Source organism: Camarhynchus parvulus, chromosome 4, assembly GCF_901933205.1.
Source record: "Camarhynchus parvulus chromosome 4, STF_HiC, whole genome shotgun sequence".
Classification (NCBI taxonomy): domain Eukaryota; kingdom Metazoa; phylum Chordata; class Aves; order Passeriformes; family Thraupidae; genus Camarhynchus; species Camarhynchus parvulus.
In genome coordinates, this window is record NC_044574.1 from 48,380,772 (window position 1) to 48,522,278 (window position 141,507).

The 141,507-nt window shown below is 42.8% G+C and overlaps 6 protein-coding genes across 17 annotated transcripts; 2 read left to right on the top strand and 4 right to left on the bottom strand.

The window, feature by feature from the left end:
- Positions 1 to 1,948: 1,948 nt before the first annotated feature.
- Positions 1,949 to 18,655, top strand: FAM241A (family with sequence similarity 241 member A). Its single transcript, XM_030948312.1, has 2 exons — positions 1,949 to 2,140; positions 14,927 to 18,655. The coding sequence occupies exons 1-2, from the start codon at positions 2,033 to 2,035 to the stop codon at positions 15,170 to 15,172; spliced, it is 354 nt and encodes a 117-aa protein (XP_030804172.1). The 5' UTR covers positions 1,949 to 2,032; the 3' UTR covers positions 15,173 to 18,655.
- A 19,078-nt stretch (positions 18,656 to 37,733) lies between these two features.
- Positions 37,734 to 94,487, bottom strand: SLC20A2 (solute carrier family 20 member 2). 4 transcript variants are annotated; one of them, XM_030947133.1, is made up of 12 exons: positions 94,430 to 94,485; positions 76,011 to 76,154; positions 69,688 to 70,238; positions 64,900 to 65,040; positions 63,597 to 63,682; positions 61,510 to 61,606; positions 59,448 to 59,564; positions 58,610 to 58,813; positions 56,590 to 57,178; positions 45,813 to 45,998; positions 44,427 to 44,511; positions 37,734 to 39,431 (listed from the first exon to the last, which is right to left on the bottom strand). In XM_030947133.1, exons 3-12 carry the CDS (start codon positions 69,974 to 69,976, stop codon positions 39,267 to 39,269), a joined length of 1,959 nt encoding a protein of 652 aa, XP_030802993.1. In that variant the 5' UTR covers positions 69,977 to 70,238; positions 76,011 to 76,154; positions 94,430 to 94,485; the 3' UTR covers positions 37,734 to 39,266. The 4 variants fall into 4 exon arrangements, with proteins under 4 accessions (XP_030802993.1, XP_030802990.1, XP_030802992.1 ...); XM_030947130.1 differs by lacking the exon at positions 44,427 to 44,511 and adding an exon at positions 45,011 to 45,095 and having other exon boundaries at positions 38,984 to 39,431; XM_030947132.1 differs by lacking the exons at positions 44,427 to 44,511; positions 76,011 to 76,154 and adding an exon at positions 45,011 to 45,095 and having other exon boundaries at positions 38,984 to 39,431; positions 94,430 to 94,487.
- A 673-nt stretch (positions 94,488 to 95,160) lies between these two features.
- SMIM19 (small integral membrane protein 19) lies at positions 95,161 to 97,662 on the bottom strand. Its single transcript, XM_030947615.1, has 3 exons — positions 97,468 to 97,662; positions 97,222 to 97,346; positions 95,161 to 96,061 (listed from the first exon to the last, which is right to left on the bottom strand). Exons 1-3 carry the CDS (start codon positions 97,638 to 97,640, stop codon positions 95,991 to 95,993), a joined length of 369 nt encoding a protein of 122 aa, XP_030803475.1. The 5' UTR covers positions 97,641 to 97,662; the 3' UTR covers positions 95,161 to 95,990.
- A 3,496-nt stretch (positions 97,663 to 101,158) lies between these two features.
- On the bottom strand, positions 101,159 to 107,794 carry POMK (protein O-mannose kinase). The gene is made up of 2 exons (XM_030947090.1): positions 107,196 to 107,794; positions 101,159 to 106,684 (listed from the first exon to the last, which is right to left on the bottom strand). The coding sequence occupies exons 1-2, from the start codon at positions 107,481 to 107,483 to the stop codon at positions 105,911 to 105,913; spliced, it is 1,062 nt and encodes a 353-aa protein (XP_030802950.1). The 5' UTR covers positions 107,484 to 107,794; the 3' UTR covers positions 101,159 to 105,910.
- Positions 107,795 to 107,960: 166 nt separating this feature from the next.
- HGSNAT (heparan-alpha-glucosaminide N-acetyltransferase) lies at positions 107,961 to 119,896 on the top strand. Of its 6 annotated transcripts, none has more exons than XM_030947084.1 (16): positions 107,961 to 108,083; positions 108,356 to 108,495; positions 109,022 to 109,143; positions 110,738 to 110,796; positions 111,720 to 111,826; positions 112,285 to 112,361; positions 112,981 to 113,011; positions 113,885 to 114,045; positions 114,392 to 114,501; positions 115,215 to 115,336; positions 115,739 to 115,865; positions 115,985 to 116,071; positions 117,186 to 117,263; positions 117,371 to 117,441; positions 117,580 to 117,692; positions 118,698 to 119,896. In XM_030947084.1, the coding sequence occupies exons 1-16, from the start codon at positions 108,000 to 108,002 to the stop codon at positions 118,877 to 118,879; spliced, it is 1,671 nt and encodes a 556-aa protein (XP_030802944.1). In that variant the 5' UTR covers positions 107,961 to 107,999; the 3' UTR covers positions 118,880 to 119,896. The 6 variants fall into 6 exon arrangements, with proteins under 6 accessions (XP_030802944.1, XP_030802945.1, XP_030802947.1 ...); XM_030947083.1 differs by lacking the exon at positions 107,961 to 108,083 and adding an exon at positions 110,050 to 110,119 and having other exon boundaries at positions 108,095 to 108,495; positions 110,727 to 110,796; XM_030947085.1 differs by lacking the exon at positions 109,022 to 109,143 and having other exon boundaries at positions 110,727 to 110,796.
- Positions 119,897 to 119,991: 95 nt separating this feature from the next.
- On the bottom strand, positions 119,992 to 141,099 carry INTS10 (integrator complex subunit 10). Of its 4 annotated transcripts, none has more exons than XM_030947080.1 (18): positions 140,935 to 141,099; positions 139,898 to 139,965; positions 139,108 to 139,211; positions 137,956 to 138,095; positions 137,381 to 137,462; positions 136,944 to 137,084; positions 136,348 to 136,519; positions 135,724 to 135,893; positions 132,072 to 132,205; positions 131,192 to 131,345; positions 130,402 to 130,484; positions 129,533 to 129,685; positions 128,284 to 128,392; positions 127,878 to 127,957; positions 127,261 to 127,423; positions 126,148 to 126,241; positions 122,214 to 122,291; positions 119,992 to 120,348 (listed from the first exon to the last, which is right to left on the bottom strand). In XM_030947080.1, the coding sequence occupies exons 1-18, from the start codon at positions 141,061 to 141,063 to the stop codon at positions 120,192 to 120,194; spliced, it is 2,211 nt and encodes a 736-aa protein (XP_030802940.1). In that variant the 5' UTR covers positions 141,064 to 141,099; the 3' UTR covers positions 119,992 to 120,191. The 4 variants fall into 4 exon arrangements, with proteins under 4 accessions (XP_030802940.1, XP_030802939.1, XP_030802942.1 ...); XM_030947079.1 differs by having other exon boundaries at positions 131,192 to 131,348; XM_030947082.1 differs by lacking the exon at positions 122,214 to 122,291 and having other exon boundaries at positions 120,003 to 120,348.
- Between the last annotated feature and the right edge of the window lie 408 nt (positions 141,100 to 141,507).

The window sequence follows — 141,507 nt, forward strand, 5'->3', positions numbered from 1 at the left end:
ACTTTTTAGTACTCCTGGCAGGATGGTCACTGTTCCCCAGGAGGCAGTGGGGTCAGAGGCTGGGCTATGAAGAACAGTGGTAGCCTCAGCATAAACTTTTTCTAAAACATTTCTAATGTGTGTTTTTGTGATACACAACCCAGCAAAGGTTTATGGATGTAAATGTACTGAAAAGCTCACTGAAATAGACACCTAATCTATGTTTAAATTAAGACTTTTTTTCCAAAGGGCTTTTACAGAATGTCGGTACTATGTGTGACACTTCATTTCTTCACAAATCGCCCACAGAGCAGAGAACCTCGGGGATGTTTTACTACACTGCTGCTGAGCAGTCATATTGTGCACAGAGATGTATCACCACAGTGCCTGGTGGTGTAGTCCATAGGATTTTTTCTTGTGTCCAGTAATTTTGCATGCCAGCAGGACTGCAATAGTTTATGGTCACTGTCTAAACAGTGTGATATTTCTTCAAGCCTCTCCCTGTTCCTAAGAAAAAATACTAACAAACAAATGGATGAGAACTCTGGTCAAGCAGTTAGTCAGGCCTTCAGGGCAAACTGGTTTTGGCCACCCTGCACCTTGGGGAGCAGATCAGTTGTTCCATCAGGATGAGGAGCCACAGCCGAGCAGGGAGGGCAGAGCAGTGACCCCTTCCCCCAGTGCTCAGTCCCAGCTGTCCCCATGCTGGCCCCCAGCCCCTGCAGCCAGACTGAGGGGCCTGGCAAGTGCAGTGGTTTGTGTATTGCCTCCCACTTATGGAGAACCTTTCTTGTAGCCTGAAGGTGTGACTATGCCACAGCACACTGAGTGGTTTTTGTGATGGTTTTACACCTGCTACAAAAACAGCTACTGCTGTTTATTGCCCAACAGTAATGACAGGAAAAGCAAACAGCAGGTAGAATTTGCTCCAAATGACAGTGGGATCCACACCCAGCCACCGGAAAGCCATATAATATTAATCCAGATGTCTGATTTCCACTGAATCCTGCTGTTAACACAACCAGTTAGCACCTCCACTAATTGCTTATGGAATGAAAACTGAGCCAAGCAGACCTGCCACCAATAGTGCGTGAACTGGATGAGGAGAAAAGATGCATAAGGATGACAACAGTGGTCCCACCACAGCTTGGGAATGCCACACATTGAAATCCACGTTCACTTTCCGCAGGGCTGGCAGGAGTGAGGGCTCCCCACAGAGGGAGGGAGGGAGGGAGGGTGGTGCTCAGGCGGGAGCCAGGCACACCCTGTGCAGAGACGCCTCCTTAGCACAGAATCGGAGAATCCCTTGGAAAAGAACTTTAAGACCACTGAGTCTGTTAACTCAGCACTGCCAAGTTCACCACTGAACCATGTTCCCAGGTACCACATCTACACATCTTTTAATAACTCCAGGGATGGTGATTTGACCCGGGCATCCTGTTCCAACGCTTGACCACCCTTTCAGTGAAGAATTTTTTCCTAAAACCCAATCTAAACCTTTGGCATTGTCCATACAATAAGTCTTATTTTCGGGGTCTGCTGTTGCGTTTCCTTCTTCCTGGTGTGTATTATTTCCTTTTAAAGAACAGAAGACAGGACCCAAGCAGCTTCGGAAGAGCGAGGCCAGAGTTTTCTCTTTCCCGAGGGAGGAACAGCGAATGCCACATCTCACACTGCCAAGAGCAGCCATTCCTCCCCAGGGACACATCGACGAGGAGTGGTGCTAAAATTAACGCTTTATTAACACCTGGCACTTCCTGCTTTGAACAAAAGCTTTAGAAATGGGCTGACCGGGGTGGTTTATTTTTCGCTCCAACGAGCACCGAGCGCCCGCCCAGCCCGAGGCGGGAGGCGGCAGCTGCAGGTTCCCCGCCCCGGGCCCCCCATCCCCGCCGCGGGGCCGCTGCCAGGGGCCGCCCCCCGCTCCCGCGGCGCCGCCCTCCCTCCGTTCCTCCCTCCGTGCCGCCGCTCCCCCGGACCCCGTGACGGCCCCGTCCCGCCCCGGCAGGCGGGAGCGCGGGCAGCGCTGGGTCCCGCTCGGCGCGGAGCAGCCATGGGCTCGGCGGCGCAGCTCCCGCCGCCAGCGCCGCTCGGGGAATGCGAGCGGGAAGCGGGGGTAGCGGAGGCGGCCGCCCGGCACCGGCGGCGCCCGGAGGAGCAGGTGGGTGCCCGCCCCTGAGGGGTCTGGGAGGGCGGGCCGCGGCTCCGGGGCTGCCCCGCCGCCGGGCGGCAACAGAAAAGCGGCGACGCTTCTGGTTCCTCTCCCGTGGCGTTCCCGGTACAGCCCACCCGTGCGAGCCGCTCCCGGGTAACGCTCCATTGCGGCGGGGCTTATGCAACCTGCGTGGGGCTGCCCACGCCTGGTGCTGGGGTGTCCCGCCTGTGGGCCCGCCTGAGCCTCGTTCTTCCCTCCGGGACGCTTCGTCCGCCTGGAGGAAAATGGGAGCAGATGTACAAGGGTAATCCCGGTACGGCATCCACATGGATCTCCTGGAAATAACCAGGGTGCTCCTGCCATCCCCGGAATTCCCCCCACTAGTTCAGCTCTTGTGTGCGTTCACTTGAGTATTTTAAGCTTTTAGTCTCTGTATTACTTAATAGACGTAATATACTGTAATTGGAGGAAAACACCAACTCTTTTTTTTTTTTGTCTGCTTCAGGATTTATATTTTTTATGGCATGGAAGTGGGCTTTTTGCTTAGGAGCCGTTTTCCTATTGTTAGCTGTAAACTGCCTTTCCAGGCACTCTTTTGTTTTGCCGACAGCATCGTCCCGGTGTTTAGACAAAGACAGTGCTCTTAATGCACCTGTATTGATGTTTCATTTAAAGGAAGAAAGAACACAGCCTTTTTCATGCACAATAGTAGAATGCAATGATCAGCTCTGAAATATACTAGCACTCATGATTGCACAGGGGCGAACAGAGCTGCAGGAGCGCATCCATAAGTAATTTCCGAATAGTTTTGATTGCATTAATCATTTTTGTTGAAAATTCTTATCAGATGCTCTTCAGTTAACCATAAATGAGCCATGTCACAGCTGAGGTAGTTCAGTATTGGAAAGTGTCTGGTAGTACTTGCCTAACATGACATCTAGAAGCGGGCCACTTTCAAAGATTCTGGTACTTGAGAATTCACTAAGCCACATTTACGGCACGTTTACGTAAGTCAGAGCATCTTCTTGCCCCTTTCTCTAGAAAAATGGGGCAGAGCAGAGCAGAATGCAGGGTAAGGACAGATGCACCAAGGGAGGCTCAGAGTTCTCTCTGTGTCCCTAAGCCCTCCTGCAGAATGTCACAGGAGGCAAGCAAGGAATATTTGCTCGTTCTGGTTACTCTCCTTCCTTGAAAGAGAGGTTAAAAAGTTGCATCAGATCATCTCATACATTACTGTGCTCAAACTAGTTGTAATTCCTCGCCAAGGAGCTTTTCCCTGCAGTTTACAGCTGCTTCTTAGCGACGGGTGTGTTGTGGTTTCAAGGAATGGTGCAGGCTGAAGAACTGCCTTCAGTGGTGCCTAAACACATTTTCAAATGAAACTGGCAAATGTACTGCTTGGGTAGCCACAGCCACACTTGGCTGACAAATTCTCTTTCCACTTTTCTCAAGCACAGGTAGTGATCCTGGACCTTTCTGACAAGTTGCGGTATAACAATAGGATAGCAGAGATTTTAAATGTGCTACAAGGAAAAAGGAGAGGATCCTTCCCGGTTGTTGGATATGTTTCACTGTCACAGCACAGAGTAGTTTTTTTGCATACTGAGGTGCAGTCACCTGGGGAAATAATAAAGTATATTTGGAAATAAGAATTATCACTTGCCTATATTTAATATACAGGGAGAATTAAAATATTGGATAAAGTATCAGTAAAAATAATAATTAATGGATAATTGGATAAATATTTTATTTTTATGTGTAGAGAAGACATAAGGACACAAGGAGTTGGTGGTACCTACACTTGCTGCAAACTTTGACAGAAAGTCCCAGATTCTCTTGTTCAACAGAAGAACAAACTTGTAGCTTGATTGGGAGGGGCTCCTGTGTCACCAAGCCTTGTAACACTCTGTACCTTTTTTGCTTTCTTGAGTGTGTTCAGTTTTCTCTCAAAATAATCCTTTTCCCCCGCCCATTTTTGCTCTCATGGAGGAATTGTTGCTGACCTCTGCTGTTCCAGCGGGCAGGGATCCTGTTTCTAGGCTAGGTCCTTATTGGAGTCTCTGGTGGAGGCCCAGCGCTGTGGCTGTGTTTGCTGAGGGTATTTGCACTGCCAGCACAGACTCTGGTCCTCAGCCTGTGTTTTCCTGTTCCGTGCTCTCTCCTGAACTATGAACGCGTGCGTGCTTTAGTCATATGTGCTATGTAAAAGGAAGGAGTCAAAGTCTGCTTTGCTGTTGGTATCAATTCTTATTTCTCTCATCATGTGTGAAGTAAAGCCTGCATGAGAGAACATCCTTTGGCCTTTTTTGAGAGGGACTTTTAGGTGAGGATCTGGGGCTTCAAACCTGGGTGTGATTTGGTTTTTCCCATTTCCTGCAAAATAAACATTTTGTGTAAGATCGTCATACCTTGTAACAGAAAACTAAAAGAATACCTTCCTGACAAGCAGGACCTAAGTAATAATGAGTACACCCTTTAATTTTTTATTTTTTTTAAGAAAGAGCACCCTGTAGGAAATAAATCTATTTAATGCCAAACCCTCTGGCTTTAATTTTTTATTGAAGTTGTTATTGTGTCAGCACAGGCATGCTTAATAAAATTACTGACAGGTACGTTTTTGTATGGACAGTTACATATCTGTACATTCTGAATGGATGGATAAGTAACTAAATGTTATACATAGCCTTTGAAATTCATTATTGCAATAGACTGTAGAATTACCTACTTCTGTGATTAGATTTGAAAGCTGAACTGGATGGTAATTTGATTTGTGTGCTTTGTAGGTTTGCATGTAAAGCTAATTACACCTATTTTAGTCTTCAAAGCACTGCAGGACCTTGGTAGTTTCTTCCACTTCTCCTGTATTGCAGTGCTGGAGTTCAGAAGTAGTAAGTGAAAGCACCCAAAGATTCAGCTGCTCCTGAAGCCATGGGAATAAGTTGCTGCTTTGACCCTCAAGATCACATTTTTTCCCTAACTGTTGATAGCAATTAGTCAGACACATAAATTGTCCTGTATTTTCAACATCACTAGAGATAAGGACCTCAAACCTTCTTCTCTAACCCACTTCCTAAAATAGGTTAGCCACTGTCGCATTACTGCATTCTAATCTCATCAACACCTGTAAATTAAACTATTAAATAAGAATAGAAAAGCATGAGTGTGTATTAATAAAAGTTGATGCAGAAGTCCTGTGTTTGCATCGCCTGCATCGTGCACGTGCCCTACTGCAGGAAATGAGGTGGTATCAGCAGGATGCATAGCCCCCTGTCTGTCTAGAGGGACTTTGAAGCCACACTCTGTGTCACAGTGGAGCTCCTGTGGCTGCCTTCTGTACTGAGAGCTGTGGGCAGTTCTGTGTCTGGGCAAGAATAGGGTTTAGTTCCTTGTAATCAAAGTTGAAGGCAATAAAAAAATTCCCAGTTACTCCAGTGAGGCCAGGATCTCCATGCCTGTTTAAGATACACAGAATCCACAGTGCTGTTCAAGTGTAAAGCCAAGGCTTCTAGAAGAAGTTTAAGTACAGAGTTAATACGTGATACGTTTATTTCCAAGTAGATTTATTAGCGTAGACTATCACCTTTCATTAACCTGAGTTTGTAAGCCTTTGGGTTGTTTTATTATTATTTTGAACAGTGTTTTATGGCTGTAAGTGGAGTATTTTATCTTCTAATAGATGGCTTCGGATTTAGAGGTGCTGTTACAAAAGGGCTTTGAGAATTGAGAATTTTGTTGAGGAGGTATGGGTGTCTCAACTAAGTTCAAGCCCTGAACTTTTTGAATATCTTTACAATATCACTAGTATTTCTCCAGAATGGGGAGGATGAGCAGAAACAGAACTAGAAAATAATATCAACAGACCTGTGGTATGCCTTGTGTAAAATCTTCATCTTCCACTGTTGGGTGGTTGTGGGCTGTGTTGCTCAGAATGGCATAATTTCGGTCATAAGTCAGTAATGATCAAGAATTATCAGAAGTACACTTGTATATGTGAAACTTGCAATGCCTAAGGCTGGAAAGCTATCTCTAATTTATTCTACACTGAGATAATCTGAAAATTGTAGGTTTCTCCTGCTCACAGTTGTTGGAATTTTCTTCCGAAAGTAATTGTACTCGACAAGGAGGACTTAATCCCAAATTTGTTCTGGCTCTGCAGATAAATTAACTCTGTTGCAGAGGTTTGTAACTATAAAATAATAGATGATAATAGCTTTCTTAAAAGCATTATTAAGTTTTCTGGGGCTTAACAGCATTTGAAGAAAAAAACCCCAACCCTTCAACAATATGTAGCATCTACAGTAGCTGGCATAATATGCTCTGAATGATGGGAAGATCCCATTTTCTTAAAGAAAAAAGTACTCTGGAGATAGAAGTGAATAGAAATAGCCTCTCCTTAAAAGGCAAAATTAACAGCTGTTGCTTTTCAGCAAGCCAGTGCATTTGATACCACCCCGAATGTACAGGGGTTGCAAACCTTTGTGCTGAGTCAAGCTGACCAGTTTTAGTAGGAACCCTGATAAATGAAATCCAATGGAAATTAAATGTTGCAGGTGTAATGAAAAGATGGATTAGACACTGCATTTGATCTAGGCTCTATGTAAAATTGCAGCACAGAGGAGATCAAGTTTCAGGGACAGTAGCCGGAGCAGGGAGTGTAAACAGCATCCTGAAATGGGGGAATGAGGCAGCAGATCTTGACATGGGAGCAGGCAGGTTTCCTCTCCCATGGACCCTCCTGTGCCAGGTTCCTGTCTTTCACACTTTCTCATCTGGTCCTCTGTTAGTGGGGAATTTTTTAGTGAAATTATGGGACATTTTTTGTGTTTATCAAGGGAAGCCTCTATTCTTTTAGAAGCTGTCTCTGTTCCACCAATACACAAGTTAAAGTATCTGGAAAAGCCTTTTCATCTCTTTAACACAAAACATCTCCTGGTATTTCAGAGTTTGTTCCAGCAACTGTTTATTCTAAACTTGAGTTGCTGTAAAAGCTAACTGAAGGGAATCCAGTGCTGTTGCTGTTCTTATGTTGTTGCTTGTTTCTATAGAAACATCTTGTCTCAATTTTATAAATTATTTCTAGATTCTTGCTGTAAAATGAATGTTAACCCAAGCTTTGGTTTGCAATCTTCTGTTTAAACTTCCTCTAAGTATGTAACTTTTATTGATAGCTGCTATAAAGTACTTTTGGTATTAAGAATTTTTCTAGTTTTCTTGCATTTGCTTCTTTTTCCCAGAGGAAGAAGTTAAACTTAGTTTTTTCTGTCTTGTTTTTCATCTGGAATTGAGGGGGTTTTTTTCCTCACTTCCAAATCTATTGATCTTTTCATAGTTAAATATCAAATTAAAATTAGCCTAGAGAAATGAAGCTGGTTGGTTGGTTTGGGTTTTTTTTTCTCCAGACAGTTGAAATTAATTGTGTTATCTTTGTAGTCTGTTGGCTCAATATCAAGGTCTTTTTACTGCTTACATTTACGAGGTTAAATACTGATTGTTAATTTTACGCTAGCAAAAGATGCAAAGGGAGACTGGTGTTTTCCTGTAGTAAAGAAAAGGAAAATCAGAAACATTGCCAAAAAATCATTTGCCCTTCTTGGGCAAATTTCACTTTCTTTTAATTAAGTGTAAGATATCTTTTAAGTACAAGAAAGCAGGGTGAGATCCTGATCAGGTGCCAAGTGTTACCAGTAATAAAACTGTTTTGCATATGTGGAGGAGTAGGAAATAGAAAGGCAGCACCCACCCAGCCAGTGCATCAGCAGGGCTCCTGCTGGTGCCCTGCAATGGGGTGAGGCTGTGCTTTGCACAGAGAGGAGGCCACCAGCTGGGAACCTGCTGTTGGCTGCAAATCTCCAGAGCCTGTCCGTGGCAATACACTGGGTGGTCATGGCTGAGTACCAGCGAGATTGGATCATTCCTTCCTTCAGGACTTCCATGGCTGGCTACCCAACTATTAAATTAGCTGCATGTTGGCTGGTGTGTCCCTTTCTGCACCCAGATAAGTTGGTCTCTTATTCTGGAGGGGAGAGGACTTGTGGTTTCTTCCATCCTGGTCTTTGTCATCTGCTCACTTTCTTCTCTTTTTTTTTTTCCTTTTCATTATGAGTGGTCCTGAAGTATTTTCAGTTTCAGTTTTCATCTTCTGTAAAAGATAGCTCTGAAGCACTCTCTTCTGAACATTAACATCCCAACTTAGTGAAAAATACTCATGTGTTTTTGAAAGTAAGCTTGTTCTTAAAGTCATATCTCACTGCCTTTTTTGACATTTAGGTGTCTGTGGGCTTCAGATAGCAGACACACCACCTGTTCTCTGGAGTAAAAATAACCATGAGTGGAGTAAAATAGATAGTGAGCAGTTAAATACTGCAGGGAAAGCTTCTTACTTGAAAAAAAGAGAATTGTTCAGAAAAAAGAGAAATGTTCAGATGGGTGTGTAAATGTGATATCCCTGCATTTCTTTATTAGAGGGTTGGGGTTTTTTTAATATTCAGAAGTCATCTCTACATTCTTTATTACAAGGGGTTTTTTGATGTCGCATTTAGATGTAATTAAACACATGCTTGCTATGGTACTCAAAAGTGATTTCTATTCTCTATAATGTGGAAATAATTCTCTTAAATTATTTTCTTTTATAACTGTACATATGATGAATTGCGTATTCTTTTTCTTTCTTTTATAACTGTACCTATGATGAATTGCGATCGGAGGCATGCAGTTTAGAGACACTGCTGCTTTTCTGTGTTGGAGATGAACATTGTGTATACCTTTTGTGTCCTCTCTCATTGCCTTCTTTGCCCAGCAGCACTTTTTTGACTGTAAGATCATAAGCTTTTACATGGAGAGTAGTTATTTTCCCAATTCATTGGCCTTTTTTCCTCCATTGTTGGAGTTCAATGTTTGTCTAATGCCCTTTCAGGCAGTAGATGCAAGAAAAGAGGCAGTTATAGGCTTGTACTCAGCCTGGTGCTGTTGTTAAGTCTGTGGTGGGAATTTTTCAGGTTGTTTGAGCAAGAGAAGACTGTTGAGGTTTCTTCTCTTCATTAGTCATGCCCAAATACAAGAACGCTACTTGATTTGCTTGTACCTTCAGAGTGGTTGAATGGATTTTTTTCTTTTTAACATCCTGAATCTTCATGAGGAGCAGGTTCCTTGTATTCATCTATTCCCTCCTTCCACAAAACAAAGGCTCTTGTACTTAATCCAGTTATTTCGCTCAAGTCAGTTACTTGGTGGGTCTTTTCCACACACACACAAAAATCCCAAACTAAGCATTTCATCTCAAGATTCTTAGGCTAAGTGTGGAAAACTGTGGATCAAGCTGCTGCTTCAGTAGATGAAATGCCTGGAAAACCTAACTATACCTGTTCTCCACACAGCCACATCAGCGGTGACGTTACTTTAGAGCTGTTCAGTCCTCCCAGCAGGAAAATAAATGTTAAATCTGCACTCCCATGCTCTTTTTAATTAGACACATGAAAATAACTTCCCATGTGTGTAGAGTAGTTTTGTGCCCCTCTTGGATCCATTCATGTTCTGCATCCTCCACGGGCTTGGCAGACTTTCTTGGTGTGATCTGCAAACAGTCAGGGGCTGGAACTGTGTGCTCTCAGCAATTTGAGGGGAAAAGACCATAAACTGGCTACATATAGGAGATGCAGACAGGGATCAGTCACAGGCCATTGAGAAAAGTTCAGTGCTAACTTTATCCTTCTCTCCCAGGGAATAGCATATGACTCACTGCAAAGATGGCTTCTTCCTGGGGGCAGGATGTTCTGATGGGATCTCATGTTTCACTGCCTGATCAAAGCACCCTTTGATGGGAAGGGGGTAAGCAAGAAAAAGATTGTCCCATCAGGCTGGTGTGGAGCAGCCTCTGCTCGTGACATACCATGTGCTTTCCTGAGTTTAGGAAGCAGTGAGTTTCAGTGAATGTGTGGAAATTTGCCATAAGCAGGGGTAGTTAGTGGTCAGAACACAGGGAATTTTGTGTTGGATTGATGACAAACATAACTGGAAAAGCCACAACCGGATGTTAGTTGGGTTCAGTAGGATGAGTAGGACTTTACCTTCTTTGTTGTTTTAAAGCTAGTCAAGGAAAAGATTCAATTAAATGGAGGATTTTCTTCTAGAAGCACCTCAGGGATGAGGGAGCATCAACTGTTCTGGAAGCAGGCAGAACTTGGCACTTAGTAGCTCCTCTGTGACCTCCCTGTAGGGTTTCATTCTGAAAAAAGTGATTTTATGGCATTCTGCATCGCATCTGTGAGGGCCTGTCATGGTTGTCCTTGAAGCATCAAAGCCCCTAAGCTATTTGACCTTAACAGAGGGGAAAATTTAGTTCCATAAAATAAAATAAAAGCTTTTCAGAGTTTGGATCTTCAAGTTCTGACTTTCTGCCAGTAAACAGTGGGAGACAGCAGACCATGGCTTTGCTGATGAAAATGTGCCATTTTGAATAGGGAGGGAAATTTTAAAATACCAAACATCTGAGAAGACTAGAGGAAATGGGGTGGTTGATGGGAACCTGAAGGTACCAATGGGTTTGTGAAGGACATTGTGCTTGCTGAGCAGTGGAGTGGATCAGCTGCTTCCCTTTCTGTTCTGTATGATAACTCTGTTTTTATCTTTAAATAATTTAAAATAAAAAATTAAAAACCATATGCAAAATTGAGTATGGAGTGCTGCAAGCACTGGAGCACATGGACCTGCTGGAATGAGTCCAGAAGAGAGCCATGAAGGGGCTCAGAGATGATGAAGATGCACTTCTGTTGAGACAGGCAGAGAGAGTTGGGGCTGTTCAGCCTGGAGAAGGCTCCAGGGAGCCATTATAGCACCTTGCAGTGCCTAAAAGGAGAGAATTGGAGAAGGAGTTTTTACAGGGCATGTAGGGATAGGACAAGGGGGAATAGTTTCAAACTGAAAGAGGACAGATTCAGAATTCAGACTAAGTCATCCCAGTAAATCTAAAATAAAATTATATTGAGGTAAAATTAATTTAAATTACAGTACGAAGTAATTCATTACATTAATTTGATAAGAAACATTAGGTTAGGAAACAAATGCAATCACCATTTATAATACATTCTTGTTTAGACCTGTTCACTTAGGAAAGCCTTGTTCTCCTTTCTCCTTCAGGAATAATGCCATATTTGTATATTTGGTGAGTGTCTTTCAGCCAGTTGGAGGAAGGGGGAAAGAGGATTCTTGTCTGGAAGGCAGTGCTGCTGTTCCTCTCTTTTCAGGAGATATCATCCATCTAGATCTCTGGCTGCGCTGCTGTTCCCCAGTCCCTCTGAATTTCTTCATCACTCATGTGTTTCAAAGAGTGAGGAAAGGCAAACAAATGAGTGAAGTTGAAGTGGCCCTCTCTTACATTCCCTCCTGAGCTGTAGCAGATGAAGTCTGGGTCTGCCCCCCCTGCATGGCACGTAATTACAAGGAGAAGAGCAGCTGGGCAAAGCCTGGAAAGCATGGGGCTTTCTCTGGGGCTAGTGCAGATGGAGAAATTCCCTCTGCTCCCTCCTGATACACAATTGATTCTTAAAAGTTACGAAACCTAGGCTGGGTTGTTGAATTTTAAAATAGCAACTTTCCAACGGAAACTTCTGCTTTTACATGAGGAAGCTCTGGTTTTGCAGAGGCAAGGGGGTGAGCTGCTCAGAATGGGTACATTTCTCTCTCCACATTTTGTCTGTTATGGTAGTGTCTGTCTAGCTTCAGGCTGATTCAGCAAGATTAGTATGAAAATAGCCCTATGAAAATAGTTCAGTAAAAATTAAGGAGTCAGCTGGGAACTGTGTGTTCACTGAAGGCGGCCAATTTCTAAAATTGTTTAGAAAAGTATTTTTTTGTCAGGAAAAAAAAAGAATTTGGTTCTGAGGTTATGATTTGAGAGCTGTGGCACATATATGGGGCTGCATGCCATTTTATTGTTGCCCTGAAAGTTAGTGAGAGAAATTCTAGCTGCAGTATTAAAGCTTATTTATTGTTCCTTAGCAATTTGGAGTATTGTAACATTACTGGCATTTGCCCTAATCCTGTTTTAGCTACACCTCTGAAAAAAACTATTTGTCCAGCATGTGAAATATTACACAATAGTAAAGAAAAATATTCCATCAGTGTTTCGTGACTGATCATCTGTTCTCAGCTTCACTTGCTTATCGCTGAGTTGCCTGAAGCAAGATAGGCTTAGCCTGAATTAACTGAAGCAGACTTTGAAGTCTTGAGAATTTCCTTGATAATTTTGAAAGGTTTTGTAAACTATTGAAAAATATTTGGAAAAATAACTTGACACTTGTTCTGTAGTTAAACATACACTTGTCAGTCTCTGTGCCTGGCAGCTCCTTGTGTCTAATCACTTTAGAATCCATGAATCTACCCTTGTTTGAGAAAGTGAGGGAAGTGGAAAAAATACATAGTGAAAAAATTAAAAATACCTGGACAGCCTAAGTGAGGTGGAATTTACTGTGTTTACTTTGTTTAAGAGACAGTGTGCAACTTCTTGCTGTTAGCTTATGGAAGCATGTGGGGCTGCAAGTGCAATCGTGTGTCCTACAGCTCCTCATAGCAGGACAGGCATTGTTGGTGTGGACACGTGTGGTTAATCCTGCTTAGCCCAGTGGGAGCTGCAGAGGACCTGCAAACCTGTGCCTGCTGGCAGCCTCCTGGCCAGTGCTGTGCTTGCTCTGTGGGAAGGCTTCCAGGACCTTGCTGAGTCCCACTAACAAGCCAGGGGTGAAGAAGTGATGTGCATGTTTTCCCCCTCCTGGCTGCCCTGGCCATGGCTAGAAAATGTAGTGATTTCTCAGCTGTTCTCTCTGAAGTGGTCTCTGCACTGCTTGATGTGAGCTGTGCTCTGATCCTCTCCACCATCATCTGTCACATGCTCTCTCTGGTCTCTGCATGTGGGAAGCAAATAAATTTATTTTCCCTTCCCAGCACATCCCTTCTCTTTCCCCCTAGTTGTTGTGGTCAGTATACACTTAGGCTAAGAGTTTGGTTGTCTCCCTGTGCTCTTTGGAAATGGAGGGATAAGAGTTCCATTGTGTTCCTAGCCCTGCCAAAATTTACAGGGGCTCACAAGAGGATCTGCTTTTCTAGAAGAGATTGATCTTGAAACATTGGGATTATTGATGAGTCAGTGTTTCTTTGAAGTAAATTGAATTCAATAAAGCACAGTTAAAGCCAATATGCTGAAGGAAATCCATTTAAGGGGAGAAAACAACCTGGACCTACAAAGTGGGCTGAAAAGTGGCAGGCAAGTGTCTGTCTGTACATAACCTCTAGTACTGCAGTTCTCCGCGCTCAGGGTGTTCTGTAGAACCACAGAGAGAGTGAACAGAGTATTAGTTATGAACATGTTACTATTTAGGCTTCCTGCACCTGTCCCTTTATGGGATTCAGTACTGAAGCTTAAACCAGACTCTTTATGAGTAAGTAAATTAAAAAAGAAAAAAAAATCCTGGTACTTTCAGCTGAGAGACTGCTGGGGATTTTTTTCTTCCAGCAGCAGCTGTAGGGCTTTACCCAGAGCATTCAGCCAGCAGGTCCTTCATGTGGCCTAAAGTCTGACCGAGAAAAACAATACTGGCTTCCATTGGTCTTTGCTGTATGTTTTTCTGTAAGAATGGTAATTCACTTTATTATTTGTTCTCTAATGGAAAGCCTGGCACTGGTGTGAAAAGGAATATCTCTTTCTCTACCAAGACCAAGCCGTGGAACAAGGGATGCAGAATAGCATTCATCCTTGAAGATGGAACATGTTTGCTTTGAATCTGGGAGTAGACTAATTGCACATAGAGCTTGTGGGCAATTTAAATTGTAGGACATATTGATCAGTCGACTGAATTATTTATGAGTACCTGCTGTATGTGTTTTCGCTGCTGCCTAATGGAAGCATTAGAAGACTCATGTTCATCATCTTGAAAACATGTTTGCCCTGTCATACCCAAACACAAGCCAATAAGGTTTTGTGCAAAGAATCTCTGGACACTGGGGAAGAGAGATGGGATCTCAAACTCTAATCTAGTTACAATTTACAGGGTGAAACATTCCTGTTTTCTGCAGTGATATTTACCTGTGGCATCTTCATTTGAAGACGAATCTCTGCCTTCCTGTGCATTTACTCTGCCATTTTTTATTTCACAAAAAGTCCAGAACTTGTTTCTCCTTCACTTTGCTTTTTTATACCACCACTTTGCATCTGTGCAGTCCTTGGGTCTGTCTTCCTTAGTCTGACTTGTATGGCTTCTTACACCAGCATTGGGACAGATGTTTGTTGCTTTCCTGGTCAAATCCAGTGCCCTTCTTTCAGCAGGGATTAGCAGCCCTTCAGTTCCTGGCCTTCAGTGCAAAATACTTCATAGTTCATGTTTGATATCATTCTTGTAGTTCTGGAGATGTTCTGGAAATAGTTCAGCCAAATCTCCTCCCTGGAATTAGAGACATCTCATTCCATTGTGGTTGCCCTGACAACCACAGGCAGGTTGCACAGACCGGTAAGATGTATGACCTGCAGGAGAGCTTTACACTTCCTAGAGTGGCATCTGGAGGGAAGGAAGCTGTCATGTGTTTGTAGCACCACTTCAGATGTCCCAGGTTTGGACAAATTACATCCTTAGCATTGTACCAAGGTCACAAGTTATGTAGCATTTTCAGTCTCTTGATTTAAGGAGTAGATTTATTGCATGTGTATCTTAGTTTTATGCATTCAAATAGAAAGAGAGGAGAGACTTGTTCAGAATCACAGTAATAAAATTGTACAACATATTTCCTCTTTTTGTCTTCTGCCTGCAGGTCCACCAAGAGCAAAGGAACCACACCACAGAACCTGTGATAGATGACTACAAAAAGATGGGGACTCTGTTCGGAGAACTAAACAAAAGCCTTATCAGAATAGGCTTCACAAGGATGTACTTTGGAGAACGGATAGTGGAACCCGTGATAATTATATTCTTCTGGGTTATGCTCTGGTTTCTTGGCCTACAAGCTCTTGGACTGGTGGCTGTTCTGTGCCTTGTCATTATTTATGTACAACAGTGAAATTTTATAGGTACTATTTGGATGACGTATTTCAATGCTGTCACTATGTCAGTGGATTTATGTGTTTATGCAAATGGGTGGTGTATCAAAAGCTGCAGTGCTTCAAATTGCTGAACTTCTGGTGAGGGGGACTAAAATTACATTTTAAACCAAATCAGCACTGCCCTACTACATCTTTTAGGGGGAAGAAAGGAGATGTTTGTAATGTAATGGTGTGAAATGTACTGTTTCCTGCACTCTTGGGGCCTTAGCCAAAGGACTGGCGTTTTGTTTTCCCTTCCACTCTCCCCATGATCTTGCTTTGTATAGTGAAAATTTCATGTCTGGTTTTAAGAGGACACTTGTGTGTCCTCTTGAGCTCTGTTTCACTGCTGAGAGGGCTCATGTGCTGTTTGTTCCCCGAATCTGCATAATTTGTTAGTGTTTTGCTGAAAAGCTAAACCTGTGCAAGGGAGATTTGGTTACAAACCTGCATTTGTAAGATGAGTACAACTTCCAGACACAAAAGCAACTTTGGGTAATGTAGTTTATAGTAAGCTCTCCCCCAGGAAACAAGCTGTAGCAGCAAAATGCCCTTATACTAATGCTAGTGACATCAGACAAGACTTCAGCTGTTGTTCAGGAGAAATTGCGGTCCTACATTGGCCTTGGGGTCTAGTGTAGCACTGCCTTGTTTTTTGGAAATGTACTCAGCTCCTGCTGCTATTTTTCTTTCTTTATTTTTTGTACTTGCTCTTTCCCCCAGCCCTCCTTCTTAAGATAAATATTTGGATAATTCATGGAGTTTGTAGGTAGTTCCAGCTGCAGTGTTGGACACTTGCCATTCCAGACAGCATGAATGTTGTATGCTTCCTCTGGGTGGTGTGACAAGTGGCTGAACAACCAGATTCCAGACCAGATCTCTCAATGCTTCCCACGTTTGCTGCAGTGTGGGCCCACACAAGCTAAAGTTTTGTGCACCTAAGCCAACTCGACCTGTTTCCTCATGCAAGGCAAGAATGGAGTTGAAACCAGGTGGTCATTTTACTTAGTAGTCTTAACTGGTTCCTTTCCATACTAGGCAGCAAAAATGCCTACCTATAGGTATATGTCATGGGCCACACAGCCTAGAGAATAGGTTATATAGATTCAGGAGTGGGTGCAAAATTCACTCAGCTCCCCAGTAGCCACCCCAGGGTTGTGCTGGGTATTTCCAAGTTCTCTTCTTTTCCTGAAGAGAAACAGAAAAATGGGACAGAATCTTTACTACTTATACTTTACTACTACTGCTAAATAGGCTACCAGTTTAATATTTGTTGTACATTACTCTTAGCAAGAAACTTAATTGCAAAATTGATTTCATCTGTAGTAGAGTGAAATTACATATTTGCTTAAAGAGATGTAATAGATGTGAAATTTACAGAAAATTACTCAACCTTTTGCAGTGACTTTTTTCCTAAATGTTTTTACAACAATAAATTAGTTGAAGATGTTGTCTTATTCAAAGACTTTTAAAGTTAAGGGAGGGTTCTCTATAGTCCCATTCCTGCTGCTGGATTCTCAAGTCCAGCTTTTTGCATGGATCGTTTTGTCTGTTAGGCTGTTTCCAGGACTCCTGGCCCCAGTTCTTATAGACTTTCCTGTTAGGAACATAATTGTTATTTAGGGCAGTGGACATGAAAGCCCAGCTCCTCTGGAGTCTTTTGTACTGAAATGCCATCTCTAGATGTGTCTCTGTGCTTTTCTAATGAGCAAGTAGTATCCTTCTGAGGAGGCAGGTCACCTCTCTGGATCTTCAGATGACCCTGCATGTGGATTCAGGAGGCTCTGCTGAAGCAGCAGGACTGCAGGACTAAGGCCCAGCTGTGTAGTTAGATGGCACCCTGTGTTGATTGGCACTTGGTTAAATAGTTCTGCTGGTGGCAGAGAAACCTTGGACAGCAAGTACAGGCTGAACTCAGAGGCAGGAGCTTCTGTACTCAGAAGTGCCTAGGGGGAAGCTTTGGGTTTGTTTCAAGTCCTCTATAAAGAGAACATCTGTTTACATCTTTGCAGATTTGTATAGATAGAATGATGGAGTTATGTGTATTCTCCTCCTGTATAAGGGCTGTGTTACAAAAGCATCCTGTTGTTAAAAGTAAAAAAAAACAACCTTTTTTTCTGCCCACAATCCAGTTACTGTACAGAGGATCTCATCTAATTCCCTTCATGCCTTAGGAAAAAGTGTATCTGTGCTACCCTTGTTGCAGTAGTTCTGTTGTGTAAGGGTGCTGTGCTGTGAGATGGCCTGTGGTATTTCCTTGAAGTGGTGATTGTGCTCTGTACATAAGGAAGGGGGAACAGTGAACCACAGGTGTGACCAACAGTCTCAGTGAGGACATTGTTTATATGCATGTGACCTTTCAGTGTGAGCAAAGCTGTGACTGTTGCACTCATGAATTCATTTCAGTCGTTTGTTCGATGTTCATGTTTGTGTACGTGTACTCTGGGCAAAGGTAGGGTAGCTTTGGGGCTGATACTGTGTTTAGTGGATGTCTTAGGTGGTTTCTCTTAAGGGTAGCTATGTCTTGTCCTTTATAGAAGTTTTGCATTTTTAACAACCTGAAAAAACAGTGCTAGTGGTGTAAGGTTGGCTTGAAAATGGGAAAAGAAGAATGCATTGCATGGATAATCCCCTTCTCCTGTTTGGTTTCATACATTCCCTTGTATATAACAATTTGTACTGAAATGTTCTGTCCTAAATTTTGTGCTGTTACTGTACTATCCCCCTCTCATTTGCAGGGAAGGCAGGAGGAGCTAAGGGAAAAGGGGAACTGGAATAGAATCAGACATAAAGAGTGGAAAGGGGAATGCGGTGAAACAGTGCATATATGTGTCCAAAGAAATCTGATCATAAATGTGTGCCAAAAGTGAGGGGGAAATGGGTGAACAGTCCTTGCTTGTGTTCTTTATTCCATCCAGACATAGTAGGAAGGCAGAGGAAGCACCAAATGTTCAAAGGATGTCCCTAGCTAAAAAAGCAGGAGGTTAAATTTTAAAAAGAAAAAAAAAAGGCAATTTCCCAGTTGTCTATATAGTAAAAATTGATAATGTTATTTATGCTGTTACATATTATTATTATTATTGATGGAACTGAAAGCACCTTTATGCATCTGTGTGTCGGACTGTAGGAAAGAATTATGTCCCTTAAATCTGTGTTAAACAACAACAAATAATATATTTCCTGTTGGCCAGTGTTTTACACATTACAAGCGTTTCACATAACCTCCATTTTTTAAGGGATGGACTCTTCAGTGCTGTTTCATGCCTGCCAAATGCATAACTGGTTGAAAGAGTGTGTACAGAGAAGCTCTGCAGGAGAATCTTGGAGAACCCTGTTTGTGCTGAACACCATCGCATCAAAACTGTCCGTAAAAAAAGGAAAAATCTTATTTCTTAAAATCTCTGTATTGAATGAGTCCAATGGGGGAAGCACTTTGTTACTCTTTCTAATAAAAAGTATTTCCATCAATGAGATCTATGAATTATTTGTGGTGCTTTGTTCAGAGTTACTTGAGTCCTTTCAAAATGTCATGGTAGGCCCAGATAAAATAGGGCAGTGTTCGGGTATCCACTGAAATCAGTTAACTTGCAGCTGGTGGAGAAAAATCTGCACTACAAGAGCTGAATAGACTGCATCAGGTCTCTATGGTTGTATGCAGCAAGTTATGCTAAACTAGAAGAAAATAAATAGTAGAGCTAGATGTTTACAAATAATGGCAACGTTATGGTGTAAAGTAGCTTTTATTTCACAAGATATCTATTTTGCATCCAGAGCAGCCTCTGAAGGGAACCAGAGGTAGTCAGGGGTGTGGAAAATCCTTTGAAGTGACAATTGCTGTACCACAGGAAGGTTTGGGTGTTTTCAGTTGTTTTTTTTTTTTAGATACACATAGAACATTATGTGGTTCAAAACAAATCTACTTCAAGCTGTTGTTTTGGTTTGCTTCTGCAGGTCAGAAAGGTGTTCATTTTGCCACATCCAGCAGACAATTCAATCTACCTGTGTTGCTCAGGATGCCCAGTGAGTTAAGGAGTTTATTTTTTTTTCAAAGTAGCAAATTTGAATTTTGGTCCTTTGAATTCTTATTGAATGTGCACAAAAGAAACAGGTTCATTCCTGAATAAATTCAAGCCTTCAGGTTTTCAGTTAAAGTATCTTTGTCAGGCCTTTTATAGGGTGCATGCAAATTCAGAACAACCTGGCTTTGACTCTGATTCTTTCCATCCAGGGCTTTACTCTAGGGTTTAGGAACTTCTTAGCCTCTCTCCTCTGCCAGAACTGACAGCTTTATCTGCTTTGTCCATTCCTCCTTTAACTCTGGCATTTCCTTCTCTAGGGGTGTTCACTTTGAACAGTCTTTCTCTGTGCCATGGGTTCAGGCTTTTTCATCACTCAGTCTTATTTAAAGCCAGCTACACAGAAAATCTATTTTCAGATTGGTGATTTGTTTGTTTTACTGTGTGCCTGCTTAGCACCAGAGGGGAAAAAAATAGAGGATTTTCAAAAAATGTGTGTATGCTGGTCAATCACTTCTTTTTTGCAGTGCTTATCTGCTGGTTTAGATGATGGTTACCAAACTGTGGTTTGCAATCACCAAAGAGAGCATTGCAGGTGTGGAGGGTAAGGAGCTGTTGGGAGGCTGGCGCCAGGATTTAGAGAATAGGCAGGTCAAGCAGCACGTGGCTTAGGGTTGTTTCAAGCTTATACAGGCAGGTGGACTTGTAGCTTCCCTTGACTCCTGCCAGTGCCTTGGTTGCTTCCAGGAAAATCTCTGAAGGCATATAAAATCATCAGTGTTCCTTCTGCTGGAGGAATCTCACTCCAGAAAACAAAGCTTTCACCAGCTCTGTTTTTCACAGAGGAACCAAAGGGAATGGGAAAGGGGAATCGGACTAATAATAGTGAGTTTTAACTTCCATGCAAGCTTCTGGTGTTTTCAAATTCTGGTCTTGTCCTATCCAGATAATATTTGTATCTTGTATGCACTTGTCACAAGTCTTTATCTCCCCCCAGCCTATATATGTATTTTCTAATTAGTACAAAAGTGAAGCTGCTGTGATAATATATGGTTTTCCCAATTTACTGAGAACTACACATCCTCATTTTCCCCTGAAGTGGCAGGAGGGGTGTGGCTGGGTTAAAGCCCTCCTGGTGACAGGAGCTGCTCTTGCTGCCGCCTCAGGGTCACTGTCTCCTTCCCAGGGTACAGCAGGCTGCCAGTACTGTTGAAATACCTGGAGTCCAAGTGGTATGGAAGGGGAAGGACTGTTATACCGCAGTCCAAGGGATTTGCTCAGGCAGTGTTTGAGACAGAGCTGTTACTGAGTGCTGTGTCAAGATTTTATGTTCTTCTAATGAAATTTAATTAAGCCCCGTTCTTTCTTGGCTTGTCCTGGTGCCATCACCTTGTGTTTGGAATGAATGTTGCTTGTGGCAAATTGTTCTGCTTCTGGAACCCATCTGTGTGTGTCTAGGCATTGTACCATTTACTCTTAATTGCATTTTAAAACATTACAAGGGGAAAGGGCTCATCTTCCAGTCCTCATTTGGATGAGGGTTTAATTAATATCTATGAGAAGGGAGCCAAATTAGTCTCTGGCACACTGCTAAGGGCTTCCTTTCAGAGGAAAAAGATGCTGACTGATGTATAGGGGATGAATGTACAAGGTAGATGGATTTGCATACTGTCCAGAATGAGGGGTAGAAAGTGACCATTCTTCTGTCCTAGTTCACAAGTTAATTGGCTGGGGTTTATTGTAGCAATCTTCCTCAAGCTAGCTGGAACAAACTACCTAGGTGCAAGAAGTCTGTAGCAAGGAAGTGAGTTTTTAATTAAGGAAAATTCTTTGTCAGCCAAAATCCTGGTCTGTAGCAGGAAGTCTCCTCTTGACTTGAATGAAACTTGAGTCAGTGCTTTGGCTTATTCAATCTTCATGTTGAATATTTTACCTGTTTATTGCTTTAAACCATTTTTTCATTCATGTCCATTCTAAAAGCTGGCAATATCAGTCCAAAATTATTGAAAATCACTCCTCTATCAATAGGTGTGACTGGTGGGGCTGAAGGTAACCTGTGAATATGGAATGGCAGGTCACAGGGTGAGACTGATGTGTCTTTAATGCTAGCTGGCTGGTGTTACAAAGCCTTCAAGCAGGTTTTTGGCATTTCCTTTGCTGTCACTTTCTGTATTTATGCATCTTGTTAGGTGCTGAATGAGAGCTTGCATTAGCCAAGTACCTGATTTCCTCTGGCGTTTCTCTGAGCTTGTTCTGTGCTGCTGAACAGACTCCACAGAGCTGGGCACCCACATTGCTGTCCTCTGCTTCCTGCTAAGAGTGGAAATACTGCCTGGCATCCCACAGTCATGTCCTCATCTAATAGGATTAGGAAAATCGTGATGATGCAGTTTTACTGAGGCAACAAACATTTCTATGCCTCTGAATCTTCTGATGCAGAAAGGGGAAAAAAATTAACAGCTTTGAGTCGACTTTTGGTGCTTTGTAGATAAGAGAACCAACGGCATGCAATTGTTTGAGTAATTTTTTTTTTCATTTTGCTTCCCTGTTTTTTTCATTCAGTTTGTGATTAGAGAGATAAGACAGTATTTGACTGAGCTCTGTTAGCAATAGAGTTTAACTTGGCTCTTAGTTAACAGGGTATTCAACACATACATGCAAATTGCAATTGTATTTTTTACTTTTCCTTCAGAATATCTATTTTTTTCTTGTTCTAATGAATGAGCTTAGCTTTTTTTTTTTTTCTTTTTTCTTTTTTTTTCCAAGAAAGAAAACCGAACACACTTTGGGGAGCCTCTATTGCTTGTTTTGGATATACCTCAGTGGTAGTGGGACTGTTGGACAATTTAGTGTTTTGAGCCTTGTTGTTAAGATGTGCCTATCTTGTCAGCTGAGCTTTACCAGCTGCAGGGGAGGGGGGTTAAAGTACAGTTAAGACTGGAGATTAATCTAATTTGCTTGTGCTCTGGTGGCTTTGCTCCAGTTTCCCAGGAGACTAAGCCATGTGTTATAATGACAATGTTTCCCAAAGAACTTTGGAAACGGAGCTAAAGATCCTATAAAATGGAATTGAGGTCTTCATGAGTAACTGTTCTGCCATTAATACTCTGTTCTTCCTTTGTTACTAAAAAAAGTAAATTCAGTGCATTCTAATGTCCTCCACTTAAGTTCTGAGAGTGGCAGCACAGATCCTTTTTGATGTTACCCCTCTCCCACCTTTTCTGAACCTTCTTTCTTGATTGCCACCTTTCTTTTTGCCCCTCAAATTCCTGTGTAATACAGACACTAGAGGAAAAAAAAAAGAGAAAAGTTTAGCAATTCCCACTTACAAGGCACTTGCTTCCTGTTTAGAAGTAGTGCAGGCTGACTTTTCCTTCCTAAGTGTTTCAGAGTTCTCTGGGGAAGCTCAGAATCTATTTAATTCAGAGTCATCTCTGCTCCTGTATCAAATGTGTTGTTTCTTTTTACTTGTTTTGATGAGTAGCATTTAAAAGCAGGTTTGTGACTGAGCTTACTGGGACCTGCTGCTGAAAACTCCCTTTGAGTCTTCACAGTGATTTTGCAGCGAGGGGGTTCTGGATGAATTATTAAAGAAGAATAAGAGGACAAGAGCAGTTAGAGCAGGGCAAAGAGTTGTACTGGGGTGTGGCAGATGTGCCTTCCATTCCCACTTGAATTCAGCCCTGGGGACTTTTTCAGAAAGCTGAAAGCTGCAAAATCACTGTGAGGATTCAAAGGGAGTTTTCAACCTTCAGTAACCTTCCCTGTAACACAAAGTCATGAAGATGTGTGCCAGAAATAAGATGTTTAACTGTCATGGGATCTGATAAGATGCAAAGGTTTTTTTGGAGTTTTCCATGAAACAGTGGAAGTAGTCGAATCATTTATTCCCGTAACTTTCAGCACTGTTAATGATTTATTTCCTGCATTCCTGGTGTTTGGGTTTTTTCCATGTTTGTTGTCAATGAATACTAGAGTTAATTTTTATCTTCTGAGCTCTAACATTCTCCATCTTGCCATTTTTGATCTGTGTTTTTATTCAACCCATTGTCACTCATAATGAGCTGAAAGCTTGTTAGATGCTGCTGTTGACAGGAGATTTCTAGCCCTGCCCAAAAAAATATCCTTGTGTTGCCCTGTGCCAGCCTGGGGCCCAAGGTGTGTTTCCAGCAAGGCTCATTCCATGGTGGGTTTGAAGCACACCTGCATCCTGGCTTTTTGGCGCCCTAGGAAGAAATCCATCAGGGCTGTTTGATGGCAGCACTGTTGTGAGGGATAACGTGGTTTGCGACAGGAGTCACCTGCATCCCCAGTGACCTTGCACAGGGCAGGCACGTGCTGCCCCTCCTTGCATGGGCAAGGATAACTCTGGCTCTCTCTGGGAGTGTAAAGCATTTGCCTAGATTTCTGACTGATGGTTTAGGTGGGATCCTCTGCCAAGTGCATGTTTGCGTGGACTAAAATAGAACAGGCTCTGAGCTTTAAAAACAAACTAAGGGTGGGTTTCTGATTTTCTCCTTTGGGGCTTTTTGTAAGGAGTACATAGAATAGTTTATTTCTCAAATTAAGAGGTGACATTTGAACTATTCTTTTGTAAAATGAAAACACAGGGAGTCTTTAAATATGAGTCTTCCCATTTCACTTCCTAGGACACCCTGGGGTTTCCATATGTCCTAGCAGTTGCCTGAAGAGCTGTGCCATAGCCTATTTCCTTGTGGTGGCTGTGTTTCAGCAGATACCATGCCAGCTGAATGTGTGTGGGTGTTCTCTGTGTGTTGCTGAATCAACATTTTTTACTTGCTGAATTCAAAAGCACTTTATCGTGAGGAAAAGAAATGGAGTTTACTGCATGAAAAATGTATACAGGCACAGGGGTCCATGCCGTCATTACTGTAATAAAGCACTGAAGCATTCCACGGAAAAATTTCACAGTTAATAGAGCCTTACATTGGGATGATTATCTTTGTTATCTCTTCCTGCTTCAATGACTTTACTAAAAGCAGAAATTTGTAAAACCACTGTAGCATTGCAGATCACAGGTATGTAATATCTGTTACCTTCCCAGCTGGACAACGAGCTGTCACAGTAAAAAAATTATTAAATATTTGATTTGTTTCTTTCAGGAGTGTCCTCTTCATATTCTGCTACCAATAATACACACATAAATGAAACTACTGTATTATTTAGAAGGCTGATGCTACAAAACTCAGCTTAAAATGTCTTCACATACTGCACACAGTACCTTAATTTCCATAGAATCTCATGTCTTGAAACATAGTTCTTTCATCTTAAGGATCTGTGCAGGGGCCTCCTTCCTTGAGCTGTGCCTGGCACTCTCCTGGCTCCCTTTCTGTTCTCCAGCCCCACAGTAAGGAGGGGGCTCTGCACTTCTCTCTTCATCAGTCACATAACATGCTGCTCTGGAAAATTGTCTCTCAGACACAAAACTAAAGCTCGCATGAAGATGGGAAGGAGCTATGAAATTCCCTTCAGGGTCACAAAGGGGTGCTCAGCACTCAAAGGCATCAACATCAGGAAGCCAGCAGGTCCTTAGGTGCCAGTTTACAACAGAATCAGCTGTAGGCAACTGCCTAGGACTGACTCCTGAGTTTCAGACAGCCTGAAGAGCTGTTGGTTGTTTAATTAAATTGAGCTTTTATTTGGTTTGTGTTCAGTCACTCAAGAGATCTCCAGCTCTTCCCAGCAATGTACAGCTTGGACATGTGTGAGCCAAACTGCAAATGTGTCCTGGTGCTGAGAAACTCTTTTGTAGCAGTCCTTTATAGTACCCTCTCTGCATCAGTTCAATCACTATTGTCTCCAAAAATTGCCTACTGCAAAGCTTTTTTTGAATACTTTTGGACTCTCAACATGGTAAAGCATGTTTCTGCTTTAGCATGTTATTTCTGTTCTTGAGTGGGACTTCCTGCTTCTTTGTGGGTAAGGGCAAAGCAAGAACCAAGCTCTGCAGTAGCATTAACTTGTGCAGAGAGGGAAAAAAGAATTTAAATTATTTATGTGCCTCGTGGCTTACTTTTGAGTTGATCTTCAGCAAACTCAGCTTTTCTTAAGCCTTTGATACTTTCATAGGCGAGCCTTCTCCTTTAAAAAATTAAATAAAAATAGTTTTAAGCCTTTTCCTGTATTTGGCTTTTCCAGGAAGTTTAGTACAGTTGCAGCTTTTGCTTGGGTTTCCTATTTTGCCTTTTGAACAGTGAAATTGTTAAATGGAGCACCTGAAGCCCAGACTCCTTAAAGTTAGCAGGAAACTGCTGCACTATCCTAAAATTGCTTACTTGAGGCTGCCTATTTCCATACCAGAAAACTTACCCCTCTGCACAAAACTATACAAAAAACCCCCATTAATTTATTTCTTAGAGCCATAGAATTTATTTCTTAGAGCCATATACTTTTGATAACTGATTTCAGAGCCAGGGCTGATGCAGCAGACGTAGCCAATCTCTAAATCAGTAAGGTATTTAAACAACAGAGGAAGAAAAGTGTAATCAAACTTCAACTGAGACAAGGGAAATGAAGAAAAGCTGTCAGACTGGAATAAGTTTTACAGGAGAACTCTTCACAGTGGGGTCTTGTACAGCTACCTTGTTCATATTTTTAATAGTGATGGCAGCACAAGAATTAGGCATGTAAGAAACTTACAAAAGCAATGGGAAGGATTATGCAAAATGCCTCAACATTAAGGGCTGGAGTTATATTAAAAGGGAGAAGTAAATTTACAATAGTATGATGTGCAAGATCATATAGCTCTGAATTCATGAAAAGGCACCCTAAGAGCTCATCTCTTGAAAGGGACAGAGGATAACTGGAGCTTCAGTTGCACACTGGATGAACAGGAGCCAAGAATAAGATGTGGCTGTCAGAAAAAAATAATCCTAGGATGTTCTGGATATATTTTTACTAGACATGTAACAAGCCGTAGCATTGCATTGATTTTTTTTTAATCTTATTTTTAATATAATGTGGTACAGAAATTTTCAAACATTTTCATTAAAATCTTAATGGAAGGTGGCTTGTTTGTAAATGTAAAATGAAGTCATGGGGCAAAGCATAAGTGAAAGGGTAATGCTGGCTGCAGGGGAGTTAGGTAAAAACTGTTAGTAACTTCAGTCCACATATTAGGCAAAACCTTCATTTGAGTAAGACTCTGCAAGATTTACATCAGTGACAACAAGAACTGGAAAGAGTTTTTAGGATAAAGCCTGGTTGTTTCTAAATGAGTTGCTATGGGATGGTTTTCTGCAAGAGTAGAAGACCAGATTCTGCCTCTGAAGCAAAATTTCTTCCAGTTCTCTGGTTTAGCTACAAATAAAAGCTATTTCACTTGCCCTCTTCCAGAAACATCAGTGCAAGGGACCCCTTTTAAGTCCTCTGCAGAGATTGCCTTTTTGCTCATTTCCTGTTTTGATTGTGAGCACATTGCCGTGTAGGTCGCAGAGATGATCTAAACTTGTCTTTGCTCCAACTGTGCCTGGTTTAACTGAAAGATTCATGTCTGAGATAACACAGATTATATTTGCTTCATACTGTTCTGTTTCCAAGTATCTGATGTCTCCAGGTTGGAGGCAGAAGTGATATTATTTCCTACTGAACCACCCAGCTGATAATGGTCTGTGTTAGACCATTGAAGTGGAAGAAAGGAGCTACCTTCAGCTGTGTTCTTCAGTTATTGCCAAATTCTGCTTGCTTGCATTTGCTAACTGTTTTTGCTCAATAAACCACACATTGGTTTGCTCAATAAACCATACATTTTAGCAATGTGCCCCCAGCACCCTGGGCTGGACATTTAATTGCTTGTGACCACAAAAACTGATAATCTGGCGGCCAGTGATGTGAGCAGCACTTCCCTTCCCAGGGTAACAGAAATTGCTCAAGAGCTACAGCTCCTTCCTGCCTTTCCATGTGCGGCTCAGCAGCAACGGGTGCCTGGGCAGGCACAGCCTCCCACAGGAGCCAGGGCACAGGGAAGCCTTTCCAGCTGGGGCTCAGGACTCCAGGCTAACCAAGCCAGCAGGAAAACCACAACTGCCATCACCTCTGGGATTGCTGTGTGCCTGCTGCAGCTGGACAAGATGACTCAAACGCAGCCAGGAAAGCCCTGATCCGCAGAACACGTGCCACAGGTGACATTGATATTGCTCAATGTACTTCTTCATCCAGTGAGCCAAAAAATGCAGAAAACATAGAGCTGAAATCAGCTTTAAAAAAAGGGATAGCCCAAAGATTACAACTCCGGTTAAATTTTTCATATAGCTTGGATTAATTTCTCCTTTCCTCTGTTGAAGGTGACTGTCTCCTGTTCTGTAAAGGTGAAAGGAAGAAGGGCAAAAATAAAAGGGAACATCATTTAAGGGAATATCAGAGCTATGCTAATGTGGAATGACATTGCAAGACCAGCAAGTTTATGCTGCTTCAACCTGCATATAATAATTTTCCATTACTACAATGTGCTCTTCAAAGTGCAAAGTTCCCTGGAAAACATACCACAGTGGTGCAGACCTGAACTCCAAGCCTGTTGGTGGGTGTGGTTAAAACATATTATGTCTCTTTAAAAGCATGTACATACCTTCCTTGTGCCTGAAGAAAACACAGAGGAAAAATGGCATTTAAGAAATCTCCATCCCAGCAACTTATCTGATATGTTATCAGATGCCAACACAGGATCAGGGATCTCCCATGGGGCAGAGTTTACTAGCACAAAGGCAGCATATGGTATTATTTGTTTTCAGTTAGTACCTGCAAACTTCTGTGCATCTGATGCTGCAAAATCCTGTTGTAAGAAATGAAAAAAGGGTTGAAAACAGTGATTTTCTTGGGGAGGTACAGAGTGGTTGTATTTGGGGGCCGAGATGAACCAAGCATGGCCCTGCAGAGATCCAGTCTCACACTTTCCCATTCTGGTTTCCCACTTCTGTTGGAGGCCCACACTTCAGGCAGTCATTTCAGAATGTGGGAAAACGTCAGTGACCAGTCTGAACTCAGCTCAGTAACAAATTATTGGTCTCAGTTCCAGTAAGAAAAACATGGTTTTTGACTGGTGTGTATTTTCCCCAACAATCCCACAAGAAAATTCCCACTCAGCTGCTGAACCTACTGGGCATGCACAGCCTGAACTCTGCCTGCCTGGGCATCTGCCAGTAGGAAAGTGCTCCCAAGCATCCAACAGCTCTTGATCCCATGATCACTGCATCCCATGATGTTGGCACTTTCAGGTTGCCCAGTGGGAGCACCTAGAATTGATATTTAAGTGTTTTAGTGCACTAGTGGGTAAGTCATTATCTTTCACGTGGGAGCCTCATTCAAAGACACAGTTCTTGCTCAAAAACAAGCTTGAATTCCAAGATGCACTGTTAGGTAAAGCTGCACACCCTCGAATATCAGCCTGTGGGATGCGACTGAGATAAATGAAGAAATGGTGCTGGCAGGTACAACATGAAGTAAAACAAAGTCTGCCACAGCCGACTGAAGAGACAGGTGATGTTCACTGCTGCTGGTCTGTCCCACCTCAGTGTGTTGCTAAAAAGTCATCGCTGCTGTGGCTGCAGCACTGTGTGCTGAGCTCTGTTACCATCTCAGGGGAGTCCAGATGCTGCGATGGAAATAGCACAGAGCTTTCCAGGAGCTTGAGGGCTTAACCTAAGTGGACCGTTTGTTTATATAAAGGTGAAACTAATTGACATCATTTTCGTTAATCACATCTGTCATCACTGCTGCCCCCCAGCGAATGCTACAAAAGACAACTGAGTATGGCTGGCAGGATTTCTTTTCGTCTTCGAAGTGAATCAGGCAGGACAAAAAAATCAAACCCATCCTCAAATTTGCATTTCTGTGGCTCTTTTGAAAGGAGACGTGTTGCCAAGCCATTTCTAAGAGAATACTTATTTCTTAGAGTTTAATATTTACTAACTGGAAAAGGTGTAAAGACGAGTAATTCCTGTTCCATTGAAAAATCTTTACCTCATTTAAAATTGTTCATAAAAGTCCTAGGCATAAAGAACAAGATATTTGTCTCAGCCCAGATTCCATAAGGACAGGTTTTTTTAATGACATACACTTTGTGGCAGGGCTCTGTTGCCCAGTGACCTGTCTGTGTGGAACCCTGGGGCTGCAGGGAAGGATGACACACACACAAGAATTCACCACCACCACCACTGCCTCATGAAAACCAGCAGGGAATCAGAGCAGTGTATGGCAGTGGTATTTGCTGGGTCCCCAGGACTAAAGAGGTATTTATGAATCTGACTCCATGTTCTTGAAAGGTTAATTTATTATTTTTATGATATGATATTATATGTACTTATATTATATTAAAGAATGCTATGCTAAAACTATACTAAAGAATAGAGAAAGGATACTTACTGAAGGCTTAACAAGATACTAATGAAAAACCTGTGACTGACTCCTCAGAGTCCCAACACAGCTGGACAGTGATTGGTCATTAAGTAAAAACAATTCACATGAAACCAATCAAACAACCACCTGTTGGATAAACAATTTCCAACCATATTCCAAAGCAGCAAAGCCAGGAGAAGCAATCAGATAATTCTTGTTTTCATTCTTCTCTGAGGCTTCTCAACTTCCCAGGAGAAGAATCCGGGGCAAAGAGGATTTTTCAGAAAATATGATGGTGACAGTGTGGGAGTCCCTGAAGCACCACATTCCAGGAAATTGTCCAGCTGATCTCCTCACCTAACTGCTCTATTTAACAGTTTAATAACCTTCTGGGATATTTTTGGCCAGTTATCCCTCCTACCACCAGGCTCCCTCCTCCCAACATGGTTTCTTCTCCCCAGTGCAGCACCACAAGGTCCAGGGTAGGGGGACGAGGATGATGATGACAAAGGGATTGGGGAAGGCAGCAGCTGCCAGGATTCAGGCCTGCCCTGAGCCCCCCACTCCTCCAGCCATTGGAGCAGTGCTGGCACTGGGCTGTGTGGAGGCTTGGGAACTTTCTTTTGCCCCCAGACCTCCCCAGGATCAGCCAGGGAACCTCAGGGCTGAGCCCAAACACACAGGGTCAGGACTCTGCTGCCAGCCTGGGAACAGCAGCATGGTCCTGGTTCCAGACCCAAAGCAGAATCACAGAATATTCTCTGTTGGAAGGGACCTGCAAGGATTGTGGAGTCCAGCTCTTCAGTGAGTGGCCCACACAGGGATCAAACCCAAAAACTTGGCACTACCAGCACCAGGCTCTCACCAGCTGTGTCCCAGCACTGGGCTCTGTCTCTGCTTCTGAGCACAGCAGCACAGGACTTGGTCTCCTGTGTTCCAAGCCCCAGATTTGACCAAATGAACCTCCTTTCAAGCCCCAAAGCTGCACCAGTTAATCCCCAATTCTCAAACCACAGGATTTAGCCTCAGTTTTTTGGCCTCCAAGTTGGCCAAATGAGTCTAGTTCCAAGTCCCCAGAAAAACACATGACTTGGTGTCTGTTTCCAAGCTCAACAGTGCAGAACTTGGTCTCCAATTTGCTAATCCCAAAACTGCCCAAATTTGCTAGTTTCCAAGCCCCAACAATGCAGGACTTCAGGATAGTTTTTCAAAGAAGTAAAACAGTACTTGATATCAGTTTTCAAAACCTTAAACTGCTCCAGATGAGTCTGGTTTCAAATTTGTGAAACACAGGGCTTCTTTTGTTTCTCAAGCCCCCTCAAAAATCACAACTTACTGTTTCTAAGCCCTAAACCTAGCCAGTTTGGAAAAGCCTTACTAGTTGCCTGAGGGCAGATGGAAGGAAAATGTAAATTCAATTAAAATCTCATCTAAGCCAACTTCATCATTTCTAAGGCAGTGAAGAGAGGCAGGCAGTGTCCATCCTGCTGCTGCTCTGCCACTGGGACTTCTGCTTCCAACACTGGCTCCAGCCCTTATTTGACACAACTCCACTAGCAGCAAACTCCAGACCAACTAGCACAGCCTGGCTGTGTCCTTTTATATCCCTGACCCAAATCTGACATTTCTGAGCCAAATTCACCTGCTCTGGCATGGCTGGAAGCAATGCAAGGGGGAGGATGGAGGATCTCCTGGTGTCCCCATAGATGTGTACAGGTTTCCACCAACCATGCACTACCAGCATGTTCCAGCTGCAGCTTCCCTTCTGGGTTGAACTGAGCTGAATTTAAATCAGTATCATCTGCAGGAACAGGTCCTGATGCTCCTCAGAAGGCTCATTAGGGAGCTGTTGGTTCTGTCAGGTGGGACACACACCTCTCTCCATGGTAATTCGTGTCTTTGGCAGAGTCTAAAAAGGCTAAACTGTTATACAAGCCTAAGAGCCTCAAAGCCTGCTGAATCCATGGACATTTGTCCCTGCAGCTACAGCCCCAGTAAGCTCAGCCATAGAGCTCTTTCCCATTAGTGTTATGGTGGCACATCAATAGCTGTCACTCGTTTTTGGTGGATGAAAATGAGGCATTTTAGTGGACACCTGGTCTCCCCTGTTTAACAGGCTTGAGCTGGAGGCCCAGTGCTTTGCAAAGTTCTTTCTTTCTGTACCACCTGATGGCACACTTGCATTAGCACACTGCAGGCTGAAGGCAGCACAAATAAACCAGCACATCCTGCCCAAAGTTGTTCCACTTAGTTTCTTCTGCATCATGAACATACCTGTTTAATTGATTAAAGCATCCAACACTGGAGTATTGAGTAAAAATAAGTAGGGTGTACAAAATAATTATACAAAAAAAAGCCCTGTATTTTGCAATTTTTATCCCATATCGTACCTGGATAATTAGGGGTTTTATTTCAGTTGATTTGGTAAGAAATTTGTCATTGCTTTACTGAGACTTGCTTCCCAAGGATGAGAAACTTTCCTTGCCCCCCACTTTCTCTATCAGAAGGTTTTAAGCAGATTTGTCAATTGCATTTGTTACTAATCTGTAAATAGAAATAAATTTCTGTCCTCCAAGTAATATAATTAAGACCCAACTACATATCAAAGAAACAAACTCCAATGGGCCATATAAGAGTGCAAATTGTTATCATGGAATATTTTGGGTTGGAAGGGCCCTTAAAGGTCATCTAAGTTATCACATTTGCCAGCTACCGATGGAGGGTTATCAATACATCAGCAAATGCTGCGGATGGTTACAGACCAGGTAGAACAACTTGCTGGTCTGATGGATTTTATGACTTTGTGAAAAATGTACTATAATATTTATTAGCTCTTTATATGCAGAACCTTAATGGAGGATGTAAACAAGCTGTATCTGAACTTCAACGTCTTGGAGAGAGCTTTTGAAGCATTTCCTGTCCTGACTTCCTCCATTACCAACTGAATGGCATTGCCTGTGATAATTACAGCTTCAGGAAAAATAGCTGCTAAAGAATGATAGCAGAAAAGCCCTACAGCAATTTTCTCAATTAAATTAAGTGGAAATTTGGTCCTTGAGTGCTGCTTCTGAAACTGGCTGAGCAGAGTAAGAGCAAGCACCCTGGTGGCTTGGAGGATAACGAGGGCAGGAGCAAGACTGCTCAGTTTGCTCTGTGACTATCTCGCTATGCCCCATCATCTGAAAAGTCAGAGGCCACCTCTGCCCTAGAGCTAATGTTGGCATGAGAATAAAACCAACAGATTGCCAGCTGAATGTACTCTAACAGGCCCCTCAAACCTGGTGAATTTTGAGGAAGGCCATTAGCAGCTCTGTAGCAATGCTCCTCTTCTGGTTTTGGATCAGCAGCTTGTGTTTCTGCCATTATTTGTCTCAGCCACAACCTCTTGATTTCTGAAGGCTATTTTGGTATTGTTAGTATGCCCTTCCCACCTCATGTATTTCTATCCTTTCTGTTTATCCTGATACTAGTGCTCTTTATCAACACCATCTGCAAATTGCTCATATTTGTTACTGGTTCTTCCAAATTAGAAAATTTTTCTCTGTACATTCTGGTGCAAAGGGGATCTGGAGTAATTTTCAATAACAAAGGAAATATCTTTATTTGATGCACACTATCTGAAATGAAAGGATGAAGCAAACAAGTAAGAAGTCTTTGCCATAATACATATGACAAATAATGTGAATCGAGGAGATTTTCTTCAGAAAATATCTAAAGGATTTACTCCAGCCTCCATAAAGGAAGGGAAACTGCCTTAATGAACATTATCTGAGATAGGAATAGGAAGGACAGTGTTTTGTGGAAGAGAACAGCCTGCAAGTTGATAAAGCCTTCTAACCTCTTTCTGCAGTGCTTAAAAACGTTAACCCAAATATATGAAAATGTTTTTAGCTGACCTTTACATAATGTAGCTCTTGAACTGTTGTCTCAAAGATTTGGGTCACTGATTTCTGCATCCAAATTGTTCTAAGTGCTCAGGAAAAAAACATCTAAAGCTTTGGAAAGCAGCAAAAGCAACACATGACTGTGACCTAAAAATCCAGGTGCATTCACCTTTGTCTGCCATCCAAAGTTTTTCCACAGAACTGAATTTGTGACATTGTCCCCATAAAGTGACCAAGCTCTTCATGGTCCTTGGGTCCAGCCTCAAGTTCTCTTTCTCCCTTTCATAATTTCTTGTGCCAGTTCCACATTGGTTTTGGTGTATTTTGAGCAGCACTTGACCCCAGCACTGACAGGCACTTCATCAGTGCAACAAAGCATCTCTGCTCCCACGGGAAACAGAAGCAGTCATCTGTCAGACAGCAGCCAAGAGTTACTGCAGGTTGTCATGCAAAGTCAGAGACTGAGAAGAGAGGAATTGTCAGCTTCACCTTGATAAGCCCATGAGTGTGAAGGACATGTCACATGCAATTTCCATTACAGAGATCACCAGGATTCCACGAGAAGCAAGAATGAGTGGAAGAATCAGGCATACAGAAAATTATTCAGACCAGAAACTTTGGGCTGTTCCAGGTGTGCCTGTTTTCCATAGGAATTAAAAGGATTCTAAACACTGTCTTGCAAGATCAAGAGAAGATCATCCATTACAAAGTATATCAAGATAGCAAGGTAACATTTTCAGATTAACCTTCCTATATTTTTTCCCCTCCAGCAAAAAAGATGATAAATCCTCTCACAGTCAGAAAGTAGTTTTAGTAGCATCCAAAAATGCTTTATTGCTTTCCACTCAAAGCCATCTCCCTGTTTCACATAAGAGCAGTGTACTACACCCTCCTCGCCTTTCCCTGACACTGGCAACTTGATCTGCAGGTACAAGCATCTTCTCCCTTTGTGCCAGGGGAAGGATATGGACTGGTGGGGTATCCCTAGTTGGGGAATGAAGTCAGCTTCCAGAGGCAGTGAACCCCAGCTGAACTTACAATGACAGAGCAGGAACAAGCTCTTCAGCAGCAATTCTGTAAGCTGCACGAGCTGCTCCCAGCAAAGGCACTGGCATGCACTGTGCCAAAATGTGGGAAGATCCATCCAGGGGCTGGCTGCAACTGGGCAATGAAGAGGACTGGCCATCAGTGGGACACCTGCCACTACTTTTTCTCTTCCTGAAGCACGGCAATGAATAATGATCTACAGTAAGTATTTGCACTGCAGTAGCACATGTCACATCCTTGAACTTAGGGTTTATCAGATGAGAAGTCATCTTCCTGAAGTTGGATGTTTATTGTCAGCTGGGAGAGATGCAAGGAGCCACGAAACTCAGACATTGTTTGTGTTTGGTTTCCAGGCTCTGACTTTGTTTTGAAGCTGGTTACAGTTAAGGAAGGAAACAAGCTTTTGTTATTTGCATTCACCTTCTCACAGAAAAAACCTCTGCACTTGAAAGCTGGCAGCAGCACAGCATATTTGTTCAAGTTAAAAATATTATTTCACTTTGGAAAAATAATACCCCTTTGAAAACTGCAATTAGTTGAATAAGTGGTATAATATGCTTATAAAATCTTTCAGACCAATGCTACCCCTGGACCAAGTGTTTGCTCATCAGTGCTAAAATAGCACCACTGCAGAAGTTCAGTGATGCTAAAAAAAAAGTCTAGTTTTAAGAACTCAAGTGACATACTGGTTACTTTTGCAAGACAAGTAGAAGAAAAATCGTCTTGTATCAATCAGGATGAAAATGTAATTTAATTCAGTGCAACAGTAATACTTTTTTCTCCTAGAACCTAAGATATTGGAAATTAAACTGAGCGTGCAAGACTTAGTTATTTATGATAACTAAATTACAAATAACTAAATATTTGTATTTACAATTTTCACCTGGAAAGAGCACAGTCCACATTTTTGTTATGTGTAATTCATTTCTGCTTTGCTTTACTGCTTAGAAAAAGGAGGCTCACAAAGCTTCACATTGGCAATAAAAATCTTACTCCAGTTCAGACTTCTTTTTGGTAACCAGCAGGTGGAGTCAATGCTCCATCAAACCAATCATTAGTGTCACTAAAGCAAGCTCCACAAAAGCAGGAACACAAAACCAAGGGTCCTTAAACTTTAAAAAAAGAAACCCAAAACCAGAATAAATCACTTTCCCCATTATATACCTTCTCTAGAGAAGTAAAAGCATGAGACACTAATTCAAACACTCTTCCATCCTACAAAAATGTGGATCTGTCCATCAGCACCATCTTGCAGCGCAGGAGCACCTAGCTCCCAGGCCTGGGGTAGGATATCTCTCAAAGCAAGCCAGGTCTCTCTACCACAAACAACGGGCCCTGTGCCTTTGCTTTGTCCTGCCCCATGCACCTCCCCAGTGCATCTCCTGGCCTCTCTCACCTCACATGTCCCCACGAGGAGCACTTAGTGACCAGCTCCAGAACAAACCTCAGTGCCCGCGGCACGGGCAGAGCTCCTGCTCCAAGGGGTGTTCAGGCAGTCAGAGCAGTCATGAGCACACAGGGCACTCACCTGGGAGGTGGGAGACCAGCAGCAGGGAGCTGGCAAAACAGGGCTGCTCTGCTGGAGAGGACAGACCAGGATGCACAGGTCACCATGCCACAGCAACTTCACCATCACAGGGCACTCTGCCAAGCAGCACAAGCAGAGCTGGTGGCAATGACATGTCCCAGCACCATCCCAGCAACCATCAGACATGCAAAGGCAAAGCAACTCCCAGGGCAAACCATGAAATCTGGTAGTGGGGTGAAAGCTGGGGGCAGGAGGAGAGGTTGGTGAGGGTAATTACTCTATTAGCACCTTCACTCTGCCAGCTGGCTCTGCTCAGGCTGCTTTGAGTCAAAGATTTACCACTGGTCTATGAGGCTCAGTAGACACCTTGGTTTCTGAAATTCAGGCTGCATTTTCTTGGCTAAAACACTTTCTGCTTGTAATAAATATTTCCATCAGCCTTCTGTCTCTCTTCTGACCTGTTTCTTGAGTTCACTTTTCCTGCAGCCCCAGCAGCCTGTGCACGCTTCTCCCCAGCACGCAGCAAGGTCTGCCTGGTGACAGCCACGCTGTCCTGCGTCCTGCCCGGGAGGGCTGCAGCCCTGGTGGCTGTGAACCACGGTGGGAAGAGCTCTGTCAGGGGACAGGACAGCCCTGCAGGGTGCCAAGATCCCGTGTCTCTGTCGAGGTCTATCAGCATCTGCTTGTTAAATAGGCCTTGGCAGAACAAGCTCAGCTCTCCAGCCCCACTGAGCTCCGATGCTGCTGAAAAAATGCAAACCCCCCCCGCCCCCATATCTCTTGAGCTGAAAATAGACCTATTTTGATTGCTGCCAGAGCAAAGGGAGTTTTAACTGTGCCCATATTTGTTTCACCAGTTGTGCGGATTCTGCTTCTCTGGGGTGTCAAAGGACACCTCTGTGGTGTGAGGAAAGTCGCTTTGGATTCTCCATCTCCCTCCACAGTGAGGGTTATTGTAGCTGGGGCAGGAATATTTTGGAGATGCTTCCTTGCCAGCCATTTCCCTCTGAGCAGTTTTATTTATATATGTGTGTGTTGACAGACACCCAGCTGTGTGTGCTGGGGGATTATCACATACCCTCAGAGCTGGCACAGCCCTCTGCATGCTGCCTGTGTCTGGCAGGGCTGCAGCCGTGCCCCCACTGCTGGAGTGAGAGAACTCTGGTTTGTCTCTGTAGATAAAACAAGGTGGGAAGCTGCTGGGCCACTGGGCAGGCATTTCTTTATGCAAGTGCTAAGATAAGGAGAGCTCTTCCACCCTTTTCCACAGGTCCCAAATTTTCTCTGTGCATTTACTGACTGCTCTGGTCATTCAGCTGCTGCCCACCCATCCCACCCATTTGCCAGCACTATTTATAGCACAGCTCTAGGGTTTCAGAGGGGTTGGAAACCGAGCAGCACGGTGCCATGGCAATAGGGATGCTTCCAGAGCCCCAGGAAGAGAGCCAGGGTGAGGGAGGCACTTGGAGGCAGCGAGTGCCCAGGGAATGTGTCTGAAGCAGCCCACGAGCTCCCAAAGCTCGACCGAGAGACGCCTGTGAGCCGAGCCCGGGCAGAGCGAGGCTGGGCTCTGGGGCTGCCAGGACAGCAGGAGAAAAGGGAGGTTTTGTCAGCGCCACACAGAGCAGGGTTTGATCCCACTGACCACAGCACACAAAGGACAAAGGGCGGCAGATGCCAAGGAGTAGGCTTTAACTGCCCGGGGAGCCTTCCCGTTACAGCTGAGTAACACTCCAAAAACGCAAGAGGCACTTATAGGGGCTGTTTATCTTTTTATTATAAATTTGGTATGAATGACCAATGGAAAAATCACAATGGAGTACCAAGAACATTTTATCAAAATTTTAGCAGCATTTAAACAGTAATAGATTCCCAACCTCCTCTGGGCACCCCCTGCCCTTTGCCTCCCACGCATAAATCAGTAACCTTCACTCAAATGTGCTTTCCAAAGGTGCGCAGGGGATGTAGCTGGCCATTTTCCCCTGAGCTGCCATGAAAAAAACCTCATCCCAAACGCTGGTTACCATTCAACCTCCATCCACACAGGCCAGGCTCCCGTCCCGTCCCTGCTGCAGGAGCACAGCAGGAGGCTGGCTGGCTGTGGCAGGCACGGCACTTGCCAGGGAGGAGGCAGCACCTGCTCACGTCCTCCCCTGCACGGATCAGCACTCCCGTGGGCGCCCATTGCCTCCAGGCACAAATCCAGGGCTGAGCCCTGTCCCGCCCGCTGCTGCCCTTCGCTCTGCACGCCGGGGTGCCCCAGGGCCCCGCTCCTGTACCTGAGTGTGCTTGTGTCTGCATGGAGAGGAGGAGGGAGGCTGGCACTCTGCCCTCCCGCAGGAACCCAGAGCAGGGCAACCGGGAGCTGAGACTTGAAGGGGGAAGGTAGACGGTGAGCAGTGAGATATTCGAGTATCAACCCACAAAATGAAGTCAGTCTACTATCAGCTAATGTGGAGAGCCATGGGCTGCCTACTAAGTAAGAGAACTAATTTTTTGTGTGCGCTCTTTTTTTTTTAAAGTTACATTAAGACATGAACAGTACTATCCCGGCCTCACTGGGCTGAGCTTGGTGAAACAACGTTGAATCAGAGGTGGGGAAACACAACACACGTGGAGACAACAACATAATATCGGCAAGCTATTCCCCTGCTTCTTTGGTACTTCCTAAACTTTCTTATCCAAAATATATAAGGGAAATGCACCATTTAAAAGTTACTGTTCATAAGTATTTACACAGCCATAACCATCACGCTATGATACACAAAAATCAATATGATATGAACAAAGTTATTTTATGAAAAGCACTTCTGCACATTTTATTTTGTTCCAGTATCTTAATAGCTTTAAAAAAGTCATGTATTACGCAGTCCTGTACCTCGCTTCTTCTTATATCAAATGGACAAGAAACATTTCCTAATCCATACTCTTCTTCAAAAGATTAAAAAATAGCCACCAAAATGATACACTATGTACAAATTTTACTAAATATTAAGTTCTAGGCAATTATTTTCACCCCACTGATGATATAACTTAGGTATTGTTACCTACTATATGCATATATATTTCTTTAATATGTAAGAAATGGCACCACATCACCATGTCACCAATATGACACATTGTTATGTACAGTAGATAAGAAGTTAGGTATGGAAGATGGATCCTCTCCGACTGCTTCTTTCACGGGAACGCTTCTCCCATGGGTAGTAGCTCGGCCATTTCCCCTTTTCCCAGCAGAGGAAGCTCCTCAGATGTAAGGCAGGATCCCGTACATCAGCAGCGCCATCACGCCGGCGCTGAACAGGCCGGCCACGGGCACAGTCACAAACCAGGCCAGGAAGATGTTGCGGAACAGGCGCCAGTCCACGGCTTTCTTGGAGCGGATCCAGCCCACGGCCACCACGGAGCCAACCTTGGGAGCGTGGGGAAGAGAGAGGGAGACAGGGGGTGAGGGGGAGGTCTGAGCACCTGTGACATGCCCACGGCCACACCAATGCCAGTCAGCTGATACCAAGCAATGCCCTGAGACAAAGGAGCCACTGAGGATGACAATGGCGCTGTCCTGGTGTGGGGGCAGGAGGGTGACACTTCCAGGGTGCTTAAACCTTTGTTTTTCAATGTTGTCCTATTTTTCATGAGTCTTGGGGTCAGCCAAAGGGAATAAACTATGTTGGTGAGTTTTTCTCTGCCCTGCTAACTCCTACATGAGCCATCAGTGCAACTGAGGCAGCCCTACACCTGACTCAGTCCACAGAGGAGAGAGCAAGTGTCCAGTGACTCTGGTTTGATTGCAATTTAAATCAGGAAAACAGCAGCAAAGCTATTTTTAAGGCTCTGCTGGAGAGCATCTCATGGGGCAGGCCAGGACAGCTAGTATGGTTCCTGTCCCACCTGCCTGTCCTCTTGCTGGTTTGGGATGCCCTGCCTGTTCTCCCAGCAGCTGCTGAGCCTCTCTGTGCAGCTCACAGCCCAGCCTCAAAACACCACATCCATATTCCAATACCGCAGGCCACAAACAGGATGGCAGTGGCAAGGTAAAAGCAGCTGAGCCCAGCCTGTGGCAGTGATGGTGGCTTGGCAGGGGGCAGAAAGGCAGGGCAGGCTTAGACCCAGTACATCAAACCCATCAATCTGAGCCCTGTGAGGGAAACAAACTCTTCTGGACCAGCTAGCCAAACAAAGCATCCAGAACTAAAATCCTGTCTTGCAGAAAAAGGCACCAGACTATATTATGGGGCACACTAACTCTTCAGACACTAAGAGGATGGTGGTGAATGGATAAAACACCAAGATATCCTTCAAAGACACTACTACCAGGGCAGCTGGGTAGGTCAGTGGTTTTGTAGACAAAACACACTGTGCTATGGGCAAAGCTGCAACCTTCTCTTCCTTCAAAGATATTTTCAGTTCATAAACTCAGGTATAAACCCAGCATATCAGTTTTTAAGAAAAAAAACTGGACTGAGAAAAACATTTTCAATGAAAAATGATACAAATATTTCATAAAGACTACATTTTCTTTCCGCCCTGGAAGTGCTTTCCATGCTGTTAGCAAAAACAGTGTAAGTCTATTCAAAGTGCACACTAAAGCAGCAAGAAATGTGTAAGAAATATTCTGTTTTGAAGGTAAGGAAACTCCAAGGCACAGCTGGGCATGTGCTCCCTGAAGTGCCATCCCTACCTCCCTGCTTATTTTCTTAATGGGAGTATCAGTCCCTGCCTATAGATCAAAAGATGGGTTGCTCCCCTTGTACAGAGCCAGGAAAATGATACATGCCAGGAGTACAGGGAATCAGGGAAAGATAGCAGGGGATATCTAACTGCATGTTTTGCTAACACCTGTTTAGCTTCTAACTACTGCTTAACATTTCTTTTTGGAGAAGAGTTACTTGTGGAAGACCCTGTAACTCTAAAGGGCCTGTGACAGAACAGGGGAAAACTAAACTTGATATTCTATGACTAAGAAGGTCTCTGTTGAAAGTTTGACCCAATAAGGAAATTTGTTGGATAATATTTCATCTGAATACTCCTGGGGTGAACAATATGCTGTTCTGCAATTAGGAGGGGTAAGTGTGTTGAGGAGGTGGAGGTGTATCTAGGTGAAAATGAACCCCACACTTGTGACTACATCAAAGCATTAACCCAAGGAAACAGCATTTGGGTTTTGAGCAGCTCAGCTGTTAGGCTCAGCCTTACATTTGGTGTGTGTTACTTATTGAGCAAGGCTGCAGTCTACGTACGCTAATCTCGAAGTCCTTCCTGAAATTGAAATGGTATCAGCAATGATGGCATTGGCAATCTGTTTTAAACATGATTAAAGTTTAGTTTATTAATAGTGATTTTTGACAGACTACAGGTTAGGAGAGAAGCTAATCCTTGGGTGTAGGCACACTACACCTTGTGTAGAATTTCAGATGGTATCTACTTTGAGATTGGTTTGAAACCAGTGCAGTTTGCCTTCAGTATGCTCTGTTTAAAGCATTACAGAAATGCTTTTGGCTCTCTTGTTCCTGTGCAATGCTGTATAATAAGAACACACAGAACATGATAATTCAATCATAGCAACAGAGAATATTTTTCAAAACCAGAAAATCATAATGGCAAAATGGAGCTGACAGAATGACCTCAGCAAAGTCACTTTTGCAGAAGAAAAGCATTTAACTGCTGCACTCTAACTTTATTTTACATGAACACACTCTATTACAGCTAAGAAATGCCTATTTCTAAATCTCCAATCTGAGAACAAAAACCAGGCACTCTAAGACTCACTATGATCATTTGCCCACCTGGGCAGCAGAAAGGGAAGGTATGCACCCACACCACTCTGGCTTTCCAGTGCTAAATCCCAGGGGAAGTTGAACTGGTGCAGCCAGAGCAATGTGGCTGCTGCATTCAGACCCACAAATTCCTTTGAGGCTCAAAAGATAAGGTCTTTCCTCCAAGCACTCTTGACTTGGAGGCTTTCAAGGGTCTTTCCTCTCCCCTTGGACCTGTAGCAAAGATGAAGGTGCAGTTCAGGCTCTCAGCAGGCACTGAGAGTGAAAAAGCTGCTTGGCCATAGATGTGGGACAGGCACATGGGGCAGTGACCACCTCATGTAGACCACAGGCTCTGGTTTAGGACCAAAGGCAGGTCCTGATCTGAGAGGGCTTTACAACCCTTTCCCAGAAGCGAAATGCTTTTATTCCTGCTACCAACCTCCAGTTTGCCACCACATCTGCTATGAGATCTGAAAAGTGCTGCTCAGAGCTTCATACTTGGTCTCCATTTTTCATTACAGTCTACTGTTTCACCTCAAAAAGGTTTCCCTCCACCTCACCCCTTTCATGCTGCTCCTTCTTTGTCATCAGTTTATCCAGCTGCTGCACATTCAGGTGACTGACACCCCTTCAGAAGGGCTTCCACTCAAGCAAATGCTATTTTGCAGCAGAGCAAATATTGAGGAAAAGAATAATTCCCAGTCCCTGATGCTAGAGGCTCAAGATCAGGCTCACTTCAAACCTGTTTTCTTTTGGATTTCTAAGGCAAAACAATTTTTCTGCTGATTTTTATGAGGGCGTTTTTGACTCAGTGGCTGACAGCACCTTCGGCAAGGCATTTTCAGAGCAAATGATATTTAACAATTCTTTCATTCCTTCCCTGGCCCTTGAAGAAAGCAAGGAATACAAGAATACATCAGTTACAAGTGTTCGCTTTATCTTGCACTGCTCACTTAAGATCTTTCAACTCAGGATCTCATTCTGCTGAAACACAGAGTCAGTTAGAATAACATGACATCCCTGGAACAGTCTAATCCTATTGCAAAGTGGATCTTCCCATTAAGAATGATCCATCTAATGAGATACAGCAAGCTACAGGGAGCAGACACAGACTAACCACATTAGCTGCTTTTATGGAAGTATTTTTAAAAAAGAACTATTTTGCTCTGCAGTTAGAAAAGACCAAGCTTTTAGCTGCATTGAGTGAATGAATACCCCTCTCATTAGCTTCTGGCTTCCAAGACATTTTCTTTTTAAATTTAGTCTATTTGTTTGGACCAAAGTATGTTTTCTCTTTTACAACAGTTGGCTAGAAGTGTTTCAGGCACGCAACTGGGACAATCAAAGCTGTATTATTCTCCCTGGCAAATTCTTCATCATGCATTTGATATACCAGTCAGCCTAAAGGGAGGTGGTTTCAGGCTAGCATTTTTAGAAGTGGATAACATTGTTATTATTTTTCCCCTCCCTGCTTGATTCAGAGGAACCGGAGTTCTGTCAATGCCAGGAAATCTGAACAGCCTTTCAGAGCAGCTCAGTCTTGGCTGCTTCTCAAAGAGCACCAGGGTAAAAGAACTAAATGATTTTGCAATAGAGGAAGGATTTCTGAAGAAATGGTTTGCACTAGAAAAAGGCCAATTGAACCAACTTTGGGCATTTTGCAGGATGTGTGGATTTCATTGACTCTTTTACTGGAAAGCAGGTCAATGTCACAGGCAAGGCTGCCAGGCTTCTTGTCAGCCTGCCAGCCATGCCATGGAGCAGTTATCCCCAGAAACCTGCCTGTCCCAGCCCCAGCCAGGGGCTCCCCAGGGTGCAGCAGGGAATCCTACAAGGACTGTCTTTTTTTAGGACTTGGTCTTGGTGGTGTGCAATGATGCAGAGGGACTGCCATTCTGGGGTCTCTGATGTTGGAGGGGCTTCCCCACATCCTTCCAGAGGGTGAAAGAAACAAACAGCTCTGCATGTCCAGGAGCTTGAGAGTCCATGGAGGAACAAAGGAAAAAAGACAGGATATTTGACCTGAGAATTTCCCAGGGAACAAAATTCCAAATTCCCATTATGATCTTCCAGTAGTGTAAACGTCCACATGCTCCCTCATGTCTACAAGCTATACAAATGTCTTCAAGAACAATTAAATTGTGCTCATTACCCAGCCTGTATCTATACTACAAAGTGCTCTTTTTAAAGAAACAAAAAAACAAAAAAGCAAAGTACCTTGTTCAAAGGACTAATTACAAGGGCCAGATTCTGTATTACAATGCACAAAAGTGAGGACAAGTTGGTTTAAAAGAAGAGAGACATTAAAATATTAGCTTAATGATGTAGCAGTGTTTTTCATACAGGTGGTTTTAAAATACACGTAACTGGGTTCACACAGACTACAAATCTACGTTATTTTAATATGTCTATATTAGTTCAATACAACCGTGTAGAGGTGAAAGATAGTCCAGACTTTTGTGCAATAAGTTAAAATGCTGACTTTGCTTGGCTGTACTGCCTTTAAAAGCGGGCCCCGTTATTTTGCGGTCACGTCTGCAGGGCATGGCACAGTGAAGGCAATCTGCAACAGTCGGTATCTCCCAGATTTTGTTATGGTTTGTCCTAGTGATGTGATTTACTGATAGTATCACTGCAAACTCCAATACCTTGCAATGGGTGGAGCTTATTGGAATACCCACATTTGAGGCTACAAGTACCGTTAGCGCACACATTACTTCAATGCAAAATCCACTGTGAAGAAATAAAAAAAAAAAAAAAAGACAGATGGAAAACCTGTAGTAAAAGAGTTATATGCAGGAAATCCCATGCCATGCACTTATCAAGAAAGTCAAGTATAAATGATGAATGGTGCGCAGCCTCTGAACAAGGGAGAAATGTTACCCGGCCAGGTTCAAATGGCACCGTCAGAGGAAACCAGGCTCTTCCTTGCAATTGTTTGCTTTAAAATTGAGGTCAGGCTTTTGCAAGCACTATTTTTCTTCACCAGCAGCTATGGGGTTTATGCTGTGGCCAATTCCAGTGACTTTAATGTGACAACTCCAACACATTTTCTGGAAGCCTGATTACTTTCCCATGTTGCTGGCGTGACCGAGATGAGGCACCCCTACCTAACCATCCTCTGTCAGCGGCTGCTTTCCCCTTACCGTGCCATTATCCCTGGCTTGAGCAGCACAATTTTAAGATGAATAGTCCAGACTGCCCTGACTGCAGTCGCTGGGCAAAGGCATACCTTGCAGTGTGTAGTACTGACAGGAAGTCCAACATTGGAAGCTACCACAACTGTGAACGCCGAAGCCAACTCAATAGTGAATCCACTGCGGGAAGCATAAGAAAACACTTCACAATCACTCTTTGCATCAGCTCGGACTGATACCATGCAGCGTGCCAAAGTCTTACCCGTTTCTTCTTTCGACTCTTTTATCTCCAACTGATTTTTGGTCATGTGAGTAAGTTAAGAGGACAAGAAAGGGCTGAACAATGGGAAGGGCACAGGCTAGTCATCTGCAGTACCCCGTCTGTGTGGCTCACTGCGTCAGAGACCTCCGCTACTCTACGCTGCCGTGGATCATGCCTAATTAGTAATTCGGTTAAGCACCAGCAGAGGTCAAATAGGCATTAAAGACAAAAATTACTGTAATGAATACATATGGGTTTAATGGTCTCAAGCACACTGGGAAAGCCACTGTAATCTTGCCATTTCCAAATGCAACTTCTACCATGCTAATTAGGTCATCAGCAGAAGACTCTGCTGCCTGTTCATGCAGACCTCTATGCCTTAAACACATTCAGTATTACAGGGTTTTATCCTTTTTCCTTTCTCTCTTTCTTTTTCTCATGCTTTCTTTTTCTCCTTCTTCGTTTATTTCTTTTTTTTTCTTTAGAAAGATGGAGAAGTCAAAGCCAGGTTATCATTAAAATCAAAGCACAGCAAATCCAGCAAACTGCATTACAAACAAAATACTGGAACAGCAACTTCTCAGACTGGCTCACACACAAAGTTCACACAACCACAATGATGCCTGTGGACCTACCTTGACGGTGTGATTGGAGTGAGGTCTTTACCCATAGTCTGGATAACTCTTCTTCCCCAGACCCAGAGGCCCACACAGATGCCAACACCTCCATAGAACAGCAGCCAGATGGGAGTGGATGCTTCCTGCATTACGGCACCTTGCTCATAGATAAGCCAGAGTGCAACAAGGGGACCGATGGCATTGCTGGAGAAACAGAAACGTGTCACCTGAGTCACAAAAATGCACAGAGTTGCCTTGAAAGAAGTCTGTTCTTTTCTGCATAATTTTTCTTCATCATGGGCACAGCACTACTCTGACTTGACCCTACAGGCAACACCCTTTCTCACTTGGAAAGGGTGCAGCAGGAGATTCTTATTGTGTTGCTCTTTCAGTTGTCACTTCTTCACCGATAACCAGAGCAAGGCCTGAAAGAAATTCCTCTTTTACAAATAGTTTCCTGAAATGTCAGAGTTGGAAGTACCTTATATTTGTTCTGTGACAAAAATCAGTATTTTCAGTACCACACTGAAACCTCAAATTTACCAATTTTACCAACCTCAAATTTTTCCAAAATCTCAATTTACCAAGTTTACCAATACCTCAAAATTTACCAATTGAGGAGCTGTGCATCTTTAAAATTCAAGTATCAAATTAGCTCTTTTTATCAAAGAGGGGAAAATAACAAGCAAAATTACCACCACAGACAAGAATATAGAAATATTATCTAGCTTGACAGCCTGTAACGTTTGGGACATGATCTGAGCGCAGCTGGGAAGGTGACTTAGTTATCCTCAAAGGTGTTGTAGAGTGAGTTGGACTGGATCAGAGAGGAGCCTTTGGTGACACAGAGCTGAAGTAAGCCCTTTTTGCTGCTACTATCTGGAAAAACATTGGAAGTCAGCAACACTGAAGTCCCCACTCTCAACACAGGTCATCTGATACTCATGTCTGGAGTCAGACTTCTGGCTCTGTTTATTCTAAAAAAGCATCAAGTTTCTAGACAGAAACTTCTAGCTAGAAGAAAAACTTGAAAGCCAGTATCCAATTACTTTGGAGGCTTAAATACTAAAAAGCAGATAAGAATTTCAACATCCCTTTTGTTTTCAGCTCTTTCACTAAACCAAGTAGCTGCCTGCCTTGCTGAGCAGCATTTATTCACCAAGTAACTAGTGAAGCAGTGCTATATTTATGTCTAAATAATAGTGAGAAGAGCAGAACAAACCTGACCAATGTCATTCCTAAAACATGAAAACTATCAGGGAAGCTCCCCTCTTTGCAAACCAATAGGAAAGCAGGTCACAGCGAGCACCGCAGGCAGGACTGACAGCCATGCTCGCCCTGGAGCCAGGACCTGCTAAATTTAGTTCCTGGTTCCATTCCAAAGCACACAGATGGAGTAAGGGCCAGTTTTAATGTCAAATGTTGTGCAAACCAGGCCACTGTATATGCCAGTTAATAATTTCCTTCAATCCTGTCTTTACCAGATATGAGGTGCCAGGGGCCAAGTGGTGATTGCCGAGACAAGGGTCACCAGCAGCCCAAAGCTGGCACATCTCAGCAGCACAGAACCCTCCTGCCTTCATCTGGCCCTTGAGAAATTGAGCTCTGAACCCTGAGAAGTGATCCTGAAGCAAAGTAATAAGGAAAAGCTTTTCCCTTGTAAACACACACAGCAACGTTCAAGCTGCAAGGGAAATGAAAGTAGTTAAAAATGCTCTTTGCTATAAAAAAGAATTACTAATTTTTACAGATTTTGAGAAAGATCCTGAAAATAAATTAGTGAGCTAACATGAATAATAAATTCCAGTGGGTTTGAAGACACTGGGTAGTACAATGAAGAACTAAAGACTATACATAAAGAGTGATTTTGACTAGCTAGAACACTTTAAAATTCTGTTCTGATACTGTGCCCAAGTAAGCATTCAATTCATTCAGTTTTGGAAGGACAGTATGTGAAAAGGCCTTAGGGCCTAAATGCAAGAATTATTTTACTTCCATGGAAGAAGAGATTATTGACTGAAGGATTTCTAATATTTTGAAATCAACCTGAAACTGCTTTTGCAGTATTTTCAGGTGTGGCTTAAATTACTTGCACACTTAAATGCCTTTTTGGGCACAGAAAAAGAAAGGTAACTCAATGTACGAAGGTACATGAATAAACTGAAGGATGCTGAAGGATGGATAAAGGCAAATAATACATTGATCAGATGAATAAAGGCAAAACTGATCATCCCTTTTTATAGTGCTGTATGACATAGAAAAAAACCTCCCTGTTGAAAATAACAGCCACATTTGAAGTGAGATCAGGCACTGATTCCTGACTGTTCTGAAGAGATTATGCATACGTATTTGTCAGTCCCTATGTAAATGAAAAGGCAGAAAAGGCTTCCAAAACTGCAGCAGCAAACTATGCTCTTCCATATCAAACCCCAGTTTTAATTATTTGCAAATGCTACACCTCTGTGAATCAACAAAGCTTAATTCTTGAGGAAAAGGTTCTTATTTGTAGCAAGGGAAGGCAAGGCAAAACTCTGCTGACTTATGCTCAGCCTCAGACAATCTGAGTGGCTGATTCTGTCCAACAGAGCAGAAGAGATGACACTGCTGCCCACAGAGGCAGCATTTCTGATACCTTCCCTGTAAGAAAAGAAAGCCAAACAGCACTAGATGTGCTGATGATAGGATTGGAAAGGCAAAAAGGTAAAAACTAACCTCATTTTCCTTTGTGGATGTCTGCATCACTGGTTATCTATACCAGAGGGACTTTTTTCCTCTCCCAGTAAATCATGTTCACTGTGACTTAAATGTTCAGCTCTCAGGGAGAGTGGCACGGCCCAGCCTGAATATCTCCAAGTGGCTACAAGCAGCAACAACAGTGGCTTGAATCTAGCACCATACCAGCTCTCCAAGGGGCTGCTTCAGCTTCTAGACTTGTCCAGGAGGTGCAGTCCAAGGGGCTTGTGGTATCAATGCTCCCTATGCCAAGGGAAAACAGCTCTAGAAGAAGCTGCTGGGCCTGTCCCACCATGAAACTGCCAACAGCTCACAGCAAATGTGTCTGACTCAGGCACTGCAGAGACTGTGATCTTGGTTCTGCACTGAGGTAAAAGACAAAAAGCCACTCCCAACAGCACAGTAAGAGAGGGTAAGGGAGAAACAACACACTAAAAAAACCCAGCAACAAAAAAGGCATTGTTAGATAAGACAGTTTGCTTAACAGATGTCTCCTACAGCTGAGTGACTAACCAGATGAACCACAAGGATGCTGGCTAGACTGGGATGGGGCTTTCACAGTATTTCCCACTGGTTCTAGCTCATTTGTCTTTGATTCAAGACATGACTAGCAGAAAAGCAGACCTCAAATCTTCCATGCACTTGGCTAAGACTCATTTCACAAGTTTATTTTCAATAAGTTATTTTCTCTTACTCTCCCACACAGGTTTCTACTTACCTTAACTAACTCTCCTTTGTGCTGTAGCTCCACATCTTATCCATGGTAGTTTAGAGAAGAAAAAAGCCTGAGATGATCACACAGGGGTTCTGAACCCCCATCCACATCTATCTATATGAAAAACTGACCTCAGGATCCTATGAAACTGAAGTGCTTTAAAGAATTTCCTGTATTATCTACCTGCTGGGTTTATAACAGAAAATAAGCTGCTCCTGTCATGGTACTACTTTAATTTTGCACACCTAATACACACTTTCCCACTGAGCACAAGGGGGTGGCCAATAGAGTTAATTTTAGGATGAGTTTATAAAATGTTATGGCATAAGAAGCCCAACTCCTGAGTCTGCCTGCTGCAAAGTGTATTCTCCACATCCAGGACTTTCCCCCACCTCTGCTGGGCTCCCCCAGCCCCATCACTCGCAGGGCACAGGGCTTTGCAGCTGGGGTGCTGCACAGGGGCTGTTTGCCTTCCCTGGAGGTGCAGTGCAGGATTTAATGCCACCCACAGCAGGCTTTGCACTGGCAGAGGTGTTCCATGGTGGCTCACTGAAGGGCTGCCCCATGGGTCTGAGGTGCTGCCTGACCCTCGGGATGATTTTGCTGCGCTCCCGGCTAACGTGAATTGGCACAATTCTCTTCTTCTGCTCGCTCGTGCCAGTTTAGAATCTGTCACACAGCATTTATAAAACTGGTGTGAAAAATAGCATTTGACAGCGAATCTGAACTATAAATAGAGCTGGCTTCTCCTCTCCCCTGTGAGACAGATAGTATTACCAACAAAAATAACCACCCCACATTCAGCTATCATGAGACAGGCTTGGAAATGACAGTTTCCCATGCACACACACACAAAAGCAGAAATTTTTAGGTATCTTTGGGTCACAAGTCCAAGACCTTCTCTGGAGGAATAAGGACTAACACTTTTTTTTAAAGTAAAAAACAAGGAGCTTTTTCCCAGTAGTTCAGCCATCAGCTGAATGCTCTGTGGCCAAACCCCATCAAGCTTGTAGTAACATGTTATGAAGCAGCAACATTGCTATTTCCTGGCTGCTGTTTGAGGGGAGTAGTGAGTTGCTCAAAAAGAAAATCTAACTGTATTTGAAAACTACACTCTGAATATGCTTTGTGAATAATGTATAGACCTTCATGATCATGCTTAGATTCTCTGCCATCTGAAAAAGGAGATTGCTTTTTAGCCCCTTTTTCTAGTGGAGTGAAAGAACCTTGAATTGTACATTATCACAAATTAAAGCTGAATGATGAGCAAAACAGCCATCTGAAAAATCTGTATTAGGTGTCCAAAATTACAAGTACAATTACAAATGTCCAGCCATTTGACTATTTCCCAAAGCAGGATTTCACAAACAAACCTTCCACTGGGAAAATCAGTGGGATGATATTTCTAAATAGGCTGCAGTTATGCCTTGAGACATCACCCAGCTGAGCAAGAGTGAAAGACAGATACGCCTGTAAGTAGCAACAGGAAAAAAAACATGCTCTAATCTCCAAGGTTATCAGATTATCAGGAGAGTTTTATCCTACTTCAAATAACTGGACAGCCTTGACATCTACCATAGCACAATAAAAGTGTGTCAGAGCTGTGCCCTGTGAAGTGCAAGCTTTGGGTGTGTTAATGAGTCAGGCTGGACATGCTTTTATTCCTGCAGCTCATCTCTGTGTCCTGCAAATGCTGGCCCTGAACCCCCAACCCTGGATCCTGGAGGGTTGGGTCCATGCCCACCAGCATCAGCTTCCCCCTGGCAAGCCCAGCCATGAGCCCTGCTCACCGAGGGATGGGGAGGGATTCCCACACCCACTGGAGACCCCATTTCTTGCTGCTCTTCTCTGACTTGCCTGCATGGCACAACAAAAATGTCCTGTACATGCACAGTTAAGGACAGAAATGAAGATTCACATCTACTTGGGGCACAGGCTGAACTTACAGAATGGACTACTATTAAAAAGGGAAGAAATCAGAAATCAGGCTTGCCTCACTAAATATAACAGACAGATTAGCTTCCTAAGTATTCTAAGTGATCTTGACTGCAGCTCTCACGGAGGAAATAAGAAATACCTGTTCTGTAATCCAGCCTTACTATAGCTCCTTTAGACTCCTTATTTAGCCAAGAGGCTGAATCCCACTAAGCTCTCCATGTGCAGTGAGATACTGGCAATGTTCTGGCCCTTCCCTCCTTTAATCCCGTTGCCTTTGCTTTAGGAAGAGGGGGAAAAGGTGAATCCTACTGCTGTTCGCGCACTCTGACCTAAAACTCCAGTGAAATCTGTATGAAGGTGAGAGGAGAAAGCTGTTCTCCACATATTTTGGGCAAGTACACATTTCCTAGTTTCTCAAACTGTTTTGCTTAAAAATGAATTCCCTATCTAGCAGCAGTCAGCTTCCCTAAAATCACTGAAAGAATGTGTAGAAATATCTTAAAAATACCAAATATCTTTAGTATAGTTCTGAAATGGTTTTAAATCCTGCTATCAGTAAAGTAGCCTATACTGTTTGGATAATGAGAGGCATTCTTTCTCAAACTTGTGCCATAAATCTATATGGCATTACCTGCAGACTCTAACTCCAACGACCCCTTTTTCCTAAGCAAAGGGAGTCCTGAAGTCCTCCACAGGAAATTTAATTAGAGCAGACACACTCCAACAATTTATGCAGCAGGAGCTCAGGAAAACTGAGATCCTGTGAAATGACTGCAGGCAGGTTTCTCCTCCCCAGAGCACCCACCAGCCAAACCCCAGCACTGCCTGTCCCTTGGCATGCACAGACACACACAGGGGGTGGCAGGGCCCCTGGTCACCCTGCCCAGCTGCAGCATCACACCTCCTGCCACTGTCAGGGCCCTAAATCAACCTTCCTCCATGGCCTGAGTCCCTGGGCCCAGGCAGCTGCCTGCTCACACCAGCCAAGGCACACAGGTCATTCTGACACCCCCAGGGCTTCTCCTGTGACAGCAGGAGTGATGGCCTGAAGGAGGGCAGGAAGGGACAGCAGAGGCTGCCCATTTATAGGAGAAGGAATCTGTGTGAGAAATGACTGAACCATGCACGGACAGGTGTGGAGGACTACAAGGCTCAGGCTTTCCTCACAGCATAAATAGCATATTTTAATCAGCAAAACTCACAGCATCTCTCTGTGGGTCATCCTGCTTTGACTGCAAGAATTCAAGGAATAACAAGCTCCAGAGATTGCTTGAGCAATCAACAAAAGCATCTTCCCACTCACTAGGACAGGACTGTGGGGCAAACGCACTCTTTGCTCATAGCTTTCTCATTCCCAGCCCAGTAGCAGAGCATACACAGCCACTGCTGTGCTGAGCACCAGAGAAAACATGACTCCCTGTTCCTTTTAACACACAGCTGCCCCAGCCAGCATCCCTGCTGAACAGGGAGCCCTGATGGCTACAAACAGCAGCTCCTACAGCAAAGATGGCTGATTTCATTATGATGCTAAAAAGCATCATCTCAGAAGAAACTGGGGTCTAAACTACCCCATAAGATAGTTAAGAATTAGTTCTCCAGTGAAGGAAAAATACTGATTTAACTCTTCCAGGTCTGTGGGTAAATCCTGGACAAAGAAACAAGAGAGATCTCCTTATGCTCTTCTGCCCACCAAAGTGCTGTCCAAACTATATGGGGCACTTCTGATCCATGCAGGTTTTCTGAGCTGCATCACAGTTCAGTCTGTACTGTATACCTCATGCTTAAATAGGCTCCAAAACAGGTTAATCATTTACCTTGCAACCACCTGCAGTTTTTAAGTTTCATATTAACTTTTTGAAGTTAGCAATCCTTTTTAGCTGTGTCCAAAAGAGCCTGCCCATCTGCCTTTGTTTTTGAGAATTAGTTAATTCAGACATGTTAAAATACAGCACAAACCCCACAGCTTCAGCAACTGTTCTGCTATTTTGTTGTTACACAGGTAGGCTGCTGTGGCTGCAGCACTGAAGCTCCAGATGACAATTCCTGCTGAATCAGCCTATATCTACAGAAAAATAAGCTCAGTCCAACTCAACCATAGGTGCATATAATCCCTGCTGGCCAACAAAGCCCAGCCTCCCGGCCTCTCTGGAAAGCTGGCTCTGAACAAGCATTTAGAAGCTGGCAGTTCTCCTTGTGTCACGCTCCTGGCCCAGGTCTTTTTTCCACCCTGCCCTTTTTATTCTCCCATTGCCCTTGCCCCGACCTGACGCACTCCCTTTGTGCTCACTGCTGAGCCAGTGGGTCTTGCTCACTTGGCGTCGCTAATTAACTTCAACAACAACATTTTTTTTTCAGCGGTTCTGTCCCAACACATTTATTTGGGATTTTAAATTCTTTAGATTTCATTCGGTCCATGTGCATGGTGGTGTCACAAGGCTCTCGGCCCGGCTCAGCTGGTCCCAGCCCTGGAAGGGCTCCAGCACCCTTGACACAGTGCACATAAGCCTGGAGGCAGGGCAGGAGAGGATGGTCCGAACAAAACAGTCACCCAAATAAGGAGCTACCCTCACTGCCTTCTCCTTTTAACACACAGCTGCCCCAGCCAGCATCCCTGCTGATGTCAGCCTGAGCACAAGCTCTGATGGCTACAAACATCAGCTCCTACAGCAAACATAGCTGATTTTGTTATGAATATAAAAATCATCATCTTAGAAGAAACTGGGATCTAACTACCACATGAGTTAGTTAAGAATTAGTTCTGCAGTGAAGGGAAAAATACTGATTTAACTCTTCCAGGTCTCTGGCTAACTCCTGGAACAATGAAACAAAAGAGATCTCCATATGATCTTCTGTCCACCAAAGTGCTGTCCAAACTATATGGGGCACTTCTTATCCATGAAGGTTTTCTGAGCCGCATCACAGTTCTGTATGGCCTGTATGCCCCATGCTTGAATATTCTCTAAAGCAGGCCAATTGTTTACCTTGCAATCACCTGCAGTTTTTAAGTCTCATATTGGTTTTTTATTTTTAGGTCTTTGCTCCTGCAAACAGCCTGAAGGAAAATAAATAGAAAACATGACATAAGAGTAAGTTCCAGGATATGCAAAGAAAATGTTGCAATCAAGTCCAAAAAAAAGGTGTGGACAATGGAGGTGCTATCCTAAATACATGAGTGAGGAGCTTAAAACCGAATGTAGGGGAAAGCAGGATTTTAACAACAGGATTCAAGGCTGAGGAAAAACATTAGAGAAACAGCTTGACAGCAGCACCTAAAATGAGCCAAAGGAAGTGTATGAAGGAGGGAGATGAAAAGACAGCAGTCATCAGTGGAAGATGGACTGCCAGGGCTTACTTTCTTACATAAATGTGAACAGAAAGCTGTGCTACTCACTAGGTTCTACAGCATCGTTTTTTAAACAATGCACTGCCTTTCAAGCTCTGCAGATCTTCATGCAACATGTGGCAGAGCCAAGACATCTTTTGCTCCACTAGACAAAGACTGACAAAACATCTCTGGTATGATCCACAGGATAGACATCGGTATTCCCAGGGAATTTTATCTAATAAATCTTCTAGGTATATGAAGGGGTCTTTAATTTTATTATTTAGCTGGAATTCAGTATAATTGCAAGGATGGGTTCCTATCCAATCCTAGACACATGAGCACCTCCCTGCTTTTCTACCAGCTTTGACAAAATGAAGCCAACTTGTTCTTTAGTTTTGCAATTATATGAATTCAGCTTAAGAAGAGGTTTTTGAATAAACAGCATTTAATAAAAACACGTTTCCTGGCAAATTTGATAGGATCACCAACAGAACTAGGGATATGAAAAACACTAAAAGCATTTTCAGGAAAGGATATTGCTACAGTAACAAGCTAGTCCAAATGCCGAATTCTAATAAGGCTGTAAGATGCAACAACACACACAGCACAGAGTCTGAACTTTGTATTTCATCCACAGCAGCTCCTGTCAGCACCAAATCTGATTTCTGAACTAACTGCATGCTTACAGATCACTTCTAACAAAATCGACTACCCTTTCCTGCTACATAACATGCAAGGGATGCATGCATAAACATGTGCACAAACATGTGCATAAACATAAGCATCACCTGCAGGGAATAAAGGAGCTGTGACACCTGCTGAGGTAGGCTCTGAACTTTCTGTATAATACCCTGGTATTTCCCAGGATACATTACAAGAAATATCAGCAGTCTTTGTCCTTATCCCTGTGCTCCCTTCAGCACTCACTGCTGGCCACTTGCAGAGCTTGGATAATGACTCCCGTGGGTCTTTGCCCTTGGCCAGTATGCTCAGAGCAAAGGTCTTTAACAAGAGAGACCATCTGCGAGGAAAGAAAGCTACACCACTGCCCTCTGATCCAGAGGATGAGAGGCCTCTGGACTCCTTCCCAGAGCCAGATCCCTGCGGATACCAAGGAAGTACAAAAGGCTCTTCAGAAAGCCCTGGTCTGAATTCCCAGGATGCGGGATGGACAGGGAGCAAAGAAACATGTTTGTAATTGTTTTCATGATGAGTTACAAGTTAAATTAGGAGATTGACAAGAGCAAGAAGCAGTAAGTGTTGTCCTTGAAGGGTGGGACAGGGTGTGCCCAGAAGGCTAAGGAGGATGATGAGAATTACGAATGCTGTAAAGTCCTGCTGAAAACATTAAAACCATCACCATCAGGGCATGGCTGACACAGCAAGGGTCCAACAGAGAGGGGACTCAGTACAGCCCCAGCCACAACCCAAATATGGATAGCTGCTCCAACAAGCCACTTGAGAGAATTTCTCAGGGGACCTTATCATGATACTGGAAAAAGCATCTATTAAATACCAAATGGATTGCTCCAGGTCTAGGGAAGAGGCAGCCCAGCCAAATCCTAAAGGAAAAATACACAGTGTTCCCAGCAGCACAGCAAACACACCCAAACTGCTCCTCAGCCACATGCCACCGAGGTGGTGAGGTGCTGTGTGACAAGAGATGAAATTCGTCTAACGGTAAAAATAGTCTAAAACCTCTTGTCTGTTGAAAGTTTCTGATTTTGCAGTTAAAATAGGCTTCAAATTCTGCAGGGCTGGGATTGTCCTGTTTGCCTTTACAGTGGCTGGCATGTTGGGTGGAGTCTCAATGCCTCCAAGAGTGCCAAAATTAAAGGTAAATTAAACTAATTACTTCACAGTTATTTAGCAGCAAATAAAAAAGATTTTACCCTTGAGAAGAAAAGAAACCATAGACTAAGCAGTGCAATTCCTGGCAAGCACCGAGGACACTGATGATACACAGCCCTGATGATCATCTACCTGCAGAAATGAATGTGCTTTCCAACCAGCAAAGCCGGTAAACCTTGCTCCACGTACTTGAACTGTAAAAATTGCTGGCTTGTGAGAGCTCCTCCTCTTACCTGACATCATTGCCTCCATGGGCAAAGGATCCAAAGCAGGCTGTTAAGATCTGGAGGAAGTGGAAAAGTAGATGGACCTGAGAGGTGTCTTTCTCTTCCTTGTCCTCTTCCACGGGATCAACGGGGGGCCGGTTGGGATCCGTGAGTTCAGAGGCCAGCTTCATTTCCACCCCGCCTTCCTCCGCCTCAATCTCCGCCTCCGCCACTGCATTGCAGTAGCTGGAGTAGCTGTCGTAGCGGACTCGCTTCTTGGAGTAGGAAACCGTGTCTCCCACCAGCTTCTCGCTGTCCTCTGGAGTAGATGTATCCGCTGCCTTAAAGGAGGAATGCACGGGCATGCCACAGATAGCAGCAGTGTAACAGGTGTAGCTGTTGTTGCGCCGTAAGAGTTTGTAGTTGTTTTCTGCAGTGGGCCTCTCATCGTTGGCCCTGTCCAGGTGTATTTTGTGGAGCAAGTCTTTGTATAAACCTGAGTCCTTGTGCACAGTGTGATACACGTGGCCATCGCTCCTCACGTGGCCATCGAAGCTGAAGGTGCCATTGGAAACAGGTGATTTCACCGAGGTGTGCGTCACTGAAAATGCCCTTCCTAAAAAGGCAGAGATTCAGAGGTTTTGTTTACACCAAATGCAATACAAAAGCCCCCTTCCTCCAACACAACACAATAATGTGGCCAGCATCTGAGAATACAGGACAAAGAAGATCCATTTGCACTACATGCAGTGAATAAACCAAGATTCAATTCATTGCAAAATAAAGTCTCTCATCTTCTATGCAAAAAGAGCTTTGTTCCAGCGCTGAGTCTCCCCAGACATGCTGCATGACCTCCATCAAATCAGTTGGGATCAGCTATTCGAATGTGATACTTCATGGTTAAATCCTCAGGTTCTTTGAAAATATAAATTTCCATTGAATTCCTTTCTTGTAAAGCAAGCTCTGCTTTTTCTGAGCTTTTGTCTACATTGAATAGGAATAATTAGGATTTCTGAAATGTGGTTTACTGCATTTTCATACTGGGACTTATCTGTTTAAGAGACATTTAATTCATACTCATTTGTTTAGGAGACATTTACACAGCTTTTAAAAATAATTTTAAAAAACAAATTTAAAAATTCACATTCTTCAGAAGTATTTCCTTAGTTATTGCAACATTTTCTATATACTAGTTCTATGAACATGATGATGTATATTCCCACTGTATACATTTAATGTTAGCATACACTGCAGGACACACATCAAAATGTATCACAGGTAATACTTCTGAAGAAACTGTTTCATTTCCTGACTTTCTGGATTTTCGCTGTGCAACATTCAGAACTGGGTTTAGCTATTTTTAAACTGGAAGCACACACTCTATGGGCTCCACGTCATGACTTATTTGATTTTGTAAGAATCAGTTGAATATATCAGGCATTTATTAACAAAATTACAGGGCTTTGTAGATGTTAGCAAAGCGATATCAAAGTCAGCAGACCGCTAAGTGGAGGGGGGTGTTCCCACCACGTGGCAGAGCAGAAAGAGCTTTATGCACAAGTCTACTTCTCGCAAACATATGTTCAGAAAACAATGTGTGACATTTTTCCAGTGGACACACTCCAAATGGTCATACATTTATCAACTAAAGTCCAAATCTTTTCATCTCCTTTTGTAGTATGCTAATCATCTTTATGCTGAATTTAACCTTCATACATCAGCAATCTGGGTGCTCTGTATTTTTCCACTGCTTGATAGGATGGAAACACCATTAAGAATACAAAGCAAAGCAACGCAAAAAGGCAAGTCATTTGTTTTCAGTTGTTTTTAAAACTGAAATACAGCCAAACAAAATGCAATTGATTTTACGTCCTCTCCAGAAAATGTCACTTGTAAATGAGCATCTTTCCAAACAAGCACTGAAAAGGGATTAGAGATGGAAATTCCAAACTCCAATTTACTATTTACAGCAGAGACCTACTTGAAGTTAAGAAACCTCATTGAAACAGGAAGAGAACAAACCGTCCAAGTTGTCTTAGCTCCTTACCATAGGGTACACGTGGATGGTTTCCATTTGCAATATTATCTGATGCCCCAGCAGCTTCTGTAACTGAGCCAGTAAGGGGAATCGTGCTCTCATCAGAGGCTTTGGCACCAGGAAGCTCTTTAAAGACTGGTGTTTCTTCTTCCTGAATTTTATCAAGACTTTCATCTGATATCCTTGACAGTGCAGCATCTTTCTTTAACCGGCCTAAGGAAAGAATAGTACTGTAATTTTAAACCCAACCTACACCTCTCGTTACTTAAGTTTCCACTGTTTGCATCAACAGCATGGTTTAACTTGGCTACAACAACCAAGCTTTGTTTCATACACACACTATTTATTTCTAACACTCTACTATATTCACGTGTGAAAATTCTAGAACATCTTTGCTTCTTCCGATAAAATTCACCGAAGTAGGTAACTGAAGAAAAGCACTGAGCTGTGCATCTGTTAATGAAACCTGACACTTTTCTCTGCATTTGTTGAGAGTAGCAAAGCAACTAAAGCTGTGATCAGCCCAACTTACTGTAAAGCTAAAACAGTCACTTAAAGATGATCATTCTGACAGGCTTTTTCTCTAATATTTTCTTAATAAAATATAAACCAAATTGTATTCCAGGTTTTATTTTGCTGTTTCTGCTAGACTTCAGAACTTAGCACTGCAATGGCTTGCCTAACAAGGTTTTGAATTTCTACCACTGCAGCTTTTTCAGAGCAAATTACACAAATACATGAGGAATAGTTTAGGCACATCCTGTCTGTGGGTGGGAACTGAACTAGGTGACCCTCAAAGGCACTTCCACCTCTGAAATCACTCACATTTCATCAAATAACTACTTACTTTCTATTTTTCTCTTCATCCAGGGACACACAAAAATCCAGACTAAGACAGCAAACACTAAGGACACACCAATTGATATTAGAGCAATGGCCCACATTGGCAGTATCAGTCCCAGTACTGTAAAGACAAAGCAATAAAACCAAAGCAAGCCATTAATAAACATGACTTAATTATCCCAGGCAGTGGAAGAGCAGTGTCTGTTGCAGAAAAGCCAGTGTCCGTAGCGTATTCAAAGCCAACAGGAAGGAGCTGATGACTTCTAACACATTACCAGTTATTGCAGTATTTAAAGGCATAGTTGACATGAAAACATTGGCAGGTTTATCTTCCAGTTTCCTGTTGCCCCACTGTGATGTTATTTCCCAAAGAGCCCCACATCAGGGCTGCTAAAACAAGTTTGCAGTGCTTTTATAAATGAATGCACATTAAACCACGTTGCCCATTAGGGTTAAGTGTTTACCTGACCTTTGCTCTGGTCCATAAAGCCTGATGCTTAGTTTGCTCTAAGCCCTTATTTGCTTGCAATATGAGCTTAATGCAGCTGAGGCTTTGCCCTGCAATGCACGGCGACATCAACAACTCGTGTTTCTGTCATTATTCCCCCAACAGAGATCCTTGCACTTGTTCAATGAAACAATCTGACTCTCAGTGAAGAAAGAGCTTGGACTCTGATCTTTCAAACCCATATATACATTGCCTATCTTGAAACCTACATGATTAATTCATCCTTGTGAATCAGTGTTGCCAGAACAGAGGCCTTGGAGAGTAAATATGTTTTTCCTCAGTATTGAAAATGGAGTCCCACCTTTTTATTCACACACTTTAGAGACTGCTAAGCTGAAACAGAGGGAACATTAATATTCTTATTTCATTTATTTTGCTTAATGAGTCAGTGCAGAGTGCCTGACCTACTTCTGCAGTACAACTAATGAGGAAATGTGAGTTATACAGCTGATTTACTGTTAAACATCTTGGATACATAGCCAATTAGACTTAAGAGAAATAGTAATGTTACCTTCAAATTGGGAATGTCTCAAGTTTTTATTAATTTCCAGTTATGGAGTAGGGTCTATCAACTGTGTTTATCTAGTGCATCTAATGTGTTCGATTTTAGAGAAATATTTCCATTTTAAAAAAGGTCACTTTCTAAGCCTGCTTTCTTAATTCAGGGCCATGTTCAGGAGTCTATCTTCAATTGCCTCTTCATTCATAGTTCTTGGACAATAATCTAACCTAAAGACAACATTTAATGATCAGAGTCTTCAAACAAGTAGTTGAGATCACTGAACATCTTTGTTCTGAACCCTTTTGCTAGAAGTGTGTGTTTAAATATACACCACTACAGTAAACTATAAAAATATAAATGCAAATACATAAAATGTGAAAATATAAATATACAAACATAAATATAACAATATAAAATTCAGATATAAATATATATGTATAAACACAAACATGTAAGAACACATAAAATATATAAATATATAAAAATATAAAGTCCTTCAACTTCATTTCCTTCTACTGAGTTGCAATCAAACCACAACACCAAAAAAAAGATGCATTCAATGAAGAAACTGGTTTGGGGATTCTAATCATTAAAGGAAAATAAAGAAGTAAATTTAAATAACAGTCTTGGAGCCAGATGTGCCAGAACAGTGACTCTGCTGATGTCAGTGAAGGAGTGAAGGTATTACACTGAGAGCAAACAGCACCTGCTCTCCTACCCTGCTCTGAACCTCCACTCCCTGGTGCACAAACCTAGAACACCTTTGAGAGCTCAGTATGTGCTCGGATTTACAAAGCCAAAGCTGCCTCTCAGTAACTTCCCTTCTTCTAAAGAGGGATTCTTTTTGTAGCTGTGCTCTTCCCCACTAACCAGAGCGATCAGGAGGTGTCACAAAAACACATGCACAAACAGAAGCATGTGGGGAGGTGAATGATTTACTCCTGCCCTTGTCAACTCCTAACACAGTTGATAACCCTGTGGTGTCTGGGTGACACTGGCAGAGCATCCCTACACACAGTGGGAAGCCTCCCTCCCATGCCTCCCCAGCTCACTCACCTGGTGCCCCAGTGTACATGATGGAAAACACATTAATAGCTATGGTAGCAGCATAAAACACCGGGAGCGCGCGGAGACCATTGGGCACGGGGTCTTCCTGCAGAGAAACCACAGAAAAAAGAAAACATTAGCAGCATTTCACACCAGATTAATCATGTCAGCATGAACCTCCACGTGGAAAACATGTGCTCCCAAATCAGTGACTGGCAGATGGAGCTTTTGGATGCCGAGGAAAGGAGAGTGACCTGCCTGGTTACACCCAAGTCCACAATGCTGGTCCTGGCAAGTACCAGCACTCTGGGGAAGCTTGACACTGTCAGTGGGAACCAGGGACTCATGTTATTCTTTCCAGTCAGCTGCTGAGTGACCTGGGAGCAGATTTCTTTCTGCAGGTGTGTTCTTATTTATTTTGTGTCCAAGATGAGGAGTCCCTTTCACTTAGCATGACTGAAGGGTGCCAAGCAGGAGAGAGCTTTGATGTTTTGGACTTGTGCTACAAGCAGCAGTGCAAGGCATCCATCTCAAAACCATATTCCCAAGCTCTCTTCTTCAACCGAGACAGCCTGGCACTTCCTACCAGCTAACAGAAGTCTCTGAAATCCCAGGTGTCTGGCTGCATTAGGCAGGTGACACACACAAAGTGAGCAGGCAATGTTTAGCACAGCACTGTGTCTGCTGCCCTCAGCACTCACAAGGAAAGACTCAGCTGAGAGAGCAGCGGAAACACAGCATGTGAGCCATGGACAGAGCCTTTGTGAGGGACTGCTCTGGCCTTTCCAGGGGCTCCATCTGTTTGCAAAGAGCCTGGCAAAGCTGAGGGCTGGCTAATGTGGTTTCATTTCTTGCTGCCATGAGCTGCACAAGGGAGCTGAGAAAAGGCTGCGGTCACCCTGTGCTATGCCCGATCCCCAAGCAGGATGCAGATGGGCTGTATTCGCAGTGCCAGCTGCTATTCAGGACATCCCCAGCAAGGGCATGGAGCCCTGTAACAGGCCACAGACTCACAAGCTAGAAAGCTGCTCTTTTTTTATGCATGCACACAAGTCACTACCTGCTTATGTCAGAAGCTCTACAGATCTTTCTGTTTTGTGAATGGCACAGACGGCAGTTGGGAGACAATTTCCTTAACTTGAATTTTTCTGCCTCTTGAATGCTTAAATATACAGCTTTAATACCAGAGTTCACATGATTTGATGGCTAGTTTCTTAAGTTGCTAGGCTTTAAATACAATAGTGGAACCTTTCCTTATCTTTCATGCAACTTGAGTTATTTTTTATTCAAAGCTGAATCTTATCAAATCTATCATCTGTTTTTATCACTGACATTTATTTAGAGCAGAAATAAAGAACGATGAAGCTGAGGTTACAGGTGGTGCTATTTATAGCAAAAGAATTAATCCCTCATCTATTTAAGTTCCCTGTATAACTGCTAATATAGTGTCCCTTATTTTAGGTCACTGTCATGCTCTTCACTTCCCCATTTTAGCAAGTTGAATGGTGTGAGAGAAATGGAAAAGGCAGTTCAGGTTTCCAGACCATGCTGGGTGGCAGGCAAGTAATCTTTTGCACTGGAGATACATGGACCAATGTTACCTCAGGTCACTAAAACCCATTGATTCAGGTTTCTTGAGAGTCTACAAAATGGGCAGATGCTCATATTCTAATGTATGATGTGCTGGAAAACCAAGGCTTAAAATTTCACGACTTTAAAATCCAGTTAGAGTATCTCCAAGGGAGAACTGTTCTGTTTAAATTACAGAGAGAACAGCAATTGTGAGGCTAAGTCAATGCCAGCAAGCTTGTGCTAATACAGAAGCAGCCTCAATGTACCATCCTCTGACCTAACAGAATATACAATATTAATTATCACATAGCACCTTCTAAGCCTCAAATATTTGTCAAATTACTTACTGTGAGCTTTCAGAACTGCTAACAGCAAGTATAACTCAAATGGCTATTAAAAAAATGACTGGTCTCCTGTCCAAAAAGAAGTCATAAACTTTCAACTATGGAAATGGCAGCACTCAATGAGAGGCTAAAACACAACCTTCATACTAAGCACCCATTATAATAGTGAGATTTCTTTACCTTGTTTAAAATGAAGAATCTGATCAGCACAAATAGGATTCCAGACATCAAGCCAGATAACAGTGGGGAAATAAACCAAGAGGCAACTGTGTTGAAGAAAGAATGAAACTTGAAATAAACAGTATTCTTGCATAATAGTTAAGTACATTGTTAATGAGCAATAAATTTAAAACAATTCTTGTACAACTGGAATGAATGTTCTGTATATTTACTTACAACTGGTGCTACTCAATGTCCACCGACACTCATGAAAGTCAAAGTAATGCTAAGCACTATTAGAAACAACAGCCAAAGCATTTCCTGCTAATTTTCCAAGTTTAGCAATCAAACTCCTCAGGAAATTTGCTTGTAGTTTGAATCAGAGTAGACCAAGAAAGCACTGTAATTTCCTAATCACCATGACCATGAATGTTGCAAGCAAGTGGAAAGCAACTGCATCTAGCAGGATGACATGCTGCTCCCACGGTAAGAGCCTTGAGCTCCAAAATGCCACAGGAGCATCAGCTGTAATGCATGATGCATGTACATTTTTTGCAGGCCAGCACCACAAGTGTCCAGGATGATTTAACTGAAGTAGGTGGCAAAGCTCCCACTGATTTCAATAAAACCAGATTAGGGCAGCACTCTGGAAATCTCATCCACAGTGATTTATTGTTTGCAGCATGGTTAACAGATTGATTCTGCTGTCACTGAAAACTCTTTTAGTATTGACAGAATTTTTAAAAACCACATGCCTTGCTGAAGTTCTAATATATTACTGTGCCTTCAGCACGCCTTCCTTCTAATAGAGACTTTAGGCTGCACCTCAAGTTCCAAAGGCTTCCAAAACAATAAGAAAACACTCCATCACATCCCTGCTTGGCTGTACCACTGTTCTTGGCAATGGGAGGCTGTGAGTTAAACGTGCTGCGTGCCCTGAAGGTGGTGGTGGGTGGAGAAACATGACTGTGGGCATTCACATGATAGCATTCATACTGTTGAGAGCAAGAACAGGGTAGTATGAGCTGCCTCAAAGACAATTAGAAGAGGAGGAATGTCACCTTGAAGCATGTTTCTTGAGGGACAATGTGTCCCCAGCTTACCACTGGGGAAGTACACCTTTTGCCTTATCCCCTTCTCCACTGGAGACACACTGCAGCCCTTAATGAACATGGCACCAGTGCATTTTCTGAATGACACGACCGGGGTGGAAAATAAATTAATAAGGGAGTGCTATCAGCACAAGGAGATTTCTGGGTATGTTTTTTGCAGGCAGCACACACTATATCACACACTCTCACACATAAAAGGAGACAGCACTTACCAATCTTGACAAGCTGCATCCACTGCACACCCTGAGTGCCAATTGCCACCAGAGAAAATCCAATTGTAGCACCTACAATGCAATGGGTCCCTGATATTGGGAGCTTCAAGAACGATGCAATTAGCTGCCAAACAGCAGAACCTAGAAACAAATGAACCATATGGTATAAACAACAACAACAACAACAATGTAACGCAGAAAATTCTTTGTCACGTGCCTACATTCTTTTACAAGTGCTGCCTACACTCCTCATGCATAAGAGAGATGTTCTAAAGAGGGTTTTGTTCCTGTTCTGTCTCTAAAAGCAGATACTAAGACAGTTTAATAGCAGCTTTGAATGCTACATCTTACATATGACTGTTTATGACTAAGAGCTCCCCACAATCCATGACAGTTCTGCTTTCAGTATTTACAGCCTGTCTGATCAAGTACACAAACTGCTCCCAGGGTACACCAAGCTTAGAAAACCTCACTCTTGAGAGCTGACCCTGGAAGCCTCCAGGTGATCAGTGTGAGGAAGCATTCACTGTTTCACTAGTGAACTACCCATGCTCCTAAACTTGGATACTACCAGAGAAAGGTTCAAATTGTGGGACAGAGAGATTGTATGCTTCATCTCAGTGATACACAGCCATCCAGTCCTCTACAGGAAAAATGGACTGAGGAAAGAATACCTTCTCTTACTGCCTTCATCTGCAGCTCATTGTTGCAGAGAAATTCAAGAAGGATTCAAGGAGAAATTCAAGGCTGCTGAAAAGGCTTATATTAGTCATGGAGAAGCCAAAGAAACCCTGGCATAAGGAAATCAGTTCCCCTAACTAAGGGACAGCGGGTAATGGTCTGTAAAGTAAATACAACATCTAGCATTCCAGCAAGAATTCCAGGAAGGATGCTGGCCAAGAGTGCAGGGGAAAAAAAAAGTATCCCAAGCACCTCTTTCAGGAGTTAGATCAGACACAGCTGGCCACCAAGATCTTGAGCATGCAGCTTCATGCTCTGACTCCTTTTCACTTTGCAAAGACACAAGATCCCTGCTCCTCTTGCAGTGGCACTAACCTCAGGACAGCAAAATACTTTTAAGAGTGACACCAGCTTTCTGTAGATCTCCCCTAATATTAGAGAATTCTTACAAAGATCTCATTGTAATACTTCATGGCCTTAAGACAAAATCTTCATGTATTGAGTCACCAGTGGCAGCAATCAGACTGCCATAAGAGATCCTGAATTTTCTGGCTCATGCCGCCTCCCCTTAAGAGATCTGCAGCAGATACAGGTGACAAAGCAAGGTCACTGAACATATGCTGGCAGACTACCCAAAGTTTCAACCTCCATCCTCAATTCCAACATGAGAAGATGGTTTGAAGGTCTTGAAACAGAGCCATCTGCAAACAGTGATTTGCTGGTATCATATGTGGCTGCATTTGGAAGTCAACCAGTTTGTAAAACTGATCTCTCCTGGCATACTATCCCAAAACAACTGTTACTTCTCTTGCTAGTGGAAATTCTAGATCAATCAAGGAACACCTGCTCTTCAATTTTTTGGCTTCTTTTCCCCTGGACTGAAATAAAAATAAAAACACTTTGAAACCTTTGACATGAACTTAGAGACCAGCAAATGGAAGTGAGGAGAAGGAGAAATCAGATGGTTACATCTGAAAGAAGCCAAATAAAAAGATAAGCTACCCATAGATAAGTAATTACAAAATACTCAGCATAAAAAACAGGGGAAATGCAACCAAGCCACAGCTGCACTGCAAATGTCTGCTGAGGACTGGGTTTACTGTCGGGGGAAATAGAGGGAGTATGGAACTATTTCTTCTTTATTTAACTTCATAGAATCACAGAATGGTTTATGTTGGAAGGGACCTTAAAAAATCATCTAATTCCAAACCCCGTGCCATGGGCAGGGACACCTTCCACTAGAGCAGATTGCTCAACTGAAAACAAGCAGTAGAGAAAGAAGCAGGTGGTGAAGGACCAATGGACGGCCTGAGAGGGACAATGCATAATCTAAAGAAGTTTAAGGAAGTGTTAAGGAACAGAAGAAAATACAAAGGAAGTCAGAACAGGTCTTTACTCTGGGACTTGCAGTGCTTTAACTACCTACATCAAAGCTTTAGATGTTCTCAACTTTTACCTTCACAAAACTAACTTAGGAAGCAGGAGGCTCACTAGGCTGGGTCAGAGAGTCCCAAATTCAGACCCTTCATGCCCGTGGACACCGTGGCCCACACCCTTTCCTCTGTGTTAACATCCCCTGAAGACAGGGGGCTGCCTCAGCCTGCCCCAGCCAGGAGCTGCCTGCACCAGCGTTTGGCCAGGGTGCGTTTCATGCTGCCCTGCCATTGAGGGCACCTCATTCTCCTGAGGCTCCAGTGCTCAGTGCCAGCTGTGAGCCCACAGCAAACACCAGGTCATCTGCAGGACTAGATTAGTACTTGGGTCTGCTAATCCTGGCTGGGACGTCCTCTCTGTTGGTGGCATCTCCTCAGTCACATCAGCTGCTGACTTCAGCTCGCACCAGAACCTTGAGAACAACACACGGGCAAGTCCTGACAATAACCTGACACTTAATGATGCTGGGCAAGTACTACAATCTACCCCCAAGAGCAACAGTCCTTAACTTCTCATCTGCCTAATAAACAACATTTTAATGGGCTCCAAATTACTACAAAATGCTACATATTAAAATTTTAATCCCATTACTTCCCGCTTCCTTTTCTCTTAGGAGAAAAGGTTGACCTGAAAATTACATCTGCTGTTTGCTGTGAGCATCAAAGGATCTTCCACCAACATCTGGAAAGAGGATACAGTGACTTTTGGTCTCTCCCAGACTGTTGACTCATTTAAGCCTCATTGAAATTCAGAAGCTAAATCCATTTGCAAAAACATGATCATGAGGCATGAGAAAACAGGGTGGGGGAAAATGCAGAGCAAAAACAGAAAAAGTAAACATCCAAAAAGGCTAAGAGACAACATAGAAAAAATATCATACACCCAGAGAAAAGCTGGAGATGGATTTGAGGAAAAAAAATACTGAAATCTGCATTTTGTAACTTGTGATTAATTCTGAGACTTAACATGTGGAATTTCTTCCTAATGCCCCTACTGGAGGAAGGGAATGCAACTGGTCATGAAGTTCACACAGGCTTATGTAAATAGGCATGCAAATAAGTTGTTTTCTTTGAGCTTCTGGCCAGTTGCCTCTGCAGGGGGTATCTGAGACTTAAAACTTTGCCCTGCCAGGATCAGGATACCAGAAATAGATGCAGGAAAGCAAACGGAGCCTTCCTTCAAAGGGAATCAAGAACACGCAGGTCACTCACACTTCAGGCGCTGTGCAGTGCTCCCGGCTCACCCATGGGAGAGCCTGAGCCATCTCAGCAAGCACAAGGATAACAGATGCAAGTGGGATGGTGCTAAATAGTCACCCTACACGTTGAGGGAAAGAGCAAACACCTCCAGCTGACCCTGCAAGGTATCAGGAAAGAGGAACTGATTGGGGGGCAGGAGCACCTGAGGTGGGTTGAAGTGGGACCATCTGTGGAAGTGGCTGCTGCCCCAGTGATCTCTCGGTGACCAACCCCTCTTCCCCACGGGCAAGGAAAGGTGGCCAATCTTCAGGAGGCTCAGAAACAGCCACAGAACCAACAGCCACTCTCAGGCACACAAAACCACCTCTGACAACTCCAGAAACTGTCACTCAATGTCCATTTGGAGACACAAAAATAAAACAATTTTTTTTTTAAAGATACTCAATTTTCCCTTTTCCCAAAGGAAACAGGAAATAACCACATGTAGTAAATCTCTGCACAGACTCACCTAACTCCTGCGCAGGTCTCGCATAAAAAGTGTGAGGAGGTTAGAAGGGACAGGCGGAAATAACATTTAGGTCAGGTTTAAGTAGGTTTAAGGAAGAAAATCTCCAAGTGGAACATCCCTCTCAAGCAGAGGATGCTGTGGTGCCTGTGTAAATCACCAAGCTGCCAGACAGGTGGGAGGGCTGGCCCCTTGCCGGGGCTGCCTCTCCCACAGATAAAGGGTTTCCTCCTGCTGCCCTTTAAGAGCAGGTTTGCTCCTGGAGGGAGCTCTCTAAAGCTCACAAAGCCTCTTGCACATAAACAAAGAGTAAATACCGTGGCTTAATGTTACTTACCTCAGAATATGCTGTTTGTTCTGAACAGAGATTTAGTTAACTACAAACACAAGCAAGGGGGCAGACTCCAAGGGCTGACCTGCTGTCGTTTGGGTCAGAAAAACTAAAAAGACCTTAAATGTGTGATTATCTTTACTGCTCCCTTAGTTTTGCCGTGGGTAAGGGTGAAATGTAGGACTAATTGCAATCACTCAGCCAGGCAATCAGTTTACAGAAGTGTTTGGATTTTCTGAAACTTTTTTAAAAGGATTCTTTCTCATACACACTCACTGCAAACTGCTGGTTCTGTAGGAGCTTCTGTACAGACACAAACTCTAGACTTTTATATTTTCTATTTACCATCACAAAAACCTCCAAAATAATTTTTCAGTGTCTTATACACATACAGGATCCACTGTGTTAAACATTCCTTTTCATCTGTTAGTTAAGTGGCTGAACCACTGAAAAATGTAAATTGTTAGAAGCATTTTAAAAAAACCATAGGAGACTTAAAAAGGAATACAGGCCCCTGCATTCACACAAAAACAGATGTGCAGGTCCAGAAGATGGGAAGACTGAATTAACAATGCTCAGACTTAACAGGGTGACAAATACAGAACAAACATTACTTGGAATAGGAAAGTGTTACTTACCAACCATTGCACTCACTTCTCCTGCCATCAGCAGCGGGACAGTGTTGTTGTACAGGTTAACATCAATGATACCTTTCCGAATTGTTTCTCCTACTTTTGCTCCCAGTAACACTGAGCCAGTGGTTTCAAAAACTGAAGCCAAAATGCAAGCCTGGCGTAAAGTAACAACACCAGAGCCCACGGCCGTTCCGAAAGAATTTGCAACATCATTGGCACCAACCGAAAAAGCTAAAATAAAAGCAATGATAAAACCCACAATGACCATCCACAGGTACTCATCCATTGCCATCTTTCCCCAAACTGTAGATTAGCTTCCCCTTTGCAAATAGTTAATAGTCAAGGCTGGAGGGCACCGCCACGGATTTGGAAAGCAGATTTCTTGTAAACAATGAGTTCTCTCTGGAAAGTGCTGGGTAGTGTTAGAATGTGAAGAAACTGCTAACTGCTGATTTTCGAACTACTATAAATACTGTTCATTTGGCTGCCTTCGGTCAGCAGTGAAACACATTCCATATTTTGCTTCCAAACTGGTAGGACTGCGATGTTCTGTCCTGCAACAGAAAAAAAAAAAAAAAAAAAGAAAATTAAAAAAAAAAAGGGAATACTCAGCAGAGCTCATAACAATGCGTGTTTTCAGAAGTAAACAGATGATTTAAACCCACTAATGGGGTCCTACCTCAGCATGTGACTGCTCTAATCATAAAGCAATTCAGAAAAGATTCAAATTAGGTCACCTCCAAAGCAGTATGTTTCTTGCAATATCACTGACCAAGAAAATCTTTGGAGCAATTTAAAAGGATTTACAAAGGCTGAGAGTTTTGTTTGTGTTGAATTTACCAAGCAGAGCAATAAGCCCTTTTTCTAGCAGGAGGATTCCTCTTGGCTTTTTGCACCCAGAGAATATAAGACAAAGGGTACACAGACCATACCACACAGCCTGACTCCCAGCTGATATATAACACCTGACCACTGACCTCAGCAGAGCTCTCAACATTTTATCAGCTGCAGCCATGGATATGCTCCTTTGAAAAATTATTTTATATGCATGTCTGTCTAGGAAATACCACTGAAAATACTCTGAAGAACATTAATATTCATCTGTTGTTGCTATCACATCCCATGCTGTAAGAACACAATTTCCTTACAGGTTTTCAGTCACTGAAACAGCACAGTAATTTCAATATTTCCATGTATCCCTACTGGTTTAGAGAAGTCTATGAAAAAGGTGCAAGGAAATCACTGAACTCTGTTTTTTTCCTATAGATAGTTACCAATTATTAACAGTTATTATATTCAAACTATTGTCACAGATATCTTTGAGTATTTATTTTGACAGTTTAAGTTTTATGACTGCCTTTTGAATTACATCTTTCTTAGTCTGATAAAAGAGTAAGCTTCTTCAAAGCAAAAAAAGGATATGGAGAAAGGGAGTTTAAAAAATAAAACCTTCATCATCCAAAAGATTGTTGAATAGTGTGATAAGGCCCACAGTGACAGGAAGATGGCCAAAAGCTAGAAGCAAATTTTCCCAAACTACCTGCCTCCTCCAAGGGCCAATTCCCTTCTGTTACTGGCCCCCACAAAGACATCCTGTGGCAAGAGGTTAAATGAACACTTAGCAGCAAATCTGCATCAGCCAACTCCACCTCTTTGAAGAAGCACTTCTAGAGAGCAGGGGATGTCAGATTAAAGCCCCGAGCCCACCTCCTGCTCACTCTCTATTTCCCCACAGTCACTCCAATATAATATTCCCACACGGACAGTTTCAAGACCATGCTTAATTTCTTTCAATGATGCAAATGCAATTTGGGTCCTGCAGTAGCAGGGAGGAAGGGTCTTTGACACCCCTGAAATAATAGCAAAGTTAAAAAGTTAAAAGAGATTTTGCATACTCCTGAGGTGCTGGATCCTTGAGAACAACCAAGAGGAAAATAAAACATCTATCCATAAGTGTTTCCCAGAAAACTCTAAAATTGATGTCAAGGATTGATACTTTCTCTACAGAAACATATTCAGCAAAAAAAGATATCTCCCTTTTTTTCTGCAGGCTCCAAACTGGCTGAACAACTGTTGCTCCAGTCTTTTCCAGACATGGAGCAGACATCAATCCTTGAATGCCTTACACTCTAAAATAACATTTCAGAAGGTCTTAATGGCTAAAAACATTTGTATAAGGATTTTTATACTATGAGATAACATGACAAAACAAAGCACCAAAGCATGTTTTCTGTTTGAAGACTTGTTGCTTTTTTATAATTCATGAGCATTCAGCCCATTGAGTGGAAAAGGACTTGACAGAAACAGAAAAGGCTAATGATATTTGGAAGAAACAATTACAGTTAGCACTTGTTTGCCTGTGAATGAAGACAAAACCCCACTAAAAGCATTTGTTAAAAAATTTCTATTATGCATGTCAGATTTTGGCTAGGAGATGAAGTACTGGACTAGGGTCCTTCCTTGATCCTGGAGATTAATGATTAAATTCTTCATCCTGCATGCATTTCCACAATACCTTTGCCAAGTTAGCCTCAGTGCCCCAGTTTCTTCTCCTGAAAATGGGCAAAGCTGACTGAGGTCCACACATGCATCCACAGACTGTGATTATACAAGACTCATTTCTTTGGACCAGCTAGATAAAAGCACACCCTTATTCCCAATAAAGATCTGTCTTTCCTCCACTTATCAACCAACCTACCAATTTATTGTGCTGACCCAGTTCCTGGGACTGAGAGAAAGAGCAGGGCGATTGTGACATTGCCCCACCACAACAGAATTCATGGGACAATGTTGGCCAAATCTGGCTCCTCCAGCCACGGCGAGTTCTTGCAGTTTCCAAAATAAACTACTAAGTCACAAGGTTGCCTTTATTAGCTTCCCTGGGAGGAGGGTGGGGTGAACTCCTCCAGATGGTCCCAAAGAAATGAAGACTTAAGAGTGCGTATGTGCGCTTCTAAATCGCCTCATGGAGGCCAGAGAGTCTCCAGGAGACTGTCAGCGGGGCTTCTGGCAAAGGGCTTGGAGAGGCAGCTACACAAACTCCCTCCCTGTGAAATAGGATACATGGCCTCAGGAGAAAAGGATGTCTTAAGTAAGAAGTCACCCCTCCTGTCATTTTATGCAAGGTGATGGTTCAAAATAGAGCTTCCTCCAAAACTTGAGAGGCTCAACTTGATGTCCACTGTGTTGGCACAAGCAACAGCACTGAGCAGCAGCCAAGCTGTGTCTTTAACAAGATGGAAATCAAAAGGAAACAGGAAATAAACACATCTTTAAAAATTAACATGTAGGCTGCCTGTGAATGGCTAGGTGTTACTACTTTCAACCTTAAAAAACAGTAAGAGATTTTAAACGCTTATTAAAAAAAAATAAATAAATGAAAAAAAAGGCACATCTCTGCTGAGAAAGTTTTTAGAAATGCAAAATATCCTGCAAAGCAGGCCAGTGACTAAATACAGACTAAATCTTAGTCTGCTTCTTTCTAGAGCCCAAAATACATTTGGCATGCTCAGACATGCTGAACTATGCCCCTCATCACCTAATATAACCCAAGAGCTTGTGATGTTGTTAGTGGGATGAAAAAGAAACTGGAAAAAACACCATGCAGGAGGCAATGGCAGGTGACCTGCTCCACGTGTGACACCTGGAAGTCACCAGCCTGTGTCTCTCCTGTTCTTATATTTCATCAACGTGCCTCTATGCAACCCAAATGCAATTCAACCTGACCTGCTGGGTGCTGGGAGACCCTCCCAGCTACCTCTGGGACTGCCACCTCCTCTGCAGTCAGGCGTGCTCTGCTACCACAGCACACTCTGGGTGGAAGAGTACATTTTCCTATTTAGGCTTTGGACAACTCTTCCTGAACCAGCCCACCTTGTTCTGCCATGCTGCAAACTCACACTTGGGCACTAGCAGGGCAGAGGAATTGTGTCAGGACCAGGAGCTGCAGGACCTGAAGCTGGAGTGTGCATCTCTGATGGCTGGAGAGAAATGCACAGAGATGGCATTTCAAGCTGGAAGAAGCTAATTTTGCATTAAGGCAAGTTTTTTAGCTAACAGTTTCCTTATGGTCCATAGTCAGTGCACCATACTTACAAGGTTTGAGTTGAAGCCTTTTAAATGGACTTAGAAACTTGCACCTCAGCAAGAAAAATTTGATTTTTGGAAATGCTAAGCACATCCCTCTGCCTCACTGGCAGATGATCCAGACACTCCCCTCGGACTGTTTTTTATTATTCACTAAACAGCTTGTTACAACTCAAGACAGAGTGCTATTTCTTCCCTAAGGGAGAGATGAGAACAAAACCTAGGTAAAAAAGCACCTCAATTCATGCACAATGACAAGTGATTCCTCAGGAAAAAGTTAGGATCTCGTGTTAAGCATGAGATCATTTTAGGACATGTTTATATACAGACATTTACTAAGACAGGTCTCCTGGAAGCTATTCATGGTACACTACTGAGCCTAGACAAGTTTTAGTGAAAAAAATAATACTAAATTTGAAAATCAGAGATGTCAGGGTTTGGGGATTTTTGTTTTTGCTAAACAAATTGCTGTTAAGAGAACAGAGAAGTATCAAACAGCAGGAATTAATGGATAAATAAAAGCTCAGGACTAAGTTCAAATTCTAAGGAAGTAATCAGAGTGCATTTCCATCTAGCACTCCAACTGTGTGACATAAAGGAACAAACAGAGGTCCCATAAATGTCCTTTAATATTCTCTTCACTGAAAATTAGGGAAGAACCTACAGCACTTGTGAGGCATTGAAAGGTATGCAGCTCATACCACATATAAATCATGCTGCATGCAGCTCTCCTACTCTCAGAAGTTGCCCCATGCTGCAGCTGAAAATTTTCTTCTGCTCTCGATGGGACAGAGATCCTGTGACATCCCAGTTTTAACTGATTTGTTGTTGCCCAAGTATGAACAAAAATCAAAGGACAGCAGCTAGTGTAGCATTTCCCAAAATAATTTATATGACTACTCGACTTTGCATCATGGCAAGGCAGACAAGGGAGGACAATTTCTTTTCCTCTGCCGTGTTGAAAACAGTAGATGTTTAGTGACTGACAGCGGCACTGGATTTGTACTGACAGGCAGGTTCACTTCTAGTTACCAGTGGGGGGAAAGTCTGTCTAAAATGCTTACCAGACAGCAGCTCCTGGGAGGTTAGTCCATATCCTCTCTTTTATATCCTCTGCTTTTTATATAAAACCAATCTGTCAGGTTCCCACCTATGTGTATAAACTCAGGCCAAATCTGGCATTCCAGTCTCCAGGTACTGAACGCAGCACTGCATAGAAACCAAGCCTGGTTTATAACCAGAGCTACTAACATGCTTCTTATCAATAGTCCTTATCATTTCCAGTTCATGCTCAGGCCACAAGGCTCACAAATTATTTACTTTAAATTACTAATGCTACATTCATGATATGAAAGGTGGTATTGAATCAAGTGGTTCAAGACTGAGAACATCCCTATATGGCTCTAAATTACATGCACAGGACTTGTCACAAGGCCAAACATTATGCAAGTTTAATGCTCCAGTACACAAAAAGCACTCCGAACTTACTATAAAAAAAAAATCAATTACCACATCAGCAGAAGCAGGTTTTTCTATCAATCAGTTCCTATTTTAACACAGTCACAATGTGTTTAAGCATACTTCATGCTACTACTTGATATGGAAACAAGACTGAAGTTGATAGCTTTCCAGGGATTCCTGTCCAGTTTAACATTGCAGAGAAGGACTGTCACTGTCAGCTCCCAAAACTTCCAGAGGATGCTTCCTTTTCCTAGTCCCTATCAACCTTCTGTTCCCACCACTGAAAGGTCAAAAATGGATATAAAATATCTAGCATGAGATTTTGTTGCTGAAAACATTCACTAAAAACACAGACAGCAGTCACTTTAAGCAATTCTACAAACAAGTAAAAAAGGTGAAGTATGAACAAACTCTCATGCATTTGCTGACAAACATATTTTTCTCTAACTAAAGGACAATTTGATCCTTCAGTGACTGAACAAAGTCTTTCTAGCAGGCAAGTAGTTTTTATGACTCAATACTAGAGATTTGCAAGATCAATTCAGAGAAAACAAGTGTTCAAAGAAAACGTTTTACAAAAGAAAACCATGCAGAGAAGTCTTTCAAACTCACCCAGTATTTAAAAGTCTTTTCAAGAGAAAAATGAGCTAAGTTCTTCTAGCAACCTTCTCTCCTGATCAGAAATACAGGTTGAAGTCTAAAATAGACATCCTATCATTCAGCACAGTCACATCTGAACATGCAAACTTTCAGAGGGTAGAAAGAGGGCTGTAACTTACACCAGGCAGTCCGGGGATAAAATTCACTCCGGCACAGGAGAGCACACAAGACAACACTGAGAAGCATCAATGCGAGTCCAGATCCTTATTCAGTAGGCGAAAATCTGCCTCCTCTTAAGCAAAGAATTCTGCTGGGGGTGGGCACTGATAAAACACAACACTGCGTCACGACTGCACCAGAGAGACAAACCAATCCAATGAAGCTCGTATTAAAAGCAACAAAACGTTCCCTTCCCCCCTCCCCACCCCCAGGCATAGGCATAGACAAGAAAGGAAATCTCATTTTTGACTGTCAGTTTGGTGTTTTGGTGGGATCAGGTAATCTCTGAGGAGTCACAGATATTTTATTTGCAAGCACACTTAAATGCACTTTTCATTCACATGCCTGTGACAGTAGGGTATGTACATCCAATTTGGGAATGATGTTGCACGCTTGCTACTTTATCCATGTCAGTAGAGGTCCCACAGGCTACACAGACTGCAGAAAGTTAAAGATGTGCACAAGTTTTGACTGGATCGATGCCTAAGCAAACAACTTCACTTTCAACAGTTCAGCCTAAATTATCCAATCCAGATTCCTTCAACCGCTTTCCTTTAAGTGGGAAACATTTTTGCACATAAATCAGGGCAAAACTAATGTTTGCCTAAAAGTACCCAGCTTAGCTTTATATAAAATAATTGCTTTAAGACTATATAGTGCAATTAAGTTATCATAATCAGCAAAAAGGAATTAAAATCAAAACTGCATTGTCACAGTTAAAAATTTGACTGTCAAAAATTTATTTGCACACATTTATGGTTTATAAATTTATCTGCTTGGTTTTACTCCATTCAGAGTCAGTAAAACATGTGTAATGATATTACAACTTAATATAATTAAATCTGTACATTTTCCGCATCCTGAACATTTAAGAAAAACCAAATCAATTCAGATTTGTAAACACACACTTGGAAACATAATACTTCCTGATCTATTTTTTCAAGTTTGAATAAAGGATATTTTCTAACAAGAAGTCAAAAGTTTTCTGAATTGGTTAAATTCAGCTGCATGGGTTATTTGGTAATACTGAAAAGTATTTTATATTTCTTAAGAAAACTCACATGGATTAGCAAGCCTACATTACCTTCTAAAAATAATTAGGAAAAAACTCCAACTAGAAATCTGCAATGAAGCAATGACATTAAAATCCCCCCCCCAAAAAAAAAGAATTATACCTGTTGGGCCATGATTATTTTTAAGAAATGGTGATTCTTTATTTAAGGTCGAAAACCCACTACAACTAAGTCTGTGATACAGCTGCTACCTTTATGAAGAGCTACATCTCTTTAGTCTGGTTGTGATGTCTTTCCTTTTGCTCCTGTAATAGCTGGCAAACAGGCTTCCAGTTTTTAGAAAACTGAGGGGCTAAGACTTTCACAGTGGTTTTCCCTTATGGACAAAAGCAACATATTTTAACAACAACAGCATGTTAATATTTTCCTGCAGATTATATATCTTAATACCTTTTTTTTACTTTTTTTTCCTAACAAGTAGCATCCATCAATTCAAGTGAGAGTGACCATAATGGTAAACATTAAGTCAGCTAGTATTTATAGATCTGGATTCCAAAGTTTTAAGAAAGCGAATAAATAAGCGCAGAAACTTCTTGTAGCACTTGTTTAACTTTATAAAGTAAAAAGAAAAAAAAAGGCAAAATATTATTCCATGTTCTCTTTATAGCTGATGTCTGCCTCTCCCAGTAAGCGTTAAATCCATCCTAATTCTCCTTTAGAGAAGCTAAGGACCATTCCCCCAGCCTAGAGCAGGTAAAAACCCTGCCGAGGGCACATGCCATCTGAGAGGCATCCATTTCAATTCCAAGCCCCAGAAGCTGCCAGCCTGACCTGCGGGAAGCATCTCAGACCCAGGAGAGCTGCAAACTGGAACCATTTGAGTGCTGCTTCCCACGAGCCAGCCTGGCCACAATGGTGGCTTCTTGTTGACCTAAGCTTCAGAGCTCGGTCTACACGCAAAGCAAAGGATATAATAAACAGCGCAGAGAAAAGGAAATATCTTCAAAGTTTTTGTTCTGCTACATCAGCATTGCGGACTTCAGGCATGGGAAAATTCAAGCCAAGATAGGCTGACCATTAGAAAGAATTGTAATTTGGGACACCACTAAAGAAGCAAGCAAAGGAAAATTTATAAGACCACAGAATAAATTACGAGGATTGGTTTTTGGAAATGGCAGCACCAGTTTGGTTCCCATCAAATTAAATATTTGTAGAAATGATAAATTACAATCTCAATCAGATATCATAATTTGGTTTTAATTTTAATTTATTTTGGTAAATCCATAATTGATAGATCCCTGTTTGATTCAACAAACTCATGCTAGACAGATTTATATTCAGGTTTAAAAAATGTAATAGGACAAGCCAATTTAAATATTTAATTTTAAACCCCCTTTGTTCTGCATTTCTGCATTAGCTATTTTCTGAAAGATGCCCAGGTTCTCATTTCCCAATGACCACTAAAACAAAGTTAATCTTGCAACTAAGGGTAACTTTTATATCAAAGGTAACTGGCTTTTTTGCCATTCAGCTTGGAAGGCTACATATGTAAATGATTATTCATATTTTAAAACACATACATTTTGAGTAGAAAATAATGGGGGATGAGTATAATTTTCTAACATAAAAACCCCTAAGAATTGGAACCTGAATGCCTGTAAAATGCTTTTACTCATGAATAGAAATACAACAAAAACATCCAAAAGCTGCAAGGTTAGTGACCAGCTACATGAGTTTCTGGGCTCTCACATACCTGCTGGTACTCTAAAACTGGGAGCCATAAGCACCTGGAACTGGAGACCCTGACCCTGCCTGGGAACCCTTATTCCCCCTCAATCTATAAACAAGAAAATAAAATTAATGAGGAGGAATGAAAAGGGGTGGCAGACTGCAGCCCATCATACCTCAAAGAAATCTCCAGCCCTCTTCTTTCTGGTACTTAAGGCCCCCATGACCATCTCCACCATGGGAGCCTTGAAGGACACCACAGGCCAATCGTTGCCTGGAAATCAGCCCTGAGGCCCTTCAGACTAACAGAGATTTAACCAAACCTGTTCTATCGAACATAGCACCTCTTCCTGGAGCTCTGGTGGTTCTATTATGCTCAATGAATACCAACAAAACTCTGAGCATCTGCTCTGCAGAGAGCTGCAAACACAGTTTAAGTTAAAAAGAGCCAATAAAAGCACATCTGCTTTTGCATATTGGATAGCAAGTTCTGAAACATTGTTATCTATCAGGATAATCTCCAAAAGAGATGCATCCATGTTTCACTGCAAGAAAACCATCTCAGGACTCTCTGGAAAGTTTAATGCAGTAGACATAAAAATTAAGAAGTCATTTAGCATTCAGGGATGGAGCAACTCCTCTGCTCTAAGGAATCAAACCCCTTGGATGGGCTTTCTTGATGGCTCTGAACTCTGTCACCCTGTCATCCAAACTTTTTTTTTTTCCAGCAAGCTTGTGGGCTCTCAAAGAGGACATCCCACCCCAGTCAAGGGACTTCCACTCCCAGTGGTCGAGGCGAATTAGCTGTGCTTGCACAGGCATGCATGGAGAGCTGCCATGTTACAGCATGTGACTCTGCTTGAGATCACACTTGTCTACTGAGTGAGCCAGCCCTGGGAAATGAAAGGGAGGAACCCACAAGTGGAATTGCTGGAGGCCAAGGCTGGCGCAGAGGATGACACAGGCTCCGGGTGCTGTGTGGCCTGGGAGAGCCATGCTGACTCCAACCCCTACCACAGCACAAGCCCATGTCCAGCCAGGAGGAGTTCAAAGGCAGCAAAGCAATTCTGAAGGAGCAAGGCTTTGGCCAGTGCTGATTCAAGCTGGGAATGGTCCATTCCCAGTTAATGCTGGGAACTGGACTTGGATCGCCTGTGATTCCAGCCGACTGACCAGAGACTGGGGCACACCCACATCCACACTAAGACCAAGGAAAAGGGTGAGCTGCTGTTCAGAGGCACCCTGAGCTTAACCTTCCCCTCCCCAGTCCCATATCCAAAAGAACCAATCAGCATGGGCATAGTACTATAAAAGCCCTGGCTACTGCTGACAACTCAAGGAGCATTATCCTGAAATACTAACAGAGCTGTACCGACTTTACACAGAACATAAAAACTGCCCACAAAACACTCCTGTGGCAATCCAAAAATATGCATTTTGCAAATTCAGGGGCATATGTAAAGATGCCCTTGGTGAAAAGCCAGAGTGTGGTTGCCAAAAGTCAACAATGCAAATTTTTCAGATAAAGGAAACCTGACACGTCCAGCCCCAGATTGCCTGCCATTTCCATTTCAGTTTGAGTTTCAGAGAACAACCACTGTGGAGCCTTCTGTTTGAGCCAGAAGAGATGGCTGGAGCTCCCCTGAGTCCAGCAACCCCCTCTCTTCAAACAGAGCTGGAGTGAGTGAGTAGTTATCAACATGCCAAACCACATCGGCTGGCTCTCACTGCCAACCTCCAAAATCGGTGTGGCCCACAGGACAGAAGACCAAGCACTCCTGATCTAGTGGAATGTCAAAAGGAGAAAAGGACCAGGGCTATAACCAAACAGAGGAGGGACAACACTCACAGAGGTGTCAACCAGGGTTACAGGGGTAAATGGAAATAGATTAAGCCAGTACACTCTGGCAATGGAAATTTTGCTGCTTCTATGAGCATTGCAGTAATAGAGATATAAAGGGAGAAACAGCAATGAAAGCTGTGACCTTGGCTTCATTTCACAGGAATCTGAGCCAAATATTCGTGCTTATGCTGCCTGGCGACCATGTAAAGCATGGCATCTGCCAATTAATAGGTCTGTTGCCCCCTCAAAGCCCAACAGCTGCTGATCTCTGTTCTTGAGTCCATGTAGGATCCACATCTGTCTCCTGCAGCCTTTGCTGCTAGAGGCATGAGAGCATGATGGGGAAGCAAATACCTTGAGTTCCACCTACCAGGCAGCATTAATGTCCTGGTAGCTTCACCGTAGGTTGAACATAGAAGTGCCCAACAGACTTGTGACATGGGCTACAGATTAAATCACTGTCAATGCAACGTGCCAAAGAGTGTCCCACAGCTGGGTTCTTGGCTTAGCAAACACCTCCAAGAGGGCTTACTAAGGGCGTGTGGTCATATGAAGCAGGTTGAGAAAAGTTAGGATTTATCTCTCATGGGAGGCCGGGGAGCAAACCCAGTGGTCCAGTGCCAATGTCCAGGTGTAGCACAAAGAGTCTTCCTAAAGGTTTGGGCAAGATAACAGGACACAGGGACTGATGAGCGTATTCATCTTCCAAAAGAGCTTGAACAACTAAAATTTCTCTGCTTGACACACAGGATGCAGGGAAGAGGAAGTTATTAGGCAGCAGAATGTAGCTGAGTACTTGGCACCAGCAAACAGGGCCAGTGGCCTCTGTGCCTCATCCTCAGGATAAGGCACTCCTAGCTAAGCCACAATGATGACAGTGACGCAGCTCAGAAGCCCCATGGCTGCCCAGAGGAGAAGAGATACAATGGATGCTGCTAAGGGTCAGGAACAGCAAAGGCGACTCCATGAGGAACCCTCCCCTCTTCCCTGCCTTCTGGTGTGAGAACCAGAGCTGGCCATGCCAGGATCCTGCTGTGGCCACCATGGCTCAGGCTGGGACTTCTCTAGACTATGCATCCCCCACGCAGAAAATGACCAAACCAACAATGGGAGTGGCACTGACACAGACCTCTCTGCTCCACACAAACACTGTGAGAAGAGCCACACCACTCCAAGGAAGGGTGCAAATTCCAGAATTAGCTGAAAAAATCAAGCAGAAAAAGAGAAAATAACCCCCCAAAATAAATAAAATTAAGTCTATGGCAGCCACGCACGACAATCACACCGTGTCAAGAGTCCTCTGAAATATGGAAGAACATGCAGAGCACATTTCTTGCAAGACCTGGAAAGGAACAAGGTCTATCTCTGTCATACTGATAAGGAAAATTTACCCACTGTTATCTGTAAAACAAACGAGCAAGTTGATAATCATATAAACAAAGAACACTGAATACACAGGCAAAAAGAATATAAAGTAATTTTTCCTTTAAGGAAGTAATCAAGGAATCTATAATGAATTTCAAAATGGTTTCTTGTCACCAAGACCTTTAGAAGTCACATAAATAATTTCCTCTTCCATCTCTTCTACACATAAATTAAAAAGGGGAAAATTAATTGTGCCATCTCTTCAACTATCAATCAGTTTCTCCACTTTGAATTAAGTAGATATTTAATTAAATCAAATTAATAAAATTATGTGAGGAAAAGAGTTGCTCTGAAACAGTGGAATACATTACTCCCAAAATGGGCTTAATATTTCAATCAACGCTGTCTCCAAGCCTTTACCCAGATATCTTTCACAATTTGATTTTTTCTTTAAAACTTCAGCAGACATGAAGATATCTTAATCACTTAATTTAATACTAATAGCTAAATAGATTACAATAAATTTGGGTTATATTACAAGTTTGTTTCTTTCAAATCCAAAGTACTATGGGTTTACAAGAAAAATAATACTTTTCAGTTTAAAAAATTCCTCAATTATGCAAAAAGTATTTTCCATTCTCTAAAGTAATCCAGAACCTGGACTATATTATTCACTAATGTACTTTCCATCTGGGATACACTGGTGCACTAATCATATGTGAAATTCAGGGATGCAGAAGACCACTCTCTATCTACTTGCAAACACTATCATCAATTACTGAAAAATCTATTTAAAATTGGAAAAAATTACAAACTCATCCACTGGCTACTCTAATCCTGGGATTTTGTTTTGACTGAGGTTCTCTAAGGTTTATTCAGAAAACAGATTAATTGCACAAAATTGAATGCACAGTTCTCCATCAATAAAGTCTTCCACAAGAACATGCAGGAACCCACACTGAGTGTGCCTCATGGCAAACACCATGAAAGGAGTAATGCTGGCAGAAACACTAGGTGAACACAGGGGTACAGGTAACACGAAGAAAATAAATGTGCAGATTTACTTGTTCCAGTCAACAACAGTAGCTAAAGTTTATTGATTTCAGTTTCAGCAGCTAAAAATCCATGAAAACATTCTTATATGATACAGACAACACTATCCCATATTCAAATTTCTATCAAAGTAATAAAATAGGCTAGGATTTTCTCACAGTCATTGCAATTTACTTATCAATTAGTACAATAAAACCTATTTTAAAATGTAAATATTATAAAGTGCAAATAGTTTTTGTACCCCATTGTGATGTAGCAGCTCGATTATATGGAAGTATCTAAGTAAAGACTGAAAAAATCTAACTGGAAAAATATAACTACAAAAATAGCTGGACACATTCTCAGCCACTGTCTCTCAACTGTTCCCCTTATATCCACTGTAAAACTATTTCCAACACACTAATCACATCTATTCGGAAGAAACTAAAATTATATGATTTCAAACTATTTTCATTAAAAAGAAATAGTCCTTTAACAACTGCTTTTACTCTTCTATCTAATTATATACTCTTAAAGGCCAAATATTCAGTCAGTATACAAAAATAACCATAGCCTTTTATTAAGGATAAGACACCAGATAGGAGTTCATAAGAAAAATAAAGATGTTCTTTGCCTGCCACTACCACCAATACTTTTCAATACAGGAAAACACATTTACTTTTAAAATTTTAAATACATATACATCAAAGTCTTAAAAACTTTGTATCAGAGACTTACTAAAATCAAATCTGTTCACAGCATCATTAAGTTGTTGGACTGCATGGCCAGTATTTCCTTCGAGATACTTCACGGCACAGCCAAGATGCTCAAAACCTACCCCTCCAAAAAGCTCTCTCCTAACTAAGAAATCTGCGCTTATAACCCTTACAACCCTGGCAAGAAATCTTACCTAGAACATTTTTCTGACCAACAGTCAGATAGAATAGATAAAATTGATTGATATATGATTCTGGCATCTGTCTAAGTACACCATAAGAACAATACATTATAAGGTTACTCAAATTAGAGGGCTAGCACTAATTTTTTTTCTTTTACCTAGGCACCTGTCGTCATACTTTCTATGCAAAGGCTGTTTATTAAACTTAAGCAAAACCCCTAACTTCCTATTTTGTAATGGTCTGAGCTTTTCCATATTCAATGTATGTTTCAACAAGAAAAACCCCAAATTGATTTCAAGTACAAAGTGGCAGCTATCTCATCCACAAATGAAAACTACAGCGATGTTCTGCTCTTCCTAAAACAAGCTTGAAGCCACGATTATATTAAAGACACAGATGTGAGGGGATTTTTCAATTTCCAAACAGACATGCAAACAAAGTATTACAGTTCAGGGGTGCAGGTAAATGAATAAGCAAGAAAACTACGTGACGTTTGTGCAGCGTCCTCTCAAATCCTGCAATCCCTTCTAGAAAGTCTGGGTCTACATCTCCCTCTTCTTTACTCATGTTCTTCTCGCATGGCTTGGTCTCAGAAACTTTCCATGCCTGTAACGGAAACTTGAGCCAACTTCTTAAATGTATGATTTCTTCATCTCCACTCATCATCCACTTCTGTTTCTGAGAAGCTCCTCATCATGACACCTGTATCTCAAGAAGCAAAACAGGAAACATCACAGGGATGAAGCAATGAAAGATGAATAATAATATGCCTCTGTGTCTTTAATAAAATCCCAACTTTCATTCAAGTTCCTTTTAGGAAATCAGAGTTCCTTTCACAAGTGCAAAGCTTACAAACCTAGTTTGGCAAAACATCGCGTGCCAAAAACGGGGTAACCAATCTCCCAATCTGCACCTCTGATCCTGACACCATGAGCAGGAGAAATCCTGCACCAGCTAGCCTTACACACTGTGGAAAATATGACCTGGTGCCAAGCTTGCAGAACTAGTCTGCGGCAGCCAGCGCAACTAAAAGAAACTGCTGACCCATCTGCTGACTTACCCGCTACTGAAAACAATGCCAGTTATCTTTACCCAGGACTCACTTGTCCAAGTAGAGCTCTAGCCCACAAGTTAGATTAAAAACAAAGATGTGAGTAAGCCTCTCCTCTACTTTTCCCATTGCTCCCTAATCTGCACAACTTCCATAGCACACAGTTTGTGGTTTTATACACTTAACTACAAGGTGACAACGGCCCAAGGTATTTTCAACCTGTCATAAAACTTGGCATTGGGGTAGAGGGCACTTGCCTGTTTCTGCCATCCAAAACTTGGGGTCAAGCAGGCCCAAAGCCAAGAGCAGCACGGTTTAGAGTCTAACAACAAAACAGCAAAGGGATGACTCATCTGCAAAATGGAGACTCAAGCCTCTTGTGTCCAAAGCTGCAGCTTAAACCATCTGCCTGCCTCACAGTTTTGCCTGAATGCTGAATACGGGGGTACAGGAGAATTATTTCTGCAGCCTCCCCAGCCATGAAGCCTTCAGAGCAGATAAGCAGGCACCAAAACCATTCTGCCAGCCAGCTCTCAGTGAAACAGAAGCATGAAAGCCATTTTATCTCTCCCTTTTAGGGTTAAGGCCACATTTAAATAAACATTAGCATCAAAACCTCTTTATACTAGAAGCAGAGCAGACCCTACATCTTATCAGCTATCACCTAAACTTCTCAGAATTCCACATCCCATCTAAAATCCTTCTTTATTCTGCAAAAACAGTTGACAGCAGCATGCTTCATATGCATGAAACAGAAAGACGGTGTAGTCCTTCCCCAACTCCTCCCTGTGAAACAGGGCTCATTTTGGCTTTCTTACAGCAGAAATGAGGGACAGCTGTAGGGACAGAATCCCACCAGAGCACAAAGTTTTGGCTTTGCTTCTTGCACATCACAGTTGAGAAGATAACTGAGCCTTAGTCAAAGCAAGAAACCCTCTGAGAGCACTCTGGGTATTGCAGAAAAAACATCTTTTAAGTAACTGGATAGAAAAGTATTTGCTGTGCTGGGATTACATGCCAAAGAAAAATACATATTCCCCCAATTCTGAACTCTTGATTAAGTCCTTATCCTCAAAAGGGCTCAGAAGGCAAAGAGTCTTGAGAGCTTGTGCCTCAGTGATCATGCCTGATACTGAGACATGCTACTGCCTACTCAGGAAAGGCAACTATCACAGATTTCAAGAGCTTAAAAGCTTTCAAAACACTAAAGCTGAGGCAGTCACAAATGTCCAGCTGTCAGGATATCCAGAATTATTTTATAATATATATACCATTCAATTATCTTTCACCACAGTGATTCTTAATCTTTTATCATGATGATCACTGTATACAAGAAGCAGAAATCATCATTTTACTGTTCTATAGTCACCATAACTCCATATTCTTTCTGAGCAGCAGAAATTAACTGAGGACAAGTAATTCAATCTATTATTGACATCTTCACTTGTTAATCAGATGTCTACACACCATACAGACTACAAGACATCCAGGCTGCTCACTGTTGCATGCAGAAAGAGAACTGCAGGAAAAGGTTAATAGTTGTCCAAAAGATCTGATGCTGGCTGCCACCTGAAACAACCAAGGAATTTTCAGTTTTCTTTTGAACAGACAATTTACTGGCAGGCTGGTGCTTCTAACTTTGATCTTCCTTCCTTCCAACACCAGCAGAAGCTCAGTAACAGAAGTTCTGAAGCTTTGTAGCTCAGTAACAAAACACAGAAACCTCCCAGAATGTTAACTCAATTACAGTATTTTGGCAAGGAAACCTTCCCCTTGTACCTTGGGGAAAATCGGAAAAGATGAAACAGTGTATGTTTTAAAAGTACACATGCCTCAATTATTTGGTGTAACTCTTCATTCACCTGATTGCTTTGAGAGAAAAAATATTCTTCAGTAACTGGCTTGAAAGACTGAGAGTGTTCCTTGTTTCCCAAAGAAACAATGGTTATACAATCACACTGATTGTTCCATGCACAGAAATGTAAACTATAAGGCCAATTTCAACCAAATCTCATGCAAAAGCTAGGAGATTTCAGAGCTGCTCAATTCCTACAGCAGACTTGCAAAAGTAAGAAACCAAGGCAGCCCCCTGAGCAAAAGGTCTGGTTCTCAAACATCAGGGAGACAGCATGTTTTGATTAAATATACCCAAGAACTAACTACAAGGCAGTGAGAAGCTGCTCAGGCACAGTGCTGTGGGGAAAATCAGGGATGCTAACAGCACTGCTGTGCAATGGAAAGAGAGAAAGAAGGAAAAACATGTAAGGTACTGCAGTGCCACCAAAACCAAGAGAGCTGCAGGAAAGATTTATCTTCACTAGTTCAGCCGCTCACAGAGCTACCTTTGAGTCTATGGAGCAATACAGCAATGCCTTATGAGCCCATCACATCTTCCATCTCTATGTGGGCTGCTGCTGACATGTCAACAGGCAATTCTCAGGATTCACTAAAGGCACTTGTACAACAGCTGTCCTGTTTCACCAATGGGAATCTGGAAAAGCAGACATACACTGCAGCACAGGTGGCCTCAAACCCCCCCAAAAAAATATGCTTTTCAAACCCTTCAGCAATATCCTACCCAGGCAGGGTAAGCTGAGCACTGGCACGACAGGTCAGACTGCTGGTCCATTTGTTTGAGAATCCTGCCTCCTGTGATCAGGACCAGATGCTACAGAAGGTAGAACAGTTCAGGTAGTGAGCAATGATGTAATTCCCCCAAAAGAGAAATTCCTTCCTGACCTCATCAATAAGCATGAAGGTTTATGTGCTTAATTTATTTTTAATCCTATTTACAGCAACTCTGGACATTGTCATTATATATATAAATGCCCAAGTCTGCTTGGAATCCGACTAAACTTTTGCTCTCGGTAATACTGTGTGGTGTATTTATGCCTAATGTCATTTAAATATCCCTTTGTTCTTGCACTGTGGGAACTAGCATAACCACTAACCATCTCTGTTCCCCTTCCAAGAGCTCCAGCCTGCCTTGCACCACAAATTTCCATGCCACACTATGCCCTGTGAGAGGACACAATCTGAGAATCTTCAAGGAAACTACTGAGCAACTTCTATTAGATATCTAGCAACATTTAAGCTACACTTCTGGGATCTGCAGGAAAGTTGGCAGTTGCACCAATATTTCAGCAGGCTCCCCTTCTTCTAGATCTTGCAAGCTCACTTTCATGTCGTTTTCCACTCCAGGGATGCCACCCTTATAAGCAAGATGTTTTGCTCTATGTTGTGCACTTTGAAACCCCCTTTCAAGATTCTGATAAATTTACTTAGAACAGAGGGCTGTACAGGAACCTCTCCTGAGCAAAGAACTGCCCTCTCATCTCCATACCTGAATAAAGAACAATAGGGCCAAACCATGCAACACCAATCCTATTTTGCTGTTGGCTGATGTTCTTGTGGGCTGCAGGTTCCCCTGTGCAGTAACTTTAGCCTATGTTGCTACTTTTGTTCCTTATGGATGAGCTCATGGCACATTCATCATGATTATTGTGCCAGGTAGTTACTAAAGCTCCAGTGCTCTCTGCTGTTTCTGCTTACACAATGTATGCATCAACGTATAAAGCCACACCCTCATTCAACAAAAGCTTGGTCGGGAAAAATATATATGCAAGCAGCAGACAAGAAAGGGAGACTCTTAAAGCACACTTGAAGTTCTGGATCCTCTTGTCTCCCCAAAACCTGCTTTCAGTCATTACTTGGGCTGCATTTTCTTCTCCAAGCCTTTGAAGTTAAAACTTTGGACTCCAGGCCACAGGTTCTCAGTCCGAAAGTCTTCAGGAAAGAAAGAGAGAAAGGCTGGTATCTCATGGGAAGATGGCCTCCCAAGGAGATGACAGAGTTTTTACAGCATCTGTGAGAAATACCACACAGTCATCACTGTTTGACCACAAATGTTGTGATTACGGGCTTGGAACTGGTGAGTTATGGTAAGAGAATACTTCTTTGCCTCAACCAAAATGAAAATTATACCATTTCAACTCTCTTAGGAACAACCTTCAGGCAAGCAAGGGGGTGAGAGAAAAAGCCTGTTCCAGCTTATAGTTCAGAAACAAATGAAGTTCTTTAATGATCAAAATAGCACTAACAGAACTGGCAAAAAGGCCCCACTTTGTCAACAGTTACCTCATTAAATAATCCAAACACATGCAACTTTTTTCTCCATTTGAGTATCAGAGACCGATAAGTCAATAAAGTGACAGGTCTCATAATGGCAGTAAAATTGTCCTTTCACATATTTCTCAAAGATCTCTTCGCGTTGTTTAATAGTTACAGAGGTCTTAGAAACTCTGTTTCAGAGCAAGGATCTTGACAGTTTCTTTCCAAGAGGCCATAAACGTTTTCCTGTCCTTCAGTCTCACATGTGTGAAGACAATATACTGAGCTGGCTACTTGTACAATGCTCTTAGGCAATGCTGAAAGAGTGGTCCAAGCCACAAGGCTCAGAGCACTGCCATACCAGCACCGCCAGGACCTCAGATCAGCCAGCGAGTGGTTTGCCCTTGGCATTCCAGAATGTGCTGAGGTTGAAAGGGAAGACAATAATGATACAGAACAACTCTCCCATCAGCAGTGGCAAAAGTAATCTCAGAGGTACAGAGTGCAATGCTTTCACCACTTTGGGGTCATTACTGAGTTTGAAGTCAAAAAGAAGTGATATTTTCTGTTTGTCACACACAGAAGCAGACTTTGGGTAAGGAGACTTTTTTAAACGGACTCAACTCAGGTATTTTTGGTTGCTAGAATTCTTAATCTGTTGTGATAAAATTAGCTTTAAATAAATGTACAATACAAGCAGTACATACTTTGCCTAAGAAAAAACCTGCTGGCCACTTACAGATCATGTGAACCCAGTTATTTAGCTGAGCTAAAAACATCAATTATTCTGAGCCTTATCTGACTGTAGATTTGGATCTGTTTAACAACAGCACTGCCACATATCAAAACGCATGACAACCCACAGCTCTTTACTAAAGCAAGGAAAAGTTCCTGCAAACAATGGTTGCTGCCATTTAACAACACAGTCATGAAGAAAAGAGGTAAGAGGGAAAAACCTGCACCTTTGCCTCTATCCTTCCGACATTTCCCTGAAAAGAAAAAGCAAATCTCCCTCTTCTGTCAGTCCACCCTTCCTTCCATATTACAGCAGAAAGAAATGGGCTGCCTTCAACTACCACTCCCTGATGTTCACCAGCCAAAGCTATGGAAGATGACAATCTCATTTTTTTCCCCTCTGCAAGGTTTTCATCAACCAGTACAAGTTCTGCTCTGTTCTTTCAACCAGTGTCACAGAACCTGGCTCTGAACTGCTTATCACCATGATCCAAGCAACAGCAAAATAGTCACTCAAACATACCTAGTGCTCAGTGCTGGGTAAAGTTCACAGCAGCTGTTTGAGTCCCAGAAAGACATCTGAGAGAAGCGCCATAAATAACGACATCACATGGAGTCTCCCATTGCACAACCCACATACATCTTCCCTGCTCAGGAATTCACGCCTCGCACCCTTCGCTGTCAGTCAAGAGCATATTACAAACCATGTTTCCAAGATGATCCAGAGGATATTTTGGAAAGTAATACAGCCCTCCTGTTGGCTGAGTCTTTTCAAAATACCTGTTCTACTCCATTATGAAAATGACAAATGTTGCTACCATCTTATCAAACCATGGTCTTTCTCAGGAGCAAGCTGTAGATCCACCTGTGCATTTTATACATCATGGATGTCCAAAACCAGTTCCAGCAAGTCTGACAGCCTGGCAGAAACTGAAGGGGACTACACCTTTGCAGACTCAGGATCTAAATTCTTCTTCAGATATGCAAATGTAAAGTATTTTCTCAGACTACAGTTTCAGTAAACCCCAAATTTGAACAGCCCCTTTTCAAGATTAATTCATTTCACTGCTAAATTAAAATTAAACCAAATTCTCTTAAAACACCTCATTCTTAGGCATCTGCAAGGAGAGGATCGCTTTTCGAAGCAGTGCCTAGATATAATTTTATAAAAATGAGATTTTTTTTCCTGGCGTTTTGCCACAAATTGCCTTTGAGGGCTTGGTTCAGAAATTCCAAAGTTAGTTTATTGTTTTTCATATTGAGAACTAATTCCTTTTAGCAATTCTGTTAATCTTGGAGTTTGAAGTTATTTTTATTAAAGTAACGCCCAGAGTTTAGATATTCCATAAAAAGATCAGGAATTATTTTTATTAAAGTAACACCCAAAGCTTAGGCATTCCTTTCAAAAATAAGGCAAAGCACCTTCATTCTTAAAAAAGTTCTTAGTCTTTTCAATGCAAACACAAATTTCACAAAGACAGCTGAGCACCGCGAAGTTTTATCGGCCATTTTTTATCAGAGACTTGAGGAAAAAAGTAATTAAGGCAGGATTTTTCTGCCTAAAAAAATCATGAGCCTTTTGCTCCTAACAGTAGTATCTTTTTTTTTTCCTTTTTTCCCCTGCCTTCTTGCCTTCTGCTACAGAAGAAGCAGCACGATTTCCACTCCCTGATGTCAGATTTCTCATGAGACATTTGTGCTGGCTCTGGGCTGCTCTGCCAGCAGTCAGTACCTCTGGTCATCCTCTGTATCTCTCCCTCAGCCAGCAGAGAAGCCTCTCGACTCAGGCAATGCCAACTTCTGGTGGAGCTTGTTAGACTACAAAAAACTGGATCATAGCCCTTAACTCTAATGCCACAACAGATGCGGGGCTGCAAAGTGAAGGTTCTTACCTCCATTCTCGAGGGCCTGAGGCACTGAAACCTTCTGCTCCTCAGCGGCACCCCTGTCTCAAGGACAAGACCGAGTGCTGCCTTTTGTTTGTGTGACTACGATAATAAACAACACCCAGGTTCCTCACCATGACTAAAGCACAGTTTAAGTGTTTGGAGGGGAAAGGGAACGCCTTTTGATCACTGCTTCTGATCTGGAGCATAAGCAACCATGACTGAAGACTCCCCTTTGTCAGCAAGCCTCCTCCAATTGCTGTTGCTCTTTAGGCATAACAGGCCAAAGACATCATGGATTTAATAACACGTTTTCTAACAATGTGCTGCTTCCCTGTCGAAGAAGGCACGCAATGACAATTTCCAATTTCTTTAATGCAGAAATTAGGGCTGGGACAAAATCTTTTCAATTCCTCCAAAAGAGATGTTAAAGTTGCAACATCCCCACCTTGCTCCCTGCAGCGTGTATAATTTCAGCTTGCTCAATAGCATGGGCGCTCCTGAGTTCAGGAAGACTTTAAAAGGAGCGATTAAAGCTCACGGAAGTAAGCTAACATGAATAAACTGCCCAGGCAACAGGAAAACATTCCAGAGCCCTGTGCTGTCACCAGGCTTTTGGCCAATGCTGCTTAATCATATATGCAAAACATAAATTACAGAAAGATTCATCATTGGTTAGAATATTCATAGTTAATAATTTTGCATTGCACTGAAGAAGCTTCCCTGCAAACTGTCCTCAGACAAAAGCACTGGGATCTTCTCTCCATTCTCAGAGCTTCTACCAGCATCATCAGTACTAGTGGTACAACAAAGGCTTCCTCTGTGGGTCTTTTCAATGGGTCAGGCAGTTTTGGAAGGAAAGTTTGAGAGCAAGTTTAGGACCACTCAAGCATCACTCTGCTGAAATTCCTAGATCCTGTGGCTGGCTATAAGGCATCATGGCAGCTGCTGCAAGACACATTCTCATCTGGGCTCGGCTTGCACATATCAGCTCATACTATCCGGGCATGTAACACTGGACTGAAACTCAAAATGCTCGTGGCACAGGGAAAGAAATTTTGACTACAAGGCCCTCAGAGTTTACGACATCTTCTTTAAACACAGACATAATCATAGCTTAAATATTTAAGACCCTCTTGAGCCTTGTCACAAAACTTATACAGCTGTATCAAAATCCTTTGATCTTCTGCGCAGTGCTGACTAAAAAACCTAGCCAGCCACATTTTGGGTTACGAGGAGAGAGATGACTTTTCCACCACTTAACAGAAGATTATAGTTTTCACATAAGATTATAGAGGCATGGTTGTAATGCCATCTGAAGAATGCATTTACAAAGATTTGACATTCAGCAGCTCACATGGAGACAACAGAGTGGTCAGATTCTCAAAAACTTTGGAGTTATAATTGAGAGCAACTTGTTAATGACTTTCTGCAGTATCTTACAGATGTAAAGTTTTAACTGCTTAGAAAGCCTTCCCTCACATGCTTCATGTGATCAGACACCACTCAATCTACACAGCACAATAGCTTTTTAAACAGTATTGGGTAAGCTAGAAACAGTTCCCTCTGTACAGCATTCTCAAAAATAAATGTAATTGAAGATAACTTTGGCTCAATTTTTGTTACGTCACAACTTTCCCCATCCAGCACATCCAAAGTTCTGCATTAACTAAGTTCCATGAGAGTTTGAGAACCTGCTCCTGTGCATGCCTGTAAGCCTGACTACTAAAAATGGATGTATAAAAAAATCTATTGTCTTTCTACCCTATCTGCCATTGCTTTTAGAATAATGAATTAACAGGTAAAAATCAGTGCAGATATTTGAGGTAAAATTTCAAAAGCTGACTACACCTTCTGTCCCAACACATACTTGTACTGTACAGCTGAAAACATAAACCCCCCTGCAGAACAGGGTATAGTTTCACTGGGACAGAACTCCCGTGGCTGCACTTGCCAGGAAAACAAACCACGACCTGCCCTTCGCTCATGCCTCAAGCAGCACATTTCAAACACCCTAGCACAGGAAAAAGGCACGGGCCTTGAAAACCTTTTCTTTTGCTACTTCTCCTAACAAGCGTTTTGTTCTGGACAAGTAAGTTTGAGATGCTCCTGCCACCGCCCCAGGTCCATGAATACAAACGAAGCCGCAGGCTGCTCCAGATTTCGAAGCCCTTCACGTTGCTTTCAGCTGAGCTGAGAGGCAAGCCGTGAAATGATTATGTGCAGCCCGAAAGACGGCTGTGCGGGGAAAGCGGCAGGGCGCGGGTTCATTCTCCGCCACGCCGCTCCATTGAAGCGAGCGGAGCCGCACCGGGCGCTGCGGCGGGCAGCGGCGCCGTCCGAGATGCGCCATTGGAAAGGCTCCGTTCTCTGCCTGCCCGCCGGGTGGGCAGGGCCGGTGGGAAGGAGGGAGGGCTCAGCTGTCCGGACCGCCACAAGCCCCCGTGCCGGGACATCGCCGCGGCGCGAACCTGGGCACGGGACACGCGGGGAGCGCTCCCGCGAAGGACGGTCGTGCCGGCCCGGCGGCGGCACCAAGCCCTCCCGCGGGCATGGAGCCGGACCCGGACACCCCATCCCCGCCCCCGACCGTGCTTTCTCCTCCGGCGGCCCCTTCCCGCCTCGCCACGGCCCCCGGCGAGGCGCCCCTTGCCCTCCCCTCGGCGCGGACGGGCGCGGGGGGCGGCGGGGGCTCGGGCGGCGCGGCCCCCACTCACCGCCCGGCGGGCGCCTCCGGCCTCCGAGCAGCAGCGGCGGCGGCGGCAGCGGCAGCGGCAGCAGCGGGAGCCGGCGCGTCCCGGAGACGGAAGCGCGGGAGGAAGTGAGGTCGCGCCAAGGGGAAACGGCGCCGTTTCCGGGAGGTGGAGGGGGATGCGGACCGGAGATTTCCCCTGCGCCCGGGGAGCTCTGCCGGGCGTGGATCTCTGTACCCCGTAAACCCCGCCGAGTGACGGGGACGCGCTGCGGAGCGGGGTCATCACACGGGCAGTAACGTGGAGGACACGGCACCGGCCGCCCCGGGGCTCCGCGCCCTCCCCGCTCCCCGCGCCCGCCAGCCCTCGGCCCCGCGGAGTGACCCCGCTCTCTTCCCCGCTGTTTTCCTTACAGCGAGGAAGCTGTCACAGGGGGCCACCCTTCACCCAAAGGAGCCTTTCCATGGGGCGAATCTTCTGCCACTGTCAGTTCGGCTCGGGTCACGTTTTAGAGTCTCTACAGACACTGAAGTACAGATCATTTCAATATAGTAAAATTTGGTGCTCAAAGCCAAGTTTCTTAATATCCAAATGTAACCGCAGTGGTGCTCACCACTTCTCTAAGACTTAATAGATTTCAGAGCAAAACAGGTGAGAACCTCTGGACATAAACACCCAGCACTGTGCTGGTTGTTCATCATTCGGCCAACTCAAGTTGTGTAACCTTAGGAATTACATCATGATACATCTTCAAATAGTTTTCATTATTAGATGCTTTTATTAAAAAGTAATTTCTGCAGAATCCTTTCAATTAACTTTGAGATTTACCTAGAAAGAAAAAGTAACTGCAGTGTGAAGTCTCTTTTGGACAAGCTATGACCTGCTTATACCAATTTTTACAGATAGACCCATTCTTTACAGCAATTTGACTAAACTAAGCTAACCACCTTTGCTATTAACATTAGAATTAGTGGCTTTAAGTGTCTTCTAGATGTGTAGTTCACTGTGTACATCTCAAAGTTTCTCCAGGAAAGGTTCACAGTATTGCATACACAACTCCCAAATAAACAGAGAGCAGAACTTTTCTGCACTACCACCAGTGACACTCTGGGCTCTCAAAGCTTCACCTTCACCAGGCAGTAAGGCCACAGTGCCTTCAGTCACACTTACTGACTGTATTCAGCAAATTCAACAACTCATCATCAAGGAACACAAGGCTTTCCAGGCAGATACTGCTTCGCTTTCTCCAGGGTGCTGTTGCCAGAGAATGTAGGAGCTGATTTCCAAGGTGCTAGCAGAGAAACAATTGCAGACATTGCCAAGACTGCACTTCCCTGCCCTTATGTTCCTCTGAGCAGGTCTGCCCTGTGCTGGGTACTTTCATGCTGAATGTTCCAGTGGGCACTCACTTTACCCCACGAGGGCTCAGAGAAAAGCTATTAAGAACAAACTTTTAGGGACAGTCCCCTCCCTTTCCCCCTTGCCTTCAGCTATGTGTCAATTAAAAAGCATTGAAAATAGCTCCACATTGACTCTTAAAATCAGCACTGGATATATGTCCTGAGTTCCTACAGAACTGTGGGCTTCATTCCACTGAGAGCTGTACGCTTTCAGTCTGTTTTGGTGGCTGCTGCTGCTGCTGTTCATACTTCCTTGCTGAAAAAAAGAAACACCAATCAACACCGATTATACAATTTATTTTATATTATTATTACTATTATTGTATTATTTATTACATACATGTGTATATATGTACATATATATGTTTATATATATTCATGTAACTATGACAACAATCAAGAAACAGACGTAACATCAGAGAACCTCATTTCAGCCACACAAGAGGAAGTTTCAGTCACCATGTGGAACTTCACCTTATAAATGCTGAACAGTAGAGTCATAGCAAAATGTCAGTGAATCAATGGCAGAGAACTATGATACCATTCAGGTCCTTTTATTAAAATAAAAATAAATAAAATTAAAGGCTATGGCTTCAGAAGTTTTATTACTGATGACCTGACCGGCTCACCAGTCATAAGGCTGATGTCCACATTTCTCATCTCCTCCACAATATACAAGCCACAAGCTAACAATTACACTGACTTCAAAATTAATCTGGTTAGCAAGGCAAAGGGAGATGAAAGAGCTGTGTGCAGTGGTACAAACACCATCAGCAAATGCCAGCAGGCATTCCACTGTAAGAAGAACATCCAATTTTGTTCCTACAGAATGCAACAGCCTGGTGTAAAAATCTTTACATCAACTCTTTGCATTTAAAAGGTGGTTTCAGACCACTAAGGGTTTTTTTTGCTGTATTTCCTCTAGGCATGCATGTAGGGCAGATGTGAAGCAAGACTGTGTTTCTCTGAATTGGACCACTGCAATATCGCAGGCATGGGGCTCTTTCCTGCCTCCATCCTGACTCTCAGCATTGAGATTGGAGCAGCAACACTTGTTGGTACAGTAAAATTCTAATTAATTTTCAATTTATGTGGTTGTCTTACTCATGATTCCACAGTCCTCTCAACTTTTACAAATCCGTCCACATTTTCACAACATCCAGACCTTCCTAGCTCTTTCAAAGTGTAACATGGGATTCATTTTGACATTTGCTTTAGGATGATTGCACAGCCGCTCCCTCGCTCCATATTTCCTCACGCAGCAGTCCTGCGGCCCCGGCTGCTGCCCAGCCCCTGCTCCTCACAGGGCGCCACAGCACCGGGGGCGTTCCCGCTGCACCAGCCTCGAGGCCGCCCCTTTAGGAACGGCCCCCAGCAGCCCGCAGGCCCGGGCATCCCCGTTTCCCTCCGACTTACCGATGGAGTACATCTCCAGCTGCTGCCGCAGGCGGATCTTCTTCATGCTGTCGTAGAAGTTGGGCTCGGGCGGCGTCTCGGCGGCCGGGGGCAGGGTGAAGATGCGCATGATCCTCCTCTTGTTCCTGCGAGCAGGAGGGAGGGGGGCACAGCGGTGAGGGCACGGCAGTGAAGGCGGGCGCCCCTCCACGCGCGGGGCCCGCGGCAGCCCCCGCCTCGCCCCGCCCCGCCCGGGCCGCCTCTCACCGCCGCGCGTAGACGAGGAGGGCGAGGCTGGCCAGCACCACCAGCAGGTACACGTTGGTGGCCTCGTTCCACGCCTCGTGCACCGAGTAGTCGATGGCGCCGCCGTCGCCCAGCGCCGCCGAGGCGCCACCGCCGCCCACCCCGCCGGCCCCCGCCGCCGCCGCCGCCGCCATGGGGAGCGCGGCCGGCAGGGGCGGCCCCCGGCCCCGGGAAGTGACGTCAGGGCGGTGCCGGACGCCATGGCGGGGGGGCTTCCAGGGGCGGCGAGCGCCGTGATTAGAGCTGACAATAAACTGTGCCGAGGAACGCTAATGCCGCTGTTTGCCAAAATGTATACGCGGGAAAACATTTGGAGAGTCGGCGCGCCGGGTTTGTGGGATACCTGGGCTTGTGCACTGTGAAATAAATCAGAGAATCAATGAGGTTGGAAAAGAGCTCTGAGGCCATCGAGTCCAACCCCTGAGCGAACAGCGCCTTGTCAAGCAGACCATGGCACCGAGTGCCACATCCAGCCTCTCCTTAAACACCCGGCGAGGGTGACTCTGCCGCCTCCCTGGGCAGCCCATTCCAATGTCAAATCACACTTTCTGTGAAGAAATTCCTCCTAATGTCCAGCCTAAACCTCTGCTGGCACAACTTAAGCCACGTCCTCTTGTCCTGTCACTTGTCGCCATGGAGAAGAGGCCGACCCTCACCCGGGTAGAAGCTCCTTTCAGGGAGCCATAGAGAGAATAAGCAATGTCTCTTTCAGAAGAGGTTCAGATTGTCATGAGCTCTCGCTTTTCACGTAGGAACTAAATGTGACCGTTTAAATTTGTCAAAATAGAAAGAGCGCTTTCTGAAAAAGCGCTTTCTGAAAGACTTTGTGCCTTTTTTTTTTTTTTTTTTTTTGGTACCAAAGTGGGAGTCGCTGGATAGTCAGATGCCCATATGTTGCTGATGCCAAAAAGCATAATTCTAGAATTATGCTTTGGCAGAGCAAGTGTTTCAGCTCAGAACCTGGAAAGGTTTTCTGAACTGCTTACTGAGATGGAGGTAAACTAGGCTGCTCTAACACACACACACAAATTTTTTCCCTAATGCCTGATGTGGAATGTTTGAGCTACATGACAGTTTAGGTGTGCTTTTCGCTAGGGCTTTCTGCTTCTTTCTGTCCACCTCTGCCCCTGATACTTCCTTTTGCCATAGCTTCCTTCAGATACTAGAACTGTTACAATTTAGACATCAATGATATGGTCCATGTCCCTCTGCTCAGCATGTGTTTGGGGAATGGTTATCCATCCTCACCCTTTATAAGACAATAAAGGTGGAAAACGCAAGTATTTCTAGGGTGCGATTTATTTAACCTGTGTCAAACATTCAGAATCATGCCTCCTGTGCCTGGGAAATGCTCTGATCCCTTACTGAGTGCGAGGAGTCTAGACACCTCATTTGGATGGCACTTGCTTTGCAGATGTCTAATCAGCCTGAGGAAATTCTATCCTTTGGGGATCTGTGTTCTCACTGTGAGATGTTCCAAGTCTTTCTCTTTCCATGGTATGGAACAGATTCATTTTAAGAGGCCTTAGATCAGGACATAAAAGAATATGAGTGAAAATGACAATATAAAAAAAAAACAACCTAATGCACTGATGACATGAGAAGAGTTCCTTGCCCCACATGGTGTGGGAAAGGAGGATAGAATAGCAATTAGACATAATTCTAGGTCATTAAATTGGGATGGAACCCATGCACAGAACTGTGGAAACCACTAAGAGAGATTTTTAAAAAAGTCACTTATGCAACACGACAAAAGACATTTAATTAAGCATGGTTTCAGAGGGATTTTAAGCAGTTTCCTGTGAAGTTGAGGCTTTTTGTTTGCTTTTTTAGTATGTTGAACTTCTCTGCTAACAAGCCTGACAAGAAAGCATCACACATCTTTGAAGAAAAGTGGAAAGAACAAATGTAAGTAACTTTGGTGCTCTTTATAGTGCATTACTGTCTCTAGACCTCAGCTGAGATCAGGCTCCCTTGGATGGGGAGCAGAGAAGCTGTATTTAAGCTGTAACTAAAGACACTGTTTGTATTAACCCTGCAGCTCGCTCTGGCCAAGCTGGGAAAGAACTGGGACACCCCAGGACTCTACCCACAGCCTCCCATGCAGAGGGAACCAAGGCCTGCCTGCACAAAGCATGATCTCAGGTTCTGGCATCTCCTCTGCAGCCTCCAGCACACAGAAACAGAGTGCCTCACTCAGCATTGCCTAGTTCATTTGATTGAATAAAATGCTTGATTTCTGACTTTGATTATCCACCTGCCCCCAACCTAAAAGACGGGCAGAGACAGATTTTCTGCTTCCACATATCCCTCTGAATTTAGTAAATGTGAATCAGTGGATAGGACAGGGTTAGACTGAGGAGCACAACAGCTGGTGCTGCCCTGAGTGTGACAGCCTTGCAAACCTGAGGAAAAGGGGTGATCTTCCCCCTGTTTGACTGTAGAAATAGGAGTTCTGGGGGTGCAGGCCTTCTGCATGACTTCCTTGAAGAATCTGCCCCAAACAGCAAAGTTGGCTGACTCTTAGGCCTACAAGTTAGCTTGCCTGGTACACTGTTATTTCATTTTAGATCTTGGGCTTTTGTTTCAGTCTTGGGCTCCTAAATCACGTTCAGAAGTGGGAATGCAAGCTGCTCTTGAATTCAGTCAGAGCACAGTTAGTCCTTGCAGTTGCAATTTTGTGTGAGAAGTTGTGTTACCTGTCCATGTAGGTTAGGTAGCACATTTATTTGTGGCTTGGATGAGGCAGGATGGGATGACCACTACTTGTGCGTGCTGTTCATGCACGAGGATGGAAGTTGTTTTATATTTTCTTGTACAAAAGCTGCATGTAGGGAAAGGACTGTCACTTTGTGTTGTGCCTTTATAGCATCTGACCTACAGGATCCTGGCCCCTGACCAAAGCCTGTAGGCACCAAACTAATAATATGTAATGACAACATATGGCACTGGCATAAGCTAAACATAATTAATGGAGACCCAAGCTTAGTGGCTAGATTTCCAACATTAGAGGCAAATAAGCCTGGGGGGGTTCAGTTTGAGTTAGACACAGCACCCTACTCTCCCTCCATACTAGGAATGAGCTCTTAGGGACAAAAACACTTAAAAATCACAACTTTTGTGGAGACTTCATTCATTCCACAAAGAAATCCAGAGTGTACTTGATAAAAGTACTCACTTCAGTCTCATAGATTTATCAAGAGAATTGCTGAAAAGGGTCTTCCAGCTTCTTTCCCTTCTACAGTGAAAGAATTCACTTTCCAAAAGTCATTAGCATCCAGCATCTACTAGAAATTTGACTGAGAGCTACTGAATGTTATCAGTTTTGAAAATCCAGTTACTCCATATCCAAAATGTGAATGCTGAAACAATAAGCTTGGTCTTTTAAAAATTATAGCCAAAGAATGTGTGTGTGTGTGTGTGTGTGTGTGTGTGTGTGTGTGTGTGTGTGTGTCTATATATAAATACATCTTTTTTAATGCATTTTGAGTTACCCAGAGCTAAACAGAATCAAAAATTGCTGATACATAAATATCACTGTAATGTAAATATATTCACCATTTAATCCTGATAAATACTGGATTATAGACTTCTGAACAGAGACTGACAATTATTGGAAACCTTGTGGTCATCTCAAGTATACAGTGCCTCAATTAAAATAAAACCCCAAAATCTTTTTCCTTTTTTAAAAGTACCCTGTAGCATATAATTTATTTGGTTGGACTCTACAAATATAACATTATATCACGCCAGAAGAACTTGAGAACCACTTTTTTCTTGTTCCCAGGGTCTCTTGACTGTTGGTAAGACGTTACAGTCATAATGATAGAATCGGTTTACAGTTGCATATTCTGCCAAATAGCTCACAAATTATATTTGGCAAACAACACTGCCTCTGTTTCACAAAGATAATGATCTGATATTTTGTTTATGTGGAAAGGAAAATATTATTTTAGAGATTGTGACAGAATTTCAAAAACTTTGTGCGGTATTCTCAACATGTGATACATTTAAAAGTTACCACTCTATTAAATACAGAGTAACACAGATTTTCAACGGATCCTTCAAAAAGAAAAAAAAATCAAAGAAATGTTCAATTAAATACATTGTGTCCATTTTACTTCCTCCCTATTTACCCAGACCTACACAACAGCTGGTGCAGATATTCATGAGCTACTTTTTACGTCTGATGGTGTCAAACATAGAAACGAGTTGCCATGTAGGCTGCTCATCCCTGGAGGATTTAATGTTACAGGAGTGCTTTCAGGATGAATTCTGAAATCCATAGTACAAAATGGGAAATGCTCCATCAGACTTGACCCCCCAGAAGCGTGCAGCCAGCAGGCAATCTGGAAAGGAAATCAGCATAACCTTGACAGTGCTATTCTTTGGATGGCTCTGAGGAGAAAATTAAAGGAGCAGTGGGTTTGAACTGAATCTGGGACTCTGCTCTGAGACAGAGACCTCTGAGGTGGTTTCCATTCTATAACCTGCAGTACAAACCTGCCTGGTAAAAGCTAAACTTTAGTAGGAAATCCACTGGGAATTTGTTTTGGCAACAGCATTGGGCCAAGGATAGAGTGCACCACAGCAGTAGTGGGCCCTAACTCAGCTGCCACCCACAGCCAGACTGTCAGCAGGCTCAGCTAGCATGGCCTCAGAGTCCTGCTCTCCTCCATTGCTAGCACAGCAGTGTCCCAGCAGAGCTCAGTCTGGGAACCAGAGGCTATTTCTTGAGTCTGGGAGAGGGCTTCTGCTCTGATTCTTTGTCTAGCAGCTGGGTGGGTGAAATACACTGTGGGACTGCTGCAGGGATGGCAGAAGAGGCATTGCCCAAAAGAGAAGGGTAAGGGTGGTTACACTAACCTCAGCAAAAGGGTTGCCCCGACCCTTGGAAAGGGGCCAGACCCAGGGACTTCATCTTGATAATGACAGCAAACAAAAGCCCTGGAATGACTGGGATCATATCTGCCTCGGTACTGACTACCTAAGGTGGCCTGGGGAACCTCCTCTGAAGTTTTCTGAAGGAGATAAGCATCATTCACTGTCCTTCTTGTGTGACCTGCATCATTGTGCAGTTTCTTTGACTGGCTTTTTGGGATGGAAGAGTAATAGAATAAGAAACATGAAAATGACCATTGCCAGAGAAGCATCTTTTGTGGGAAAAGACAGGGAATGTGGGACACTTGATCAGAGCTTGAGATGAGAACCAGCAGCTGTTGTTGAGGTTAGGCAGAACTGTGGCAGTGGTCTTAGCAGGGGAGGTCATGGCCACTGGTCTAGAGCTGGCTGGGGACTTGCAGGCTCCCAGCTGTGAACAGGCCTCTTCCTGCCCTTCATCTTCTGATGCTTTCCACTGGACAGACAAGAACTGCTTGTACTGAGGCAACAAAGTCCCTGAATGTTTATCAAAGGCTGTGACTGGTGGTAAAGACTGAAATGCCCAGAAAAGAGAACTGGAAAGAGGGGAGACTACTGCATGTAGGGCTGTCCTGCCTCTTTTTCCCCTCTCTGTCATGCCTTGCCTTTTCCCTTTAAGGGAAAAGAAGCTGGAAATGTGGGAAGGATTGGATGGATTCATGCAATCTTGAGATTGCAGAAGGATCTAGCAGGGAAGAATAGAAAGATGCATAGGGTACAAACATCTGGAAGGAGGTGACATGCAAACTTGGTTTTGGTCTCACCAGGGAGAGATAGAAACAGACAGTAAAGCACACAAAGACCACCAGCAAGTTAAAGGGGAAGTAGCATGTGTGGTCAATAGGTCAGTCCCTATATCTATCTGTCTTGTTCCTTCAAACTCACTAAAGCAAACACAATGAGATCTTTAAGGAGTTTATCCTTAAGGGAAGTTTGCTAGGAAAATACTGGCTGCAAGGCCAGATTCTGCCTATGTCTGGGCTTCAGAGGCAGCTGCTAATAACTGACTCTAAACTGACCTTCATGCTGCCATCTAGTGTTTCCTCACAGACAGAAACAACATCCCAAAAAAGAAAGTGCAGCTCCATAATGTTGTATCCAGAACAAATCTGATTTATTCCTGCTGAAATACAATGCCGGACAACACACAAGCTGAAGGAGAGGGAATGGGAAAAAGACATGGAGAAGCCACTGCTCAAGGTGAATGTTTAGGCAGACAACTCTTTTTTAAAAAATTTGTAACTATTTCATCCAGGAACAGGGAATCATCTCCATGGCAAGATAATTATTCCGAACCAGAAATTTTCCACATTTTTTTCACTTGGTGAAATTAATATGGCTGTTTGCAAGGTACAACAGTACACAACAGGGCAAGAATCCCAGCAGAAGCTTGTCTTAACCAAGAGAGACTAGCACAAGATGTTTGTCAGGTTCTTGTCTGTCCTTGCTACACTCTTAAAAACCCTTCATGGAGTGGTTATTTACAGCCATCAGATGATGATTTCCCTTTCAAGTGTACATGATGGCTAACAAAAGGTAACAAATTATTGTGGGGAAAACATGCAGAAGATGTGACTCTTGACCCCTTAAAGCCTTATCCCTGGCTTCAAGGTGCTGTAACAGGAGACTTTTCAACTGCTGCACATCCTGTATTCATACTGGAACTGTAGAACTCTAACCCTAATAATAACAAGTCAAGAGTTCATGGGCTGGGTGATGCATTTTCAACAGAGCATTTCTTTTCCCCATGCTTCTTTTAGGCGTTTTGAGTCAAAGTCCAAAACAAACCCAAAGCATCCACAATCACTGCTCTCTTTTGGAGAAGTTGATTACTAAGCTTTGTCTCCTGACAACCTCAGTAGGAAAGCTGCAAGGAAGGAATGAATAAATGGAAAATGGCAAAAGTCTAATTTAGAAAACACACTGCCCAGAGGGAAAGGAAAGGCATAATCAGCAGATTGTATTGTATGATATCAGGAATTAATTTCCGTATTTGCAGGAAATTTTTCCCCTTTATAAAATTCTGATACCAAGATTTGAACATTACACATTATGAAATGACTGCATGATCTCAGTGCAGTCAGAACATGGCTTGTTTATGTGCAGAGGAATAGCAGCACAGACAAGAACAAACCAAACTCTTCAAAAAGGAGCAAAAAGGACAGTGTACTTCTCTGCTTACAAATCACCTCTCAGGTCACAATATGGAAGTTGTCTCTTAGGCCTTTCAAAGATTTAGTCCACAGCACAGAAAGTCCTCGGGTGGACAATGGTGGAGTCTGTGTTTCTCATTCATATTATTCCTGTTTTTTCACCAAGGGGACTACATCCTGGATCCCAGTCCCACCAAACACAGCCTATTGCTGGATTAAGGCATCACTGCTCTTCCTCTCTAGCTGTTGGTACCAGGCTGTTACATCCATGTAGGTTACCTCAAGCTTTTTCCTAACACACCAAAAAGGTTACTTTTTAGCAGCCTTCCTCTATCCTTAGTGGACTTTGAATAGAGTTGTATGCTCTGAATACAGGAATTTTCCAAAGCTCGTGTTTAATGCTCATTGCTGTGGAAGTCACATTCTCTTTCAGTTCCTTGTTATTCTCCTCTCCATCAAATCATGATGACACTAAGCCAGGATAGATAGGTGAATGAAAAAAGAGACACAACACTTCAGCTCTTTTCCAAAGTGTTCAGCATTTCTGTGGATTACAGAGGAGCGAGAGACTTGCATTTGACAGCTTCATCTCTAAAGGGCCCATCTGGGAATACCACAGGACAAAGGCTTGAAAACCAAGAACCTGTGTCTGTAAGCAGACTCTTCAGAATCTGCATCATCTTCTTGCTTCCAAAAGTGGCCACACACTTGCTGTTGTGGGATACAGGAGTAACAGCCATACAGCTCCAAAAACAACCAATGCCCCAGGCAGCAAGGACAGACTGCCACTGCAGCTCTGGCACTGGGGCTCACCAAAACCTGAAGTGAAACAGGGCACTCCTTTCTGAGTGACCACTGCTTTTACTGTGTGGGAAAGTAGATGAGGGCTCTGTGGATACAGCATAGGCCCAAGCCACAGTAATCAGCACAAAGCTTGTGGGGGGCATGCCATGGATCTCTGCTCTCTAGTCTTCACCAACAAGTTAACTAGACCAATATTTTTTTAGCCGTTTTTCTCTATTTTTTAAGATATTTTTTGTGTAAATGTTGCAAAAGAAAATTTATCATTTCTTAAGGAACAAATTTCCCCTGCACCCACACAACTTCCTTTCTCTCCCTTCTCCTCTTCCAATGGTAGATTGAACATGCCAATGGAAAGCTTGCACAGCTCTTGGATTGGGGGGATTTTTTTTTCTTTTAATCAAGAAGTACTAGTTCAGCTGTTCTTTTCTTCTCAGTTTTGGGGACAGAGATTTTGCCCATCAGGCAAGCTACATAAATAGGAAGGACATTAACTTAAAACACCAGTATGTTGTTTGCCTCATGATTCACTATAACATTTCTCTAGTACTAGGCATGGCTGCCTCCCGAATAAGCAGAGTTAAAACTTTCCTGTAGGTGTCTAAGACTTCTTGGGCAGAGGGCCGTTCTGCCGGGTCCTTCTTCTTACACGCTGCATGGATGTCAAACAGATGCAGTCGTACAATATCACTTCCTTCAACATGGCCCAAGAAAAAATTGGAGACATCTGGGATTTTCCAGATGTCTGTTTTCTCATCATAGGGAGGCATGAGGTCATCTTCAAACGGCACATCTTCTCCATAGGGCCAACGCTGCTCAGGGGCTACAAACTCACCCCGGAGCTCCCTGTGACCACACTTCACCAGCTTGCCAGCACTCCTGTTCACAAGAGGCAGAGCGTCCAAATCATTCACCAGAACGTGGAAGTCACTTGTCAGGAGATACTGGGAGAGAACCTTGTCCAGGTCATTTGAGTCACACATCACTAAGGTGCCCAGGGGGCTGCTGTGCAGGTACCGAATGACACTCACGTAGTCTATAGCAAGCATCAGCCTGCGATGCCAGGTGTTCATGCCCTTGTATTTGGGAATGTGGAGAGTTTCATTCAGGCCTCTCAGTGAACCAAAAGGATGGTACTCGGTGAGGATTGTGAACTGCCGCTCACAGTAGCCAAGCAGCCGGACAACATGCTTGCTCTGAAGGGCTTTCAGCATCTTCAGTCCATGGAGAAAGTCCTCCTTCAGCTCTGAGTTGGTGAGCTGTGAAAGGACCACTTTCTTTTCCTTCCACTCAGAAAGGAAGACCTGAGAACACACAAGAAATACATAAGACACGTGGAGAGCCTTCTTCGATGAACGCCTACCAGCTGCTGCTGACCTCTTCCTGTGACTGGTTAGTCACAACTGCAAATTACAGTCACCAGGCACAGTCAGCTTTAGGTAGAGCCATGTACCTGTCACAGCAAGCCCCTTCCGATGCCACAGTTATATCACAATTTCCTACGTTTTCTTTGGAATGGACAATGCATATGAATTAAGTTATTTTATATCGCCCAAATAGCCAGTCTCACTCTGCCAGGATTGTACCAATCTGTGATTTTGCTTGTGTAGCTGGATGTCGTTTGGTGTCAGAGAGGTGGCCCAGGTTATGCTGTTGTACCTGTTGTGTTTGCTTTATCAGTAGCCATATGGTCCCGGATGCCTACAGTAATTAGCCGCTGAGAGGATAATCATAACAGCAGTGCTGGCGTTAATTAGCCAGCAAAATGTGAAAGCTCTTTATCCAGAGAAGAGAAGAAAGAAATTCCAAACTCACCTTTTTCACAGCACCTTCACCAACACACTTGAGTTTCCTGACTTCCCTATTTATGGCCTCACAAGAAAGCCATGGGGAACAATTCTTCACCGCTCCGAATTTGAAATACCCGAAAGGGCAGAGGCCAGAGTCCGTTTCGACACGTCCCAGAGAGCTGGAAAACTTGTTGAGGTACAGGTAGAGAAGGGCATTAAGGAGCAGGACGGCCGCAAGCAGTAACGCCAGCGAGATGGATGGCACCTCTCTGGGAAGAAGCTCCCTCCTAACGAAATGCGGTTTCTTTTCCATGGCCGTGCCTTCCGCATCCTCCGTGAAAGACGGAGGCTAAGCAGAACCCTCTTCCCGGCCCGGGGATGAACGCCTGTACGGCTTTTTCAGAGCCGGCTGCCCAGCCGTCCCGCAGGCAGCGCGCTCCGGCGCCTGCAGCCTACGATGAGAGGCCACGCGTGGCAGCGAGACGTGTTAAAGGCGGCCGCAAGCTCGACGCTCGCCGCGCTGCGCATCCTCCCGTGTCTCCGCGCAGGCGGGCCCGAGCTGCGGGCGGGCGGGCAGGGACGCCTGACCCCGGAAAACACCGGGAAGCGCGGCCCGCGGGGCGGTGGTGGCGGCGGCCCCGCCCCGGGGAGGAGCGCGGAGCGCGGCGCGATGGCGGCGGCGGCGGGACTGGTGGCCGCGGTGGCGGCGGCGCTGGGCGCGCTGCTGATGGCGCCCGGCCTCTCGCAGCCCGACGGGCAGGGCGCGCCCGGGCCCCGCGGCGGGGCGGCGGCGGCGGCGGCGGCGGCGGAGCGGCGGCGGTCAGGGCGGATGGACCAGGCGCTGCTGCTCGTCCGCAACGAGCTGCCCGCCCCGGGCCTGAACCTCGCCGCCCGCTCCGGCTCCTGCCACCAGGTGAGGGGCTGTGCCGGGCGGGGGTCACCCCCGGCCTCCGCTTCTGACAGCCCGGCCAGCGGAGGGGCTGCTCGCCTTCTTCGGCGTCTCCCCGGGGCTTCGTCAGGTCGCTTCGCTTCGGTTTTACCTTCGAGCAGCGCGCAGGGAATTCCCGCAGCAGGAGATCCTGCAGCCCCGTGGCATCTTTCCTTGTCTTTGCCACCATGCAAGGCAGAACTCCCTTTCACTCTCCTTTGGCACTAATGAGTTCCCTTCACCTTCTTCTTCCACAGTGCTTGTATCAGTTCCTGGCGTTTGTCCCACCAAGCAACGAGAGCCTGAGAAAACCAGGCACGGCGTCGGTAATGGTTGATACGCAGCATCCACTCACCCTGCTGCTCAATAGCTCTGTGGGTGACAGAGATCTCTGCAAGTAGGTGGCCCAGCCCCAGGGAGTACATGGATAGTGCTATCCTCTATTTGTGTTGGTTTGGTTTGTTGTTGGTTTTTGGTTTTGTTGTTTTTTTTTTTTTTTTTCCCTTGGAGCCATGTGCCTCTTCACTGCCTGCTCATCTCCTCCTTCTTCCCAACTGTTTAGACCTAGAGCTCAGTCTTCACCCCACTGCTGTAACAGTGGTGCACTTTGGAATTGTGCTGAAAGGATCTAGGTGCAAGCAGGAGCGATGTTCATTGAGGCAGCATGTGCAAGCACCTGGTTTCTCTTGCAGGGAAGTCTCTAGTTCAAGAAGACAAATGATGGCAGTGCATGTGTGGTAAAGAATTGGTGCTGGGCTAGGGGAGGGTAATGCTTGGAAAAGGCAAGTTCCATGTTCGATCACAGTGTTGGTCCAAGTTTTTGGCTTGCCTTTCCTCAGGCTGACAGCCCCCCTGAGTGCTGCAGTGGTACCTGCATGTACTGGGGGTGGCTCACCAAGTTTTGTTACCTTTATCATTTGCAGGATTCAGTATCATTTTGGAGAGTTTGGCAATTATTCCCTTGTGGTAAAGACCCTAAGTACAAGCAACCAAACTGTTTCTTGTGACCTAATCATCAATGAAGGCCCTATCAACAGCTACCTCCGTATGTAGCGCTCTCTTTTTCCCTTTCATTCTACAACCCACATGTGCAGCCACTCATGTTGTGCTGGAGAGTTGTCATGGGATTGCTCCTCTTCTTTCCTGACATCCTTGCCTCCTTTTATACATCCATCTTGAGGCCCTGACCAGGATCAGGCCTCTTCACATGATATCCTGTCTGCCCACAACATTTTTGCAGCAGGCATTAGTACAGAAAAATCTGTGGGTATGTGTCTGGACGGAGCTATTACTTCCTGTTTCCCTGCATGTTTTTGTATATATGCAGAATCCTCCCTCTTCTTCCCTCTATCTTCTCTCACAAAATGGGAAACAATTCACACAGTGTTTGTTTGGATTTTTGTTTGTTGTTGCACTTTTAATTTAGATCCTGACCCTCTTCTTTTTTGTTCATCTCTTATCCAGGACTGTTTCAAACTTTTGTCTATGTCTGTTGTTTTCCATTACATTATTCTTCAGTTCTTCCAGTTTCCTAACTGTAAAGAAAAATTCTCCATGGTTGCTAACTAGATGTATTGCTCTTTCCCCTATCTTCTTCACATTGAGGCTGTTTTTAAATCTCTACTTCCTTCTTCAGAACATATCACAGCACATCAGCTCTTCTCTCACTAGTGTCTTGTGATGCAATGCAGTTTTATTTTGCTCTTTTTATGCCGAGATGTGGAGTCACTAAGCTGCACTTTGAAACTAACCTGCTTTTCTGTTGGGTAGTTTCGGGGTTTTGCTGTTGTTTTTTTTTTTTTCCTCTGGGATGTTTATTGCATGGAGAAGGGGGGATAATAATCAGGGAGTTGGGCTTTGTGTCATGTTTGTGTCTCACGTGGCCAAGCCCAGGTTGCTGGATGGTTTTGTTAGAACATTTATAGGGTTATGTTCTTCCCTTTTCATGTAGCCATTCTCTTTGCTTTCCTGGTTTACATGGGGATCCTTGCTCTCCTGATTGCTGGGCGCTTTCTAATGAAGTAAGTGAACTTCTCCTTGCACGTGCCAGTTTAAGACCACACATCTCAGTGTGGCAATACTTTGGAGTCCCACTTGTGGCCCTGCTTGCAGATCAGATCCTGTTATCAGGTTCCATGTGCACGTTGTGGCACATGTGGCAAGAAATGCAGAGTAATGCAATTTCACTTGAGGGATATTTTGCAGCCCTGGTAGTTCGTGTGCAGAGTAGCTGATGTTCACTGTAACCTCACAAATGCCCTGCTGCACCCTGATGTCCCTTGTTCCTTGTCTAGCTCTGGATCAGTAATCCAAGGCAGTGGGACCAAAGTGCATGTAACAAATGCAACCTTCTACCCTTTACTGAAAGGTGTAAATCATCTTTGCCTGTAAGCAACCCGAGAATAAAATCCCCAAACATGAGCTTGTGTCAGTGTATTTCCACAGCTGGATTTACCTGAGATCCTAGGTGCTGGCTGAATCTCAGTATTACTTATGTGAGCTGTAAAAACAGAAATAGGAACTGTCAAAACTTCTGTTTTATTCTGCTAAATAGCTTCTATTAAGGTGAAATTAACTATAAAGTACTTTTGGCTTTGTTTTGTGTTTTAAACTGTTACTCATTTTCAGAATTGATCCAGTCAGAAACTGGGTTTACAAGAAACTGAATCCCAGAGCAACTGATCGTATGATTAACTCTGTGAGTGACCACAGTATCTTTAGTTTGCATTCTGTAGTGTTTGCATCTCTGAGAAACACAGACTATCTGGACATCTGGGGACTTGTTTATTACTAATCATCTTCCCCTTGTGTGTGTTCCCCTTAGCAAATCTTGTATTGATGTCAGATAGGCAATTTTATGTCAATGGAGAGTGCTATTCGGGGTTTCCATGCAAGTGTAGTGGATTCCCTGTAAAGCTCTTGCAAGTTTTGTACATACAGCTTTGTGCCCTCTTTAATTCCTTTGAAACAAACGTGTTGGTGAAAATACTGTTCCCTTCTAACACAGTCAGTGTAAGGGAAATCACAGTCTTCATTGCTGCTTCCAGCACAGCAGGAATTTAGTAAAAAAATGAAGTCAGAATTTCTCTGGCACCCTAGAACCGGCATTTCTGTGGGATCCTCATTTTGTAGTAGAATGTATATAGTTCATCAGAGTCTGGGCTTCATATATAAGAGGTCCAAACCTGTCTAGAATCAGAAGACTTGGAAGCAGAGCTCTACAGCAATCTCAAAACAGTCTCTCTGTGGTGTCAGACAAGTGCTGATGGGTTGGGGAGTCCTGTTTGAGAGTTAGCAGCTGGATCTGCTCAGTTCTGCTGTAAAGCAGTACTCAGAGTGTTGGCAAGCCTCTGGTTGATTTGGAGGGGACCCAACTCTGATGAGTCTCAAGCACAGGCTCATTTCACTGCATTCTTGTTTTGCCTGGTCAAAGGTAGAGTCTGGAGCATCTGCAAGCATTTTGCAATGTGGTGAAGCCAGGAAGAGGTTAGAAGTAGACAAAAGAAAGACAGGGACAATAAAGACAGTGTGTGTGAAAGTTTGCAGTTTACTATCCTTTGTTCCCTAGTCAGCTGGTGCATCTGCTGACGCCCTCTTCATGTGTCTGGTTTGTTCCCAAAGGAGCTTGGATCACCGAACACAACAGATTCCATTAACTGTGATCCTGCCCTGCAGTCGTGGAGCTCGGGCTCGCGGCAGCGTCTGCGGTCCCTGGACACCTTCCGAGGGTGAGCCTAAGAGCTTGCTCGAAAGCAGCTCTTCCAAGGGGAATGACACTTTTCCAGTGGTTTGACAGTGCATGGCAATATATAGCAGATGGACAGTTCAAGGTGGTCTGTTTTGCTTGGAAGTTAATCAAGATTTTAATTCTTGGATATTCCAAAATACTTTGTAATTGATTTAATTTGAGGAGACGTCAAAGTTGTGGCAGAGGGTGCAAAAGAACAATGTGTTCAATGTGGAAATGCTACAAGGAACTTGCTTTGGTTCACCACCACCCATGATTTTTGAAACATAGCTTACTGGTTGGTAAAGCTGGAAACCTAGGAAATCTTGCTTTAAAAATAAAATAAATCAAATCTCAGAGTTTAGAAATGCATTAGTGGCAGTAGTAATCATTAACATTGTGTTCATAAATATGCATTTCATCGACACATGATACCTCGTGGTTTTGTTGTCTTTTTAGGCTCTCTCTTGTAATTATGGTGTTTGTTAACTATGGAGGAGGAAAATACTGGTTCTTCAAACACGAGAGCTGGAATGGTAAAGTACAATTGAGACAGTTGCTCTGGGTTTTAACTGCAGCAGTATCTAGAAATGGTTGGTGTTGCAGCTGCTGCAGCGAGCTGTTGCTCAGCCAAAGGCTGGGATGCTGTCCTGGTTTGCCTCAGCAGGGAATCTGCATGTTGGTTAAATGGGCAAAGCAGAGTATGGTCCTCCTTGTGACAGCATGGTTTCACATCACAGTCTGTGTGTAACCTTTTATTTTGTGATACAGGGTCATATCTTTAACTTTCCTGGGTTGCTAAATGACCCTAGTCAAGCTGATGTTGCTTAGTGCTGTAAAAACATAATGCCTTGATTGGTAAGCTGACGGGGATGAAGTCAAGCATTGTAATGCCCTAGTGGAAAACAGCAAGGATCCCATCCCTGAAATCCTTCCCAAGGCACAGCAATCAGTTTTGACCCTATTCTTGAATAGTGGTAAATGAAGTGAAGCAATACCATTAGCTCTTCATAGGTTTTGTTTATAACATGTTTTAGGTTTTGAAACATGAATAATTGCTAGCAGCCTGCAATTCCTCTAGAAAATCAGCAGTAATATTGTTAAATGTAAGGAGGGTTCAAGGTAAATAACACGCTCCTTTGTATTTCTCTGTAGGATTAACAGTGGCAGATCTGGTGTTTCCATGGTAAGTTTTCCTGAAGAATAGTTTTTGTATCAAGTGATTCTTTATATTAAACATTGCAAGTAGAACTTTGTGTGCACCTTGCCTCCATGTGGTAATGTATTTGGAAGGATGAATTTGTGTTAATCAGTCAACAGGAGTCTGCCCCTACAAATAACAACATAACCCTTATGAACCAGTAGAAGAGCTAAGTGGTTTTGGTGCCCCACATCCTCCTTCTTCCCACACACAAGGCCCAGGGTTACCCTGCCAGTGGAAGTGCAGTATCCCTGAGAAGCTCAATGCCATGCCACTGTGTTAAAAGCTGCCAGTCTGGCAAGATTCAAAGCTGGACTGGTGTGTATCCATAGATAAAGGAGCCAAATAAATTTTGGACTAAGCTGATATTTCTATAACCGAAGAATGGCCTTATGGGGAAGCAATTATCCCATCTGCCCCCAACATGCTTCTCTACACCAGCTCTGGCTTCTGTTGGAGTAGGGAGCTGAACTTGGACTGTGAACCTAAGCTAGAGGAGAGGAGTGGGTCAGTTCTGAATTTGAATCATAGATTTGAGGCTGGTGTTTGACTGTTCTGAAGATGCTAATTTTGGGTAATGGAGTTTTTTGGTATCATGTGAATTGCTGGAAAAAGAGCAGACTGCAATTACAACCCTACCTCAACTGACCACTGAAAAAGGTAGAAGTGTCCCATAGTGCAAGCTCAGTAGCCTGGAAATTCCTAGCAATCAGAGGAAATAAAATCATCCAGTTTCACTCAGTGCATGCATCTCTGTTGGACCAATTCAGGTCACTCTGCCAGCTTTAGTGTTTGCTGTTACTCATACATGTTATGAGACATCTGTCAGCTCCATTTCCCACCTGCTCTGTTCTCCAGGTTTGTGTTCATCATGGGGACGTCAATAGCATTGGCACTGGGCTCCATGCTGAGGTGGGGAAGTTCCAAGTGGAAGGTGCTTAGAAAAATCATCTGGAGGAGTTTTGTGCTAATCCTGCTGGGAATCGTAGTTGTGAATCCCAACTACTGCCTTGGACCTTGTGAGTGGAACTTGTCTTCCTTGCATTTCTGTAACTTGTTCCTGCCTCCTTGGCTGGGCTGTTGCAAAAACTTTGTCAACAGCTGGATGGTATCTTGTGGAGTGCTGTTCAGTTCTGCACTGATGCAATTCTCTCTGTTAGATTCTTGTGCCAACCACTGTTGATTGTCTTAGTGACTCTCCCAGGACTTTGATGTACAGAAAATTGGGATGGCAGAGTGGAGGTGTCCCTTGTACCTGCAGGTGCAGTGGATCTCAGCTCTCCCTGAAGAAGGATCACTTTTGTATTTACAACAGAGCCTGCTGTTGTGTCTGCTCCTCTTCCACATTGCTTGCATGTCTTCCAGTGTCCTGGGATAATCTGCGTATTCCAGGCGTGCTCCAGAGGCTGGGATTCACATATCTGGTGGTTGCTGCTCTTGAACTCCTGTTTACAAGAGCTGATAGTGGGACCTGGGTGAGTTATGTGGGGAGATGACAACTGAACTGATACTGGAGCAGGGTTTGGGAGCCTTTGCTCTTGTTTGGGCAAAAAGAACACATGAGAAACAACAAGAAAAACAAGATGTAACATCTTACTTGATGTGTGGTGCAGTGTGACCTGGCAGGGGTCAATGTTGGGTATGTGCACCCTTCAGTGTCGCAGTCTGCATTTTGTCATATCTAGCTTTACTATATTTGAGGATTTCAACAATCCATTGAGATAGTGCTTAAAAATAGGCATTTCAAGACACTTTTGGTGACTTTTTCACTGCCAAGGAAGCCCAGGGACAGGCATCTCTATGCTGAATCCTGTAGTCTGCGTTTTGTCCAGATAATTTTGGCAAGGATTTTTCACAGCAGGGGAAAGTAATGCTGGGTTTTGGCCTTTCTAGAGTCTGTTTTCCCAAAAGGCTTTTGTTCTATGCATGAATCAAAATTCCTTTTGACATTTTCCAAGTTAAAAAACATTAAGCGCTTTTGTTTTGGTTTGTTTCTCCCCCCTGCCCCAAGTAACTAAGTGTCTGGAAATTGCTTGTGAAAGTGAAAGGTCTATTGGTAGAACCCAGTTTTGTAATGACATCTCCATCTTGTATCTGGGGTACAAGACTGCCTGCCAGGAAGTACAGGTTGTCCCCAAGGGCATGGTTTTTACTTGCCAGCTAACACCCCTCCCTCCATCTCATGCAGGAAGGACGGTTCCCTGCTCTGCAGGATATTCTCCCCTACTGGCCGCAGTGGATTTTTATTCTGGTGTTAGAAACAATTTGGCTCTGCCTGACCTTCTTGTTACCAGTGCCAGATTGTCCCAGGTAAGACCGTGCACTCAGACAACTTAATGTGGGGTATCAGGTTGGTTCTCTTCTGCTGAGTAGAAGGTACATTTTATTTGCCATGGGGAAAGAATGAAGGGAAGAGCTTTCAGGCCAGCAGGGTTAAAAGAAGCATCCATCATGTGAAAAAACTTTCTTTACTTTGGTACTGAAGTACCAAGCGTTATACTGGTGGTGCCACTCTTCCTTTCTATTTAAAGAAGAGGATTAAAATCTCCCTGAGGTCTGTGTGCAGCAATATATGATCACCGCAATGCCATCAATGTGTGCCTCTAGCCTGGGAAAACATCAAGCGTTTAGTGTGCTGGCTCAGTGGGCCAGTGGCTGTGCAGCTGGACTGTAACAACATTTTGTGCTACAACCTCTCTGCCTCTGTCCTAGGGGCTATCTTGGTCCTGGGGGCATTGGGGACTTCGGAAAGTATCCCAACTGCACTGGAGGAGCAGCTGGTTACATTGACCGTTTGCTTCTTGGAGAAAAGCATATGTATCAGCATCCCTCTTCAGGTGTAAGTAGTTTTTGGTTTGCAGTATGTCAGGAGTGGCTTGGGAATGATACATGCAGGGGGATTTAAAAAAAAGGAGTTTGGTTGCGTGGGTGCTCTGTAACAGCTGTTTTCTCTCTAAGGTGATTTACCAATCAACGATGCCATATGATCCTGAAGGGATCCTGGGGACCATAAATAGCATTGTTATGGCATTTTTGGGACTGCAGGTACCTCATTTTCTTTCTGGCTGCATGCTATAATGGGAAGATTTGAAGGAAACAGACGTGGGGAGGCAACTGGGTTTCTTTACTTAAGGCTGAGACTGGTTCTAACAAAACCTTTTTCAGAACAATGCTTTCGCAATGGCTTAGCCTGAGGTGAGTGCCAGAGAAGTGGAAGCTAACATTGCAGTAGCTTGCATGAGACTTCTTCTCAGTTTTTGTAAGGGATGGACACAAGAAGCTTGCAAAATAGCCACCTGGTGTTTCAAGGTTGGGCTTACGCTGGGAGTAGGCTGGCTCTGCATGTTGGAAAATAAGGCTGACACAACAAACTTCACAGCTTCATTGTAAGGGTTTCAAAAGTTGCGGAGGTACTTGCTTCCCCTTGCTGATTTTCTGCTTGTCATGCAGTGATAACAGTCTTGCACAGGTGCTGTGTGCTCACCTTCCCTGACAAGAGAGATGCAGGGCTTCCTACTGGTGTTACCAACACCAAAAGCTCACAGCTCACAACTGTTTAAAGTACTGCACTTTTTGATGCAGTTTTGATGCACTGCTGGTTTTTCTGATGGTACAGCAGCTGTGAACCAAACTGGAACTCTTGTGCTGGGAAAGAAATGTTACCACATGTAGCACTGGGTAAAAATTGATTTGGAATATCTGTGAGGCAGAGCTTGGAAGAGAAGTGTGACACTGAGGAGTGAATTATCAGGACACATTGCTTAGTGGTGTATGAAAAGAAGCATGTGCTCTGGGTGGGTCAGGGATGCTGTGGAGAAGCTCTTGGGGCTGGTTCTAGTGGTGTTCCTTACCGAGGGAGAGGGAGCTCAACTTATGTTGCGTTGACCTAATAGAGATGCTTGTCCCCTTCCTCAGTTAATAGTAAGAAAGGGAGAAAAGGTGCACCTCTACTGCTGATTGGGTTGCATTTACATACTTTCCCCTTGTGTGTCCATTCTTTACGAAGAGTGCTCATTTTGAGCCTTTCAATCACCTGGCTGATAGAAATCCTATTCGTGGTCTCTATCTTAGCACAGGTATCTGGTGGAAAATATATCTGGCTCTTGAAATGTGGTTACATTAATGGGCATTAATTATTTTTTTGTAATTTTTTAATAAGGCAGGAAAAATTACTTTGTTCTACAAAGACCAGCCCAAACAAATTATGAGTCGGTTCCTCATATGGGGCATAGTAATGGTAAGTCTGATAGTTATGTAGCTCTTTAAAAGACATGTAGTTTAATGCAATGCAAATATTACTGAAACATGCTGCAGTGGTTATATAAACTTTACTTTCTATTTCAGGGAGTTATTTCTGCTATCTTGACAAAATGTTCTAAAGAAGAAGGGTTTATTCCCATAAACAAGAACTTATGGTAAGCAAAGAGATGGAACATTTCATATGATTTTGTTAAAGTACTGTTTTAGCTCAGAGAATGTTTTGTCTTTTGTACACTGAGATCTGTATCACATAGTTCTCTAAATATAACTCTTTCTACTGAAAATGTTTGTAGGTCAATATCATATGTGACAACCATGAGCTGTTTTGCCTTCATCCTATTACTGCTGATATATTACCTTGTGGATGTCAAGAAATGGTGGTCAGGTGCTCCATTTTTATATCCAGGTCAGTAAAACACATCAGGAGACATATTCCTTATGATTCTTTCTGCACTGATACTATCCTTTTATTTTCTTCGCTTCCGTTGTCTGTAAGAAAGTAGGGTTTAGACCGAGGTAACCTGAAGGATTCCAGAATGATTGAGTGGAACCTTTACATAGAACTGGGACACTTGAGACCAGATATTTAGGAGAGAGGGACAATAAATTCTTTAAATGAGGACTAAAAGCTGCTATTGCCTAATGACTGTTCTGAGTTTGGTATCAAGTCAAGGTCTCAGTGAACAGCTGCCTAGTACCAAGGAAAATACCACAGCTGTTCAAAGTTGGTTTTGGAAGGGACTGCTGAGACTTGTGTAACCTAATGGGAAACTCAAAGGCCTGTCAACAGAGTAATACCACTTCTGAAGATGTGGAAGACTAAATCCCTTGGGCAGCTGTGTAGGTTGTGTCTCTGTGATTTTAGATAAGCGTGTTTCCCAAAGTATGCCACTGTGGTTTTAACCACACTGGGCACACAACAAACATGAGTAGAGAATGCAAAGCCACAGCAGAGGGGACTTTTCAGCAACTTTGGTCCCTGTTGTCTGGGTAGGAAAACAGGCAGGGTGACAGCAGGGTATCTTACCTCCTACCAGAAACCCCAGAACTTTGAAGGGCAGTCAGCATTTGTTTGTAAAGGCAGCAGATCTGACCAGATTGGTTGGCCACTCTTCCACTCTGAAAACAGTAACTGTTATTATTCTCCTTATTAATATAATTGCAGCATACTGATTTGGTTGTATTTTCAATTTAGCACAGAGATTATTTGTATTTCTTTTAATAAATGTTTTGGGGGAGAGAACCCCTCAGACTGTATTTGAAAACAGTGTGTAGCATCTTTGGGGCAAATGACATTAGCTGTTGTTGTCTTGGTGCCACTTTTTTATAAGCCTGGCACACCTCTGCCCGCTTGCTCTGAAGCAAGCCCATACCTGCTCTTTCAGGTGGTATAACCTGTGCTTCCTTTCAGGAATGAACTCAATCCTGGTATACATTGGACACCAAGTGTTTGCAAACTACTTCCCTTTTAAGTGGAAGATGCAAGACAGTCAATCCCACGCAGAGCATCTGACTCAAAACCTCACTGCAACAACTCTTTGGGTCATAATATCATACATACTTTACAGGAAAAGGATATTCTGGAAAATCTGATAGAGGTGGTGAAGGTCTAGCAGGCCTAGATTCTGATAAGGCAAGTGGATTAGCCTGAAATATGATGGATTAGCCTGAAATATTGCCACTCAGGCTATATAACTAAAAAGGGGTACTAGTCAAGTTTACAGTGCCATGGAAGTCATCATCAAGACTTTTATGTGACCTAAGGGACAGTATTTTCCTATTTAACAAAAACTTACTAGTCTATTACAGTTGCTCTCTGTTTTCCATCTTTTGTAAATATTTTACTGATTTCCCTCTTTCATATAGAGAAGCTGAACATACCCTAACTGTTGGGCAGCCTAAGACACCCTGATGGTGTTCATGAAAGGAACTGCAAGGGATGGGGGATGGTGACTGCAAGGGGTTGTCAGAAAGGGCCTGTGGTAACAGTCCCTACATGCGACACAGAACCCTTTAACTCAGGTGGTCTGGGGTTTGTATATATCCTTGGCACCTCTTGCATGCCTGTCCCCTCTGGCTACTGGCACACATTTAACTTGGCCAGTGACCATCTGGGAAAGCTTGGGGGCACCACAGCCTGGTGGTGCTCTCAGCTGATCATGCTTCATTGTATTTTTCCCATTTATTCAACTAAACCCTTAGGTTTAGGATCCTGCTGAAGCCTAAAATCTCTTCTATTGGCTTATTAATCAGCAGGCTGCTCCTACAGGTTTAGCAACCCATCTGTGCATGTTCGGGGCCTTTGTGTAACACACCTCTTGCATGGCCGAGGTCCGAGTTTCATGTGCTACACTCTAGGAGTGCAGAAAGGCCATTTTCTACTGACTTTGTTTTGATTGAAATTTGGTAATAGCCAAGTGATTATGCAATCCTCTTTCTACATGAATTTACTTAAGGACCTGGAACCTGAAAACCAGCAATACAGGTAGAATTCTGCAGACAAGGAAGACCTAACAGATCAATTCAATGTAAGATAACAGTTTTTGGAAATTCAGGAAATTCACTCATGCTGCGATTTCCAAGCTAGTGCTAATAAAAAACCTGAAATACCTTGCTATGTTCTCTGTGTATGTGCAAAGATAAAAAGAACTATGACACACACCTTAGTATAATGCTATGGAAAACAAACCCCAAAACAAACAGGATATTACAAAACTCTTCTTAAACAATGTTTTATTTATAAAGTTTGATCTACTCATGTAAGAAATCAAGCAGTGCAGAACCTGTAACTTACAGGGAACTTCTTGACCCTCTGAGCAAGAGATTTTCCACTGCTATGCTGCTTGTTCATACAAAGAGCCTTCCCCTCTCTCCGTAAAAGACACTGCATCAGGATCCAGTCCATTCAAGCAAGAGTCTGCAGCAGCAGTATTTTCTCATTAATGCAGAACCTGTGCAAGACCACCATGAGATTTTCCCCACAGCGCGAGACCTGGCGCTCCATGGCCAGGCGGAAGTCCTCCTTCACTCCTTTCGTTATACCCCGGGTAACTGTGTGGTGCCTTAAGCCGTGGAGGAAAGAGAAACAGACAACATCAAATCATGGTTATCTAGTGAACTACAGGCTTTTAAAAGGTACTGTGTGTCACCTACTATATATTTATGGTCCATAGTTGAGTTTATTTAATGAGAGTCAAAGAGCCTGAGCTATGCTATTTTTTAAAAATCATGTTTAGTAGGTTACAAGTCTTTCAACAGTTAAGAGCTGCAAAAAAATCTATGTTCTCACTGCTTTGACTGTGACTGCTGAAGGGGGAAATAATGTCAATCTTCTGGATAACAGGAAAATCTAGTCTCTTAACCCAGCAAGTAGAGAGTTCTCCTTGCTTGGGGAAAGGAATTTTTTTCCCTCTCTACCTTTGCTGCCTAGGCCACTTCTTCCCTGTAATCACGTCTATAAAAGGCTGGGGTTGAAAGAAGAGTGAAAAGATGAACTTGCTTTCTCTGGAGCACAGGTGCCACTATAAAGAGCAGAGGGCATCTTCTACCAATATCAAAGTGCAGGAAGGAGCTTTATAACCCTGTGGGTGCTGATAATGCTGTGGCTAGTGAAGAGCACTTCACAAAACCCAAATCATGCCAGGCTGCATCAGTAGAAGCCAGCTCTTATGAAGATACTAGACACCAGGCAAGGGGTTACATTTATTCTGAGAACAAGTTCAGGACTTATTTTCATACAGAAGAAAAGTCCAGCTACTGAGCAAGCTAAAGCAGTGCTGGCTGGGGAAACTTATGGGATATTGCTCTGTTAAAGGCCATTTTTATGAACAGTTCTTTGTCCTCATGCTGGCCTCAACACCTAAATCTTGTCCTTAAAACAATGTCCTGCAGCACCAAAGCCCTTTACTTGCACTGGTCCAGAATTGGGTAAGAGCAAGACTTTGTAACATCTACCTGCAAACCCTACTTGGGAAGGGGAGAAAAAGACATGCCCTGAAATGAGAACCTTAACACTACTGAAGGAACCAGCATAAATTAATTTAGAGACAAAAGCACAATGCTAATGCTGAGATGAGTCCTGAGTCATGGGTAAGAAGGGAATAGCTGGTCCGAACCCAGCAAGCCCACTGAAAGACAGAAAGAAAATAAAAAATAAAGGGTGAGGGCATCTGTGCCCATCCAGAGATGCTGGGAACAAGGAAGGGAAACATCTCAGAATTACCCTCACCAACAATACCACACAACTTTCATGTAAGTCTGGCATTTGAGAAGAGATTTCTCTGCCAAAACAGTAGGGATCTTTGCAACACTTGGAAAAGGGAAAGCCTACTGGGCAATTCCTTGGTGAGCCATGCTAAGTGAAGCAAACCTAAACTGAAGACACTACTACTATATTCAGAGGCTATGGGATAAGTCCTGTTTTCAGTCTTGTCTTAAACATTGCTGGCAGCTGAGTGCTATGGTCAGTTACAGCCTAAAGGAGAATATGCAACCTACAGCTACTGAGCAAGCCAGCAGCACTTTAGAGGATGAGTTATAGTACAGCTGGAAAACACAAAACAGAATTCAGAACAACCTAAATGAAGAAAAGTTGCTACAAATGGATCCAGGAACCAGTATCTTGAAAATAAAGGGTTATGCTCTTGCTAATATATGATGGAACATCAGTAAAACTTTTGAGGATTTCTACATTATTGTTTAAATTCAATAGCGATTACTAAATTGAAAGGACACGGATACTGGCAACTTATGGGAAAAAGAAAAATAAATGTTATTATAGAACAACATGGTTTGCCAGGCAATGTAGGCACAAATGAAGAAACAAAAAAAAAGATAAATATTGAGTAACAAATTGCTGAAAACCATGGGCAGTAAAACATGTTGACAAAACACAGCACACTATGAGCAGGGTTTTTCCACTTGGTACCTGTCAGCAGTCTGTATGCTGGGCTGTAGCACAGGTATGAATTCCTGCTGCAGTAACCCCATGGGAGGGCTAGAGGTCCTTTAAAAAACAGCAAATAGCAGCATTCAAACACCCACACACCAACTCCCCCTCTGGTGCAAAACAACTCTCCAAAAAAGGAGTAACAGAAAACTTGGGTGAGCTCACACCGAGCAGCCAAAGGGGTGCAGGACTCTAACAGCATCAAACATGCAAATATCTCCAGATTTCATTGCAAGGCTGTTCTATAGCTGTGGTCTAAATATATACACATATTTTTGGACAGTTACACCAGGAGAAAGGACAGCAGCAGGTGCAAAACCAATACACAGTTGTACTACGATGAACTGTCACAGCTCTTCCAAGGAAGCATGTCAGTCAGAAAAGATTTAATCAGAGGAGCACTGCAGATACCACAGCTTCCCTTCAGTACTGGCAAGAGCATGTCAGCAAACTGGGAGAGCCCAGAGCTTGGAGCCAAGGGATTGGCTGCTGAGCCCAAGCCGGGTGCATGCACAGCAGGTATCGGCCAGGTTGAGTTCATGGCGGTATTTGTTAAAGGTTGCCCAAGTATCTTCTCATTAGCCCACAGATGGACAGTTCCACCTTTACAAATCTAACTGCATATAAAAACAGCTCTTAGAGCACGGTACAATGCCGGAGCACAAATGCCCGCTCAAAGCAACCTCCTATTTATGACCAGGGCTACAGGAACTAACCACCAAAAGCTGCCTCAGCTGAAAGACTGTCTTCTCCAGGAAATTAAATTTTTATCTCTGTGTGCTATCTAGAACAAGATAATAACCTAACAGGTTCAGTCTAGAGCAATACCCCACTTCAGGGGAAGAGAAAGGAGAAATTTGGTATAGAGGAGAGTGGTTTAGCTTCTTAATCTAAGTCTCTTATGTCACCTAAATCTTAATAGGTACCTGAGAACTGAGTGCACCATTCACCCCCAGAGATGGTATGAAGGGAGCAGAGAAGCAAAACTCACACTTAGATTCCTGTAATTCTGAGGTTGGTGCCTACCTTCAGATCTCACAGGTGGGCATTTGGGTTAGCATCTCTGGTTTATTTATAGATCCAGAGCTTATAGAAATCAAATAAAGATGAGACATTTAACAGTCTAATACAGCTACAATAACCTGAAATAACATAGCCACAAAAATTATTCCATCAAATGAGATAATTTTTCAAGAGTTCTTGGCATGAGTAAGTTCAGTAATTGCAAAAATGGATATGGGAAACAGAAAATACAAAGGACCAGCAAGATGTTATTGGTCCCAGAGTGGCAGATGTTTGCAAAAGGAATTCTGTGCAATTGTGTCTTCACTACTGTTCGCAAGATCTGCAGTCAGAACTAAGCATACCCATGTGCACAGAGTAAAAATTACACTTTCAAGATACTTTGTTTCACTTCAAAGCAACTTCCTCAGTCCCCAAGGAGAGATGTGATGGGAATATGAGTAAAAGGAAGGACATAGCTTTCTGATCAAGTTTATGACATTAGGTAGGCTATGATTAGATTAATTAGAGAAAGATTTATCAAAAACAGGAGCAAGACATTAAGCAGCAATTTCCTGCATATTGCTCTTTTCCTCTTCAGCCTCACCAGCTAACACTGCCCCTACTAACATGAATATCAGATAAACTGTGAAACTTGGCTTTTCTAGAAGGGAGTTCAAAAGCACTTAATGGTGCTGGATTCAAAGCTCATAAAACAAATCTTGTTAACACCACAAACAGAATGAGCTGGCTGTATCACCAGTTAAAACCAAAACCATGGACCTTCTCATTCCCACAGTAGATGCAAGCAAAGGGAAGTATTTTGCAGAACCTAATTATAAGTCTGTAGACTACAAAGATCTTACTTCATCTTTTGTAAAAGTACACTGCAGTTTGCTCTACTGACTTCAGAAAAATGAATATAATTTCCTATGAAGTATAAAGTACTTAGAAAAAAGTACTGTAAGAAGAATGAGGAATTCACCTGGGGAGAAAATGCCCTGTCAGTCATCAAAAAGCAGGCCTTATAAAAGACATATAATATCTGCAATACATTTCCCATCCATTAAGATGCAGGATTACTACATTTATGCTGAGAAAAGATCAGACAAAGGAACAACTGCTTTATCTTTGGCCTGTTTTGTCGAACTCAGAGTCTTTCTGAGCATGAATGAACAGCATCTGAGCTGTCCCTGCTAATTCATGGGAGGATGGTGCAGCAGCTCATCCAACCAGAACTGGTGATAGTTTTAAAAGATGTAAGCAATCTGCAGATACTGAGCCTACCAACCACTGTCCCAGGAAACAGGGCTACACTGGTTTTTTATCAAAAACCCAAGCTGGGGGAGGCTGTGAGCTAACCAGGTCAACACTGGTGGGTGACACCAGCCCTGGGCCTCACAGCCAACCCAGCTAAAAAAACATCTGCAGTACCAGGGGAGTAGACATCATCTCTGATCAGTGGCTTACGGCCTCAGCTATCCCTTCCATGGGCTCTCTGGTGAAGTGCTTCCAGCCCTACACAGCCACATGAAACGCTGTACACAGCTTTTCCAGCTGGACAGGGTATTTGACTGTTCTGGCTCAGTGAGCACAAAGAAATGGACTTCTCTTCTACAAGCCTTTTCGTCATTGAGGAAACCTCACTGATCAAAAGGAGGTCAAAGAGAGATTCTGTCCTGCTGGAAACACTTCTCCCTACCTCCTTCCTGACCAAGGGGGTCAGAACAGAAAGTAACTGTGGCCACGCCAATCAAACGGAGCCAAGAGAAACAGCGCTGAACTACTGCAATGAAATGGAGACAGCAGGTAAAAGTTACCAGATGGAGTCTTCAGTGCTAAGCCCCCTTGCTGGCACAGCTTATTACTTAACACCCTATGTGGTGCAGCATGGCCTGAAGCTTGTTTTCATACCGCTGGTTACAAGCAGTGAGATATGGCAAGGGGAAGAATTTGAAAACCTAGAGCTTGAAAAAGAAAATTCTCCATCACATAATTAAGCATTTGAATTTCTACTTTTCCTCTAATTACACCTAGTATCTCATTTTTGTGTTGGTTACATAGATCTCTGGAAAATCTATTTACTAGTTAAAATTTGGATCCCATTGTCTGATGTTAGGCTCTCATCTTGAAAACTTCAGCCTATTTCTGGTTAGTGAATAGCCAGAATACACTGACCCTAAGTGGAATTTCAACAAATTTTAAGCAGTCCCCCTTTTAGGAAGGAAAATACTACAAGTTCTCATAAACAACCAGGATATTCCAAAACATTATGCCACTAAAATCCTGCAGCAGATAGTTTTGAGTCAAAACTGAACAAGTAAAAACACCTAGGAAGTTAATCCAAATTATTAATTTACTTCAGCATCTTGTAATAAGCTAAGCAGAATAAGATGACCTGCTAATTCTAACAGAAAGATTACTGGAGTGTAGCTGGAATGTAATTGAATTTGTATTTTTACTGAAAGTTTTCATCATTCAGTGGTCTTTCATGAATTTTGTTTACAAAAATAAGCAAAATAGTGCTTTCTGCTCAGCATTACTCTTCAGCAAAATTAATAACAACACCTTGCACTCATGCCTAATTACTTGAAGAATTCCTGCAAAGTGCAAGTGTCTACTTGAAAGAGCACAACTGTAATCACTTTAATATCAATCACTCTAAAGCAAATGCCACACTCAGAAATAAAGTCCTGTAAAAACAGGAATTAAAGCTGAAGAACGCCCCCCAAAAGAATACATAGATCAGTAGGAGTCAGAAAAAGAAACTCACGGCCTTGTTTGAACTCATTAAATTTAAGCTCAAAGACATGACAAACTATCCAGAAGATAACATGAAAGCAAAGACAACCAGAACATACTCCCTTTTTTTTTTTGCCAAAGAAAACAGTAAATGCTTTTTTATCCTTACTTGATCAACATTGCTTGATTTGGCAGGAGTTCCAGATGAATTTTCCCTCCTTCCTGTGTTCTTAAATAAGCAAATTCCTCCAACATATCAATATCTGAAGAAAACGTTAAAGATTTGAGTAGGGAAACAATGATTGAGAACATTCTTTCTTATGCCTCCCATCTGAAGCCACATTGCTGAAAGGAGAGTCAAACTAAAAAGCTATTGAAGTGTCTCATTATTAAAAGTGATAGAGAAGATCACAGCATGTATTCCTAATCCTCCACAAACTGATGAGAAATGGCTTTTCAAAGTGAAGAACACATCCGTTAGTTTCTTTATTTCTTCTTATGTAGTCAGAGGTAAAGAAGGCTGATCTCAAAATTCCCTGGGTTTCACTTCCTTTTCCTGCACTCCAGGTTATGAAAGCAGTGCAAACTGAGGCTGCATCTGAAGCAAGTGCCACCACAGTGGCACATTATCACCCTTTTTAGTTTTCTACTTTGATCCCTTATTTAGCTGCTTGTTTTGTGTGGGTTTTTTTTCCCTTTCCGTTAACACCACAGCTTATTTAGTTGTCACAGACAGGAGTTAGACCTCCCCTGCTTCCTGAGGCCCATGGCTGGATGTCTATTTAGGTTAAACATGAAACTGTCCATTTGTGTGTACGATGATCAAAATTTATGTCAGATATCTGAATAGATAAATCAGACATGCTTTGCATGATCTTTCACATAGCTCATTATCTTACTCAACCCAAACATGTTACCCGCAGAAAGCATTTCACAAACAAGAGCCAAAATCATTCAGCTCTGCAGCACAGGTACCACTTTGTCTTTTTTGTTAACAGCCTTGTACATAATGCCCTGTATTCCTTAATGAAGAGATTGCTGTCACTTGCATGAGCAGCCTGAGCTCCTGCTGTTTTCCTGAGTATTTAAGGGTACTCTCAAGTGCCAGGGCACAGGAGGCATATTTACAGTCCATTGTGTACTGAGCCTACTACAAGAGGTTTTCTTGGAATGAAAATAAATACAGAATATGTTTCAGAGAAAGAGCTGCTGTGGAAACTAACAGCTTTTTCAACACTACAGCACAGGATGTGAAAGACATTCTTGGTTAGAGAAAGGATACTTGTGACATAGTTGAAAAAATTCTCATACTGGAAGTTTCCTTGCTGGCAGATTTTGTTGATGGCTTTCAGGAACAAGTTCTCACCCCTCGGCCACTCATGCTGAAGCAGAACAACTACATGGCCCAGGGCCATATCATCTCTGCTGTCTGTGAAAGCTCTGAGCTTCAGGGAAAAAAATTACATCAGATAATCAGGAAATACATCTTGCTTTCAAAAACACACAGGATTTATCTCACCTAGATCTGTGCAAATACAGAAGTTCTTTAAAGGATATATTAAGGCAGAATGAAATACACTTCTAAAGTAAGTTAAAAATTTCCAGCTAAAATACCAAATCCTCTCCCACTGATTATAAAAGAAGTCTAAACAGAGACAAAAATTTTGAGATCTGTTCTATCTTCTCTGCTCAAAACTAAAACAAATAGAGAAAAAAAAAAAGAGAGAACAAACCCTCCTCCATCAAAACTCCACTCCCCTCTCCAAAAGAAGACCCTCCCCATACCCACCTAGGTAAGAAGGACTGAGGCACAGCCCTGGGATATGGCCATGTAGTGTCAGGATACATAAACTAGGCCTTAAGGACAAGAAAGCTCCAATTACCTTGGAGCTATCTTACCTTGAAACAAGCTAACAACAGATGAAGGCAGTAAGGCATGATAGCTCTACTGGTACAGGGCCAAAGCTTCAAATCAGACCCTGCAACAGAACATTCTTTAGGGATCTTACAACAGGTAGCTTGAAAGAAATTGGAATGGAGCAAAACAAATCCAAAATTACCACATCTCAGGTAGGGAGGAAAGCTTTAAATGTAAATTATGACTGATTCAAAATGTGAAGTGAAACATTTAAATTTTTTTTCTTCACTTCTCTTTTCCTGTGGTAGGACTTTGCCACCAATATACTCTAAAAGGTACAAGCAAGAAAACCTCAAAACAAAACCAAGAGGAAATAAAAAACTTCCTCCCTTTTTGTAATACAAAAATTCAGCTAACACTGAGTTTAGGGTAATAGCAACTCCATACCTTTCCTGAATTTTGACTTGACTTTAGGTTGCTCCTCTTGTACTTTACCTCCTTCTTGAATTGGAAGTAAAATACAGCACATGAGGTCAAGCACTTTTTCGCACATTTGCTGTAAAAGAAGGGACATGATAATGCTAAATTTAAATTCAAGTTCTTAAATATTCCAATATGTTAATAATGATAAAAAATTTCAGACACCACAAAAGGACAAAACAATCACAAAATTCTTTGCCAGAACTTGAGTTGACTTAATACACAGTACAGTCTGGCTAAGCAAAAAGACTTAGCTGTCACTAAATAACCTCTGAGAGCCTACATACATCATTTTAATTGTGAAAAAATTGTATTGGCATTCTTCATTTCAAGAGGATAAGATCAATAAAACTGCAATCAAAAATTATTTTGTTTTGAAGGTAAGTTTTTTAATGAATTATTAAAAGAGTTTCGTAAAATTAATTTTGTTCACGGTAAAAATAGAAAGGAAAATGGCAATCTGACAACATGATGGAAATTCAATAAATTTTTAATGCTATTTCCTAGCAAGGAGTCGGTGGGAATATATGATCACATTTCCAGTGGAAAAGTATTAAAGTGGAAGGGACAAAAGCACTTGTCCAGCAGTACCAGGATGAGGTAGATCCTAAGAGACAGAGCCTTTCTTGTCAGTGCTGACTCTGACTGACCTCAGACCATCACGCACTCCTGCAATATTAAAAATTGCAAACAAAACATCTATTGCAAAAGTAGAGCAAGTTCAGAGGTCAGGCCAGACAATATTGTTCTGGTGTCTCTTATATCATCAGTTAATAACTAACTCTCTTTTAAGATGATCACAGAAGTTCCTTTATTTTTTCTTTTGCCTGCCACATGAAGCCTGTACCTAAAAGAATTCCCCTTCAGTTTAAGGAACTAATTCAGTAAAGTCAAGGAATTCAAATTAAGGATACATTTACAGACAACTCAAACACATGTAGCCACAAAAAATCATAACTCAATCCCCAATTGAGTTAACCCCCAATCTTCACTATCAAAAAGACTATACACATATATATGAAGAGTTGCTAATGGACAGTCAGTTCATGTGGCACAAAGTATAATTCTCCCTGTAAAGCATGGATTTTTCAGTAGACCCTGGCTTATGTTTGATATGCTGCTGAAAGCAGGCTCACAGGAAAATTCTAAGGGAAAAGAGAAATGGGAAGCACAGGGCCAACTGCTGAAGGCCCAGGGTGTGGAATGCTGTACGTACCCGATATTCTCCAAGGGCAAAGTGGCACGATGCTAACTGGATCAGTGCTCTCTGATTTTCTAAAGATCCTTGTCCTGTAATTTGCTGGGGAGAATGAGAGCCCTGAAGAGCTGCCAAGTGATGTAGGCTGCTAATTGCTTTTTTGTACTGCCCCTTTGAAAAAGAATATTAAAAAAAAACTGTTAGGGTCTTTTCTATACAATAAGTAGAGAGATAGAGAAAAAATTCTCTTACAGAAAGCTTTCAAAATGGTGTGTGTCCAAGTAACAATCCTTCAAATTTTAATCGAAACTAATAATCTCCAGTGATGAGTTGTGTACAAAAGACTGTGTGTGGGTCAATCATTTACAAGGCAGTCAGAAGACAAACAAAATTTTCCTTTAAAAATTTACAGTTCACAAAATCATATTTGTAACTGAATCAAATAATTATATTCTTGAATTAATCATTACTATATTTAGACTTATAAAGTTTGAAATAGCTCTTGTTCAGGCACAAGTAGAGGCAAAAATAAAAGACTCACAAAGTAAAAATAAAGAACAAGCTTTCTTCTGTAGATGGTATTGGAATGAGCACAGTCAGCCTAATTTTTGTATAAATGTTTTTCCACATGCCAAAATTAGCTGGACTCAAACAACAGCTACTGGGACAGGAACATACAAAGCAGGGTACCAAGCTTGTGGTGCAAACAGTGTAGCTCTATCACCAGAAGAGTCTTACTTTAAGGGATAAAATCAGTAGACACTATAAGCAGTCAAACTGGCTAATCAGAATTACTATTTACAAGAAAGAAGTGAATTGCTATTTACTAGAAGGAAGAGTAACACAAAGATGGTGTTTTTCCTAGTTTATAGCGTATTTTTTTTTACCTGGTAGATGATCATGTCTGTAAGAAAGATTCTTAACCAAAGCCAGGTTTCTGTCTTCCATGACAAACAAATTCTGGTGAACTCTGTGTTACGTGATTAGAGAAGAAAAAGCAAAAGAGAACATGAAACATTTCACAGCTTTGAGTTAAACATCAATAATTAATATATATATATATGTATATATATATACACATATATACATACATACACACACACACATATATATACACACATATTAAAAAAAAAGCTAAATTTAAAAATGGAAAAATGGCGCCAAAAGAGTAAGAGGATGAAATCCTTCATATATAGGATACTCTTTTCCTATGCACTCATTTTTTGATTACGCTTCTCTTCACCGTGTCCAAGAAACCTAAAAGCAGCTAGGTGGTACTGTTTGCCTGCTTTTTAGGAGAGAAATTTTTTTCAAGATTATCACACCAGTTATTACCAGAAAGGGAGACACAGTAAAAACACATGTTCTTAATCATGAACTAAAGCAGCACATCCCCACTGAGCACCATCAGCCCTACTACTGACCAACCGCTCCAAGAGAAGTAGGGGTGAATAAGCAAAGATACATCAAGAATGAAACACAATACAGCAACAAAATATTCAGAAATGCAACAACTGATAAAGCTTCTTACTGGAACTTCTATCAGAAGTACTCAGGACACAAAGCAATTTCGATTTTAAGGATTCATAATGGCAGGAATTCCATTTTAACAATAAAAAAGTGATTTCTACACAGAGCAATGAAGTCTAAATGCAATTCTAAATGCAGTTACCTTACCTTTGTCAAGTGATTCCAGAGAATAAAGCAGCTCCCAGCTCTCTCTTGCCAGTTTGAAACTCTCTAACACTTCAATAGAATTTGCAAGATCAGCCTTATTTACTGTAATATGGCGACTTCTTGCCTTCCCAGAAGGATCTTCATCATCTGAGCTCTGCTTAGAAGTCAGTATAAAACACAAAGACGAACTTCTTAATTTATACTTTCTTCAGGAGTTCCACTGAACACAAGAAAACAGTTATGTATAGAGATGCCACAGTCCTAGTTTAAGTGGCTTTAAGTGATTTTTCACTTAGCTTGTTTTAAGGTTAGATCCATCTGGTTTGCTACCAAGAACACAGTGGCAGAGTGTGATGAGCAGTATCCCAAACAAATTTATTCTGTTTACCACCGCTGAGCTTCAGCCAGATTATCTGTTGAAGTACATACACACTTCACATGTTATGACTCAATTTAAGCCTACAGTGGCATAATGCAAAGGAAATCCTTGTATTCTCTTTATAGCAGAGAAATTCTATAAAATAGTCATTTTCTACCATTAAAGCAATAGATATATTGACAGTTCCAATCATGAAAAGTCAATTACTTTGGAAGTTTACCTGTAGAATATCTGACTGCTATAGCTACTTTTTAAAGTGCCTCTGCTGAACTCCTTTAAAAGTTAAAGCATTCACAGCAGAACATGTGTCTACAGCAATTGCTGCAAAAATGCTTTCATTCTTGCTGGCTTTAGAAAAAAAATGTTCGAAAATTGTGTTCATAAACAGCTAATTTAGGGTATCTCTAAAAATGTCTTTTACATCTATGTCAAAACCACTGTTGTTTAAATTCCAGTAGCAATGCCATTCTTGTTATGAATTAAAAAGTCTACAAAACTTACCATTGTTTTTTCTCTTCCTTCAGCAAGTTTCCTTTTTTTGTGTATGTGTTTGTTACGATCGATATCTGTATCACCATAGATGTTGGGTACATCCTCGAGAAGCACCAGTGGAGTTTGGTTTGGAGCATTTGGACCTGGATTCAAAGATAAATTAATTCACAATTGTCCTAAACTGATCTGAAAAGTCTTATGCCTACAGCAAGCTGGGGTTTTTTTTCCTTCACAAGTAATGACTATAATGCTACAGAAAACAATCTTAAATTAAGTCACTTTAATTGCTTAAACTATTCTGGTAAAGCTGTGGTTTCCTCAACACAGCCATACAGTGAAGGTCAGAGTGCATTTAGCAAACATCACCAGAGTGTGATTGAGAGCTTCAGAGTCTCTTTCTTCTGGAGCAGGCACAAAATATACTCAGGCAGCAGGTGTTCTCTGATTAAGCATTATTTGCTTTAAATAAGTACAATTATTCAACAGATGAACTCTGAAGCACAAATGGCTCTGAAGTTAACAGCCACAAATACGGCAAAGCACAACAATATTCTCAAAATATTTCTTATGAAAAACCAAACCAATATGCTGACAGACACCCACCCCACAAAGAAGTTTGTGTATTTTATGACAAGATTTCCCAAGTAGGATCACTCAGTGTCAGCTTTGTCCCCACCAATTTTAGTAAACAGAATTAAACTTTTCGTTGACTGCCAGAGCTCATCTTCACTCCCAAAAATTAGAAAAGCCTCATCGTGAAACATAGAAAACATTTTCTACTTTCACTGTTGTCACAGAACATCCAGCAGGATCTGGTACCTATTATTTCACACCCCAGCGCTTAAGTTTCACTAGACATAAAATAGGAACAACACTTCTTAATCTCAAACAACATTGATAAGTGATCACTAGGGAGACAGCTTTCCTTCCAAAACCATTTTTTCCTTCTGCACAATCAAGCTGCATATACATGTGCAAAGTTCAGTCAAAGAGAAATGTAAAGGAAGGAGGAATCCTTTAATTTGTTTTCTCTTTCTGAAATCTCTGTCATGTAAGACAGAGTACTGCAAACAAGTATTTTCAGTTTGTGCATTTCTTCTATTTGCAGAAAGATGAGGCTAAGCTCTCATTTGTAACTGCAAAGAATTAATTAGAGAATTTAGTAGATGATTCATTTTATCTCTTGACATAAAAAAAACTTCTACTAAGCTTTTCCCATCTACTCAAAAGTGATGTGTAAGGAGTTCGCTACAATAAGAGCTCCTCTTAGAAGAAACAACCAATTTGCTCTACCTAACAAAATACAGGTCAATAAATACAACCACAATAACCAGGTCAATAATTACCACCACTGAAATTGCACCTACAGCACACTGCGATCACCTCTCCTGTACCATCATGTATTCCACTAGGTCAGAATCTCACGGGTGAAAACTGAAAATAGAGCTAAGACATAACACAGAAGATTCTTATCTGTTTCTCATGGATGCAAAGTACCACAACTGGGATGCTGGAAGAGTTTCACCACTAGAATCTCAAAAGCTGCCTAGTTCTAACACCTGAGAAGAAAAAAAACTGAGGTTTTCTTTTACTCATACTGACTCAAATTAATGCCAGCTAAGTGCTTTGCTTTCCAAACAAATGTTCTCCTCCCAGTACCAGAAGTGCACTGCAGTCTTTATTCCAAAACCTCCAGTCCTAAAACAAAAGAAAATCCACCGTCCCACTTGACTGGGGCTGCAGACCTTCTCTTACAGTACTGAAAGTTACACAGGCATACAAAAAGCAGCATTGTGTTTTTCTGTCTGAGCTCTAGAATCAAAGCTTACAGAGTTTTTCATTGTTTTCTAGCAGAGAGTGTTATAAACAAACCCCCAAAAGCATCAGCCCAAATAGTAACTCCTGCCAAGCCTGGAGGCAGCCTCAAAGTTATGAGAGGTGTGAATTGCCTCATTCATTTCTCAAGTCTCCAGCAAAGCAGATACAAATTATGTAAGAGAAATGCATTGAAAAGTTTTCCCTCAAGAGGCCTCTTGTAAATCCACGCAACATGAGAAGAGAGTCACAGATCTAATCTTCACAGAGGACGAGACAGAGTTTTTCTCAAAGATCATGCTTCCAAAATATGTAGGATTCTACACTTCTACTGTAAGCCCTCCAGAGAGAAGGAGAAAAAATTCTAATGATAGAAAAGATATGAAGGGCACTGAATACCACTGGACTTCAATGCTGAAGCAGAAATGAGTAAAAGATGTCTTGGAAATATGGTCCTGATATCAGAAAATGACCGAGTGTACCAGAAAAGTTGCACAAAAGTCACATTCTGTGACTTTAGTATGTATTCTTTTTCTGGTGGTTCAGTCAGAAAAGGTGAGCTTTGAAATACTCAATTGCACAACTTAGAAAGTAACATTTTCCCTACCTCTTTACTTTCTTTCTTCTTTAACTGGAATCAAGCAGCTAAAACTACATGCACACCTGAAGTATCTTCCTGCCCACCATAACCCTTCTTTCTTCTGGACAGAACAAAAACTCGATTCATTAGTTAATTAGCTCCTGTGTTTGTTAAAATGACTATGTGGCATCCCAGTTGCCATGTCATTTGTCCTCTGAGCTTAGCTATCTACCGACATTGTCCAGCTGATCATCCAACATATTGTACAGTTGTTTAAAACCCATCATTTGTATTGACTACTTCCTTACTCAAATGATCGTTTGCTCCATGCAGAAAAATGTGATGAAACTTACGATCACAACACACAGAATTAAAACTGTAATTTTAACATGAATCAATAATTGCAGTATTAATTAGTACTAATTACCTATGGTGACAATTGTTATTGTTGCAAGGAATTTCCTATCACATAACTAAGAGCTGAAATTTCCTCTTTGTGTTGCTGTTTATTTCAGTAAGTTCTAAAACAAAATGGAGCTTAGAAAAACTTCCCTCAGCTTCTGGGCCACCCCTGAAAAGTCCAATCAATCCCAAAAGATGCAATCCAAGCAATCTAGCATGTCTGAAATGCACATGCGAGTGGGCAGGAAAATGCACAGGTGACACATATATGTTAAACATTCAATTTACTAATTAAATACTGACTTGGAGTAATGTGCAAAACACACCTCAAAGATTATGCTTAAGCTATATAAAGAAAGACAAGTAGGAAGCTTGTGAATGTCAGGAAATCTTTTCCTATTCAGTTTTATTTACTTAATTACAAATTTGTGTGTTTCCAGTGCAAAAATAGTTTCACTTATTTTGACTGAAGGAAAGCAGGACAATGTCAGCTTCAAAGAAACAAAATCAGAGGAGGAATGAAACAAACACAATGCTCATAGAAGAGTAGGAATCAACCCTAGGGATGTTTCCCATAACATTTGGTCTGTTACTTTTCTCCTTGCTAGACAATCAACTGCTGCTGGCCAAAGTTGAAACCACAATGCTAAGCTAGATTGATCTTTGGTCTGATCCACTACACATTTGTTATGAACTACTGTTGGCAAGATTAATGGCTTGGGAGAATTATAACAGGTCATAACAACACGTAAATGTTGTTTTGTGAGATGACAGCTTCAAAAGACTAATGAGAGAATATCTTTAAGACATTAGCAATGAACCCACGAAGGGCTCATTACAAAAGTTGAAACATTAGAAACTAACCTTGAAAGAGCGATGGCTGGATGTTGCTGACATACTGAAAAGCATTTTTAAAGAAGACCAACATCGTGGAATACACTACTTGATTCTTGTATTTAATGTGGGCTTCACTATCAAAGTTACTGATATATCTGCAGAGATCTTTCATTCGATGCAGAATGTCACCGTAACTCCTGAGGGGAAGACAGAGAACAAGAATTCAGGATGTTACACAGACTCTGAAACTAAAGAAAAGAATGCATAGTGAGTATGAAAATCTCAATGTTTCTGCTGAGGATATCCCCCAGCATCAAGTCAGTGGAGCCTGGGAATAAATGCTAGTGAAATTTCACAAAACATTTACCATGCTTCTCTTTACTGTAGCACATAGGGAAGGTTACCCCACAGCAATATAGTGCTTATGCATGACTTTCATCACCAAAAGTTGATTTTAGAGACTAATTTGAAAGTGCTCTCTAGAGCCCCATTTTTGCTTTACATTGTACAGTCTTGAAAGAAAAGCTACTGTGAACTTACCAAAACTGTTTTTGCCTTAAAACTGTTCTTCAGTGAGAATTGTTCTTATTAAGAATCAAAAAGCCAAATTCTCCATGAGGGGAAACACCCAGCAAAGTAGAGCATTCTTACCTTCTTCCCTTATCCATCTGCCACTCGCACCTCATTCCCACCACAGACAGTATTTTAAACAGCCTCTCCCAAGGATCTGTGATCTGGGATGATTTCTCTGTGAGCCCATCTATTACGTATTTCTGAGAGCTGCGCTTGCTTGGAGACATAATATCAGAGGAATCTTGTGAACCTAGGAAAACCAGCACATTTTTCTCTTCATAAAGAAATCAAACAAACTGATGCATTTTCAAGAAGAAGATATGTAAAAATTATGTTGGAGCTTTCAGAGTAAGCATTCTTTACACAGAAGTCTAACAGGGAGCAGCAGGCATTTCTGCCTCTTTGTACAAGAGAGCTGATAGGCCACATAAGGACATCTTAGACATTCTGTCCCACCCCTCATATGCTGAAGCATCATGAGCATCATGACTAAGTAGCTGAAGCACCATCTTGGTATTCTGGAATCAAAGAACTAAGAAACACTAAATACTACTATCATTGGTATCCTTGTCCGTGGGATACATTAACATAAAAACAATGCATTTTTTATTTATAGACATCAGTGATACTAAGACATATTCTAAAAAAGCTTGATTTTGTAAAAATATTCTTACCTTGATATTGACTTTCTGTCTGCGTAGATCTAGTTACATAATTAATATAAAATTCTGCTGCTTTATTCAGATATTTATATAACAAGCTGGCAGGAAGTCGTACATCAGGGTTGTTAATTATCAGAGGAAGAACATCACAAACTAAAATAGAAAACAACCAAAAAAATCCTTCAGGTTTGTGGAGTTTTTTGTTCTATTTCTCCTAAGTAAGGTTTCTCCATCAGCAATGGGATGACCATACACCACAAAGAACCTCACATGAATGGCTCTAGGACCAATTTGTACCAAATCGCCAGCCTGGATTAACATGGCCTGAGCCTCCTCTGACTATAGCAGTTTTCTAATCAGAGTGTCATGAAAGAAGTTTACTGACCTCAGAACATTGCCATACTAAAAAGTTGCATTGTTAAAAAACAAGTACATTTGTATTTTCTTACCAAATAATTTTCTAAAGCAATTCACTGGAGATTCTTGGTCTTCAATACTTTCAGCATCTAATAATGTTTCTCCAAGGCCTACCTGCGTGAGCAGAGGTGACAATCAAACACTGGACCAGTGGTTTCAGAAACTTTTTGAACTGCAATTTAGTGGGGTTGGACAGTAATTCAGTAACAATTCTATGGCAACAGCATGTGTAAGTCTCCAAATATACAGTTAAACTATCCACACATAATAGTAGGTGAAAAGCAATGTCAGAAGATAGCAAAACCAGACCAAGAGAAAAACTGTGCATGAAACTGTTTCAGTAAAAAGATACACAGACAGGTGAAAGCGATATATGGCTGATATTCTTTCATTTACAAAACAAACTATTGTTTTATTTGCTTCCATTTGTATCCTGCCCAATCCCTTCCTGATGGTAAGCTCAAGATACAGCAGTCTGTACTATATGTCACAATTAAACATAAATAAAAAGACCCACCCTCTCATTAAGGAAAACACATTTCAGCAGAACCTCAAAAAACTGAGTGCCAATATCCTTAATAATTACTATGAGTTCCTCTTCTCTTACCCCATGTTGCACCACGGTCTCCGGGAAACGCCGCAGAAGGAGAAGGAGCATTTCTGCCCTCTCTAGTGTGTTAAAGCACTGCTCTGTTGCCTTCAGGAGCATTTCACACTGCACCCGACCAGGAAGGGTCTCAAATAATCCTAAAAAAAAAAAAGAAAACATTTAACTTGTTGTGTCTGAATTGTAAAGATGACAATATGACAAATAATTGTAAATATGACAAAGCATAAAAGCCAATCGACATCACTCTGCTTTGTGGAATAAAAAGGGATTTCCTTATGCTTTTTCTGCTTTTAACACACATACCTGAAAAAAAGTCTGTTTCTTTCAGAGAAGACCAAATAAATATTTATGTGTAATAGTGTTTATTTGGGTGCAAGGAACTTGAATTGACAGGTAAGACTACTAGTAAGTGGAATACTCTAAATCCCAAAACTTCAGTATTTGACATTTCAAGATGCTTTCTCAAAACTGTTAATTTATTTTTTTACTTACATGCTACTTCTACAATTAATACTTTCATTACTAAAATGTAGGGTTTTTTCAATTTAAACATCCAGTGAGACACTAAAAAGAAACTCACATATTCTCCCATGTGTTTTATGTATTTGCTCTAAAAAATAAATACACCCTATGAAAAATCAAATGTTTTCATAACTGGAATAGTCTTAGAGCTTCTGAAGCACGTATTCAAACAGCAGATTATAGTTCCTCAGGTGTAAATCCTGCTTTCAAAATTGCCTGTGGTTGCCAGCAGTGAATGCCAAACCCTTCTGGACACCATTCATTTTTATATCCCTCCCTACATCAACAAGAATTCACTCCATTTTTACAACCATACACTGCTCTCTGCAATCTGTGCAATGATGATTTTTAAGTCCCATTCCACTTATTCAATTGCTCTTCTATGTGCTTCTTGTTCTGGCAGAGTAAGCATACCCTTATCAGAGACAAAGCAATGGGAATCAGCTTGTCATGTCCCTTTGTTTTCCTAAGCCTAACACACCAAATAAAGTCTGTATGAATGAACTGAGGGGAAAAAAACAAACCCTGCAATCCACAGGCAAAGTTAGAAAAACTGACATTTACTTGTCAAACTAGATAAATAATCAGAGGGCTCATCTTTAGATTACTTCAGGATAGAATCTTTACCTCTTAAAAACTGTGTCTGCTTGTCCTGGGAGTCATTCCTTAATGCTGATGTAATAACGCTGATCTCCCTCCATACAGCAGGTTGGTCTGGAAAATTGACAAACCTGTAACAAAGTTTAAGGAATGTACAGTGATCTCAAAATCTGTCTCAAAGACAAAGCCTTCCCATAAAAGTATGTGTTTGGGCAAAACAGAAAATAAAACATTCCTTTGTTTATTTTTAATTAATTAGACCTTTTGTGCTTAATTTATGCACACAGATTTTCAAAAACTCTACGTTTATATTTTTGAAAATCCTGACATTTATCTGTCCACAGAAGGGCAGCGCAGCTGGTGAAGGGTCTGGAGCACAAGTTCTGTGAGGAGTGGTTGAGGGAGCTGGGGTTGTTTATCCTGGAGAAAAGGAGGCTCAAGAGAGTCCTTATTATTCCCTACAAGTTCTTGAAAGGAGGCTGTAGCCAGGTGGGGTCAGTCTCTTCTCCCAGGCAACCAGTAACAGGAAAAGAGGACAGGGTCTTAAGATGCCAGGGAAGGTTTAGGTTGGATATTAGGAGGAATTTCTTCACAGAAATGGTAATTAGAATTGGACTGGGCTGCCCAGGGAGGTGGTGGAGTCACCCTCCCCAAGGTGTCTGAGGAAAGACTGGATGTGGCACATGGTGCCATAGTCTAGTTGACAAGGTGGTGTTTAGTCATAGTCTGGACTCAATCATCTCAGAGGTCTTTCCCAAACTGATTCCATGAATGGAGCACCTGGGATAAAGGCAGAGTTCCAGCTCTGATTACTTACATGTCGTAGAGCAGCCTGCCTGCAGACGCTGTCCTTTCAGCATTCTTCTCAATAGTGTACATCTCATACTGCAGCATGCAAGAACACATCAGCTTTCCCAAATACATTTATCAATCACATCAGTCCCTCCAATCTAAAACACTGCCCTCGATTTGCCACTGCAGCATGCAAGAATGCAACATCAGCTTTCCCAAACACATTTATAAATCACATCAGTCCCTCCACTCTAAAAAACTGTCCTCGATTTGCCACTGCAGTCTGCAAAATAGAAAATAAAAAGGACTGCAACACTTGCTGGAGAAATTAGAAGGTGCACTAGACTATTTAATCACACGTTAATTTAGGCATAAAATTCTGCTTGACAATATACTTAGTATTATTAACACTAACAATCTTCTAGCATCTAAAGGAGGTCAACAGAGAATTCAGAGAAGGACTCTTCATCAGGAAGTGCTAGGACAAGAAGTAATGGGTACAAACTGAAAGAGGGGAACTTTATATTATATATAATGCCGAAATTCTCGAGTGTGAGAGTGGTGAGACACAGGAATAGCTGCCCGGAGAAGCCGTGCTTGCCCGACCTCTGGAAGTGTTCAAGCCCAGGCTGGATGGAGCTTGGAGCAACCTAGTCTAGTGGGAGGTGGCCCTGCCCATGGAAAGGGGATTGGACCAGATGACCTTTCAACCAGCCCTTAACACTCCATGGCTCTGCGAACACGCCGGCTTCATTTTTACACAACTGAAAACTTGGAATTCAAAGAGTCCTTTGACCAGGGTTTGAACCCAGTCAAATGCAATGCAAAGCCCCCAAGATTCCACAAAAGCCATAATAAGGAGAGATACTTTAACTAACAGTAGTAGCAGTAAAGGGTTTTCTTTTGTTTTTTAACCGCGAAGTCACCGCGGCACCCAGCAGCCCCGCCCCCCCGCTCCCATTGGCCGAGCTGCCTATCAATCAGGCAGGGCCGCAGAGAGGCCGCGCGGGGCAGGGCCGTGGGGCCCCGGTACCGAGCGTGTGCGACAGCGGCGGCGCTCACTTGTATGTTGAAGTCGGCGGGGTAGAGGCTCCGCGCCGTGATGAGCCAGGCCTTGGCCGCCCACAGGTCCCCCGGTACCAGTTCCCGGGCCCGCTTCACCAGGAACTCACAGTCCCCCTGCGCCGACATCTTGCACCCGGCGCGGCCCGGCTCCGCCCCGGCCGCCGGGCGGCGCGCATGCGCCTCGGCGCTCCCCGAGCCGCGCTCGCCCGCACTTCCGCCCCAGCCTGGCGCGGTGCAGTGTCGGAGCGGGCCCGGGATTTCCCGTCCGCTGGGCCCGAGCGAGCCGAAGCACTGATGTGAGCGGCAGGGAGCGCTGCCCTCCTGAAGCTGGTGTTGCTGCTGGTCAAAGCCCGCTCTGGACGTCCAAGGCACTGCTGCCTGGGCTAGTGCTTCTCTAAAGTTCTTACAGTCCACTACTAAAGTCATCACAGGCAAATGCGAAGGAAAAGCAGGACCTTTCACCACAGATGTGCATCCACCTTTCAGCAGCTTGGAACAGAGTCTTGCTTCTTATATTAGATTTTAATGTTAGGACGCTTGATTGCAAGCATTACCCCTTTTGTTACTTAG

What these genes read in the sequence shown, in the direction of transcription:
- FAM241A (XM_030948312.1), top strand. Translation starts at nt 2,033, where the DNA reads ATGGGCTCGGCGGCGCAGCTCCCGCCGCCAGCGCCGCTCGGGGAATGC. An exon ending in GGCGGCGCCCGGAGGAGCAG is followed by an intron (nt 2,141 to 14,926) that starts GTGGGTGCCCGC and finishes TTCTGCCTGCAG; the next exon opens with GTCCACCAAGAGCAAAGGAA.
- SLC20A2 (XM_030947133.1), bottom strand. Translation starts at nt 69,976, where the DNA reads ATGGCAATGGATGAGTACCTGTGGATGGTCATTGTGGGTTTTATCATT. An exon ending in AGAAGTGAGTGCAATGGTTG is followed by an intron (nt 65,041 to 69,687) that starts GTAAGTAACACT and finishes ATTTGTTTCTAG; the next exon opens with GTTCTGCTGTTTGGCAGCTA. An exon ending in TAAGCTCCACCCATTGCAAG is followed by an intron (nt 39,432 to 44,426) that starts GTATTGGAGTTT and finishes CACGCTCCCAAG; the next exon opens with GTTGGCTCCGTGGTGGCCGT.
- SMIM19 (XM_030947615.1), bottom strand. Translation starts at nt 97,640, where the DNA reads ATGGCGGCGGCGGCGGCGGCGGGGGCCGGCGGGGTGGGCGGCGGTGGC. An exon ending in CTCCTCGTCTACGCGCGGCG is followed by an intron (nt 97,347 to 97,467) that starts GTGAGAGGCGGC and finishes TCCTGCTCGCAG; the next exon opens with GAACAAGAGGAGGATCATGC. An exon ending in GCTGGAGATGTACTCCATCG is followed by an intron (nt 96,062 to 97,221) that starts GTAAGTCGGAGG and finishes TCTTTTTTTCAG; the next exon opens with CAAGGAAGTATGAACAGCAG.
- POMK (XM_030947090.1), bottom strand. Translation starts at nt 107,483, where the DNA reads ATGGAAAAGAAACCGCATTTCGTTAGGAGGGAGCTTCTTCCCAGAGAG. An exon ending in GTGAAGGTGCTGTGAAAAAG is followed by an intron (nt 106,685 to 107,195) that starts GTGAGTTTGGAA and finishes GTGTGTTCTCAG; the next exon opens with GTCTTCCTTTCTGAGTGGAA.
- HGSNAT (XM_030947083.1), top strand. Translation starts at nt 108,287, where the DNA reads ATGCAAGGCAGAACTCCCTTTCACTCTCCTTTGGCACTAATGAGTTCC. An exon ending in CCCTATCAACAGCTACCTCC is followed by an intron (nt 109,144 to 110,049) that starts GTATGTAGCGCT and finishes CTTTTCATGTAG; the next exon opens with CCATTCTCTTTGCTTTCCTG. An exon ending in CTGATCGTATGATTAACTCT is followed by an intron (nt 110,797 to 111,719) that starts GTGAGTGACCAC and finishes TTGTTCCCAAAG; the next exon opens with GAGCTTGGATCACCGAACAC.
- INTS10 (XM_030947079.1), bottom strand. Translation starts at nt 141,063, where the DNA reads ATGTCGGCGCAGGGGGACTGTGAGTTCCTGGTGAAGCGGGCCCGGGAA. An exon ending in CCGCCGACTTCAACATACAA is followed by an intron (nt 139,966 to 140,934) that starts GTGAGCGCCGCC and finishes TGCATGCTGCAG; the next exon opens with TATGAGATGTACACTATTGA. An exon ending in TTTTTTCAACTATGTCACAA is followed by an intron (nt 126,242 to 127,260) that starts GTATCCTTTCTC and finishes CGTTTTCTTCAG; the next exon opens with ATATTGATATGTTGGAGGAA.